The sequence below is a fragment of the Blennius ocellaris genome, assembly GCF_963422515.1.
Source record: "Blennius ocellaris genome assembly, chromosome: 21".
Taxonomy (NCBI): Eukaryota; Metazoa; Chordata; class Actinopteri; order Blenniiformes; family Blenniidae; genus Blennius; species Blennius ocellaris.
The window spans coordinates 14,813,869-14,956,022 of NC_137670.1; the positions used below are offsets into that span (position 1 = coordinate 14,813,869).

At 41.9% G+C, this 142,154-nt stretch overlaps 11 protein-coding genes across 15 annotated transcripts in view; 5 read left to right on the top strand and 6 right to left on the bottom strand.

Moving 5' to 3' along the window:
* Positions 1–1,628, top strand: part of sar1aa (secretion associated, Ras related GTPase 1Aa) — a gene marked incomplete at its 5' end in the record, with an annotated part of 3,568 nt that extends 1,940 nt beyond the window's left edge. Inside the window, one exon of the mRNA XM_080516608.1 lies at positions 1–1,628. This exon is cut by the window's left edge and continues 408 nt beyond it.
* A 4,615-nt stretch (positions 1,629–6,243) lies between these two features.
* LOC308145454 (testican-2) lies at positions 6,244–50,592 on the bottom strand (the record flags this gene model as incomplete). The annotated part of the gene is made up of 10 exons (XM_080516906.1): positions 6,244–6,392; positions 7,962–8,099; positions 9,012–9,074; positions 11,087–11,305; positions 11,423–11,542; positions 12,212–12,323; positions 12,905–13,013; positions 16,907–17,021; positions 25,747–25,792; positions 50,407–50,592. 10 exons carry the CDS (start codon positions 50,590–50,592, stop codon positions 6,244–6,246), a joined length of 1,257 nt encoding a protein of 418 aa, XP_080373032.1.
* Positions 50,593–54,371: 3,779 nt separating this feature from the next.
* On the bottom strand, positions 54,372–68,907 carry ascc1 (activating signal cointegrator 1 complex subunit 1). Of its 3 annotated transcripts, none has more exons than XR_013937095.1 (10): positions 68,634–68,907; positions 68,246–68,348; positions 68,066–68,163; positions 67,792–67,970; positions 67,407–67,540; positions 66,326–66,445; positions 66,113–66,237; positions 65,447–65,520; positions 62,719–62,887; positions 54,372–54,596 (listed from the first exon to the last, which is right to left on the bottom strand). XR_013937095.1 is itself a non-coding variant. In XM_080517655.1 (10 exons), the coding sequence occupies exons 1-9, from the start codon at positions 68,746–68,748 to the stop codon at positions 62,771–62,773; spliced, it is 1,059 nt and encodes a 352-aa protein (XP_080373781.1). In that variant the 5' UTR covers positions 68,749–68,907; the 3' UTR covers positions 54,372–54,596; positions 62,753–62,770. The 3 variants fall into 3 exon arrangements, 2 of the variants coding, with proteins under 2 accessions (XP_080373781.1, XP_080373780.1); XM_080517655.1 differs by having other exon boundaries at positions 62,753–62,887; positions 65,447–65,514; XM_080517654.1 differs by having other exon boundaries at positions 62,753–62,887.
* Positions 68,908–69,048: 141 nt separating this feature from the next.
* anapc16 (anaphase promoting complex subunit 16) lies at positions 69,049–72,485 on the top strand. The gene is made up of 4 exons (XM_080517861.1): positions 69,049–69,148; positions 69,384–69,525; positions 71,712–71,786; positions 71,879–72,485. The coding sequence occupies exons 2-4, from the start codon at positions 69,387–69,389 to the stop codon at positions 71,986–71,988; spliced, it is 324 nt and encodes a 107-aa protein (XP_080373987.1). The 5' UTR covers positions 69,049–69,148; positions 69,384–69,386; the 3' UTR covers positions 71,989–72,485.
* Positions 72,486–73,908: 1,423 nt separating this feature from the next.
* ddit4 (DNA-damage-inducible transcript 4) lies at positions 73,909–75,831 on the top strand. 2 transcript variants are annotated; one of them, XM_080517781.1, is made up of 3 exons: positions 73,909–74,044; positions 74,285–74,515; positions 74,607–75,831. In XM_080517781.1, the coding sequence occupies exons 2-3, from the start codon at positions 74,332–74,334 to the stop codon at positions 75,104–75,106; spliced, it is 684 nt and encodes a 227-aa protein (XP_080373907.1). In that variant the 5' UTR covers positions 73,909–74,044; positions 74,285–74,331; the 3' UTR covers positions 75,107–75,831. The 2 variants fall into 2 exon arrangements, with proteins under 2 accessions (XP_080373907.1, XP_080373908.1); XM_080517782.1 differs by having other exon boundaries at positions 73,921–74,044; positions 74,282–74,515.
* Positions 75,832–77,504: 1,673 nt separating this feature from the next.
* dnajb12b (DnaJ heat shock protein family (Hsp40) member B12b) lies at positions 77,505–81,511 on the bottom strand. The gene is made up of 8 exons (XM_080516902.1): positions 81,376–81,511; positions 79,889–80,066; positions 79,626–79,771; positions 79,276–79,449; positions 79,113–79,183; positions 78,430–78,539; positions 77,816–77,988; positions 77,505–77,641 (listed from the first exon to the last, which is right to left on the bottom strand). Exons 1-8 carry the CDS (start codon positions 81,506–81,508, stop codon positions 77,520–77,522), a joined length of 1,107 nt encoding a protein of 368 aa, XP_080373028.1. The 5' UTR covers positions 81,509–81,511; the 3' UTR covers positions 77,505–77,519.
* Positions 81,512–85,653: 4,142 nt separating this feature from the next.
* On the top strand, positions 85,654–92,159 carry scd (stearoyl-CoA desaturase (delta-9-desaturase)). Its single transcript, XM_080516832.1, has 6 exons — positions 85,654–85,721; positions 85,975–86,243; positions 87,264–87,394; positions 87,514–87,719; positions 88,133–88,365; positions 90,515–92,159. Exons 2-6 carry the CDS (start codon positions 86,006–86,008, stop codon positions 90,712–90,714), a joined length of 1,008 nt encoding a protein of 335 aa, XP_080372958.1. The 5' UTR covers positions 85,654–85,721; positions 85,975–86,005; the 3' UTR covers positions 90,715–92,159.
* Positions 92,160–99,425: 7,266 nt separating this feature from the next.
* sec31b (SEC31 homolog B, COPII coat complex component) lies at positions 99,426–111,166 on the bottom strand. Of its 2 annotated transcripts, XM_080517683.1 has the most exons (26): positions 111,071–111,166; positions 109,082–109,309; positions 108,496–108,691; positions 108,318–108,413; positions 107,261–107,401; positions 106,965–107,107; positions 106,757–106,856; positions 106,494–106,655; positions 106,104–106,256; positions 105,785–106,015; positions 105,637–105,711; positions 105,443–105,535; positions 105,257–105,368; positions 104,920–105,098; positions 104,700–104,826; positions 104,409–104,554; positions 103,983–104,156; positions 103,742–103,885; positions 103,467–103,644; positions 102,994–103,389; positions 102,828–102,866; positions 102,063–102,121; positions 101,822–101,947; positions 101,617–101,736; positions 101,441–101,512; positions 99,426–100,699 (listed from the first exon to the last, which is right to left on the bottom strand). In XM_080517683.1, exons 2-26 carry the CDS (start codon positions 109,282–109,284, stop codon positions 100,520–100,522), a joined length of 3,645 nt encoding a protein of 1,214 aa, XP_080373809.1. In that variant the 5' UTR covers positions 109,285–109,309; positions 111,071–111,166; the 3' UTR covers positions 99,426–100,519. The 2 variants fall into 2 exon arrangements, with proteins under 2 accessions (XP_080373809.1, XP_080373810.1); XM_080517684.1 differs by lacking the exon at positions 102,828–102,866.
* Positions 111,167–111,429: 263 nt separating this feature from the next.
* On the bottom strand, positions 111,430–114,069 carry ndufb8 (NADH:ubiquinone oxidoreductase subunit B8). The gene is made up of 5 exons (XM_080517259.1): positions 113,953–114,069; positions 113,567–113,693; positions 113,210–113,309; positions 112,131–112,286; positions 111,430–111,575 (listed from the first exon to the last, which is right to left on the bottom strand). Exons 1-5 carry the CDS (start codon positions 114,041–114,043, stop codon positions 111,483–111,485), a joined length of 567 nt encoding a protein of 188 aa, XP_080373385.1. The 5' UTR covers positions 114,044–114,069; the 3' UTR covers positions 111,430–111,482.
* An 828-nt stretch (positions 114,070–114,897) lies between these two features.
* On the bottom strand, positions 114,898–116,457 carry gpx9 (glutathione peroxidase 9; the record flags this gene model as incomplete). Its single annotated transcript, XM_080517459.1, has 5 exons — positions 114,898–114,955; positions 115,048–115,178; positions 115,318–115,448; positions 116,121–116,214; positions 116,326–116,457. 5 exons carry the CDS (start codon positions 116,455–116,457, stop codon positions 114,898–114,900), a joined length of 546 nt encoding a protein of 181 aa, XP_080373585.1.
* A 1,307-nt stretch (positions 116,458–117,764) lies between these two features.
* Positions 117,765–120,271, top strand: fbxl15 (F-box and leucine-rich repeat protein 15). Its single transcript, XM_080517671.1, has 5 exons — positions 117,765–117,898; positions 118,222–118,384; positions 118,497–118,999; positions 119,126–119,354; positions 119,451–120,271. The coding sequence occupies exons 1-4, from the start codon at positions 117,873–117,875 to the stop codon at positions 119,313–119,315; spliced, it is 882 nt and encodes a 293-aa protein (XP_080373797.1). The 5' UTR covers positions 117,765–117,872; the 3' UTR covers positions 119,316–119,354; positions 119,451–120,271.
* Positions 120,272–142,154: the final 21,883 nt, after the last annotated feature.

Sequence of the window (142,154 nt, forward strand, 5' to 3'; positions counted from 1 at the left end):
GTTTGCTTCAGTGTTGCATTATTAATGACTTGATAGACCAACTGTTTAGATTGGAATTTCATTTGTGAGCGATGAACCTCAAGGCCTCTCTGTTGACGACGGTGAATAATTTAATGCGTGTCTGACGTTGAATTAAGATGGCCTCGTTCAGATTTTCATACAATCAAGTAGACAAATGGACTCATTACAGAAGATTAATCCCTCGAATCTGACGAGACACTCTGCCTTCAAAGCATGGCGCCAAACCCCCCCCCCCCAAAAAAAAAAACCGTGTACTATTAGAAAGACAGAATCTTCACAGCTGAGCAACGAGCCAAAATAACTTGAAATCCCACCAAAATGAAAACCCGAAAAAGGCAAAGAAAGGACGATATGACGGAGGTAAACGGAGACGGATTTAACAGCTCGCTGATGAGTGTGCTGTGAGTAATGTGCTGCTCACTTTCAGTGTCTTGATGAAATTGGCTCTTTATTTTATTATAATTTTTTTTTATTTTAGTTCCGTGAATGACGCGTTCGCCTCCAGCTGATGTGATGGAAGGGTTTCAAAATGTGTCCGTACTGTCTTTTGGGCTGGTCAGTGTGGAATTCAGAGACAAATAAATGTCCACACAGAACTCCAGTGTCTTTTTCTTCGGCCCTTTGCTTTATTGTGTCATGAAAGTAGTCATAATAAATGCCCCCTTAAAAAGCCGTGAAGCAATAAAGTAGAATAACCAGACGTACTGTAGCAGAGACAACCTTCAGAAAAATTATATGCTTTTTTTTTTCTTCTTTTTTTTTTAACGAGCGTTTAATTCTGAATCTGTTCACAGACGTCTGCTCATCTTTTCCATTATGTGACTATTAACTCACACTGTGAAATATTCAGTCTGTCGTTTTACTGCTTTGGATTGGTTTTGGTTTTCCTTGAAAGGAGTGCAGATTATGGACCAATACAGAGTGGTAACCGTTCAACTAAGAAGCTGAAACTAAATGGGGATTTAGCTTTTTTTTTTTGTTTTTAATTTTATATTTCTTATGCTGTTGTAGTGCCTCCGCTTTGTACCGACGTGTGATTAGGACTTAAACTTGTCAGCGCTAACTATCTCCAGGTTCCAGGTAATGTACTTTTTGACTGTCGAACACAGGGTGGGTGTCGATCTCTTTTTAATTCATACATTTGATCAACTGGGCCTAAGCAGGAAAAAAAAAAGAAAGCATCGTAAACGAGAAATGACTTCGAAATAATTATGAAATTAAAAAAAAAAAATCTCAAATAACATATGGGGTCAGATCAGACTCTCTGGCGTTGACCTGCAGGCTTTATGTTCGACAGCCCTGGTGTTTAAATGACAAGAGAGTGCTCTTTGCAGACCTGTTCTGGAAGTTATTGCTCCAGCTTTACTCGGATTTTCCCTCATTTATTCCCTCATTAAAAGAGGCTCAAAATAGATCGCCACGAACCGAGGCATGTCAACTTTGTACTTAATGGACTGTTTCCCACTTGTTTACAGGGTGTTTCTTCACATATAGAAATTGTAGTATGCATGTAAACAAACTGCTTTTCTTCCCCCCCTTTGAACCGTGTTCTGTACCAGTTGTGAGTGCTTGTAAATTATGTATAGTACACATGTAAATGCTTGTACAGTAAACTGCCCCGGAGCACTGGAGTTATTTATAACTGTATATTACTTGAATTACCATTTTCAGGAATTATGTGTGCAAACCAGTTGTCATTAACCTAGATAACGAATAAATATCTGTCTATTTATTAACTTGTAAAATGTAATAAAAAGAAATATCAGCTTTTTATGGACTTGTGTTGTTTTGTTTGTATCTGTTTTGGTGGCTTTCATAACTGACTCTTACTTCTGGTTTTTTCCATCTGGGGAAATATAATTACTGGATAAATACTTAAAAAAAAAAACTTTACATTGATAAAAGTGGAACTAATTAAAATGGAATGATGGAAAAAAAAAGAAGATTCCAAATGAAAATGAGAAGAAAGTCAAACATTTCCAGTGTTTGTCCCTTCATAATGGAATCAAGCTGCAAAGTGCAATCATGTAAATGGATTTTCCCTTGTTTGCTCAATAGATATTTAATTACATTCATTCTCATTTAAGTTTAGAAAAACAAAAACAAACCCAAGGAAGTGATTGTTCTCGTGACGACTGTCAGCGTTTCACTGGTATTCACAGAAAGTTAAGAACTCGAGGCCTCACAGGCTGTGATGGTGCAGTCATTTAAAGGGAGGCGGTAGTTTGCCTGGAGGGTCGTAGTTTGAATCCCACTGCTCTCATACAGTACATCCAGAAAGTATTCACAGGGCTTCACTTTTTTTATCCTACAGCCTGAATCCAAAATGGAATAAATTAATTTCTTGTCATCATGTGACGTACTGTTTATGTCACCATGGTCGTTATTGAGCAGGTAGATAATTATGTTGGCCTGTTATTCAAGTGGTACAATTGTTCAATGGTATAAAACTTACCTTAAGTGACAAAAACAATCTATTGTACATCAGGTACTGTCACACTTTTTAGAAATGATGTCACATGACTGAACCCGGATGTCGACAGCATGCCTTTTTTTTAAGATTTCAGGAGTTTAAACCAAGTGTAATGCTGAATTAAGAAATTTGCAGACCACTTAAATGGGAAGTAGAAGTAATACTATTTTTGCAACAATAGTATACTTAACCAGCGCTCAGTAGTTTATGTAACCTTTTTTTTTTATGTTATAAGACATCGAATATACAAATATAAATGGCCTTTAATCATGGTAGTTTTTAAAAAGTCACTCAAATAAAAAAAAATAAAAAAGGCCCTAAAATATGCTAAAATAACAAGGTTGCATTTCCCAGCTTCCAATTCTCTTGGATTAAATTATTAATTCCATTGTTTTTCCTAGTTTTCATACCTTCCAAATCTTTATTCCTGAATAAACAAAGAAAATATTTTTCTTTAGTTCCGACTGATTGCTGAATGTAGCCAATCAGTGATGAAGTATAACATTCAGGACTTCTATTAAGGCGTGATTGCTAATCGTTTGAGAGTAAACAGCTTAACACCCAGCCATTTCCAATTCCACCATTTACATAACCTCTGCTGCCTTTCACATTGATCACTCAGCGCTTTGCCATCTGGTCGCCGACTGCTGTAATTTGTTCTCTTAGCATGAGGTGGCAGCTGAGCACCAAAATACCCCAGCAAATATCCCCATCTGTCTGTCACAGAGGCGACTTAAAGGACACTCTGCTACAGCTCCAGGCCCCCCCCCCTGTTTTACTTCCACTTCAGGATCAATGAAAACTTTACTCTGTATTTGCAGTTACACATAATGAGTTGTGATTACAGCCGTTAAACAAGCCCCAGTGTGAATAATCTTTAACTCACCAGGTGAGGATAAGGAAGAGGAGTATGCAACGTGAATATGGAATGAACAGAGTGCCATTCGCTGCTTCCCTCCCTCTGATCAATGTTTCTGTTTAATTATTTGTATCACCACGGGGTTCAAATAGCATAACAGCTACTTCACCGAAGAACGCGTACAATAACAATAATGTTTTCTGACACCGAGGTAAAGCAGAGCTGTAGCCGCTCACACACTGAGCGTGAAACTCACACAATTAACTCTGAATCCACAAACACCAACGCTGTGGTTGATTTGATTTCAGATGAAAATATATGACTAATGATCCCTGATCAATAGGCAATAATTGGCTTTTGTTGACTTTACCTTTGAAAGTGAAGCTGGTCTCAAGAGAGAACCTGGAACTGTCGCACCCGTTACATTTATGGTCTTGCATTATTATAAAAGTAATAATTTTTGATGTGCCTGCATTGGGTTGTAATGTAATTCAAAAGAAATGAAATCATGTAACATAGAAGAGTTGTTGTGTCACTGGATTCGGCTCGAGGGGCTTGTGTGTCGTCTTTGGTCACAGTTTCAGTCCAAAGAGAGACATTTGAAGACAATTGGTGAATCTAAAGTGACTGTGAGTCTGATACTCGGTTTCTTCTTCCACTCTGATATTCCCGTCTGTCTGACTCTTTTATATTTCACCTGTTGCTTCAACTTAACTTTTGTCTCTTTGGGTCACTTTAATAGAACTCCAAGCTTGTTGTGGTATCTTCTCGCCTTGAAAAGATGTCTGTAGAACTTGATTACAAACCATTCACTCAAATCAGCGGTGAGAAGCACTGACCTTAATACTAATAATGAGAGTAAGCGTGTGAGTTAAGACTGCATTGATCATTTCCACGTTTGAAATTTCCGGAGAAGATTGACGACAACGCTAAAGTTGGGCCCCAGTGCCTTTATTAGTAAAGTGCTCAGCCTAGAAGTACATTCTTATTTTACTAACATGCAATACTAAAAACAAACAAATGTCTCGGCCTATCAATAGCATGAATGAAAACATGGCAACAATATTCTCATAGAAAAAAAAAAATACCACAGTGTGAATTCAAGTATACACACAGAACTTCAAGTAATGCACAAGTTGTTGTTTTTTTTTTTTTTCTATATAAACACAAAATACAGTATTTCAAGTTGCAAACTTTAAAGTAAAACAGAGTTGTGGCACATTCTTCATCATGATTCGAGAGTAAGCAGAGGACAACGGCCAGTGGTTTCTACTGTGGGTGCGGTTTAGCTCGTCAAAGTACATTCTACAGGTTTTCATGTCAAAGTACAGCCGACTGGAAAACGTAGGTCCCGTGATGTAGTGGCGTGGAATCCACTTAATTCATGTACAATTTCAAACCGGCTCGGAGCTGTGACTTGAAACCGTTCAGACCCTTTAAAGTTGCTTTTACACTGGATTTATATACACGGTTTTTCAAACACTTAACACCACGGCGCTGAACCTTTAAGAGCAAAAGGTCGACATTTTGGAAAATATGCTCGCGTGCTCTCAAGCTGGAGATCAGTATCGCGTCAAGATAACTGCTTTTGGGGCCACTTGCTCCACATGGAAACAAAGGTGGTATACACAACAATAACAGCTGTTAGCAAACAACAGCTTGTTTACACCTCCAGAGGTTAGGGAGCCAGAGAACATTACCAGTCATTATTACCAGGCAAATGAAAATCTAATATTTACTCTCAATTAGTTCTGATTTGATTGCCTCTCAGTCCTGAGGGAAATAAAAGGCTCTTCAGGAGCTGCTAAATGCTACACGGGTGCTAACTGTGTCTACCTGCTGTAATCAGGAAGTGCCACCCGGTTCAGACGAGTGAGAACCAAACCAGAAAAGTCCACAGTCAAGTGGAAGCAGCCATGGAGACGTCAACGGCTGCCAACGTAGGCAATGGTAATTCCCTGGAGGGTTATTTCTCCCGGTGGCGCCCTTTGTCATGCTGTCTTCTCATTATCATTTAATATGCTGTTATTAGGGAAACATTCATCAGGCATTTACAGGCAGGAAGAGAAAAGGAATCAAAGATGACAAAACCCAGATGCCAACACCTCCGAAGCTCATTAACGCTTCACAAAATGCTTGTTAAGTCATACAAAACGTGTAAAAACAACAATTTCCATTTTCACGTCTCATATGTGACACCTGAAAATGTGACGTGTCACTTTTAACACAGTTTTTTGTTTTTTTCCCCTCCAAAAATCCAGATTCAACAAAGGTTTATTTCATTAATAAACACGATAATTAGTGAGAAAACAAAAGTAGCTGATTTTCTTGATTCCAGTCTGTTTCCTGACATAACTCTCAATATTAAATACTCAAGTGGCACTGATCACTTTCATTTAATTGTCTACAGTAAAAACTATTTCCCAAAATGTCGAACTGTTTGTTTAAATTCAGCTCTCTTGTTGTTTCAGTGGGCTGACGGCTCTAATACTCAAGCAACTGTTGACACGATACAAAATTACTCATAATCTCTATATGCATAGATGGCGGTCAGACGAGATAGGGATTCTGATGGACTGTACCTACGGCGCAGTAGTCGGTGGGTCCCGGGCGACGGGACGGCAAAGTGAAAAGCTCTGTCGCTCAAAAAACAGAGAATAGAATGAAGCAATTACACATATCTAAGACAAACAAAAACAAACAAACAAAGAAAAAAGATTAAAAAAAAAAAAACAACTGGTCATCAGCTCATCACTGGACCTGCCCAGGTCCGACGCTTCCCGCCGGGACAACTCCCCCCGGTCCCATCCCAGAATCTTTTCAGGAGAGAGCCGTGCCTCGAGATCTTTCAGGCCGGCAGCCGTGCTCTCGGTGCGCCGGTCGGACCGTCCTACCAGATGTAGCCTCCATCGTCGGCCTCACCCTCCTCCTCCTCCTCCTCCTCCTCGGCCTCCTCCCCAGCGTCCTCGGCCTCTTTTTCCTCTTCGTCCTCCCATCCCACTCCGCTCCCAAAATCTCCAGAATATCCCGCTACTTCATCTGGAATCAAAAGAAAATTGGCTCCTCTTTAGTTTTTGTGCCAATTTTGTTCAAGTTGCGTCGATCAAATGGTAAACTAGACGGCGGTTCGTCATGAAATGTGGTTCAAACAGTCTGAAGGTAAGTCGGTTTCTTGGATAGTAAGAATAATTGCAAGCATTGTATCTGTATTTCTGATCCTTTAATCCACACAGCGGTTTGAGCAGGTTCACAAATTATTCATGAGACTGCGTAAAATGGAGAAAAAAAACAACACACACACACACACACACACACACACACCACCTCACAGCAGTTTGCCTCACTGCCATGCAAGCAAAGTTGTAATTGATTTTAATATGTCGCCAGAATGATATACATAGAGCAGACTGTTGGAATGAACTCTGGAGTCCATCACTAATAAATACAGGGCGTACAATGAGTACAACAAACCTTTTTAACACAGAGATCGAATCAGTGTCTCTATAAAATGTGACGGAATCAGTTTATAAAACTGAATGATAAAAGACTGAGAGACCTGATGGCCCAATCAGAAGACCATTCCAACAGACAAGTCTATTGGATCAGACTTTTAAACAGTGATAGATAGATAGATAGATAGATAGATAGATAGATAGATAGATAGATAGATAGATAGATAGATAGATAGATAGATAGATAGATAGATAGATAGATAGATAGATAGATAGATAGATAGATAGATAGATAGATAGATAGATAGATAGATAGATAAATAAATAAATAAATTAAAATAAATAAATTAAAATAAAAATAAAAAATATATTTATTTTTTTTTCCCTCCATCATACCAAGACAGAGACAGAATTCAGTCGTATGTGACTGAGCTGATGGCAGGAATAGACTCACAAGTCATTTGGAGTTTTTTGTTCATATAAAACAAGACTTGACCTCATTTTGTCATGTTCACTGGACATGAAACCAATCAATCCCTTGAGGGAAACCCTGGATCCATGAGGTTGGAGCCACTGTTTGGTAGATTGATCAGGTGTTCGGTGTCTGCGGTGACTAAACTACGACCTGTGGACAAACTGCCGCCCGTGATCCATGTTTAATCAGACCTCAGCATTTATCACATGGAATTCACCTCCAGATTGTGACTAATCTAACGATACACTCAAGTTACTTGAGATACTTTTCTATACTAGTGAGTGGCCAAGGCTTTTATATTGTGTAAAAATGTTGGGAAACCTTCCTGTTGTTTTCTGATATCTGGGGTAAACTCCATCAGCCCCCCCTGGTTACCCTCCACCATTGTCTGTTGTCTCAGTGTATTTAAGCTCCGTCTGTGTAGCTCTGCTTGTTTCACACAGCGCCCTGCCCTCACTTTACCTTTGTTTTCCCCTTTCACGGAGACAATAAACCGCATTTTAACATTATGCGGGCCGCGCATTTGGGCCAAACCATGTTGTGCAATTAAAGCCTAAAAATGACTACACTAACAGGTGGTTCTATGTTTTCAAAAAACCTCTAATGGTGTGATTTCTGACACTTGCCGACACTGTGCAGAGTGTGGGGTAATATGTTTGGACCAAACATTGCTCCTCTTACCGCAGTCGGGGTTGCCATGGATTCTGGTGCCCATCATCTCTCCGCCGTGCTGGTCGACGCACCAGCACTCCCCCCGGCTCTGGTCGCACTGCACTTTCCTGTAGTAACCATCCTCATCACAGCTGGGGATGTACGTCCCTGTAACGACAGGCACATGCCTCCATCTTGAATGCAGCTCCCTCACACCGACGTCTGAGATGAGTTAGCCTGTGATAAGACCGCCAGTCAGCACGGGGAGACAGAGGAACCCCCCCCCCCACCAGAGTGTTTGTTCTTCATAAGCATATGCTGCAGGTGGATGTGATTTCATACGGTGCGTTGGCAATGGTGGGTTTCCTCGTAACCACGTGAAAATGTAGTGACAGCTTCTGTTGACAGAGCTGCACTGTTCCAGCCTCCCTCAGGACACTCTTGTCAAACTCGAAGCGCAGTTCTCTTAACTAGCCCCGACCTCCCCCCCCTCCCTCCTCCCTCCTCCCTCCACCCTCCCTCCCCACCCTGCCACTGAGGAAACAAGAGAAAAAACACAAGCAGCAAGATGAGTGGGCTTCAGGGACGGAAGAGTAGATCTGTGTGTTTGGAGCTGGAGACAGAAAGAAAAAAACAGCTGTGCGGTACAGGGAGCGTGGCGGGCAGAAACTTCAGAGCATGTGTGTGTGTGTGTGTGTGTGTGTGGGGGGTGGGTGGGTGGGGGGGGGGGGGGGTGTACTCGCTGAGCCAAACGGCTGTATTAGCTTTGCTTTTTCCCAAAGCCAGAGCTGCCCCCTAATCCCCCCCCTTCCCAGCCTGATTAGGGCCTCATCCTGGCCGTGTGCTTGTGATCTCTTTAATGAGCCTCCTCCAGCTCCCGGCGCTTTGTTACATAAGTTCACCCGGGGCGAGCGGCAGGGCACCGGCCGGTCAGTTCATGGCTAATTGTACGGTATAACATGGCTTTGAAATGATTGCAGGGGAATAGAGTTGTTTCCCAGACCCCCGAGTGAGAGCGGCGTTTGAAACACTGACACATGTCGGCACGTCACGGCGTCGTCGTGAAAGAATTGTATTTACCGGGTCTCTTCTTGGCCGCCTCCTGCACTTGGATCCTCTCCAGCTCGGCGAGGCACGGCGGCTCTGCGGCCATCAGAAGAGAGAAGTGATGACTGACAATACCTGGAATTGCTCTCCCCCAAAACTTTATCTCAATCAATGCTCTTTATAATTACACTTTTCGCCGGCATCGATCTGTTTAAGAGGTCTTATATTTCACTCCCTTGAGCTCGATCGATTTGGGAGAGCTTAGGTGAAAGAACATATGGATGCAGTCTCAGAGTGACAAGGAAATGAAGTGAGCCATTGGAGCAGATAGAAATTGGGACAATGAAGAGAAAGACATTACATATTGACCCCCAAAGACGATGCGCCTCACCCGGTGTACGTGCGTCCTCACAGAAGTATTCCTCTGCCCTTTCGGCTGTGCGGCACTTCTTTATAGGAACACCACAGTTTGATATCACGACTCTCTTGTAAAAGTATGTTCCCCTTTTAAAGCTTAGTGCATTATCAACTTCCGGCAAACAAAAATTGATTAGACTGCAGCGCAATCTGCAGCAAACAGGTTAAATGTTTGATCAATGAGACAATCAGTGTGCAAATGGGGTCATTCCCACAAATACCCAGTGTTTGGTTAGTAAATGTCAAACGGTGCAGATGTTGGGCGTGCAGCTCAAATGTGAGATCAAGGAAAAGATGAGAGGCGCTGATCAGAGGTGCTCAATCATGTTCTTTTTTTTTTTTTTTTACAAGATGGCATCTGCACACACAGAGGCTGCAGGTGACTTTCAGAGCACAAACAACATTTATAGATTCATTTCTTGGGACATTTAGCCTCAAATCCTCAAATGCAGAACTGGATATGAGCTTGTAACTCTTATATAGGCAACAAATTAAACTTTTGGTTCACAAACAAAACAAACCCCAAACTTGTTTTTTTTTGTAATTTGTTATTTTCCCAACACCTGAAGCACAATGTGTAAACACCTGCCAGTGCTAGTACGTGTCAACAACTGATATCGCCATCATTTGTCAGTGTGTACCGGTTAAAACAAACCAATGAAAACATAAAAAAGAAATCTGTTGTGACAGCTGCTTAAAGCAGTTTATTGATTCTTTCTCACAAAGCTAACTAAATTGGATTTGCAAATGTGTCTTGCATTTTAGTGAAGGACAGAAACAAGTGTTGTAGAAAGCCTGTAATGTAAAAAAAATAAATAAAAGTAGTCTACAGTTGCATTAAGAAAGTTCTTTAATATCAATATGGTAAGTTGAGGCTTTTAACCCTAACCCTAAAACTGTTATTTATACACGGAATATTGTCCATGAATGGATGGATGCAGAATTCAATTTGTCAAAAAACCAGAAGTGGGATGTTTCTGAGGAAAATTTTGTTTTTTTTTATTTGTATTTTTGTAAAATCCTAATTTTAAGTGGGGTTGAAAATGTAGAATTTAAAATGAAATATTTGTTCATTTGAAGAAACGTTTTGACGACCGAATGCAACATAAATGTGATGAAGACAAAACCCACTGAATATAGGGAACAACCATAAGTGACAGTTGCAGGCTCATATTTGGACTCACATCTAAGTAGCTGGTAACGCAACCGACTGGTTCCATTGTCATGCTGCTTGTAATCGTGGTGCGAATAGCGTGATTTTACCTTCAGGTGTGGGAAGGTTGGCAACATTGCTTGGATTAGAAACGGACGTGTTTTGTCAGGTCTTTTTTTTTTACTTATCGTGAGAGGGATGTATGTAGAGCTTGAACACATTTGCATTAAATAACATAAAAGCAAAGCATGCAGCATGAATGTAATGAGTGAAACTCTGTGCAGACGTCAATAAAAAAACACAAAAGAAACGTTAGAAAACTTTTTGAATGTCATTGTTTCAGTGAAGTCCAATCTATGGGCCATAGTTCAGTATTTAGTATCCTTACTGTGTTCACTGTAGTCCTTTTTGGCATGACCGGACAGTTAACAGGTGACGTAAATGTTAATGTAACCCTGCTGTTATTGACATTTTCAAATATGTTGCTGTCAATGGACTCAGCACAAGTTTCTACAAGTGGGAATCAAACTTCACTCACTTTCTCTCCAGAAGCAGAGGCACCACTCCGCCGTGGAGACTTTCCCATCCATGTAGCTGTCGCAGGAGTTGAAGAAGGGCCGGATGCAGATCTCGTATTTGTCCAGGTTAATAGCGGCCAGCTCAGCCTGGTCCAAATACAGGTCGCCGTTGGTGTCCAACTTCGAGAACATCCAGCCGATGGAGTCCTTGCAGCTGGCGACCAGACTCTTCTCCAGCACTGTCGGTAACGACGGCACGCTACTTTAGCATTGTTTTGCTATGTTTCTTTCCACGGGCAATTGACTTGTGAGTTTAGAGGCTGCATGAAATAAAGCTGCTTTGTTCAGTTTCAAACCTGAAGCGGTGCCAGCGCCGGGCCTGCCAGAGTTATTCTTCTTTGCGTTTCCATGAAGGAGCTGGAACCAGTCCCTCAGGCGGTCACCCAGGTCTGCCAGGTCCTGGCCAGTGCAGCTCTCTGGGGGTGGGGAGGCAAAAAAAAAGAAAGGAATCCCAGAATTCAAAGCTCTGGCTTCCACAATCTGACTCTCTTTCGCTGAATACAGACTCACACTGCCTTACTGCTTTTTTTAAGTAGTTGATCTGTACTCTTAGTTAAAGAGAACTAAATATTTGGCAATCAGCTCCCTGAAAGAAAAGAAAAAAACAAACCCTTCCAGTTTCATACTACTCCCATGTTCCAGGCTTCATTTAGAAAAAAACTAAACTAACATTTCATCCTTTTGATCCGCTGACATTTTTTATGAGCCCGAGAGTCGGGACAATCAATAGTGTTTGGCTGCAGTGACAGGTAGCGTACACTCTAAATAATTAATTACCACATGATTGAGAGAGCAGTTGAACCACACGGGGGGATATTTGGCTTACAGTAATCCCAGAAATTGGTGAGTATTGATCACAAATGTGGAGCGAGCACTGGGCTGATTGGCTCCCGTGAGAACGTTCCCGCGGAGCGCCGTCGTACAGAGCGATCGGCCTGCTGCCTGTGGTAACCACAGCGTCATAACGTTCTTTTTTTGGCGAGCTTGACTCATGAAGGCGATGAGAATGACGCGGCCAACGTGATGCGGAATTCGCAAATCAGGATGCGTGGCTGTGAAGGAGGTGAGAAGGAGGCACTTGCCACGCTTGGCGTCCGTGTTCGCGACGGCGATGGAGGCCGTGGCGCAGGGACAGAATCCAGCGCACATGATGCTGAGGTCTATGCCCGTGAGGCAGGCCTGCTGCTCCAACTTACACTGCAAGGAGAGGAGGGGGAGAGAGAGAGAGAGAGAGAGAGAGAGAGTGAGAGAGAGAGAGAGAGAGAGAGAGAGAGAGAGAGAGAGAGAGAGAGAGAGAGAGAGAGAGAGAGAGAGACAAGCGCACGGATGCAGTTAAATATTTATGGAGGTGACCGCAGCGAAAAGAGATTGCTCATTCAGATGAGACGCTGCACTCAGAAAAAAAAAAAAAAAGGCAGCAAGAATGAGCTGTCATTTCCACCGTCTTCTCATGCAAGGTCAAAATTAAAAACTATACATAAATCAATAAGGATTTCTGGCAGTGGATGGTCTATCGCGATGCCGCTCAAAACAGCGTCAGTCATTAATCATCCTGTGGCCACGTCGGGCCTTTGTACTTGTCCTCCGGCGAGCGGTGATGACCTGTCCCGCCACGCTGCGCCCAACGTGGATGTCGCTGCAGCAGGAAACAGCACTTGACTGGACTCACCTCATCATTTAAAACAATGACAACCCCCCCCCCCCCCCCCCCCCTCCCCCCCAATGCACTTTTACCGTGCCAGTAAGCAAAAGTCCTCAGACGGATTATATTCTTTTACCTCAGACGCGTAGTTGTGTCCATCTGAGCCGCAGACCGGCGAGGAGGCGGACACAGGACAAGGCTTGCAGATGTTCTCACGTGTTTCCACCTGCCCGGACTGTTTGACTCTGACCAGGAGAGAGGAAAGAAATATAAAGTTAAGTGACTGGGGTAGTCCAATATTTTCACTCATTCAGTGTGCCAGCAGCCCACTATGTATAATAAAATTCTATTCAAGTGTTTTGAATTTAAAGGTACTTTATGTAATATTTTGCTTTAATGCAAACCATTACAAGCTCAGGTTATAAATAAACAAAAAGATGATCATAAAGTAATCTGAAAGACAATTTTGTGAAGTGCCGGGGATATACATGGCAAAGTTGGGCCAGTTATCGAACTTACTCAAGACTTTTTAATATCGCAATGTGAATTTACACCACAAGGTGGTGTATAGAGTCACTCAAAGAGCCAACCAGAAGAACGACTGACGCGTCCTGCAAGTAGACAGTGGGGTGCTTTCTGTTGAAAGCAAGTACAGTATATATGATTTACTCATTGCACCCTAGACAAGTACCACGATTAGAAAAAGAAGAGTCAAAGAGCCAAAACTCTGAAAACAGGCCAAGGACAGACAGGCACTAAAGTGACTCAACATCTCCTCCCAATGTACAGTCGAGGTAGGATATATAGATCAGTCAGTCTCAGGCCACCAACAATGTGGTTGGAACCCATCATGAATACCTTCAACAAATACTAAAAGGTAACCCAACCACATGCTCAGAGTATTTTTTGAGGTATTTACCGACAAACCCCATGAAGTTCATAATCCTACCTGAAGCTTTTCCACAATGTATCATTGACCATTCGCTCAATAGTTGATTTTGTCGAGGAAAAAGCTGCAAGCTGTGAGAAAAAAAGCTGGTCATTTGTATCTTGCGGCCCCGGGAGACAGAACAAATGTCTCTGCTCTTGCGGAGTATGTATGTACCCTTATGGCGGTCCACTGTCCACTACTGTTGTAAAATATTGTTTAAAAACCACACAACTGCTGCAGAGGGGAGCAAATCTGATTTGAAGCAAAAAATTTCACGGCATTGCGGTGAATAAAACTCGATATATTTCCAGAATGATAGAAAATACTTGCACTGCCGGCGCACGGAGGTGCTTTTATCTGCTTCTGCGAAATATTCTCTCCTTTGATACCATTAGCTCTCGCTCCTTTTTACTACTGCTGCTTCATAATGCATCCAAATGCTGTTTGGAAGAGACGTTTCGCTGTTGCATTTTTAAAGTGTAAAACCTGCAAGCTGTGAGCGTCGCCAGCTCAATTCCCTTCCGCAAACCTCAGAGGCGAATGTGATCCCGGATAAATGAAACCGTCTGCATGGCAGGACACCATCGAATTAAGAGGGAGAAAATATGTTCTGGAATCTGGATGGAGTGACCCTTTAATATTTACCATCCTACCGAGGTCACACACAGAGGTTCCCATTTTCCTCCGACAAGCTGTGCTCATTATCGTCCTATTCTCATTCCCTCTCGCAGCCCACAATCTGACTAACGAAACCAGACATTTCTTTGATTAAAACTGCCGCATTGTCAGAATGCGCCTGTTAATATTTGGTTGCACTCTTGAAATTCCCCTCGGTTGCTTTCCTCTCGCACGCCGGCTGACTCCATGTTCAGTGAGCACAAGCGTCGAGCGTCGCCGTGCGACTTCTGAGCCGGCTACTTAATGATGCTGGGATGGTTTAGTGTGGCGGCGTTTGTGCTTATTACCCATTATTCGACACAGTCGCTCTCGTCTCCGAGTGACTCTGTAAATGAAGCACTTTATTGAAAAAGATAAATGCCTGTCACCGCAGATAGACTTTGCAGGTAGTAATAATTCACTCCATTAATTCTTTTCAGCCCGCAAACCTGCTCATTTGTTTTTCGGTCAGAGTGGGACTGGATGGCTGAGGGAGCAGATAAATGCTTTTCACCGAGGGTTACTACAGAAAACTAAAGAGTATTTGTTAAGAAAGCACTTGCAATCCAAACACAAACCAAAAGTGTCAAGTGTATTAATAGCCAGATATTCTGAGTTTTTTCTACTTTAGTTGTCATGGTTTTGACATTTATTTGATCTTTTTCCGCTGCTGCAGCGTCATATATCGTTGTTTATCCATAGCTGCTCTATGATCGTATTAGACGTTTAGTCAGGCAGAATTAAAATGGTTTTACATGCAACCAAACTGTTGCCAAGTGACACACAATATGATAAATGGTCATTTTACGTGGCTTGTCTGCATTGCAGTGTCAAAGTAGAACGAAACAAACTCGAAGTTAACCACTAAATAAACTTCTTATATAGTGTATATTGGGCTTCACGTACATGTTTGTGTTTATTCAGATTTGTTTGTTGGCCACTTGGCAGACTTTTGACTTCAACATCATGTGTTTTCGCCACAAAATTCTCCTCTTTAGCTAAATATTTATCATGTTATTTCTTGTAACAAGCTTATTCTGAAATAAATGTTATTTTGAATGGTGCCTCATCTACAGGGGAAATATATTTGCAGAATAAGCAGCATACCTGAGTAGGCAGATTGTACTGATGGAAAATATACACCTGACCAAAACAGCTTTTCAGCAAAATGACCAAAAAAGGGGAAACAATAACATCAGATATTCTTTCTCTTTGTAATAAGAGTGTATTTGCTTTAACGATGCAGCCATTTTGGCCCCGGCTTCACTGACACTTGCACCATAATTTGCCCTTGGTATTCACCCAGAAACATTGTTTTTCAGCTTTTATTTGTTATGCATCAACGCATAAACACCTAATCTGGATGCTTTAACACAAATAATAATAACTGGCACATTATTCGAAGCTTATTAAAGTCTCTTATGTCGGTTTTATTCTGTATGATGGACAAAACCATAAAAATGTGGCGCTACTTTGCTTTTGGAGAGGATTATAAAATCCCTCTGGTTAATTTGTTTTAGTGTGTCTTAACTACATATATGTATGAATTCACAAACTGATGATCCGTGTCGTTTCATGTAATTAAACTAAGTGATAGTAGCTTCTTTACTATTTAATGCTCAGTCGAGGGAGTTCATGTTACATCATGCATTAGATCATCATAAGTCATGTATTAGTCAAAACTAAATTAATCATAAGGTACGCACCCTTGACATTACGTGTTGCCCATTAAAGTCATTTCTCTTACTTCCATGTCTGATAGGAGCGCAGCCTCTTTAATTGCAAGTGAAGCCGTGTACAAAATCCATTTCATCTCCTCAGCAGCAACCACATTCGGGTGTTTGACATGAAAATCACAAATTCTGAAGATGAATGCAATGGAATTAAGGAAACAATACATTTTTACTTTAACTGGAAAAGTCGTTTTGGGAGTGATGAGCTCTTAGCTGACCTTTTAGAAAATTCAAATGTTGACACTTTAAAGTGACATTTTCCGATAAATGCGCTCAGGCTCAACAAATACACGTCTGCTTCGTCTGTGCAGGAAGATTCGCTTCACCTCATGGCGTTTGGACCACAATCCCCCATCTAATCCTCTAAACAAGCTGTGTCTCAAGGCAAGTAGTAACTTCTGGTTGAATGCAGGATTGTTATTGTTAACCGTTGTTGGGATCCATAGGCAAATAAAAAAAAAAAAACCCTCTTCTCTCCATAGTTAGATGGATTCAAATTAAAATAACTGGGAAGTTGCTGAAGATATTCTAGAACTATTATACTTACGTGTAATTTAGCAACACGGTTATTTTAACTTTTTAATTTCACTTTAAAACATTTAATTCCTTTATATTTTAGTACAATTTCTTATCACAAACGAAAAGGAGAAATCAAACTGGGAAAAGGCCTCCCAGTGCCCTCCAGATATTTTCCATCTGCTTCGTTCACCTTGACACTTCCTGATGCCCGTCAAAGGAAGACCCGCCCCACAACACTGCCCACGAATTTCTATTCTGGGACACCATTCAAAGATTTCCTGATCTGAACTCCTCCTACCTGTGCTCCAGTTTCTTGCGATTGACACACATGGCCCTCTGGTAGCCCTGAGCCACGCACACCTTATGGCGGCTGCACTTCACGTTCTGGCACGGGTCCTTGGTGGTGTCCATTGCTGAGAAAACAAATACAACAATCCAGCAGTGTCAATCAAAGCCAAAATGCTTTGGAGGAGGCTTCGTACTTCTGTCACCACCAGCGGAGAAATACAAAAGCACCCAGCTGTGTTTTTCTGTTTCTTTTGACAACAAGCATGTGTTCCAACAGATTGATAGCAAATACCAGAGAGAGAGAGAGAAAAAGAAAAAAGCTGTTACTTTCAATGCATAATCAAGTTCTGTGTATTTACATGGTTTGAAATTATCTTTCACTCTCCCAAGACATAGCAATGGGCGATAAGAATCATGAAATATGCTCTGGAAAATATTCCACCAGTGTGCACAAATGAGTCCATTGATTTTAGAGTCGGCGCTGCTGAAAACATGGACGCCTCGCTGTCATTAGCTGAGGCGGCCCATCGTCAATACCACTGCCTGCAGTCTTCGGCGGCTGCCTCTGACTGCAGGCAGACGCCTGACAGCCCTGATTGAGCGTCTCTTTCTCTCCGCTTGTCACATCTCACTTCCCCCATGTCAACTTATCACTGTCTCTCTGCAGTTTGCCTCACAGAAACTCACACTCCATCTTCGTCTCCCATGTTCCCTTTCCTTTCTACCCCCCTCTCCTCTTCCTCCCGGCTCGCTGTCTCTCCTCCCCCCCCCCCCCCCCCCCCCCCCCCCCCCCCTCCCATCTCTGTATCTTCAGTCAAACGCTTCAATGGCAAGGCACTTCTCTGATAGACTGAGATGGAAATAGCACTGTGTCCTCCGCCTTCCCCGGCCAATGGTCAATGCAGTCCGAAAGTGGATGTCACACCGTCTCAGTCCATTTAGAGAGAGAGAGAGAGAGAGAGAGAGAGAGAGAGAGAGAGAGAGAGAGAGAGAGAGAGAGAGAGAGAGAGAGAGAGGGGCCTCGGAAAAACTCGGCGGCTCAGATAAATTTCAAGAGTGAGTGGCGGCGGGTGAGAGAAATTTAAGCTGTGAAATCCTGAGTCAGCTTTGAGCAGCTGCTTCTGTAGTCAACACGGTCAACAGAGGAGCTGGACGCCTGCCAGATCCCTGCAAAATCCCACGGCTAGGTGATACTTTGATGCTGCAGGGGGAAGGAAGGTACGAGGGAGAGACGCGGGAGTTTTTTTTCCCGGGAACCGGTGGATGACAACACGACTCAGGCGGAATCTATAATCACCGCAGTGATTTTACAGTACGAAAGCTCCGCTCTGGTGCAGAGAAATTCAAAAAGAGCTCGAGTCTGAAAGCCCGTGTGCTGTTTGTGTTGATTACATATAAAGCCACCAGAAAGCTAAATCTGCATGTAGCGTTTGAAATGTATTACTTTGGCCTGACAGTCAAACTTTTGAAAAATGTGACTGACATTGCATTCAATGTCACTTTAAGTCATTCAATCTTAATGCATCTGCATATATGTATTCTATTATACAATATATTCCTATAATCTTCAGAGTGGATTTAATACAGCTCAAACTTTCAAGCATCGAAAGTCAATATCAAAATGTGGTTTTTCAGTCGGGATTTCAAGGAGCTAAGATTATCGCAGTCCCAAAGTGAAATGAGCGGAGGTTGCAAGTAGGAGATTTTGGGTGAAGGAGGTCAATTAGATAGGCGGAGACGAGGTTCTGCGGGGATTTGAAGGTGAGGAGAAGCAATTTATACCAAATGCAGCAAGGGATGGAGAGCCGGTAGAAGTTCTGCAGGACGGAGGTAATGTGGTCAGGGTTTGAGGAGAAGGATCGGGCAGCAGAGTTTATTAAAGTTTCTTTCAAGAGGGAAGTGAGGAGGAGGATGTTTCAGTGGCTGAGGTGGGAAGTGACGAGGTCGTGGAAGAAGGTGAGACAGGAAAAGTTACACAGGTGAAATAATGCTGTTTTGGTTGATGTGAGGTTCAAAATGTAGTTGGTGTCAAAGATGACTCCAAAGTCATGTTTTGTGGGGATGTCTTCAAGGTTGAAAGTAAAACGGATCTAGAGTTATCAGTCGAGGAAGTAGATGAGTGAACTGTGGGTGGAATTGGAGATGGTATTGATGGAGATGTACAGTTGAATGTCACCAACATAGTGGAAAATTAAGGCTGTAGTGACAGATAAAGGCACAAGATAAGGAGATGATAGATGATTTTTTTTTAATAAAAGGAAGGGACCGAGCACTAAGCCTTGAGGGACACCATAGGTAGTTGATGGTGGAGTTGAGAAAATGAGCGACTGGTTAATCGTGTGAATGACTTCATAAATGTCAAGATGGATGAGAATTCTGAGGTCCGGAATCAAGTAAAGCAGCTGGTGTGTGTATTGTGTAACATGGCAGCACTAATATTTACTGGTCAACAATTTTCCCACCTGCATGCAGATTTAGCATCAAATCATGACACGTGTTATCACAAAAATACCATATGAAGTCATTTTCTCTTATTATCTGAAATGTAAGTGCTAAGTATACTTGTTTATACAATTAATGTTCACTTCAACACGCAGTACAGATGGAGACTTCTGGCACAACTTCGCCTGTCTTCGACATGCAGGAAAACTTTCTCTCTCTCTCTTTTTTTTAGGAGCACTTCACTGTTTCCAAACTGAAATGTTCCATGAAGAAGAAAAGTCACTGTGAGGAATCAGGCCACATCCTCCTGAGGATTTCTGCCTCAGCTCAGACAGTGAGCTCCACGAACAGGGAAAGTTAGAGTAACTGAAAGGTTTAAGTACATTAGTCAGGCCGAATGATCTGCATCATCACACACCAGTAAACAGGTTGCTCAGGCAGGCAACAACTTGTAAAGAAAACAGAGTTAGCCACTTAGCTGACATTGAAAGCGAATAGCCTGGACAGGCAGATAGAGTCCAGTGGAGGCTGTAATGAGCCGGGCACAGTTCCTTCCAATAACCATCCAGCATAGCGACTGTCATTATCTGCAATAGTGAATCTGTTGTTGCAAAATACAAATCAAAGCAGGCCACTCTCATGCAAACAGCATGTTTCCCTGAACGATGCCTTTTCATTTCATCTAATGTTTCAACACAGTCTCATACTCAACACAACAGTATTTAACTCATACTGTATGGCCCTCGTCTTGGTTTAGATGTATTTCAGACACACGTGTGACCAGGACAGCTCAGCGTCATTGGAAGTTATTGTTATTAACTTCCAATGTTATTGCACATTTTATCACCTTATTACTCTCAATTACATTTCTACTGAATTCATGACAGCGACGTTTGTCAACACTGTTGCAATAAACCCAAATACAAAACCTAAAATAAGAATATATGTTCAAGAAAATGTATAATTAAAGTGATTGTTATCTTTTATTTCATGAAAAACGGCTATTATTCCTCATATTCTGGCTTGCTGTAGATATGAGAGATAAAGAAGAGCTGCACCCAGTTAACGATGAGTTTAAGTGCCTAGTTATAATGCTGCTGCTTTGTACCGAGTGGCTGTGCCTGGAAACAGTGAACCATAAATAATCTTCATGTAATGAGTAAACACGTCTCCTTTGTGAACTGAACTCAGATACTGTATGTTCAGGTTGGTCATGGTTGCAGTTGGTGGAGAGCTCAACATCCTCCTGATGGGACACACTGGATTGTTATATAGTACATGAGAAGCGTTATCTCTATCATCACTTCATCAGCAGATATTTAAAGTATTCTGGTACCAATGATTATCGGACAGTATTTTGTTAACTGAATTTTCCATCCATACAGAAGAGGCATACATCTAACATAGTGGAAGTTATAAGGAGTCTTCAGATAGTGAATGTCAATAAAGTATCTATTGGTTGGCCAAGAATTTTCTCTTTAAGAAATAAAATATGTTCAATCCAGTTTAAGAAGTAAAATTTAGTTTCTGTTGGCACAAGATTAGTTCCATATGTACATAATGGGAGACTTTATTTTTGGCTTGTTTGACTGTTTATAAACAATTTAATGAGAATGTTTTGCATTTGCAATCACTGATTTTCCAGAACATGTAATTGATTGAGAATTTAACTCTCCAGTTTTTGTTAGTGAACAAAGCCTGACAGAAGTCTCAAGAATTTAGATTTATTCACACAATCTATGTGCCCGTGTTGCCAGATACAAGCTACTACTGGACAGCAAGGATATATATATAAAAAAAAAATAATTCTGCTTCAACTTTGTGGCTTGGGGGGACACTAACTGATGAAATTGCAGTGAAACGTATAGAGCAGCGAGGTCTAGAAACTGCTGGGTATTTCGAAACCTTGCTGTCAGAGGGTTCGCTAACTGAAAGTTACATCAAACAAAGACGTTTCACTTGTGGTTTTGAAATACAAACTCGGTTGCATGAAATAGAGGAACAGACTGGCGACTTCTCGTCACTTCTTGTTAATGTCATTAATCTGAATAGATTTAGTAAATAGTTCTCAAAAAAAAAAGCTAAATAACACTCATCTTAACTGCTCTAATTTGATTAAAAATAACTAATGCATCATTATTCCTTCTGCAAAGAAGCTCCAAGACTGATAATAAGACTCTTGAAGTACTAAAGAGCGTATAAACCTTGAGTTATCCCATATGAAAAAAACCTTTTGTGACCAGACCACTTTCATTTTCAGGGCCAGCAGGTTTTCACGACTTAACCTCCGCAGCTGAATATGAGACTGAAGTGCCTGTGGTGCTTTTGTCTTCCACTTGTCTTCTGATTGAAGACATAACACCTCTGAGAAATTCGCCCTGAAATGCCACGCAACATATCATTTGGACTTTTTCTCGCCTGTAAATAACATCAAGTCATCTCATATATTTCTGGCATGCATGCACTGATGTGTCACACGAGATTTCTCTGAGTGAGACTTATCGTTTTGGTTGATCTTACTCAAACTGTCACTATATATTTGGTGCCTGGCGGTCTCGCCATCAAGATATGAGGTCCTCTTAATTCAGCTCCAGCTATGGAACATAAACTTTCATGGGAACAGGGACCTGAACCCTGTGAGTTGCCTTAGCGGTGTAATATACCTTAAACTATTCCCGCTTTCACGAATGGCATTTTATTATTTGTGCGCCACCGGGTGGTCCCTTTATCTGCACCAACGCTCACACACACAAAACCACAGTGACGGGCCGTGCAGTGAGCCGTGCTCTGCACCAGCTCATTGTGAGGAAGAGTCGAATAACGCCCCCCCCCCCCCCCCCCCCCCAAAAAAAGAAGCAAACACCCACCAAGGTTTTACATTCCTCTGCAGGATAAAACCTTTTTAATCTGCATGTGAGCCGGCATCTGTGACATTCAGTCATAGATCACAGTCAGATTGATTTTCGCTGAATATCTAATTCTCGTCTGGGTATTCACACTCACAGCTGCTGAATTATGACTTTTGAGTTGTATAAAACTGGTGGAGCGCCGCTTGTAAAGGAAACCTTATGAAAGTTGGTGGATTACTCGAGTGTTTCTCAAAGTGCGGGGCCGGGTTTCCACTGGAGGGAGCTTCAGGGAAGAGCGGCAGCGGGAGATATTTTGGTGGGTCAGTGGGATGCCATGTCACAGCAGGAATTTCGTGGTAATGAGGAAAAATGTAAACGATTCACAAGGAAAAGCTTCGATGCGAAACCGTAATTTGCGATTCTATCTGAAGACCTACACATTTCAAATATTATGCATACACCATATTTGTGCTTTATTTTATTGACTGAAAGAGTTGATAGGGCACGCGACTGATAAAACCATGAAACCACCTCCAACAGGTTCATGCAAAAAAAACATTGAAATGTATTCAAGAAATCCTCATTTTTAGCTGCTATACTTCATCAAATAATTAAAAAAATTTGAATATTAGGTGCCTATTTATATTCCACATACGCATAAATAGTAGTGTTTCAACTTTCACAGATTAAGTCTGTTTTGGTGTCAACCAAGCTTGCAGATAGCTTTTACTTGTTTGGCACCGAACTCATTTTCTAAGACATTAATGATCTCACTTAATCAATATAACACGTTTTTGTTTTTTTTAACTGGAAGTTTCCATGGAAACGGACCTTAGATTCAGGAAGTAATGCACCGTACCAGCTCCCGCAATATTCATCAGCACCTTCAGATCTGCCCCCGAGCATCAGCTTTCTCTCCAACACGTGTCTCGTGGAGCATTTCTATACAATCCTCCTCCCACATGCTAAAAATAAAATTCAAATACGGGAGATTTAATTTGCATTAAAGATCAAGTGTGTTTTCCACCTCTGCTGCACTCCTGGTTGTGTTTACACTGCAATGCATTGAGAATTCAGTGCAGGTCTGGGATGTGTAAAGGCCATTATGGGTTTTAAATCCTCCTTTAATCATGTCAACAAAAGCAATGCGACGGCGCGGAGCAAGCACCCAATCTCTCGGAGATGATTATTTAGCTGTGATAAAAAAAAAACAACATATCTATTTCCTCACTCAGGATCAGCTTTCCTGCCGCCGCTGGTGCTCACATCTGGGACAGGATCATCAATCAAAAATCTCGCATTCTTCATTTATTTTACATTTAAGAAGATAGCATAGTGGCACTGGACAACAAATATCTGCAGGGAGTCTGTTACTAGGCTACCAAGAAAAAGCAGCTCTCCTTAAGATTAAGAAAAGTACAATAAAATTTTTTTTAATAAAATATAGCAGCTCTTTTCACTGCATTTGCATTTGTGATCATCGTTCAGGACGAGTTTATTCTCTTCGATTCAAAAAGCAGTTTTATTAGCTAAAGCAATCTGCAATTCTTCAGCTTAATGTAGTACCTGGAAAGTTATTTGCTAAAGGAAAAAAAACACAAGTTCACCTCAATTTTCTTTTTATAACTCCAGTGATTCCTTCAATTGACTGCGCAATCATTGTCACTTTAGAGGGTTGTTTTTTTTTGTTCCTCCAATCAGCAAAATGTTCTGAAAACACAAGCTGAGTCTTTTATTTTGAGCACAAGTGAGTGAACTGAAGGTCAGATAGCTCGGCCCCCCTGCCTGGTTAGAATCAGAACAATGGTGTATTGTTTTGATACAACACAGACTAAAGTCTGTGGAGCTGACGTCTCAATCGGCTCACTTAAAAAGGGAAGCGATGCGTCTGAAGTCTCCTGTTAGGTCTTTTGTTCTACCCGGGGCCCGCAGGTACACCTTGCCGGAGTCTCTGCCGTCGTGTTGAGTATGTGCCGGGGAACGCTCTGATCAATTAGGTCTGCGGAATCAGTCCCAAAGGGAGCGGTGACGGCGATGAAATCAATGATATTCAAATGAACGTCGCCCACACGAACAGCAAGCGAGGCGTTTTCTTTCAGACCACATTAGTTATTCCCCCTGTTGCAAGAGCAGATGACGAGAATAACATCTCAAACCGCTTCTTCTCTCATCTTCTTCCTTTGAGGCAGTGTGGGCGTGGCCTCGTGCCTGACCTCCCGCACTCACCTTCCAGCGAGAGCACGCTAGTGAGGACCTACTAATGGCCTACAATATGTACAGAAAGCGTGCGGATCGCCTGATCGGTGTAATGATGCATGGCGCACTTTTATTACCCCGACCTTTCAGAGGCTTAGCCCACAGCTGCGTCGTGCGATCAGCGTGATTCCTCTGAAGAGAAACAAACACAGGAAGAGCTCGACTGGAACTAAACCAGAAACCTTCAAGCGGAACATCTTAACACTGACAAATGAACACAAAGACTTCATCATAGAGACATTTCAGCATGTTTGATCACCTCAATATCAGAGTTCATAACACTGATAGATAAAATAATTTGCCCCGCACACCGATCAGCCATAACACTACGTCCAATATGCTATAATGTTATGGCTGGTCTGTGTATTACTGTCTATAGTCACAGTTAAAACAACCTTTGATGTCCACTTGCAATTCAACCTACAACCTTAAAAAACTAAAATACCTGTATCTGCTTCATCATGTTTTTTTTTTTTTTCTTCCACCACACCACAGTAATTGACCCCTGTCCCTGAGGCCGATGTATTTTTCAAACGCTTGAATGTAATCGCACCACTCATACACTTTAATGACTCAAACAACAGAGGCATTTAAAATGTCAAACACGTGTCATTATGAAATGTCTGCAGTGTGCACCTCCTATGTGTTCCATTTTACATTGGTTTTGAACACTAAAAGAGCATTTAACAGCAATATTACTAAGCTGAACTCCCATGTCCGCGCCGTCTCCATTCCACCTCCACAGCTGATTTTCAGAGAGTTAGATTTTTTTTTCCCCTCTCTCCTTCTCTCTCTCTCTCTCCTTCTCTCTCTCTCTCTTGCTCAGCGAGGAACAGACCCCGTGGAGGAAAATGGAGCCTGGTGGGAGTTCTGAGTTGAGCCCTCAGCAACAAAAGCAATTACAGCAGGCTTCTCAAACTAATGGATCAGACTGAAGGCTCAGTCTCTCCTTTCCTGAATCACAACTGTGTTCTCACCCTCCACAAGCTCTGACACCCCGGATCGGCGCTCGCCACAAGCTGCACGACCCGAGGCAGCTGCAGCAGTTAAAAGAAGTCAGCGTTTCGATAATGCATGCAGCACCATCTCATGAAACTGGTGCATGAGGACGAACACTCGGCTTTTGATTATTTAAATTCAAAAGCACTGAACCTTGGGAGTCTTGGCACACCATTTCCATTTATAATTATTGACTGAATGCTTGAGCTGAGAGTGGAAAAAGAAACGCAGAGCTCCACCATCCTCAGACGCTCACGGAATATCTTTTCTAATCACATGTAATTGGTGTAATTTCATGACTTACTTTCATCAGAGCCAGTGTTGTCGTCCGTGTTTTTGATGTAGTCATCCTGGAAAGAAAATATATTTGCATTAATGGACTTAATAATTCATGCCTCGGCAGCACAATGGAGGAGACTTGCTCCTGCTCTCGCCCCTCATTAACATTCACAGAGTACAAATAATCAGGGAAGACACAAGAAATGCAAAATGAATTGGAAACATTGCTACATGTCCTGAATAACACTTTAAACCGAGGATCAGTTTAGCTCTTCAAATGTATTCTGGTTGTAGGATGAATCAGCTAAAAATGACCTGAAGACACAAAACTGTCAGGACTTTTCTTATTTGTCTTACATCTACGTTTAAATGAACTCCAACTCATTTCAGTGACTATAACCGACCATCGCCTTTTCCGTATTTGCTGATCTGCTTTCTCAAAGACATTTATTCAAGCACTCAAATGAAACATTTTAGAGAATATAAATTGAAATAGAACTATATTAATGCAGCCGAATAATAATTAAACAAAAGAAATAAGAAATAATAATAGTATTTTTCCGGTTCTCTCAGCGTTAGATGATGCATAATTGAAGGGCTCATATTGCCTAGGTTAGGATGAATTTATTCCATTTTAATAAACATTATATAACAATAAGAAGATATTTTGTGTTATATTGCAAAGTTGAAGCTGGAAAAACCTGGTGCATAACACCACTGAAGGAAGAGCTAGGACATACTCATGAGAGTCAATTGAGCAAGAGACATCTACTTTCTTATTATTCCTTCTGACTCACACCTCAGACTGGATTCTCCATTATTTAGACCTGTCTGCAGAGCGAAAGTCACCTTTCTGAAAATAAACACTGAAGGACGAAACATAAACCTCTCGGACTGGTGTGGATCTATACTGTGCAACACTATGGACTGAGTTCTTGAAGTAAAATATTAGATTAGAGGCTACTGGAGGGGGAGAACACGGAAGCACAGAGCAAGTATTCTCACCTCTCAAGTTTATTGTCACTGACAAGTTTGTCCAAATGTGGAAAATTACTTTTGAAAAACTAAAGATCAGGTCTTTTTATGGGTAAAGAAGGAGTCAACTAGAATTAAAAACCCAACTGGATTATCGGCAGGAAATGCAACATTTCAAGATAAAATTAGTTTTGTGGGTAATTCAATTGCTTCCGACAGTCCAAAAACATGCAGTTGAAGTTAATTGTTGACTCAAATTGCCCAGAGATGTGAATCCGTCTCTCTCTGTTGGCTCTGTGGCAGACTTTCCACCTGTCCATGGAAGACTCTGCTCGCGCCCAGAATCAGCTGGGACCCACAATCCTGACTCGGTAATGCAATATAGAAGACGGATGGATAGATAGTAAGACGATTATGTTGACGTTGGAAACTTTCTCTCGGGTGTTTTTGACCCTATTGCACACTTTTCATAACCACGACGGAGAAATCATGAAATATTCATCCGCCTCCGGGTCTGTGAGAACAGAGTATACTCAATCGGCCGGGCGGCGTTTTCCTCCACTGTTTCCAAGGTCAAGAATGACGGGGTCAAGCTCAACCTGTCTATTAACGAATTAAGCTTTTCACACAAAGCTAAAGGCACAAGGCGAGGCTCCGAGAGCTTCAAATGTACCTCATGAAAGAGCATCAACGATCTCCGCTCGCTGCACCGCTGCAGAGTATTTGCAAACTAACTCTGCTTTTTTGTGTGTGTTTTTTTTCCACACCGTCCCTGGCGGCGTCGTGCTGAAATTCAATGTCCCCTCTCTGCTGTATCCATTCTGACCCATTTCTCTCTGTGTCAGGACAGAGAGGATCGGCTATAAAGCAGTTACTCGTCGGCACGAGGCCCGGAGAGGACCCCGAGGATCGGGTCTGTTCAGTTTAGCTCGGTCTTATTCTGCTCGGGGGACGCCAAGACTGAGCTCTCATGTCAAGCTGAACAAGCGTAGCCCACGGCAGCTTAAATACAGTGCAACGGGTGAGGAGTTAAAAGCATGCCTTTTATGCTTGTACTTATTTTTAACACTTTTTTTTTAATGCAGCAAGGACATAAAGATAAATCTCTATCTTTGCAGTGTATTATTTGTTTTATTTATTACACTAAAGTCTGGTTGTTTGTTTTGCATCCTTGTGCTTGTAGTCCTTTTTTATTTGTTATCTTTATGTTACAACAGCTCATCCTGTTCAGCTGCAGAGGGACACATTTGCACTACAGCAGACACTGATGTACTTTATTGTATTTTTTGGGGGGGAGTACTTTACCCAGAATGAGCGCTTACACATCAGGGAGGTGATGCCGAAGGCCGGAAAGAAGTGTTGTAGTGAAGACAGACAGTGGATTGTACAAATTTACAAAAAAGAAAGATACTAACCTCGACTTCCTGTGGCATTGACAAGCAGCAACAGCAAAGGAGAAAAAAAAGAGAGAGAGAGACATTGTCAGAGATATCAAAAAGAAAAAAGAAAAACATTTAGCAGTTTTCATTTTGCTTCTGTTCGGCATGCACGTTGTGTGCTGGTTTATGACGGCTATGGCAGCAGTTAAACTGTCAGCCCTTAATGCACACTGATTGCAAATACATGCCTTAGTCCCGCTCCTCTCCGGGGACAACATGAGACATTCACAGAGGATTATGAGCGCCTATTAACCGAGGATGATCAGCTGCCACTTCTATGAGCTGGCAGGGGTCCCCGCCACTAAGGGCCCATTCTCTTGCTGCGTTTACAAGTGAGTGCCAAACGCCAGCCCGCTGCCAGCTCAAAACTTGTGTATAAGCCATGACATACCGCATCAGCCTTGGAAAAATTCAGGCAAATTGGTAGGCATCCTCAAAGGCAACAGGCAGACGTGATTTAGATGTTTTTTTATAGTTGCGGCGCGCACATAGAGCGCATTTACTAAGCGCAGCACTGACAACACGGACAGATATAGCTCCTGTAAAGCACAACCTTGAGTTAACAGGGTAGTGACTGCTTTCCTTTCATTCCATTTCACCGTCTTGGCTTCGGTCCAAGGGCATTACACATCAATACCCACCACAGCTTCTCCCTGTGCGTTTCATCATTCAACGCTCCGGTGTGTTTGAGGAGAAATATAGCACTGCATGCTTTATTTCAGCAACTCAACCTAGTAAATATACCTAATTCTTTTACACACATCCACCATCCCCAACACACACACACACACACACACACACACACACACACACACACACACACACACACACACACACACACACACACACACACACACACACACACACACACACACACACACGCACACACACACACACACACACACACACACACACGCACACTGACATAGCTGCCTGCTTAACAGTGTTGTGACAGCATCTTAATATATCACTATGGACAATTTACAGGCCTCACAAGGACAAGCCAAAATGCCACAAAAGGGATGAAAGACCGAAACAAGTATTCGTCATGACAGGATTTGACCTCAGAGACTGTTTCGTACAGATAAATATTTTCCTTGTAGCATTGAAAATGTCCGGATGTTGCATACTTTGCGGTACGCCTGTTTGTTGTCCTCCTAATTGGCTGCGTTCCTGCAATGAGTCATATGAGCAGAAGTGAATAAAACAAAAAAAAAACTTTTGACGTGAACACCTCCGCAGAGGTATACGTGTATTTTTTTCTTTTTTTTTTTTGCAGAGCTGCTTCTTTACGTGGCATTTTGAAGGTTGTAGTCGAGTCACTGAGTTTTCATCTTGACCCTGCGGCGTAAAGAGAGGACAAATAATAGCTCAGCTCTGAAAAAAGAGGTGGAACATCTGAGGGAATTGTTGAATATTCTCCAAGTAATCATTTCAAATCGGACCCATTATCAAAGACTGTCACGTTATGTTGGATATCAGATGTAACGATGACTTTATTAATTATTCGCAGCGGATCTGCATTAGCTCGGCTCACATTGCTGGGACCAATGGCGGCCCGGCAGCATGTCCTGAAGGGCTTCAGTGCTTATCTTCTCCCTGCAGCAGTGTGACAGCAAGGACACCAGGCAGAGGCTGCAATTTAGTCCTTCACCAAGGTTGAGAGCTGACGCTGTCCCACTGAATCCAGGCGCCTGCTGCAGTTAAGACCAACCCCCGACACGAAGTAGGGAGAGAAAGCGAAAGACCGTGGGGCAAAGGGGGTATAATGTTCATAGAGGAGGTCCCCTGAGTTATGTGATTCATGTCACACACAGCACCTCTTCTGCCATTTGTCAACATGGCGGTAATGCAGCTGTTGTAAAACAGAGCCAGGAGGCTAATGGAGCTTGACTATCCAGATGCTACGACTGCTCCTCCCGGACGGCGCACTGGTATTAGTCTGACAGCGTTTGGCCTCAAGCCCGCCGCGCTCTCCCGAGTTAACGTCTACCTCACCTTGCCCGTCTCCGGGATATAAATATCAGTGGAAAAACCCAGAATACGTGCACATCAACACAACATAGGTCTGCATGGTTGACGGTGGAGGCAACATGAACCTTTGAGACCGTATGAATCTCCACTGTAGACCTGGGAAATGTTTTTTTTTTTAGAGTGGGTGTGTCCACCAGCCTTTTTAAAAGACGGGGAAACCACTGGCTTATTGCACGTAATGTTCTGTTGTTTATCTATGTGACCTGGCAAGTAATGCTGAAATAGTCAACATTACTATGACGCTATTTACAAAATGATCTGTAGACCTGAAAACTTTGTTGAGAATAATACGAACAGAGTATCAATGGGGTTTTTGTGGTCACATACATTTCTGCAAAATCTGAGATTAAAGTCACTGACCATGTTTTTTTAGATCTAAGATTCCTACTGAATGTGAAAAAGCCATGTACAGTAAGTAAAGAGTGAGTTCAAGACTATGAATCCGATACATAGAACACAGTTAAGGTGTTGTCAGCATATAGCGATTAACACAGAAATGAGAGCAAGTGAAGAATGGAATTAACACATCTCTATTGATGTTATTTTTTTTGTCCTCAACGTACACAGTTCACCAATCCTGCAGTATTCACGACACTTCATACCAAACACGCTATGAAATGTCATGTAAAACTACACGTTACAATTTCCGCTTTCAAAAGATCTGTTGTGTCAAGAAAGTAGTGATCTACGAAATATCATGAGGTCAAATTAGGATCACTTCATTAAAAAAAACAAAAAAACAAAAAAACTGTAGTGTCAGTATCAAAAGGAAGAAGTAATAAATGCAGGGAAGAATAGGTTCGGGAAAACAACAGAGCTTGCGGGAAGGTGTGAAGAGAAAGTCTCTAGAAAGTAACAAAACAAAGCTGACAGGCTGAGGACTTATTCTGATGGATGACCACCCACTTTCTGAATTTAAGAACATCTTGTTAAAAAGCCTTTTTGCACATTGCCAAACCAACGCTCTTTGAATTGGCGGTCCTAACATCTGTCCAAACATCTTAGAAAATTGCTTTTCACACCACGCAATTAAAGCTAACGAGTTCTGAATCACTGCAGTCCCGGGGAGCCTTCACTTATACTGTAGGTCCTAAAACATACAAGAATTTTCAGATAGTTATCCTCAGCAACGTCAAGTTAATATGGAAGGGGAAAAAAAAACAATATTGCATTTATCTGTTGTATAAGTGATAAAGGTCAGGTGCAATTCAGAGGTGAGACCCGAGACGTGTACAAACCGAGCAATCATCAAAAATGAAGGGAGTATCCATCTCCATGCGGGGAGGGGAAAAAAAATGTAAACGTCTAAGAGAAGCTTGCAGAGCCTGAGTGCTCGTGGCTGAGAGCTGTCAGAGCGCGACCTGACTCCAGCTTCTCGGAGAAAATGCTCGCAGAGTAAAAAGAAATCTGCATCTCCTCTCCCCGCTGCAATGATCCATTACGTGCTTGCAGCCGGCTTGCTCCATCACCAGAGCTCATCTGTCCCTGTAATGTGACAGGGTAGGGAGTCTGGGCTTCGGAGGACACAGAAACCAAGGAGAACATGCAACACGCATACACAAGTATGCAGAGGGTCTAAATAAAGATATGGGGATGGACCTGCAATTCTGTATGCTGCTTAAAATAACAGCTATTTTGCGCAAAAATGTAATTCAAGAAATCGACAGCTGTTTAAACCAAGCATTTGTGTTACAAATGTCAATCTATGAGGATGTGAAAGTCAAAAATAGTCAAAAATTATACATGATACATTAAAAAAAAAAACATTGTGACATTTTTAGATTCAGCTGTATGTCACTCAATTAAGTTCATGACAGCATCAGTTATTTTCCCATCAAAATGCATAAATTAATCACATTTTTGGCATGGAATATGCAAATGCACTGTTCTTTACAAACCAACTCACCCTCACCTCATTGCAAAAACCTCCTCAAGCTGAGTCCGTCCTGGACTTGGAGGACCAGTCGGTGTGGATTCTGCATGTTCCCTGTGCATGGGTTTTTCTTCAGCGACTGCAGTGTCCATGTGTTTCAAATGGTCTCATATGCCTCATAAAAGATGAATGGCAGACTGAACATATAACCAGATTTAGTTCTTTACTGCTCTTCCCAAATACAAGACAATTCTGATGGCAGCACTGGAACAATCCAATACATGGCAACTTCCTTCATCCAATCTAATCTGGAACTCAACACATTTTGATGTTGAAACTAGATCTTGTGTCTAAATTGCCGAAGCAAACAAGTTAGAGTTCTAACCTAAAGAACTTGTGCGGCTGAACTTTATGATGCACACAGTGGAAAGATTTTTACACAAAAAGTCTTGGTTTCAGGTGAATTCCCACACTCTCAGGGCAATCGCTGCGTACTTCGCTCCCCACAACAGTCCTTATTGATATTCTGAAGATGGTATTTGCAGTGAAGACATCACTTAAAGCAGCAGGATACGAGTTAGAGGTTAAATGATGATGTGGACATTTTGCATTTCCTCCCGTTGTCATTTATTCGGCTCCATGAAGTCATTTACTTTGCCAGTGACTGGATAAACACCGGCTGATGGATGGACTGGTGATCCGGGTCACGTCTGTAATGAACGGAGACCCGCGAGAAGCTTTCCTCAGCTGATTGCTCGACTCTGTGCTGAGGCTGTGTCATCCTATCGGGCCGCTGAGGTGTGTCTGCCTCTCAGACTGGCAGGACATTGTCACCTCATCATTCCTCCGGCTATCGTTTGCACAGTAATGTGCCTCGCCTGATTAATGTCGCCGAATTAGCGACGTCTCCCTGGCTTCTTTAAATTGCGGCAAAAGGGCACGCAGGCGGAGGCTGTCGTGAATCTACATTCCACCCTCCATCTCGCTGTAGTTACCAGGGAACAGCGGGAGTGCATCTTGCATTTGCCGTGTCATTATGGCGCCCCCGATTCAGCACACTGGGGCCTAAGTGGTGGAGGTAATGTCTCGTTCTGTTTGTACCCTGCCGTCTCTGAGAACGACAGAGGAATGGGGGAGGCTCTAATGGCGCAGACCCACCACAGATTGAAACACTTAGAAATGCATTAGAGCGCTTCAAAATGATGCCGTGTGTCTTTTGGCCCGAACCTGTTGCCTTTGAAGAGGCAAAACCTTGTGCTCACACTTGAACACGAGGCGGAAAATCACACAGCAACAGCCGAAGATGCGCCTCTCCTGACCCCCGACGCATCAACTCATGTGGTTTCCACACAAGCGCAGAGCAACAAACTCTTCAGTTTACTTTGAGTAAAAAAGAAGACAGGTCTGAGATTCCTGCACCACATTCCCGTTGACAGACTCCAACGTGATCTATGGTCGCATCGCAGCCTTTTAAAGTGGTTACACGCTATATTTACGGAAAGCAGCACAAGATTTTTCATTACACTCCCGAGACAAAATAAGAAATCCACGGAGAAAAATGGGGGGTGTCTCAATTGCAACAAAACGCCAGAGCATTATGGGATTAAGTCTCAGCCCCAGCTATACAGAGCTGGATAAAATTGATCATCTGAGCTGGAGAGCTCGGGGGCCTGCAGGCGAAGGACGCATGTTGTTTCACAAGGTAAGGTGCCTGCCTGCAATGCAGTACAGTACAGAGCACAATCTGCAGCCATCTCTGCGCACTGAAGGGCATGTCTTTTTTTTTTGTTTTTGTTGTTGTTGTTGTCTCCTGAGCTACACACAGTAGCCCCACTGCCATGCATGCAGAAATAGAAAAGTAATCATCTCCAGCCAATCAAATCGATTCATTTGAACCAACTGTCAGTTATATTTTCTGCGAAGGCACAAGCTGGTTCCGGGGCACTTAAGATGAAAGAGGCTTTTCTCAACCCAAAACAAAAGCGTCGCAGGAATTAAGACATTCTGACGAGAGCTTTTTTCTATGCAAATACTGCCGTCGGCTAAGACCGCATTTCAGGAAGTTGCATCACGGAAATAAACCTTTTTCTTCTAAGGAGCCCTTTAGCCGTGGTTTCGAATCACTGATGAAGTGACACATCAAACAGTGGCCTGGCGGACTTCGCTGTGGAGGACTCCATGGTTGAATCAAGGCATCGCATGCTCCGAGAGATGCAGTAATTGGAGAGGAGGAAGGAGGCACAGATGCAGAAAAATGGATTCGGTTGGGCCGCGCTGCTGAGCCAAGCAGAACCTTGGAACGGCTCAGTCTCTGCAGCATCTTAACACCACCCCACCCCCCACCCCCCACACCCCCATTTGGAAAACAAAGAAGCAGAAAGAGAAGAGGCGAGCCTTCAGGTTGAGCTCCACACAGATGCCCCAGGGAGCTTGCAGCTTATGCGCGGCCGTCTTTACAGTGCTGAGCTACGCTGCTTCCGCACACAACATTAGCAGAAAGAAACTCCATTATAAGACAGGCTGAAGCATGTGGCGCTACAGAACCGAAAATCCCTTAATGCAACGTGCTATTTTAACTGTTTTCCAGACGGATTAATCAATATTGATCTGCAAACACAAAAAGTTATCAGCATACATAAATAGACGGATGAGCTAAAATCTTGTTTGGTGTTGGCACAGTAACCACTGGGGGAGGATAAATCAATACCTACTGTGGGGGAGGCTGAGAAAATGAATTCTACTCTGATGAACTCTAACAAATTGACTTTGTTTTCCCCCCTTTTTTATTTCTGAAATAAACACATGCTTTGCAGGTTTTCTCGCCACCATTAATTAGCTATAATAGAATTATAGTTACAGAGGATATTTTGTACACATTTGAATAATTATTAGAATTAATTATCTTTCCACATTATGTAATCTGATGAAACTCAGCACAATATGCATTCACTTAAATGTTATGTAATTTAGATTTTGTTGGATTACCAACATCAGTATTATGAGGTGTGGTTTGTTTCATTATTGGCATTTGGATTTTATACTAGGAATTTCCCTCAGTTTTCTTTTTTAAAAAATTAAAAACAAAGTTGGTGCATCGAATTGAACTGTTTAAACAGAAATCATGAACACACAATGTGAGGTCAAAAGGGAGGGATGTTGCCTCAAACTGAGGAATTATATAACTGGTGCTATATATATATATATATATATATACATATATCATTTGTCCTTTTTTAATGGACGACAAATGACAACGTGGAGCATCACTGGAAGCTTTAAAATGTCATTTTACCCTGCACTAATATTAAACCGCTCACACTGAAAAACAGCACGCTGGTAATAAAAACAATGTCATCACAACAGTACATCAGAACAAAGTTTTATTGGTAGCGGTTGGACCTGCTGGCACAGATCTGGTCTTTCAGACAGTGGGCAATGCTCCCGAAAAAGAGCTCATATCCCCGAGGGCTCAAGTGAACCTTATCCCCGAGGAAGAGTTCACGGCGGGAGAAAACTATCCCAGGGTGGTAAATAATGCTCCCTCCAATGCGCACAACAAATTTAGCCATCACACTATTGACGCAATTCCTCTCCTTCTCCACCTGCACTGGTGCACCATATCTCCATTGGCGCCTCTGGTTAATGGAGGAAAGAATGATCTTCATGTGTGGGAATTGTGTGTTGAGCTCTCCCAGGTCTCTCTTCATCGCCCTCAGTAAATGTCCACTGTTTACTTGACCCAGATCATTGCCACCGCAGTGAATGACGAGTACATCCGGGGCACTTCTTCTTCCCAGGACTTGATAAAAGAAGGGGATGAAGTCACTCCACCGCATGCCTCCCTTGCCGAACCACTGGATCTGGCAGTTCACACCCAGGTTGCTCCTCATGGTCCGGGCTGCCTCCTCTGCACCACGCCTGACGTAGCTGTCCCCGACAATCCAGACCTTGGACACTGCTTATCACAAAATACAAGAGAAAGAAAGCTAATGTAGTTGTTGCATCACAATAAACAATATGAATTCAACACAAACACTTCTAAACATGACTAGCAAAGCTCATTGGCTTCAACTGTAGGACTGAACCATAATTATACTGTATAAAAATTGAATGAACATTATAGACACAAAAAGATGTGCTTGTTGAGAATTACATTTCCACAACCACCAACTTTCAAAAAAATTCTACAGCAACATACCGTTTTCTGGCGGTGCAAATGTCCTGTGTGGCATCTGATTTCTCTGTTGTTCAGGCTGAACGACACGGACAGTTGAAGTCATCTTTCTGAAACTAAAACAAATGAAAACAAAGTCAGTATAAACGTTGGTACAATTCTGCTTCGCCAAAATAAACCAATTGCTGACTTATGATGCTCCCTGACTTTCCCAACTAGCAATTTGCTGAATATTTTCAAGACATTGACAATGGTCAAATATAACCTCATGGATACCCTAACTCTAGTAGCAGAGGCCTAAAAACATCATCAACAATAAGTAACCAAAGGTATCATGATTAAATGGAATAACAATGAATAGAAAGCATTAAACACATGGATCTTACCTCATTTTGTCGACAATGTTCTTTCTCTTCTCAAAAATACAAGCTGGCCAGCACTCTGAAATGGCTCCGAAAACTGAAATTTTACAGCACTTTTCAGTTGATTGATCAGTCGCAGTGAAGCTAAAAGTGAATGAGGTGTGTTCGCTTGAAGACTGGGATTTTATAGTCAGAGATCAAAGGTATCAATTGTTGTCAACTGTTATCATCAATTGATCTCCTTTGATTCCTGTGATCTCTCTCTCTCTCTCTCTCCCTATATATATATATATATATATACTGGAAATCAAAGGAGATCAAAGGTATGAACTGTTGATGACATCACATACCTTTGATCTCTGATTATAAAATCCCAGTCTTCAAGCGAACACATCTCATTCACTTTTAGCTTCACTGCGACTGATCAATCAACTGAAAAGTGCTGTAAAATTTCAGTTTTCGGAGCCATTTCAGAGTGCTGGCCAGCTTGTATTTTTGAGAACAGAAAGAACATTGTCGACAAAATGAGGTAAGATCCATGTGTTTAATGCTTTCTATTCATTGTTATTCCATTTAATCATGATACCTTTGGTTACTTATTGTTGATGATGTTTTTAGGCCTCTGCTACTAGAGTTAGGGTATCCATGAGGTTATATTTGACCATTGTCAATGTCTTGAAAATATTTAGCAAATTGCTAGTTGGGAAAGTCAGGGAGCATCATAAGTCAGCAATTGGTTTATTTTGGTGAAGCAGAATTGTACCAAGGTTTATACTGACTTTGTTTTCATTTGTTTTAGTTTCAGAAAGATGACTTCAACTGTCCGTGTCGTTCAGCCTGAACAACAGAGAAATCAGATGTCACACAGGACATTTGCACCGCCAGAAAACGGTATGTTGCTGTAGAATTTTTTTGAAAGTTGGTGGTTGTGGAAATGTAATTCTCAACAAGCACATCTTTTTGTGTCTATAATGTTCATTCAATTTTTATACAGTATAATTATGGTTCAGTCCTACAGTTGAAGCCAATGAGCTTTGCTAGTCATGTTTAGAAGTGTTTGTGTTGAATTCATATTGTTTATTGTGATGCAACAACTACATTAGCTTTCTTTCTCTTGTATTTTGTGATAAGCAGTGTCCAAGGTCTGGATTGTCGGGGACAGCTACGTCAGGCGTGGTGCAGAGGAGGCAGCCCGGACCATGAGGAGCAACCTGGGTGTGAACTGCCAGATCCAGTGGTTCGGCAAGGGAGGCATGCGGTGGAGTGACTTCATCCCCTTCTTTTATCAAGTCCTGGGAAGAAGAAGTGCCCCGGATGTACTTGTCATTCACTGCGGTGGCAATGATCTGGGTCAAGTAAACAGTGGACATTTACTGAGGGCGATGAAGAGAGACCTGGGAGAGCTCAACACACAATTCCCACACATGAAGATCATTCTTTCCTCCATTAACCAGAGGCGCCAATGGAGATATGGTGCACCAGTGCAGGTGGAGAAGGAGAGGAATTGCGTCAATAGTGTGATGGCTAAATTTGTTGTGCGCATTGGAGGGAGCATTATTTACCACCCTGGGATAGTTTTCTCCCGCCGTGAACTCTTCCTCGGGGATAAGGTTCACTTGAGCCCTCGGGGATATGAGCTCTTTTTCGGGAGCATTGCCCACTGTCTGAAAGACCAGATCTGTGCCAGCAGGTCCAACCGCTACCAATAAAACTTTGTTCTGATGTACTGTTGTGATGACATTGTTTTTATTACCAGCGTGCTGTTTTTCAGTGTGAGCGGTTTAATATTAGTCCAGGGTAAAATGACATTTTAAAGCTTCCAGTGATGCTCCACGTTGTCATTTGTCGTCCATTAAAAAAGGACAAACTCTGCTCCTTTTAGCCCGTTTCAGGCTGCTGTTTTTAAAATAGGCTCGGAATTACAACATGTGTTGGGAGATAAGGCACACTCATGTAGCTTGATAAGAAGTGGAAGCTTTGTGAAGAAACATGTAACACGACGCTTTACTCAGTGATACTTGTGTCTGCCTGAGAGACGAGGTGCAAAAATTCCTATTCGAGGTGGCCATTTAATTTTATGACTATTTTTCTTCCCCGTGCGCAGAGAGATGACAGAATTCACAGCATGCGCACAGACTGAGACAGCATGCACACAGAAAATGGTCTAACTGTGTGTGATTAGTGTTTATGCACTTGGGTTTTGTGCACTAAAATGACACCATACTAGTACTGCACCTTTGGGAGCACGGACACAAAAAGCACACCAGAACATGTAGAACATTCTGGGTCAGTTTTTCTGAATGTATGTTGCTGGTTCTGCTCTCTTCCAATACTGTACTTCCATTTTTAAAGGCCAGTCGTTTGTTAAATCAAATAAAATGAACAATGGCAACAAAAGTCCACTGAAATGTCGATTCACAGTGTAAACAGAATACCACTGAATGATACCTTTCCAATGTTTCCTATGCTTGCTGATGTTTCTCCACATTTTATTTCCCACAAATGATGGCTGTAATTGGCGCAATTTGATTAAAACAAAACTTAAATCAAGTTACATTCAGGTGAGATTCGATTTGATCTCGTGGGCCAAATTTCTGCTGCATTTTTTGTTTGTTTACTTAAAACAAAGCAGTGTTGGCAGCGAAAGCATAACTGCACCATGAATGTGAGAAACTCATTAAGGGGAGTTTGTGTTTCAAAACAAAGTCTTTTATGAAAGTATGACTGCAGACTGAACAGACCAGACTCAGTATGACATGGACATGTGATTTCCTGATGCTGTGGTGAACCTTTTTTTTTTTTTATTTCACCAATGGCAGTGATGCAGTTGATCTTACTAGTTTAATTAGCAAAGAAATTTGAAAGTTGTAAAAGGTCTGTCAAGTCATTCATGTCTTAAAACTTGCAATTTGTTTACATCTTTTGATCCAGCATAGTAAAATGGTAGTGTCTCTTTTATTACTGTTTTAGGCCTTCAATGTTTTTGAAACTTTTCTTTACCAACAAATACATGGTTATGTTGTGTTTATGTTTCTTTTTTTCTGAACTCCAGTGCTCGGCGAGGATTTTATGGTACTGAGAGTGAAATATTGTACATTTTTGATTTGGTATTTAGGATTTTCTTTTCGAGAGTTGGCAAAATTGTATTGTACAATGTAATCATTCAATTAAACAAAAAAAAAGTTTGTTAAAAAGATGTGTTCAACCTCTTTACTCAAGTAAAAGTAAAAAAGCAGAGCTTCTGAAATATCTTTCAGTACAAGAAGTAAATGTTGTTATTGTAATTCTATGTTTGTCAGTGTTGATGTCAAGATTCAACCTGGAACTAAACATTTTCCTCTATCATGATCGGATGATACGATGGCTGGATGTCATATAAAACTCTATGAATTCAATTGAACTGTCACCGTCATCTGCTCTGATCTTTTCACTGTAACTCTGAATTATTTTGCATGGACTTGGAAATATGAACAACTCAGTTTTTAAGACCCCAGAGGTAGAAGATACTTGTGATCAAATCCGGGAAGTCGAACTCCCAAGTAAAGTTCAAGTAATGAAAAAACACTGATCCTCTGTGAGAAGTCCAGAGTTTGTGATAAAGTACCACAGACAGGAGAGGGAAGTGAGAAGAGGTACATAAACACAATGTTTTTTTTCCCGCAACATTAAAATGCAAATATTACTGGAGTAATTTGTAGAGGCCAAAAACCAACAAAAAAAAAAATGTGCAGTGCTGAGCAGCTGAGTGATCATTTGAGTGGACTGCAGTGCATAGTCAGCATGTGCGCTCAGCAAACGTCCAAACATTATTATTACAACATAATTCCACCATCATCTATCTTCACCCATGATTATCATTTTATTATCCCAAATGTTAACGACTGCGCCTGCTGTTTAAGTTAATGCGAGTCCACTGCCTCATTCGTTGAAGCTACTGGGCTCTTTTACAGCCGTCTGACGCAGGTTTGGGAAGCAGCAGCAATGGTTGAAAGAAGATAATGACGATAACCATCACAGTTGAAATGCCGCAGGGATTTCGCACGAGACGGCTCACAGGGGTAGCTAAGTTAAATACGCTTGCTGGCTGATTACATTTAATTCCCCCCGTCTGCCATGGCGATGAGAACAAATTGGGTTGTTGTGGCTGCTGATAATGCTAATCTCCCGCAGTTGTGGTGGGATATTACAGTAAAACAGAGAGGCGCATTGAGATGTCACGTTCCGGCGGTAGGAAGGACTACATCACGTAGAAATGAGATTTTTCTGTTTCAACTGAGAGAAAAAAAAAACTATTAGCGGTTAAGCTCCGCATGCTATCCCTGCTATACGCTTTGCTTGATTAAGGTCATTTCAGTATGACTTTGTAGTGTGTATCCATTACCCTGCCAACTCGCCAAATTAACAGCCTCTGTCTCTCTCCCACACACACACACACACACACACACACACACACACACACACACACACACGCAAACAAATACATCCACCGCATGCCACACATACCAAATAAAGCTTGTACACAGACAAGATCACAGTCCTTCCCAAGCATGTCCTTGACAGGACGGAGAGGAGGCTAAGCTCTCCCCGCTCGTCCACATGCAGCTCTGGGACGGCCGGGACCGACTGACCGACCAACGTGAATATCAAACACAGAGCAGACAGCCAAAGGAGGGGTGGGGGGGGGGCATATTCTCCCTGGGCAGGAGCGTGTCCTCAAAGTTTGTGTGGCTCGTTGGCCTAATTGTACAGTACTCGCCTTGCTGGTTCGACCCTGTGTGATTTGTGGCCTGAAGCGAAGAATCCATCAATGCCAGGTTGAACCCGGGCGCCTCGCTTTATTACATCTATTGTTACAAAGCATAGAGCGAAACTGTTGCGTTTGCTAAGTCCATGTGTTAAATGCAACACGGCTCAAGACAATTCAGAATAATGAAAGAGGCTCCCAGCACACATCCGTCAAGAATAGAAACACACCTGAGGCAGACCTGAATATGTCCAGGATGGAATTTCACTGGAGCTTCAATCTACAATATTTCCACAGGGCTGATATTTTCACAGCAATGTTTGTGAGCTTTTTTTTCTCCCCCCAGATTTAATCATTTCCACTGAAATAACAAGTCCCATAAATACCAGGGTGCATTTTCAGCAGGTGAAGCCTCTTCCACAGTGTTTACCCCGCGAAGGGTAAACTGAATCTTCAGCCGGCGTGTTGGTGAGCGACAACAATAAAGGTCACAGCAGATAAACAGATAGGGGATCTCATTGTCACTGAGTGGCAGAGGAATTTCCGGGGAATGCAAACACACACAGGCGGCAATTTCACCCTCCAGTTCCATATGTGTCTGCACCGACATGTGAGACATTTTTGAGATGCTGAGAAAATACAGTTCGGAGTAAAGAGACACTCGTCATATGCGAGACACCAAGAAACTTCTGGAAGAGAGATACAAAATGAGTGCAGTCAATTTATTTTATAATTTATAAATCAAAAAAAAAGACAGGCTCGTTGTTTCCTTATGCATTTTTTTTTGTCTCATGTATGTTGCTCACACTATAAATTCAGAACGTAAGTCAAAATGAGTCTATAGGTGTAAATAAGAAAATGTAGATCTAAAATAAATCGTTAAGTATCTCAAAGATTATCTGAATAACATATACAAGGTTCTTGTGTGGCTTTTTCAGGCAGCAGCTGAAGAATTTCTGAATATAAAAAGATTTTAAATGTGTGCAGCTCTGAAGTTGTCAAATAGAAATGTGCAGATGTCATAAAGAAGCTCATACAGAATCTAGACTCAGAGCAGACGGGAAACTACAATGTTCATTTCATTTTGAAGGCTTCTGCCTTTCTGTTTTTCAAGGCGGCTGAGTTAAATATTGTTTGGGAAACAACTGAATTATATTTCACATAAAGGTTTTTTGCACCTCCTCTACATCTTATTTAAACCGTCCTCTGAATATTTGCTGTATCAAAACCCCTCTTTTAGCTTTTCAGTGACCGCGGCTCTGCAGAAGGAGATGTTAAGGTCAGCTGTTAATCCACCAATATTGCCTCCCATGAAACGTCTCTATAACTATTTCATGGACTGGATGTACAGACATTTATGAGTTCAACAAGGATGACGCTTCCAGCCTTTAATGATCTGAAGACTTTTGCTCCGGCCATACCATGGGATGAAAAACTGTAGTTTTGAGTCAAGCATCTCTACAGAGTTGATTTTCATGAAATTCATAAGCATTCGTGTGCCCCTCAAGATGAACTTTAATCACTTTTATGCAAATTTTTTGTTATTACTATGTGCAGATTTTTCATTCTGAATGTCGAAAACTATACATTTGTATATTTGTGCATCTGGAGAAATTATGCTGTTTAAATTTGTTTTAATTGTCATCTGACAGAGAGCAGCGTATTCATTAAATATCTGGATCATCAGTCAAACCTCTGGGTGTGCCAGCATGCCAGCCATGGGTGAAGACAAACACACGTGGAGTGGCGGCATTTATCGCTCTGCCTGCAGCAAGGCATGGAGGAGCTTCACCAGTGCAGAGACAACTCTCAGGCAGATGCCACTATAAATAATGCATGAACAATAGAGCCAGAAGAAGAACCTTGAAACGGCTAATTATTCTGCCCGACATTTCAGCAACTCGCAGAGAAGTTAACGGCTAAAAAAGATGGAGTTCAGGCCGTGGTTGCTGCCGGAGTGTGCGCAGCACGGCCTGACTCCATTATGAAAACACATTGAACTACTTACACTGTCCGACCGCAACAAGTCGCCTCCACATACTCAGCCGGTGATTGAACGAGTGGAGGGTTTCTGTCTGTTTCAACACTGTGGGCTGTGGGACATACTGTTGGAACAGCTATTCAGAGCAGGTGTTGAGCGTCTTTGCGTTATCTTTTTTTTTTTTTGACAAGCATGAATTGCCATCTCACGAGAAGAGCTTCTCTGCACCGACACAAAGCCGTCTTTCCACTCAATTAAGAGTCACCCACGCTTGTGTCAAGAAGCCAACAGGATCTCCATCCCTCTCCCTTTTCCCACTGTGAATCGTATCTGAGCAGCCACAAACACTCGCTGCAAATCTCCCCCGACATTCACCTCCAGTGGAGAACACCTCCATGCATGGTAATGACAGGAGAACAAGAGCCCATCTCTTCCCACCTCTTCTGCCATTTTGAGCTCATTAGTGCACAACAAGCACAATATCACAGACAGTTGGTCTGAAGGGTCGAATCCCACATTTCCACTGGAGGAAATACCGATATCTATTAGCTCACTCGACTGTTATAGTGACTCTCATCTTAATTTTCAATCCATGCTTCACTATTCGCCTTTAACAGGAAATAGGCCTCATTATCATATTTTCCACAACTGCATACGGTCGCTTTACTCTAATTTTTCATATCCATAATTACGCTGGTTGTTAGCACTGGAGCATGACTCCTATGGGAGCCTAATAAAAGGCTGAGGTTGATGACAGGAGCAGAAAAGAAAAAGAAAATCCCACAGCTGGCAGAGTGTTTTCGAAGGAGCTCATTGTCAGGAGGCTAAAGCATCATGTTTGTTGTCGATGTGCAGGAAAACGTACTGAACTCTGGCCTCGCATTTATGGAAGACCACTCAGACCAGCGGCTGGTGGACAGCGACAAAGCCGTGGGATTCACCAGTATGCAAAATATTGCATGGGGTCTCTAAAATATTGGTAAAATGCTCTTTTTTCCTGTGTATTTCTTTTTTGTTTGTTTTCTATTTTGTGATGATCATGTGAAAAATTAAGGTATTTATATACACTTTTATTCGTGCATGAGGGTGAATCATCAGTCTTTCAGTTTTAATAAAGTTGCCGGCCTGCATGCAACTCTTGTTCTCACCATTGAAGTGCAGTGGAGCTAGTTTGAGTGACTATGGCTTTATCTAACGATCTTATCTAACTATGTGCATGCCACACTGAGATCCGACAATTTAATTATCCTCCATAATTAGTAGCAGACAGGAGAATATCATGAACCCCAATTCAATAAAAAGATCACCTCACAATTATCAAGACCATACAAAGACCTGATTCTTTAAAGCCTACATTTGATCTGCAGAATCGTGGCACCAGCCTGGTGCTACGAAAAATAATATAAAAGCATATAAATCAGAATATTTTACTTGCAGTTCCCACATTTGCTTTATTAGAAGTTTTGCAGCGAATCCAACATTGTTCTGGTCATGCTATGTATGAAAACTCTCCTCCGTAAAGTGCTGGGAGTAACATATAAAACTTTGGGAAGTCTGGGTGGTAGATTCACATTAAAAATAAAATAAATCTACTGAGTCCTCACAGGCTGGGACGATGTCAGTAAAAATTGACTCCTCTGCACGTTCATACAATTAACAATAGTGCCTCTGGTGTGTTTTGCTCGTATCTTCGCCTTCTTTGTTTACCTGTGAAAAAAACCGGAGCGTACAGAGCTGCCTTGTTGTAGGCGGGTCCAAGGGAGGCTCTACCTGGATTGGGTTCGGCTAAAAAACCCTGGTGACTCTACCTAAGGTTTGCTTTCCGATGGGTTTGTTGGAGCCATGTCATTTCCAGGTATGGGGATACATATTACTGTAGGAAAACCATTAGAAAGAGAATTTTGTATAATATGGCCCCTTTAATTGTGGCTTTTTGTGGTCCTGAAGCTACAATTGGACACCAGTTTTGGCTCAGTGGTGTAGACAATGACGCTTATATAATGAATGCGTTTTGAGTTATTACCCTAAGGCAAGCAGTCAACCACCCCCTCCCAGGTGATCTCTCCCGAAAGCCGCGGTGGGGTTCGCATGCTGCTTTTCGGTGATGGCCGTGATCTACTGATTAGCGTAAATAATGGCTCCTCAATTCTCGCAAGCATTGTTCGATTGTGCAGCACCAGTGGTTCGGGTTCGGGTTAGGAAACATAAACGATGGATCTTTGTGCAAATATCGGAACAGTGTGTACATCGCGCAAATCGCCTAAAAGTGCTTTACGCTCACAGAACATGATGGGGAGTCCAGTGGAAGCATGTTAGATAGTGCCAGGGATACGTTGGTTACAACCTGTCAGTGACATCGAAGGAGATTAATATGAAGACCTGTAGAATGTACATTAAGAGATGTTTCATCAAATTGTGTCGTTTGTAGACGAGAGAAAGCAAAGTGAATATCCATTCGTGAAATTGTTTTTCGCTTTTAAATTTGACAAATTGTTGAAGCGTCAGATCAATTTGGTACTGAATACATACCAAACGAATATATGAAGAACTAACAAATACTATGACAGTATGTGCTGCGGCACTGAAGCTACACATTTTCCTCTCCATTATGCAGACATTCCTCTTGTGAATATTAAATATGTAGATTTAAGCACACTGAGAGGCTTGGGTGGAAATTTAAGGACCCATTCACTGTTATCTAATTATTGCACTTATCACAGTCCTAAATCAAATCAATTCCTCGACACCAATAAGGCTTATGATCACTAGTCGTTTTTGTCTCACTAGTGCTAATCTCCACAACCAAATAGGAGCGTGGAGCCATTTACCTGGGGGGGGAAAAAAATAAAAAAAATGTCGTAGTTTTTCCCCTCGTTAAAACCAGCGGCTGCCAGAAGAGCAGGTGCGAACCTTAAACACTGCTCTGTGGTTGGCTGAAAGGAAGCGCGGCTCCTTAATGAGGTCCCTCACTGCGCTGCTCAGAGAGATGGGAGAAGCTGGCCGGGAATGAACAGCACAGTATTGTTCACATGCGCGGTGGCCTGAGCTCCCACTGAGCAGATCTATCCCAACGCGGCAGAATGCAAAGTGGAACTCGTGCTGCAACGAATATATGCACATCAAGAACACTCTGGAAGTCGGTTAATTGCATCCGAGTTGCATTTTGGCCTTTATTTCGTATGTGTGTGTGCGAATGGATTCTGTGATTCTGTGACAGTTTTCATTGTGAGATTCGATGTCTTGACATTTGCGACGTGTCATGATTACAACTTCAACCTTGATGTCTGTCATAATGGAGCTTGTACAACACCGTGTAACCTGCTGTGGATTATCCCCACACCCCCCCTGCCTCTGCAGCTGTTGGTTGCATTGTTCTTCCTTTCTGCGTTTGCTCATTAAGTCTCCTTCGCCGGATAATCATGTGTACACTGGTCCAATTCTTGACGCCGGCCGATCGATCAAAATCCCCACCGCTTTGTTTGTGAAGCCCTACGCGGACATTTCTTATCTCAAACCCCCGGTTTGGTTTGATTTAGACGCGGTGTGAATATTTCTATTTGCTGTTTTTCACACCTCCTGTTTGCCAAGACTGCAAGTAAACAAATACAACCCCTTCACATTTTCAGATGGTGTATTTCACTGCCCGTCTCAGCGGATAACTATCCTATTTGAGCAAAATCGAGCCAACTGGGCTTCGCGCGGCATCGTGTCTTGGTTCAGCCTTCATCTTGATTTCTAGACGTGGCGCTTGTAAAGACCTGCATGAGAACCCAGGAGGGAGCAGGAGCACAATCCTGCTCACGCTGGTACAATTACATCAAAGCAAATCACAACACCGAACAACCATACAGTGGGAATTCTCTTTAAGCACAGCAAAACGCTGACGTGTAACAGAGAAAAGTGCTCGGAACCACAAATGAAAGGTATGAAATGACCAAAGAGGTACTGTCGAACGCTTGCTTTATCCGACTTTGGGTTCGCAGGAAGCTGGAGCTGAGAAGTTGGCAGCAAAAAGAGGAACAACCACCCAGTTGAGGGCATTCAGCAGGTTGCCACTTGTCACGAGCAAGTCTGAGGGTTTCTGCAGGAATACCTGGAGAGAGCCCGTGCACAGGGAGAACATGCTAATTCCACTCAAATCGTGTCTCTCGCTGTGAGGCCAGGTGAAGCACCACCTCGACGTCACTGTGCAGCTCATCACTTAGAAGAAATATGTGACTGACACATATTTGATGAAACGGTAAATATCAGAACTCGAGGTTCATTAATTTATTTGATTTTACAAATCTGAATGAAACTTTGATGGAACTAATCAATAGACTTGTCTTATGAAAGTTTGCCTTGATTTCGTACTAATTTATGAGGCTCAAGCCAAGAAAAAAGGGCAGAGTGCTTTGAAAACAATAAGCTGATCAATCAATCAGGTCAAGGAATCAAGACAATTCATTTTAACCTTCACATCCATTCACTAGGAACACACTTTTTAGTCAACTATCTATTTCAAAAAGCCTGTTTTAGATCCCTCTGAATTCTGCAGTTTTAAATTAAAACGTCACAGGCTTATTGTCACATTTCTCTACTGGTTTATTGCGCAATTAGCAAAGAGGTGCCTCCAGTACCATATTACAGTATATTGCACTGTAACCCTGCAAGGCTTCCGTTTGAAACTCAGACTCAAGATACAACTAAATCCAAATCAACTGACAAACACATCTTCTCATTTCGGGTGACGTGCTGCCAAAAGCCACACGAGTCCAGTTTTTTAAACTTCCCCCCGTCCCCTCCATTAGACAAGCACTGAGCCGATCAGGTGGGGGGGGTGTTGGGGGGGGGGGGTGGAGGGGTAGAGGGGGTGTCTGGATGCCAGAAAAGATAAGACTCCAATTTGCATGACGGTGCAAGTTTGAGATTAAATTACGAAATTCTCTCGGGGGTCCGGAGGCTGTCGGAGACGTTCCCGGTCGAAGGCGCAGGAACTTCTCTCTGGCTGACGCTGATAAGGCCATCAGTCGGAGGTGATATTTCTCAGTCAGTAAGATCAAACCACCGTCCGGTTGTCAGGGCTTGGATCTGAGCGTTGCTAACCCACTCCACCTCAGAGAGCTCAGGCTTCCTGATTCATGTCCCGTGTTGCCTTTCAGCAGGAGAGAGCCGTCAAGAGGTGGCACACCCGGCAATACAGCCCCCTGACACGAACTATCCACACGATGCTCACAGAAGTCCATTGACGTGTTATAAACTCTACCATCCTTTTGCATGATTAAAGCTGGATTTATAATTAGAAGCACCTCAGTTTACGAAGACCCCGTTTAACAAGCTTAACAAACAGCAGCCATGAAAATGATCGTGCAGTCAACACCTTTGTACAACAGGGTCCCCCCCCCCCCCAGCATTATAATGTTTAATGAGAGCTCATTAAATACACTGTGCAAACTTGAGCTGGCTGATTACTCATGCATTGGACAGTCATCTCGCTATCAATTGCTACGAGGTCACATCCATTTAGCACCACTCCCTGACCTAATATTCAACTTTCTGGCTTATGGGTTCTCTCGACTTAAGTGGAAATAACTGGGGATATTCTTGTAAGGTGAGAGTGCTAACCTCTACATCACTGTCCCGCAATGTTTTTATACCACCACAGAAAACATTTCTAGTATTCTGTATGCAGGCACCCTGGATAATGAGACGTTTTCCTCTCGACGATCGTATTGTCTTCTAACATAGATTTGTCTTGTAGCCAGCTGAATCAAGACATATGCAAAGTACATGTTGCGATACTCCACAGACACATACAACAATACACATTAGTAACAGCATGGCATGAAAACCTGGGGTGCATCCAACCATCATCATCATCATCATCATACCCGCTTCTCAAATAAAGCAGGCTTTCCATCATTACCCACAAACATCAAATGGAAGACTGACTGATCCCGAGCAGCTAAATAAATTACATGAGAGACACATTTCTCACCATGTAAGACATGTTCGGGTCGGTGCTCGTGCCAAGAGGGCTGTTGCCGTAATCGCTGTGTTTATTTCAGTTTTCAGGGAACAGTGGGCAACGTTGCAAAAATAATGCACAAGATTGCCTGCTGTAATTGGATTTAAAGGTATTTTCACCTCATCGATCATGTGCATGATTTGTAGGATTTACACATAAGTGGCGAGCCTTTCAGATTCAAGAGGAGATTACATTTTATCTTTGTCACACACCTGTAAGTCAGACTGTGGATTTATTGGCTGGCTGAACCTAATGCACTTTTTACCATTTCCATAGAATGGCGATAAATGTTTTTTGTTTTTTGTTTATAATTTACAAACACTACAATCTAACAAAACAAAACATTTCAGCTTATATTACTGAAAAGCATTATTTATGAAGATATTGTGTTACAGCATTCATGGTTGGAAATATGGTTGTCAATTCATTTATTTCAGCTGAGTAATTGAATAATTTCAGCTCTAATAACGATGTAACTCAATTTAGACCAGCAGATGATTCATCTCGTGAATTTATTGTCCATCCCAAGTGAGTGGTCCTACTGGCATTGCTATACAGAATAAACAAAGCTGCCTACACACACACACACACACACCAAAAAAAAAAAAAAAAAAAAATCAGTCTGGACAAAGGAAGCACATGCAAATAGAATCACTTTGCACTTAATCTGTAATATCAGTGATTCATTGTTGTTTTTCAATATAATGTCCCGACGCGGCTGTTCAATAAGCCCTATAATGTATATGCAGTATGGCACATGAACATGAATGAAGAAAAGAACTTATTAGATAAAAGTGACAAGAGTAATGATTAAATAATTACCGCCACTTCAGTTAAATGAACGAAATAATAAGGGAGGAGAGAAACCGCTCACTTTGCAAACAAATGCGAGGAGACAAAACAAACGTAAAACTATTAATGCACGTTTTATTTTCGATGACATCTTCTCTGTGAGAAGATATGGGTGCACTTGATGTTGAGAGTTCATCGTCAACCTCGGAAAGCCTCACGAGCGGCGCGCGCGCGCGCGCGCGGCAGCGGATCAAGGTGCGACCGTGCGCGCGCGTCAGGAACCACCGCCGCGCTATTAAAACACGCCACTCACGTCTCTGAAGCGGTTCCAGTGCTTGATCTTCCGGCTGTACTGGGAGATGGTTGACAGCCATTGCTCATCCTCCATGAAATTCCCGGCTTTCCCCGCCTCTTTGCCACTTTTCACGTCCACCTGGAGCGAGACGCCCGCCAGCAGACACAGGCAAGCCGCGACCCTCACGTGCACCATGTTGCTCGGGATGTTTGGTCTCTGGATGTAGTGTCCTTCCTCTTCCTCTTCCTCCTGCTGCTGCTGCTGCTGCTGCTGCTGCTGTCCTTCAGCCAATGATCCACATACAACACTGCTGCTGCTGCCTCAATGAGAGAGAGAGAGAGAGGAGAGAGAGAGAGAGAGAGAGAGAGAGAGAGAGAGAGAGAGAGGGAGAAAGAAAGAGAGAGAGAGAGAGATCAGATCCTGCACTAATCATGTATTTCTGCTTACTTGGTTTCATTATTTCAGATGCTTTTCTATTTTGCAACCAGCCCCCCCCCCCCCCCCCCAAAAAAAAAAAAACAACACACACACACACACACACACACACAATGACACTATGACAGTGATAGTCACACTGCGAAAATGAATCACACAAGTAGAACAGATGTTTATTATTGAGCTGATGATCAATCCCATTTTATTCATTAAAACTTTCTGGAAAAGTGCCTTTTTCATATTAATGGAATATTTACGCCAATAGAGCTCAATTGAGCCGTAATAGCTGAAACAGAGTGAGTCATCTGAAGAGGCAAGCGGAGGAAAACTGCTGTTGTAAGGAAGTGGTGCCCAAAGACTAGAACCCCCACCCCCCCCCCCCCCCCCCCCCCCCCTCCCCAAGGGGCTTACAGGCAAGCCAATAAGAATCAATTTACCATGAAATCAACTAATTTAAGTCGTAATTTGTTTATTAGCAAGAACATGGTGATGATGTGTGAGGGTCTCCTCTGTGTTCATTTCATATTGATTATTATTGTGTATTAATTCATGTTTTTACTGGCGTATTCCCCCATTACTTATATGTTGTGTTTTTACTTATTCACTTAATAACTTCCATGAAAATCATTCTTTAAATAAATATATATATATATATTTGTCCTGCCTCTGGGTTTTCTACACTCCTAATAGCATTTTCCCAGTTTGTATTCTTCCTTTTGTCTATGATTACAAAGTTTGGGCTTGGTTTCTGTGGAACCTGATCAGGAGGACAGTTTGTTTCCTAAAGCCTGCACATCACTTATAAATGCAGCAACGATGCCTCAAATGGTGTGTTTCGGAGGAGATATTGTGCCCAGGAGGGCTGCTTTCTTCCATTTTCAGCTGAGATAAGTAGCTGCTGGCAGTACAATCAATCTGAAAACACAAAAAAAAGGACAGGTCATACAAGTCCAACGCATCACACAAAGAGAAACAAATGACCACACACTACTATACACCTCGAGGCAGTTTAAAGAAGCGACAGTCGCTGGAGAAAACGTACACGTGAACGGGAAGATCACGAAAATTTTGAGCGTTTTCAGGGTTGCAAAGGTTACCACTCAATGGCAGGTGGAGCAAACATGCTATATGGAGGAATATGCATTGTCTTGTTTTTCATTTCTGCAGGTGTGTCCTCCAACAGTCCAAAGACAAGTGTTGAGGTGAGACGGCCACTCAAATCCTCCTTTGGATTATCGGGGATCGGTTCCAACACCCCAGCAGGTTAGTATCATTGGAGTGCCCACATGATTAACCCACAAACATAAAGCTTGCAGAAGCTCCCTTTTAAACAAATGTGTCGGGTTTTTTTGTTGGGAGAAAACGACAAGTTAATTTGAATACAGCGAGAGAAGTCTTTGTTGTCAGAGGCCTCTCCCCGAGGGTGCACTAATAAAGACCTGATTTCTTTTTAATATCCCGGTACACATTTCACTGTAAATCACAATAGCAGATTTGATGTTAAACTTTGAAGCGACAGCTTTAAAACAGTGACGAACTGCACAAAATATTGTTCTGAAGTTGAAATGATCAAACTTACCAAGTCAAAAAAAAAAAAAGTGTTACGCACTGCTTCTTCCTGCAGAGCTTGCATTACCTGCACATCATTTCAAGTCTGCCCACGTTATGCTCTCTAAACTCTACATGCCCCCCCACCCCCACCCCTTCCTCCTCCTCCTCCTCCTCCTCCTCCACTCCATCCACTCGCTATTTCATCCCCATGAAGGCAAACCTAATCCAGCCCCCTGCTCACATTCGTTTAAGTTTAAGGTTACCGAGATTGGTTGAGGTTGAGTAGCCAGGGGGCGGGATCGCATTGCTGTGATGCTGCCTAAGCCGGCCCAGCCGCCCCTCGACGCCGGCAGCAGCAGCGCAGTTGATGTGGCAGTTTCAGGCCCGTGTCGGTGTGCAGACCTGCAGGATCCCGAGGGAACGAGGGCAACGGGAGAAACGTCCCGCGGCGTCGGCCAGCAGTGCACGCCGGGACCGCGAGATGCTGAGCACCTTGCGCGTTAATCAAAAAGTCCACGCCAGTCACGGTCAGCGCGCTGCAGATCAATGGCCGCACGGCTGAGCCGGGTCACTTGGAAGACTTGGGAGGATTGTGTTTGGCTTCGCACCATTAGCTTTTAAAGATTTTTCTCAGAGTTGAGATGTTATTGGGAGGCCTCCCTCCGGAATGTGGAATGTGAAGTCTTCTAAGGAAATAGAAAATAGAAAACTTCAGAAAGCAGATTTTAGGGATGAGAAGACTAAACTCCCCCCCCCCCCCCCCCCCCCCCCCAATGCAGAGGACTCTTAAGATTCCTGCTCTGCTGCTCGATCAGTATCAGTTACAGCAGCGCAGTGACCAAGAGCGTTTTTTTTTTTGCTTCCGATATGACTGATTTCTCAGCGATAAGGGATTTCACATCCGGGCCCCCCCCAAAAAAACTCTTTAAATGCTCAATTAAGATTGTATCTGCAAGCAGAGAGAGAGAGATCCCACGGCAGTCTTAATGATGGCACGTTTCCAGCACTAAAAAAAAAAAGAATATATTTCCCTGTCAATGTTTCAGAGGCTATAAAATGTTGGGCGGCCCTGGCTGACCGTGCAAAACACATTAAAGGGAAGTTTGGCTGCAGTGGGATGGAGGCAGTTTAATGCAGTTTCAGTCTATTTGTTGAGGTTTGAAAGAGCCTGTGCCTCCTTTCATTGGGCCGTAGGGAGAACAGATGATGTCCGGGGTAGGTGGGCTTCTATAAAAGACAGCTGGGCTTCTATTGTAGTGGGTCCATGTGAAAGTCTCTTTGCAGTCCAGCTGTTTCAACATTCAAAAGGCGACACCGGACAATTTGTGACATACACGTCTCAGCTCTCTCTTTAAGATAAATATAGGTTCCACACAAAGGCTCCGGCAACTGTCACAACAATGATGATCAAATGTATTATATGTCGCTCTAAGCTCTGCATGCACACACAGCAATTATTTTCATCTGGAATTGTCTGGGATGGGAAAGTGGACTTCTTAAAACACATCGAAACGTGAACGTGCCATAAGAGTCAAACGACACGTTCCACATCTCCATCTACATATCAGACTGACGCCGTGGAAGAGAGCTTGTAATTGTAAGAGGATTAGCCGATGTCATCACTTCCTCCTGTTCCTCTCCAGGCAGATGTTGATAAAACTCATTTATCTTTCACCGAGCATAATCAGTTTACACAAAGGGGAGCAGCGGACGGAGAAGCCTCATTTGAATAATATCAGACAAGTGCGTATCAAGTATATACGCTTCCTTATCTATGAATATATGCTGCCTACAAATATAAACAACGCATCCCTATTTTTTTTTTTTTTTTTTTACAAACAGCTCATGAGGCTCAAGCTGATCGAGGCTACACATGTTGTCAAATCACATAACGACTCCGTGAGGATCGATTGAGGGGTTTCTGCGACGCGATTAATTCCAACAGGCCATGGGCGGATTGCATTACACTTTTTATTCGTTCCTGACAAATTAAAAGGGAAAGTTGACGTGGAGCACGTCCTGCCGGGATGAAGGGGAGGGCAGAAACACATCTTGAATCTCAAGTCATTTCAATTAAAGATTCAGCAACGGTGTTGGGAGCATTTTTGCTGCAAATCCATTCACCGACGTATCTGACGGGACTTCTCTTCCAGCCAGGAGTTTCTTCATTTTTCAGCGCCAGGATACTTTTCTCCATCCCAGTGCTGTAAGACCTGCAACACATAATCAGAGATCAATACCTTGACTTTAAAACTCCGGGGCAAAGGGTGTGAAATATACCGCCTGCTTGCCAGAACTGGGCCATCAGAAGATAGAAGATGCAATTCCTAATTTGTCCACAGGGGGCAGAGGGTTAAGACAAATCTTAGCAATCTTATTTTAATAATCCCCTTGAGGAAACTTTTTTTTTTTTTCGCATTGAGGTCCGTATCTTCCACAACAACACTGCGATTTATAGTTCTACGCATACGCATGTGGTTCTGTGCAGCATTGACAGAAATATGGATGTAAATAATCAACAAATTGCACTTTTTAGGCAGAAAGGCGTCCTTCACTATGATTTTTCTTTCTATTAGCATCTCACTCATATTTCTTACAGCGTTTTAAGTTAAAATGCATCTAAAATAGCGACATAAAGGGAAAGGACATTAAAGCATGAAACATTTATGACCAGTTTTCTTCATTTAAAGCAGTTATGTCCGCTTATAGATACCCAAACACTGCAGAGTATGCATGAGGAAAGATACAGTGCAGCCTAAGAGCTCTGTCCCTGAATAGGGAATCCCATCAAAAGATGTTATTTTGAAAGTGGAGGAGTGAATAAACCACATCGGGAGGCGTTTAATAAGTAATCTCAAGTGACTTACAGCTGTAAGTGGAGCTGCTATAAATGCGTATAGATTTAATTCAATAGGATTCAAACTGGGTCACACAGCTATTAAAAGTGCAAAGTTAGTTGAGAGAGTTCTGTTCTGACAGCAGTTTTTGCTCCGCCGAGCGAGCACCGAGGCTGCTGATGTGCACTGCAGGCAGCTGCAGCAGAGGCGGAACAGCAGTGCAGCACCTTTTTCAATTAATGCACACAAAAGACGGGAAACTGGGAAATAGTTTCAACTCTTAGCATGCGCAGTGTCAACCTGGAGATTTACTTTGAGACGGCGTTACAATGCTCACGCTTAACAACTTTGGAGAAGCCACCAATCCACGTCAGCTTCCCCTTAACTGCACAGTACACATTGAGAGATTTTGCACGGCGACGTGAATAAAAGATAAAAGATTCAAGTGAAGGGTTGTCAAATGTTTTAGTGTCTGATGGGAGAATGTTACATTTCTGTACGTTAAATAAAATCACATGAAACCGTCACCTGCAGGGCGAGAAACTAATCGACTGCTGGAAAGTGATTCATTTATATCAACTAACACTATTGATGTTATCAAGCATTACTTTGGCGTTGTGAAAATAAAATAAATTCAGTCTTAGTGTAGAAGCCTTGACTGTCACAGACATTGACACACTATAGTTACAGACATACCTCATATTACAATTAAAAATAATATCAGGATGTCTCGCATTCAATCTCAAGTTATGAAATGTGAGGCACAAACAGATAAATCACACTTGCCTCTAAAGTAAAACTTGCACAAGCGAAACTTTCTCAAGCGTGACCTTATGCTGTTTGTCTGCTTTGCGTCGCTATAAATATAATGTTAACGTTGACCTAATGAAACAGACAAGCACTCTGACCACGTCTCTTTATGTTCCGCAGAAGTCTTCTTCAGGATTTTTCAATATTTCATAGATTAGATGTAGATTAAAAAAAAAAAAAAAAAAAAAAAAAAAAAAAGAACAGAGACCAACAGATAATGAACACTTCTCGCTGCCCTATTTTTTTTTACAAGTCGTAGAGTGTACATAAAGTAAACTACATCCCAGACGGACTTTTTGCTGTTCCAACACTGGAAGCTTGACGCCTCTCCTCCTCCAGCAGGAAACAGACACGGACAGCTGCAGGCAGCCTCCAGACTCGGCTCTCTGAATGATAAAGAGCTGCTGCCGGGATCACCTGCCTTCTCACTGGAGACACAGATTAGACATTTCAAATACTCCAGCCTTGGCTGCCCGTCAAGGCCGGTTATGACCATTAGTGACAGAGTGATTAGTGCCACATCCCACCGTTGGGCGACGACACGCGACTGGCGAGTCGCATTTGACACCAGAGAGCGAGCAGGAAAGGTGTGCTGACACCCCCCCCCCCCCCCCCCCCCCTCCCCCCTCCCCCCCTCCTCTCTTTTCTCCACTAACGATATCTGGTTTGAAAGATTTTTCCACCATTGTCGAGCAGGTTCATTTACGGAGCGCCGCTCAGCGTCTCCCGGCGCGTTTGATAAATCAGATAACCGAAAACAATCTGAGGGATTCAAGCTTGTTAGAGAGGAAACATGACATGAGGACCGTGAAGCTACCTGCTGAAATGTCATCCCTGTGCTCCCCCGCTCTTCTTGGAGGATCTTTTTACCCGCGATCCAATTGCCTAATTGGATTCGATTTGAAAATATTCTTCGCATCGGCCCGTTAAAATGACTGAATCCACACGCGCGATTTAAGACGCACTAAAACTTACCGTGACCTATAAGAGTAAGTCGGCGTTTAATCGATTCCATGCATGTTGTTAGTTACTCCGAGCATGCAAATCAAACACATCTTCTGTATTGAAAGGTCACGTTTGTCAAACATGGCCTATTTTCTTTTCCTCCCCCAGCAGACGGTAACGCCCTCCCTCCTATAGGAAAGGCTTAATTTCCAATTACACTATGAAAGATTGCATAGTGTGGATCAGAATATCAAAACTCCAGAAAGGGCCGACATTGATCAAGTAAGACCGATTTCAAACAGCCTTTGCATGAGAAAAGGGCCACTTTAAAAACTGGCATGAAATTAAATATGCAAATTGGTCGGAAGCCTAAACAAGACTTTGTTGAGATAACATAAGACTTCAGTCTCCCAACATGATGTGAATTCTCATTACAGAAACTTTCAGTATAAGCTTTAACAACATAATTAGTTTTTCCTTATTAAAAAAAAAAAAAAAAAGGACGAAATCACAGTTTTGACTTAATGTTTTAACGAAGGAAAAATATTAGCGAAAAGGGTTTTTATCAGCTCGGTTTACTTTGCAAAGGCATGTTTTATGTGGGCGTAGTCTCTCACCCTCCCATACATTCAGCCTACTTGACTCATCGGTGCACGAAACAAGCAAATGCACACACGTCTGCACTGACAAACTGCTTAACAGTTTAATTAAAATGCACCTCCCCCGTCTTATTATTACATCTTCAGAAACGGGGTTTGTCCATCCGAGCTAACGTAAACAAACGTACACGGGGGGGGGGGGGGGGGGGGGTCTCATTTATCCAGCCGATTCAAAGCGCTGGACGCTCGTCTTGAAATCTTGACGGTCTCGTTGTCGGGTCATGCAGCCGGAAAGACAGCGATGACTAATTAGAAGAAGAGATGTGGCGAGAATGGAAAAACAATTATGTGCGTCTTGCAGTGCGGCAGCAAACCCACACACACACACGCACTTTTATAAGCACCATGATCTTATCAGTCCATTCATTCAATTTCTCAGCTAAATCATTAAGATTCCTGGACACGTCTATTATCTTGTGACAGTCTTTATGAGACACTGATGGCATAATGTGCAAAGTCCTCTGGCTTGTTTGGAGTCGTCGCTCAGTGGCTGTAGTTCTGATTGCTGCGAGTTAGGTTATAAAACTGCACAGTTTGAATGGAGTAATCAAAAATAATGATGAGTTTACTTTAATCGCATGAAATTACAGCGACACCACCAAGTAAGATTATAAAATTGGCTTGTTCATAATACATTCTGCCTTGTGTTTGTGTGCAATGAGTATAATAATCATTTACACACATTCAGGTGGCATTTTCAATTAAAATCGTTTGGGTTTCATGCAACGCTGCGCACTGAAGCTTGCACTGTCTTCTTCATTTTTGTGTTCTTATTGCAGAAAATAACAAACACAAACACCAATTTGTGGTGCCGGCTTATAGTTTACAACATAGCTTTCTTAGCTCCATTTTAGATATAATACAATAGCAAGAAAATAGTGAAAATATTTCATTATATTACTAATATTTGGACTCTGTTTAGCAGTTTTGATCACCAATAGCAAACGTCTGAACCGTGGATTCATGCACAGCAGTGACGCATGATAATGTTTTTGTACCATTTTTTCCTAAATTAGAAAATATTTAAATCCTGACTCAGAATTATGATACAAGTTGACTCACAATCTGTGTCATTACCAAGCGGGTCAATCCAGACTGACGAATCTATTATTGCCGTGGGAATTTCACCAGGCTGGAATTCACTGAGCACCTGAGAGCGACACAGTCTTTCACTACTGCTTGAATTTATAGACCTGGAAGTGATCGGTGCACCTGAATTCGATGATTCGGATTAGCTGAGCAAATACTTTTGGCAATGTAATGTGCGTCGTAAACAGAAAATATATAGCGCAATATAAAAATGACATCGCGCAGGTGAAGCAGGCCGGCCAGCTCGCATCTGAACTCCAAATGTCACGATCACTCATTTTCAGTCAACTCCATGCATTAACACATGAAAAGACATTTTCGTCAATGGTTATTGAGATCCATTGGCAATAAAGGCCTTCACTTGTGTGCTTTTATTATTCATCTGAATGTTATGTCCCATTAAACGTCAATGTAATAGGAAATATAAAACTAAAACTGGTTTATTTTGCCATTCATATTTGCCCCCATTACATTGCATTTTGTTCCAAAACACAAAATGAGTTTCCCACTGCTCTCCTCCCAAAGTGTATGAAGAAGAGGATATAAGAAGTCAGATGAGTCCACGAGCATATTTGTGCATTCAGATCAACCAAAAGAAACAAAATAATAATAGAACAATACATTAACTGTGTAAAGAGGAGAAATGAAACAATAATCACTTCGGTCATTCATCAAGCAAAACAGATGCTGCTTCCAGCTGTGAGAATCCAAGAATCTGCAGCTTTTTCCGATATAAATCAAACAGTTTGGGGATTTGTGCTGTCAGACAGATAAGTCAAATGATTTAAAGATGTAGTTGTTGGGCTTCGGGAAATTACAGCAATCATTTTTCAGCGACAATTTATGTTCTTCCCCCCCCCCCCCCCAGTATATAATGTATTTCTGAAAAGTTCATTGTTCTTGCTTATACCATAAACAACGCTGCATTAAAACGCAACTGTGTCAAAGAAAATGTCTTAATAGGACGAGTTGCCTCTAGTTAATTATTCATGCTGATAGATAACAGTAGATTGCAGCCAGTATGCTGCTCGTCTGCGCAGCAAACCCAACATATGGCCATTCAAATCAACCTGTAGTCCGAACATGTATTCCTGAACATATTAACGCGTCGTGACAAAACCACGTCTGTCTCACTGTACGTGTGTGTCGATGACGTATGTTTTGTTCATGTGTTTTCAGTGTGATGATTACTGAGGACATCTGTGCGACACATCCTCAATCATGTTTTTGCCAAAGGAAAAAAAAAAAAAAAAAAAAGGATGCACAGTCGCAGTGATTTTAATTAACCATCTCTTTTTTTTTTTTTTCCCCTCCTCCTCTATTGCTTATGAGCAACAGTATTTGCAATTTCCAGACTCTTCACCGTATCTCTTACCTGGGAATGGCACAACAGCAGATGCACACCCAAGACCCAATTAAAAAGCATGCTGTCAGAGGGGGGCGAGTGGAGGTAATTAGCCTTCTTTCCAGCTTCTACAGAGATAAATGTGATGCTGAGGCGGCCGTGGTGTGGACGGTTCAGCTGGCGAGCCTGATTTCCAATGAATTTGCATGTCGCTCTCTAATGGTGTGTGTGTGTGTGTGGACAGAGCTGCGAGAAAACACTGGAGGAATGGAAAAACAAAAAAAAAACAAAAAAAGATCAGGCCACTGCTGGGAGAGGAGGGTGGACGGCACAGGATGGCAGAGGTGACAAACAAAAAGCCGCCTCAGTTTTCATCAGTGTAACTTTTGGCCGCCAAACAGGGAGCATTGCCAGCTGGGGGGGGGGGGGGGGGGGGGGGGGTGGTACAGGCAGCCAGGCTCTGTGTCCCAGGTCTGTATTCACCGACACGCCCGACAGACGGGAGCAGGAACAAGGTTATGGTTTGGATGGGGAGGGAAGACATTAAAGAAAAAGCAAAAACAAGCCAAGAAAAAAAAAAAGAAAGAAAAGAAAAGCTCAAACTGGTGTAATAAATCATGTCATAGATGCATTAACACATCCGCGAGGCAGCGAGATGAATAGAAATGGAGAACGCTCGGCTACGACACCCAGTACTTCCAGAGCTGTGGAAGCCCTCTGATTTGGCACCAGAACCTGTTTTCAAAAGTATTACGACTGTCAAGATTCATATTTGCTAAATCATGAAAGGTTTATGTCACGCCGTCTCTGAGTGGTAAGTCTTATTCTATCAGAACAAGAGGAGCCGGGACCGGCGGAGGAACGGGAGCCATTCCAGCTATTATAGTTGACAGGTGAGATAGTGCAGGAAGATTCCCTAAATTATTAAGCACACGCCATCAACACTGACTTCTTCTATGAGCAGCTCCAACATTTACGAGCCGGCACAGCCAGCAGTCTCACGAGAAAGAGACATAGAAGCGTCGCTTCTCCTGACGATTTTCAGCAGGTTGAAACTAATCTGGTACTGATATTTACCAGCACATGTTGATCCAGCAGTATAGAAATGACTCGCATCCTACTGCCAGCAGAATACACGGTGTTGTATAAAAAGGAACACAAATATCAAGTGAAAGCTCATTTCATGTGCATTAAATTCTAGTTATTGTTGTTTTCAGCTATTTGTGCTACATTGCTTCCAATTCTTATCAGTCTTGGTTATTTTACTTTAAATGGAGATATGTTGCATTTTTTACTTTCAAATGTCTAACTCAAGGGCTTATCGTGTATTTTTTTTTTTTTTTAATTTAAACTGCTCTCTAACAATTTTCATTCATCAAACTGCACGCCAAATGTAAACAAAACTAAATAATAATAATGACATCTTACTATATTTCTATTACTGTTATTTTGTTTTGTAAGCGTGAAGCAGATTTTGGCCACATTATAAATGAATACATCTTTAGGAAAACCTAATACTTGTCAAGATTTAACAAATAAAATGTCCAAACTTGCCGAGAGCTGAATTATAAATGCAGTGAATATAGAGCAGGGGTCTGCAACCTCTGTAGCGGCTCCCTGAAGCTTTCAGAATATCTAATGCAAGTAAACATTTTGTGTTCCATATTGATTTTATTTGCATTCAACACTGGCTTTCAGAAATTATCTCATCTCCAGGCTGAAAACAACTAAACGTGGCAAAACAGCTAAAAACTAAAAAAGTGAGAATAGGTGGAATTGCTAAAAATGGGTAAAATGGCTCAAACTGATGGAAATATGGGGAAAAGAACATTGGTTAAAATTGTTAGTATACCTTTATTAGGAAAAGAAAACAAGAAAATGAAAAAAGGAAAAGACACGAAAGAAATTTTTTTTAAAGGAAAATGGCAAAAAGAATAGTAAAATAAAAATTGGAGAGAAATTAAGAAATTGAGACAAAGGTGAAAATGGCTCTTTTGGCCATAAAGGTTGTCAACCCCTGGCAATAGGGAGGCATTAGGCCTGAAAAAATATATGAATACTAAATTAGTAGTTTAAACGTTTAAACGTATATTACATTATCTGTATCTGATCTTGCTGAGCACTTCTGGTCATCTTGTTGTTTTCAAATGGGATATGCTAAATAAACTTAACTGCATTTCAAGTCTGCTCAACAGCATGTCATTTATTGCACTCAAAGTCAGCCACCTCCTCCTCTGGGTACCAGCGGCTCTGCCCACACAGACAGAGACAATCTTCAAAAGCCACTTTTGAAAGCAAAGCCTTTGAGTTTTCACAATCAAGAAACGTGTAGAAGCATGGCTTCTGTACAGTTTTCAATACATAATCCGGCTTTTTCCTGTTTCCTTTCAATAAATGTATGTTTTGTCATTTATTTTGATGTCTGACTCCCGACTCCCTGAAGAAATCCAATCGTCTGGAGAATAAAATACAGAAATCTGAGGGCCTGAAGTATCCTCGGAGGGATTTTCATGCCCGTTTCATCTTTTCAATGAGCTTTGAATGGAATTTCAAATGCTCTGCACTCTGATCATGGCATTCTTTCATGTGTATAATTCTCTTCCTGCGGGTTTTTCCAGAATATAATGTAGATAACTCTGCTGCCACCTACTGGACCAGGGTTGTTGCTAGACACAAGGTCCCACCTCTGATTGTGCTCGGGCTCAGGAGAAGTTGACGCTTCCTGCTGACGTGTAGTATCCAGTGCAATCTGATGAATATCTCTGGGAAAGCTGCACAGCGTTCAGCTCAAACTCTCCAAAACAATACGTGCCGAACTCCTGCAATGCAACAGGGGGAAAAAACAGAGTATTGCATCATCCAGCAAGTCAGCGCTGTGTTTAAAGAAAAAAAAAGGAATAACTTCATAAACACCATGGAAATAAACTGCCAATTGAAAACATGTCTCCAGAGCAACAGCTGACAAATTTAAATTATTTTCATACGATAAGACGACAACGACAATGATGTTGTTATTTTTAAACACCTCTGCATTAGACAGAAAAAAAGGTGCGTTGAAGATCTTTTATATCCAACGTTCATTTGCCGTCTGATTTTGGCTGTTACTACAACTAAAAACAGAGTAAACTCCATCATAAATTATGTATTTTCTTTTTCAGCCGTTTAGACAATATTCAAAAAAAAATTTTTCAAAATGTGTTTAAATTCCAACATATATATATATATAGAGAGAGAGAAAGAGAGACAGGTACAAGTATCACTGAGTAAAGTGTCGTGTTACACGTTTCTTCACAAAGCTTCCACTTCTTATCAAGCTACATGAGTGTGCATTATCTCCCAACACATGTAATTCCGAGCGTATTTTAAAAACAGCAGCCTGAAACGGGCTAAAAGGAGCAGAGTTTGTCCTTTTTTAATGGACGACAAATGACAACGTGGAGCATCACTGGAAGCTTTAAAATGTCATTTTACCCTGGACTAATATTAAACCGCTCACACTGAAAAACAGCACGCTGGTAATAAAAACAATGTCATCACAACAGTACATCAGAACAAAGTTTTATTGGTAGCGGTTGGACCTGCTGGCACAGATCTGGTCTTTCAGACAGTGGGCAATGCTCCCGAAAAAGAGCTCATATCCCCGAGGGCTCAAGTGAACCTTATCCCCGAGGAAGAGTTCACGGCGGGAGAAAACTATCCCAGGGTGGTAAATAATGCTCCCTCCAATGCGCACAACAAATTTAGCCATCACACTATTGACGCAATTCCTCTCCTTCTCCACCTGCACTGGTGCACCATATCTCCATTGGCGCCTCTGGTTAATGGAGGAAAGAATGATCTTCATGTGTGGGAATTGTGTGTTGAGCTCTCCCAGGTCTCTTCATCGCCCTCAGTAAATGTCCACTGTTTACTTGACCCAGATCATTGCCACCGCAGTGAATGACGAGTACATCCGGGGCACTTCTTCCTCCCAGGACTTGATAAAAGAAGGGGAGGAAGTCACTCCACCGCATGCCTCCCTTGCCGAGGGTTAGGGTTGCTATTTTAAAGCTTTCAGTGATGCTCCAGGTTGTCATTTGTAGTCCATTAAAAAAGGACAAATTCTGCTCCTTTTAGTCCGTTTCAGGCTGCTGCTTTTAAAATACGCATCAAACAATGATGAAAAAATTCTAATACAGAAGCTTCACTTTGAGGGTTAAACTCGTGTGCCTGCTGGCTGACGGTCATCCTCTAGAGATATCAATATCAATTAAATAGATTGCAAATATTTGTCAAAACCCTGTGCTTTTGCAACAGGTTGACTATGACAAAGTCCAAACTATGTGCCAGTTTAAACTCAAACAGAAAGGCACAAATGACCAAACTCGGCTCATAATAATCCTGATTAATACCACATTCCCCGCACTGGTACAGACGGACGGCTGATAAAAGTCATAAATTAACGTGTGTGATGTGAAATCCGATTGCAGTGCCTTTTAAAGAGATCAAGTTGTTTTGTTGGTTGGTTTTTTTTGTTTTTTTTACATTTGATCCCTGTATTTCACAGGGTGGCTAATCTTGGAACTTAATCAATTTGTGCCTGGAAGTATAACACCTTTTTAAATACTTGAGGGAAGTTAATGCGCCTCAAAATGAACCTGCTTATTCTCACTGCATATGTCCATTGTTTCAGGTCATTGGGTGCTGTTGCATTCTGAATGAGGAAAAGGTGTATTGTTTTGATAAAAAAACATGAAAGTGATATACAAAAATAATCCACCCACATGAATGAAGATGGACGAACTGGAGAATTGATGCTATTTTGTAGGTTTTTGAAATAAATACTCAATTTAAATCTCTCTCTTATTCATGAGCTTCATAAGCTGCAAGAAATTGTTTCCTTTCGAGTTTCATCATTCATGTCTTTATACAGTTTGGATTAAAATACTTCAAGACAGAATGTAATGAATTTTTTATATTTTAGTTAACGGACGAGTTCAAATAATTTAACGACAAAGTTTTTCACCACGGTCCTGTTTTCTGTTAATATGAATTCCTTGTCAAACCTCACACATGGAGAACCAAACAAATAACAGTTGCTCATTTATAAACCTAACTGATCAAATTGCTCAGTTCAATGCCACTATAATGACACCTTAAGACTTGTAGTGATAGAATTGCCAACCATTTTTGATAAAAAAAAAAAATGTTTATGCACTGGTGAGAAAAACAAAATAGCAAAACTATGTAACTATATTATGGAAGATTCAAGTCAAATGTTTGAAAACCAGCGGCAGCCGCTATGTAAATGCCTTCACGTGTCACTATCATATTGTATTAATAGAACTTGGGCAGTGAGTACATATCTGAACACCATCCAGGAGTAAATTTCCTCTAACCTTTAATATGTTTCTGGCGTCGAAAGCCTCTCGCTCACTCGTGGCCTGTCTTCCTGTCCCGCCCGAGTCTTCAGATGGAAAAACACCAGAGGGTCAAAGACAAGTTGGGCAACGTCACACCGGACAATATAAAACAGATAAGTTATCTCTGGGATCGCATAAACATGTTGACTCAAATCTTCGGCTGCACTATAACGGCACCGTGAGAATGACGGCCGGGGCAATTAGTGGGACTATTTTCTCCAGCGGGGGATAAGCAGTGGAAATAGACTGAATGGTGGTAAACATGGTCGGCGGTGGTTTGCGCGGTGTTGTTGGTCAGCTCAGTACAAATCTGAGAACTGCTGCTGGACTGAGTCCACGTCCAAAATGAATGAGGCCATTGTCCGGGTACTTGGAAAACGCACTCCCCGCTGCACGTAAACAGCAGCGTGGTCGAACCGACAGCCACCTCCCTGATTCCTCCCCACACAAATTTGTTGTTGTAATTGTTGGAGATCAGCTTTGCCGTCACGGCAGCTCGAGTCCGAATCAAAACATAATTAGGGGACATTGGCAAAAAAAAAAAGTTCAGGGAAAGAGCAACCGGTCTGATTCCAGGAGGTTAAAAGCTTTTTTTTGTGCAATTGTATTAGTTGGGCTGTCATGTGCATGTCACGTCCTTGCCTGAGGAATCCTTTCGGAACAAAGTGTTCATCACGGTGCCGTGCAGCTTCACTCGGTCCCACTCTCTGGCCAACAGGCCCACCGACACAAAGTGCTCCACCAGCCGCTCCGCAATCTCCTGCAACCTGAAGCAAGAACGATTCCACTAAAACGGGACCGGGGAAAGATTTACACATTCAAACAATTAGAGAAGCGTTTAATTTTTGCACTGACTTATTGGATCGGTCTTTGACGTGGACTTTGGCGTACAAGACGTCCACCATGCCGGGGTCGTCGTTCATGTACTCGACACCCTTCACTTCCAGCGGGAGGGGTTTTCCATCAGTTATGTCCCTGATGAACGAAAACACACAGAAAAGCCACAACATTAAACTCGGCCTTTGATATATTTTCCTCAAAAGACACTGATGATAAAACAACATGCCTGTAACACTGTATGTGTGAAGAGTGTGAAGAGTAGGCTTCAATTCATCTAAATAATCCATTTTAATTCGAGCTCAATGATATAATGTACCACACCATAATTTCCCATGTAAAAACGAGGCAGGCGATAATCTATACTCTTAACAATTATAGGAAAACAGCAATGCAATATTCCCGAGCTCAGACATGTATTGCTTCTGGACCCCACATTCATTTGCTGCAAGTCTTTCAAGCGTGGCTTTAAGTCTCCAAAGTGTGTACTCTACACACTCTCTGAAGGTGCCCTGCGGTATCTGGCACCAAGACACGATCAGCCGATTCTTAAAGTGGTGTAAGTTTCACATTGGTGACAACGCCCCGTCCGGTACGCTGCCTCGCGGCTTGCTGCAGGTCCACGGTTTGGTCTCCCCTCAAGACTGTCGTCCTTGCCTTTCTGGAGAAGCGCCAAGTCATTTGTCTGGCCACAATTTGGCTTCTTTGTCAAAGTTGTTCCGGTTATCCAGCATGCGGACGATGACAAATGATGCTTCACTTCGTTGCTTTGTTGCATCCTCGACCTTGAATGCAGCCATTGTTGCGACATAATTAATGTTATTTGCTTTCTTTCTTGGTCGTCATGAAACTTTAGACCTCCCCAGTGCCTTCATTTAAACTTGAAATGGGTCACCGTTTCCCCGCGACAGCATTCCCGTGTTTATTTGTCTGTGGTACATAAACATATTATCCAATTCATCAATGTGGCCGACTGACGTTACTTGGCTGCTGAAACAAACTTGTTAGTGGGATTAGGTTACTGTGTTTTTAATGAGCACAGACAAACACAAATATTCCATTCAGGTAGAGTCACAAGGTTTCTTTGTTCGGCCCCTACCTGATGAAGTTTTGGCATTCTTGAAGGTGTTCGGATGCTTTTCGCACTTCCACGTCGTTCAGCAGAGCAACAGTGCCGATTGTCAGATGGAGCTTTAAAGGGTTCTGAAAGATGCTTTCTTCCACTCCGTGATCCTGCACATTGAAAAAAACAAAACAAAACAACGTATTAATGTATGGCTAATTGGTGATCCCACTACTTTATTCAATTCAGGGTCGTGGGGGCATGGAGGTGATCCTCTTCCGCCAGTTCATCCCAGGTCACACTCACATTCACACTTGTGGGCAATTTGAAGTCACAAGTTAACCTCAAATAGATGCTGAAGGACTGTGGGAGGAAACTGGGGCAAGACATGCACCACAGGGAGATCAGGCCAACTCAGTACCTGTGCACACTTTTGCAGCACCTCGTCTTTAAAGCTCAGGAATCCTTCTTGAATTTTGGGATCGTTCAGTGGAAATGACAAAAAGTGTGTGAAAGGCTGCTTCTTCCTGAAACTGTCCATCAGAACCTCAACCCGAGTGACTGCAGAGGACACTGCAGATCTGCTCGAACCTGTGATAACTGTCAGGAAAACAAATATAGAAGTTAAATCTTCAGTCGTGTGATTGTTTTGTTTTGGATTTTTTTAAATATCCAGATTGGTCGTTTATCCCCACCAATTTGTCCTTCCACTCCTTGTTTTGGAATGCTGATGGATGTCTTCGTGTCAGCCTCCAAGCGTCGACGTGTTTCGCCTTTTTTCCCAATGATGTATCTGGAAAACAATCAGAAATAGACTTGTAAAGTTGAGGTAGCCGCATAACAAATTCTAGCATTCCTTTTTGTAGATAACTGACTTGTAAAGCACACTGGGGACATCAATGGCACAGCGGTATCCTTTATCAGTCTGTTCGATCGGGTGGAGATCACCGGTTTCATCTGCTACCAGCTCTTCACTGTCTGAAAACACACATACATATTTTTGTTTATTTATCAAGAACTGATTTGAAAAGAAAAACACTGTTCCCAGCCAATAATGAGCTTACATCATAAAGCTAATAAAGGCCATCATAAAGAAGCCAGAGCAGAACTCAGTGGTGATAACAAACAAATCAACTAATACCATTTGCAACCAAATATACTATTGATCTCCAGTAAACAGAGAGAAACCAGCATGAAGTTGTACCAAGCTACTCTGACATTTGAATCGTATATTAGTATATCATACAGCTGATTCAGACTTACCTGCTGGTCCCATGTAGGAAAACTCCTCTTCTTCCTCATAATGTTCTTCTTTAATTATATTTCTACGGTATATTCTCCCATGTATGTTAAGGAGAGGAGGACGTAAAACATCCATATTGTCACTTCCTTAATGTCAACTAAACCTTTGTTAGTCACTGTATGTGACTAACAAAGGTTACCTGAACCAAAATAAAGTAAGAAGTTTTAATTCTTTCTTTAAACTCACTGAGTTAGCTTGGTTATTTTAGCATGCTACTGACTTGACGTGTTTGTTTCGCGACACTTCAGGTCCCGTTTGATGTACTGTTAGATCTACAAATAATATCGAAGCACCGCTTCCTGTAAAGTCGTCCGACCGAGCTTATCCACGTGAGTGTTAGATCTGCCACGACAGCGCAGTCAATTCAAGCGTAAAGCTTTTTAGAGTGTCGTAAATCTGTGGCGAGATATCTAAACAAACAGCTACTTCAGACGAGGATTTTTTTTTTATATATTAATTTACTGGGACGCTGACGGTAAGCCTTAAATCATAAAACAGGTGCTGATTGTTGTGTTGTACATTAACGGAACGCTCAGTTCTGCAGTTAGCAGGCCGCTAGCAGCCTGCTAACATGGCGATCTAGGAGAAATACTCATGTGGCGTCTTATTATTAACCCACGTAACACTGATCAAACTGCGCAACACACGTTCCACTCGATAACATCAGATTTTGAGGGTTTTATTTGTGTATGTGTGTTAATTTTCCACAGGCCATGGCAGCGTCTTCGTCGTCCTCTGCGGGAGGAGTGAGCGGCAGCTCGGTTACTGGCTCCGGGTTCAGTGCCTCAGAGCTCATCCCTCCAAGAAAAGTGCTGTACACGTATCCGAAGGGTGCAGGGGAGATGATGGAAGGTACGAATCATACATCTAAAGCCTAATTTACGTCAGCTGCCACTGGAATATTGAATAAATGTTGCAAAACATTAATGCTGAGACTGAGAGGATGGCTTGTGTCGTCATCAGACCGCGCCAGTGTCTCACAAACACCTCGACCAGTGCCTTGCAGAGTTTTAAAGTAAATTTATATCAAATCAACCCACTGTTTTCGTTTTGTGGTGTATGAACTGCAAATAAATGTGCCATGTCAAACATGAGATACACCTATTCTGCTTCTCGATCTTCAATAAAACAACCACAAAAAAATTATCCCAGCAAGAGAAAACTGTGGAGCAACGAGTTTGTAAGTTAATTAGTGGATAAGAAATGTTTACTGTTGTAAGATTGCTTATTATCTGGGTTCAGCGACCAAATGAAGTCCAAATTTTACATGACAATATTGGCCTGGGTGACTTAAACCCAGTATGGGCTGAACTTAGTATAATATAGTTTATTTGTTTATTTTTCAGGGACCATGTACAGAAAACATTCATCTTAAGGAAAACATGCTTTGTACCAGATTTGGCCATGGCTTGTTTCCAACTGCAGTCCACGGACAGGGACACAACATTATATTACATATTACAAATAGAACCAACAATAAAAATAAATAACATTAGCACTAACCATTAAGATATATCGCCTGGTTTCATAAATTCCATACAGAATACAAAAAATATTGTGCATTATTTTATACAAACAACACAACAAGCCAGATCACAACATTATAATGCATATTATAAATATAACCTATAGGGAAATTTGTAACATTATCATTAACATCAGTAATTAAATTCATTAAAATTCATCATCTGGATTCCTAAAATCCATACAGAATGTTAAAATGCATTATACAACACAATGCAATGGGCAATTTGAATAGACTAATGATGACACAGCTGGTTTTCCATAATGTGCTTTTTCAGGTTTGGAGTCACTTAGTTTACCTGGAGCAGTTGCTCTTGTATTGTTGTTGACCATCGCCATCGCTTTGTGACCAGAATGTAGCATTATTTCATGACTACATGATGATAACTAATACAAATATAATCAAAAATTAAATTTTGTTAAATTAGGCAGACAACTTTTTCTTTTTAAACTCCATTTCTCAGAAAATCTGCAAAGTCATATTGATTTCTTGCATTTGGCATCATCTACATAAAGTATGAAGCAAATTTTGACAAGAAGGGGCTCTATTTATTTTTGAAGCATCATGCAAAATATCACTTCTGGTTGCCCAAGAAAAGGAACACCGCTTTCAATACTAGTTTTAAAAATATATTTATTTCTTACCTTTTGGCACATGCAATACTAATAATAATTTGTTCATTTGATGATGCAGTTAATGTCCTATCGATCCTCAATCCTGCTTTATTAGGTTCAGGGGTGTTGGAGCTGATCCCAGATAACTCAGCAAAAAGGCAGGATACATCCTGTACAGGTCATCAGTGTGTCACAGGACAAATAGAGAGAAAGACGCACACCAAGACCAACACCTCACTTTCTAATCTGAACCCTTCTGTAACCACAGTATTTTCTGCTTTACTTTAAATAGCATTAGTGTGCAAACTGTCGCTCTTCAAAACCCTTTTCTTATGGTATATTTAGACTCATTATTTCTTGCCTATCTCCCTTGACATGTACTAATTAATGTGGTTATTTTGATTTCAGCATGAAAGGAAACACTTGAGTGCTGCAGGGATGAACAGTAATAACACTTATGCTGAAAGTTTCAAGCAATTCCTCTTTATTTTTTACTTTAAAGCTTAAAATATTCCAAGACACTGAATAGTGACTTTACACAATGCTTGAAAAGTGAAATAATTTTTTTCACTTCTGTATTTCCCAATTCACACTTTTATAAATGTGCCCTTCTACAGTTTGTAACATGAACCTGTTCTTTTAGATTTATTGAAACAGCAACTCTTTTTTTTCATGTTTTACTGTCTTTGTTTTTATTTTAAGTTATTTATATATACGGTCACAGACATGCTTCTTTTTCACCTATACATCTTGATATTTCTGTTAAGCACTTTGTAGTTAACACAATGCAAGGTGTAATATAAGATGTTGTTATTATTATTATTTATTTCAAGTGTTTAGCTCATAAATAAATGTTCACCAGTAATTAACTGCCTTCTATCTTGTCTTTTCTTTTATAGATGGATCTGATAGATTTCTATGTGAGTCTGTATTCAGCTACCAAGTTGCCTCAACACTGAAACAAGTTAAACACGGTAAGTCGCTCACTCACAATTTAAAAAGAAACAACAAATGAGAGGAATTAAGAATTTGTTCAGTAATGAAGTAACATTTTGTTTGATTTCAGATCAACAAGTGTCTCGAATGGAGAAGCTCGCGAGCCTGGTGGAGGAACTGGAGGCGGACGAGTGGCGCTACAAACCTATTGAACAGCTGCTGGGATTTACGCCGTCTTAAAACGATTCAGATGCCTTTGGTTAATCAATCAGCCAAATAGAATGCAGATGGAGGAATATGTTATCAATTTATTTCATAGATCATATTCCTTGTGTGAATCTTAAGCGTGAAATTTGATCTGCAGATAAAGAATGTGAGATGTTATTTTATTATTTTTACAGCTGTACATTTGAGTTGTTATACCTTACCCCTAGTAGAATATATCAACAATTCTCTGGTAAACCTTCTTACAGAAAGTGATAACTTCACACTATTCAACATTTTGTAACAGAATAATTTGTTTTTCATGTCCCTTTAATATGCTAAGCTGAGGGTGTTTTTTTAAAGCACAACCTGTGTGATGTAATACATTCATGTTGTTTCCACATGACTGCGGTGTAAATTTGGGAAGCCGCTGCCTGGTCAGGCTCTTCCCTTTCGGTCTGTGGTCCCTCGCTGTTGCTCCTCGCACAAGCAAAACAAAGAGAACTTGTAAATAAAGTCAGACTCTGACATTCTCTGCGTGTCTTGCTGTTTGTTTTTCCTGCTGGTGTGCTATTTGTCAAAATCTACGTGAAGCAATGGTGTTAACTGCTTCGTCGCTTTTTCTTGTGTGACACTTTGAAGGCAACAAAAACAAAAATGTTTCTGTGGTTTGAATGAACCCGTGAGTATCGCTTTGTCTTCACTGTGACTGTGAGGAAATACAAAAATGTCTTGCGTTTTTCCTTCTTCGAATGATTGTTTTCAAGCAAATCAAGGGTGAGTCTGCACAGAGTGTACTGTTCTGAGAGTATCTAAGGACTGCCCAGAACATTTCACGACACGCCTCTGGCTGCACGTCAAACTTCCTGCTGGAGAGGTCAACAGTTTGTCATAGGACACTTTAACAATCTCACTTTATGAGCTGTGGATGTCAAGGTATTTACTATTGATACATGAGCTGGTGACACCTTACAAGTTAACCTACATTCGTATGGAGAGATTAAACATCTTGTGCAGCATCCCAACAATTTTCTTATTTAGAGGACTTCCTCAGAACGCACTGTACCATACACGTGTTTTTCTGTCTGCTTAGCTTCCCCCTAACAAAGTACAGCCTCCCCCACGCCCACTCACATGCAGCAGTACAGCATAAAATCTGGCTACTGTCCAAAACTTTCCCTCGGCAAACTCTGGTTTATGTACAGTATGAAGCTTAGGAAACCACCACTCCCTTCAACTAAAGTACAGAATATTCCAATGATTTTAAAACGTTTCATTCCTTTAATGAGGGATAGTTCAAATCTGATGTGTCAACAACTCTCATATGCTTGTTTATCTGCGTCAGAGCTGTCCTTGTTTATCTGCAGTCTTTAAACGTGGGCGATAAAAAAAAAAAAAACAGTTTTTCTCCTCAGGGTTTCGATTAAAATTATACCTTTTATTGCTTTATCGTGTCCCCAGGTTGTTGTTGTTGTTTTGTTTTTTTTTTTGCATTACGTAGCTCTTGTCTGTGCTGTTTGCAACTCTGCTGCAGATAAAAAAATTCTGATGTAATGTTGCTTGAGCAAAACAGGTGACGTAATGTAAAGACTGCAACACTGACTCCAGCTGAGCCGAGCTTGTCCTGCGCGCGCACTTCCACAATGTAACATGCGCGAGCGGCAGGCAGGGGCAATGCATTCAAACATTTGCGGGGTGTTGAACAAATACATACGATGTTTACATGTACAGGCATGTTCACGTACATTTCCATGGCTGTGGAGTGCGCTATTCATGAGCCAGCTGCCCCCCGCGCCTGCCCCCCCTCCTCCTGTTTGTCTTCTCCACTGGCATGTTACCAGGCAGGCTACAGCGCCGGTGGCGTGCCTCTCTTTTTGATTGGCTGGCCGGGCTGTGGGGGGCGGGGCCTCTGATCCGCCATATAAATACATTGTTGCGGGGGACAGACTGCAGAGCTTGGCAGCTGCTCTCAGAGAACAGGAGACGCGAAGAGGAGAAATATTAGCAGATGACAATTGCAGACAATAAACGGACAATTGAGCGTCGCTTGACTGCCACAACAAGCTTGTACTGCGACGTTCTGGGAAAATCTGTAAGTACGCGGTTATAGTTTACCAGTTTTGTTCACTTTACAGCTAATTTGAAGAGTGAACAGCCTCCTTTAGTTGCAGTCACATAAATGTAGTTTTTGCTGCAAACATGTACTGTTTGTGCATTTTTTTTGACATGTTATAGTTTAGATACGTAGCTGTCATTTAAAGTGAACCATTATTTGTTGATTTAAGGATAGTGCCTGAGTGCTGATCTGTCGCCTTTGTTTGTTCCCAAGCAGCTGCCAACAGAAGCAGCTGATTCCCTTTGACGACTGCAGAGGAAACTATGCCTGATCTGTTTGCACCCACCGAAATGGGCAGCTCACCTCCTTCTCCAGTGGATGCCAGTCCCAGAAGGATGTCCTGGGGCAAACTGGTCCAAAGACTGGCAGATTTCAGCTCATCCACCAACAGCAGCAGCATTGAGTCTGTTTCCAACAATGGCAGCAGGAGTGATCTCTCAGAATCAGGTGAGCATTGTTGCAGACATGCGGAATCCTTTGTGAACACTTTCTTACGGATCCGTGTTTCAGGCTCTCACGTGCCCTTTGTTTCCCACAGGGTCTGATGTGTTCGGAGATCTCTCTCCCTCCAACGATGACCTATTCTATGACCCGATGGAGGAGACGATCCTGAAAGAAGTGGTGGAGCTTATTGCACGAAGCTTACGGGAAGCCAAAGACTCAGACTGCGCCTTAAGATGCACCAAGCTGCTCATCCCAGAGAAACTTCTGGAGCACATCGGGCAGGAGCTCCTTCACCTGGCAGCTAGTGAGCCGTGCGGTTTAAGAGGGGCTCTCATCGACCTGTGCGTGGAGCAAGGGGCCACCTGCGAGAGTATGGGACAGCTATCTGTGGACCCCTACCTTGTGCCCACCTTTCAGCTGACTCTGGTGTTGAGGCTGGAGTCAGGTGGCCTGTGGCCTAAAATCCAAGGACTCTTTAGCACAAAGTCAAACTCCACTCCTGTAGTGAGACAGGCGATTAAACTTAGCACTGGTTTCCGCGTCATTAAGAAGAAACTGTACAGCTCTGAAGAGCTTCTCATTGAAGAATGTTGATTAAAACAAACCCAAACAAAAAAGAAAATCAAGGATCTGTTGGGTTTTGAAGTCTATAACGTGACAGTAAAAGCTCACGGAAGGGCCTAATTACTATACCTTCATGTATATGATGCCTTCTGAAGTGTAGGGATGGACTTTGTCATGATGCGGCTTATTGTTCTGACTGTAAAGGAGCTGTTTATGGTACTTAGAGCAGCTGTTGTTTTAACACTTGCTCACTGACGTTCAGACTTTTGAATTACAAAGTGTAACCATCATGCTATATCTGGTAAACAGGCATTTTGCAAATATTAAAATGCGTACCTCAGTTTCTATTGAAACAATACAACGGCAGCTATATTATTATTGATTCATAGTCGTAGAAACCATTGTGTGCTTTCCTTTTTTTCCTTTTCATATTTTTTTTTTTACATTACTGTTAACTGAGGTGGACATGAGTTGATGAACTGTACACAAAGAGAACAGTTGGGGGTCGTTGTGGCTGCGTTGGGCGTTAAAGGCCTGCCAGTGCTTGCCTCGTTGCAGTGTATGATAGAGTCCCCTATTCATCACACAGAGAACAATGAAATTGCGCAAGCTTTGACTGAAGATTTCCAACAAAGCTTGAACTTGTGTTTGTGTAGCCTCGTCTTGCTTTCCACTTTATTTGATATTCAAATACTCATAACATTGCACTGTTTTTGTACTTTCATGATCGCAAATAAATTATTATTTTCTAACAATCGTGTGTCTGTTTTCTCATTTTGAGATGTGTCGTGTTCAAATGAGCCATTGTTTACACGACAAATAAAATTCAGGTTCCTGATAGGAGTCCAACAGATTTTTGAACATGCATTCAGCTCATCTTTCAAATGTTCAACCACAAAACTACCATAACACTAAAATATCTTATTAGGAATAATGTTGAACTGCATTGCAATTTAGATTGAAATCCAGCTATCATGCACAATAACACGCGTTTAAAAGTCTAAACAAGAGAGAAAAATGAGGAACCATTTGAAGTTAGACAAAAAAAAAAAAAAAAACTTCCATCGTAGATTAAAAAAAAAGCAGAAGTGTAAAGTCTGCCAAAAGTCTTTGCGGTTCAAGAATATGTCGCTACACTTCCTGCTAGGCACATGCAGCACGTCTCCCTGCGATCGTGCACGCAGCCATGTTTCCAGTTCCATGTCTCAGTAAGCTCAACTAAGCCAGCGGGGGCCGGCATGCCAGAAAACTCTTGAGTGCCAAATGTGCTGACTGGGCACCGCTCCTCCGTCTGCGCACGTACCGCTCGTAGCAAAGAGTCACAGTCAACAAGTTCGAGCATCCGTATTTATTTTTCACCTGGGAGTAAAAACATGGTGGAAAAGCAAGATCGGAAACATTTCCTCAGCATGGTCAACTATTGTTTCAGTAAATAAATAAATAAATAGGAATAAATAATCTACTATGATTTGGAATTTAAAAAAGAATTGCTTTTTTTTTCTTTTTTCTTCAGACAAACAAGATGAATCAGAGACATGATGCTCCAAAACTAGAACTTGCTAAAGTCCCACTTTGTGGGTAGGCACGTGTCTCACTCTCTTGGCATCTATTGTGAAGGTAAGTTACACTAAGCTAAGTTACACGGAATCGTTTCCTTAATACAGTTGAAACGGGTAAAGTGACAGGGACAGATGTTGTCTTACACACAGCAAGAAGACGACGACAAATCTTAGGTGTTGGGGTGACAAACCGTGGACATGAGTGTCTATTCGTCAGAGGTTTCACAATATTCCTGCATAGTTCGGGAGTGTGCATATGAACTCACACCAGTGGAATGGAACTCAAAGCAGTTCTCCACTGATCTGACTGATAAAATCAAAGAGGAAGCAATCAATGTGAAATCAGTTGCACCGCTACATGGATATAACATCTGTATGATTCAAACATGACTCGACTGTGTTCTGGTTTCACACTTGCAAATTCACACTAAAGTGCCCTTTTCAGCGTCATGGCTTTCAGTCAAAACTGAGGCTAGGCGGTTGTACAAACCCACATCTCGTCAGGCATACAAGATGTGATACAGAACTTGGCTTTTCCATTTCCAAATGATAGAATAACATTATACGGTCATTTCACACACACTCTCTCTCTCTCTCTCTCTCTCTCTCTCTTTTGTTTTAAACCATTTTGGTGGAGAATCGTGCCGCCTTGGACGTGTTGCTTGTTGAGTTTTCATCAGCCGCCAGATTTTTATTCTTTTTTTTTTTAAAGCTTATCTATTTACATCCAGGAATCTTTTGTGGTGATTCTGGAAACCTGAAGACAAAAAAAAAAACAACAACAACAAAGAGAGCCAGTGTTATTCCCATGAACATCTGATAATCACAACACGAGAAACAAGAAAATGTTCTGGTGAACTTGCTTTTCGATCACAGATGCATTCTCAACCATGTAGTGAAGCTGTGATCTCCGACAGCTTGGCGCAGCTTGGTGTGCGAGCCTTCTGCGCTCTTTGGTACAGGTCAGTGTCTCCAAAATAGCGAGCTCTGTACAGCATGCCTTCCTCTACACATAAAAACAGAAACAATTCATAAAACTATCATGAGCGACAGTGGAAGATTGAATGTTTAGAAAGCCTCCCTTAGAGGCGGTAAAAGCAGAACCTACAACTAAAACTCATGGTTAAATGATGTATGAGTATGAAGTTTTGTTTTGTTTTTTTTAACCCAGCCAGCATACTTTGTTGTTTCTCCTTCCAGCAATTGTTGCGGAGGTTGGAAATAAAATCATCTTCCACTGTCCGCTCCAGATTTCTCAGATTCGCACCAGTGACCTCCTTGAAGAACTGCTCCCCCACGTAATATGGCACCTTCAGGTTCTCCGTCAGCCTCTTGTGTGAGTAGCCTGCTGACCTGCAAGAAGATACGGCGGCGTGTCGGAGCGTTATCATACGACAGAATGCCAGGGATGACAGATGGAGCACTGTCTGTCTCTGTGAACATGACTCACAGCTGATAAAGACTCAGAAACCACGTAAGTGTATCTGGAACACAAAGGCAAGTCGGCGTGGAGAGTCGCCAGACAAATGGTGCGAGCAAATACAGGAATGTGGGGGATCGGACTGAATTAGGATGTTACCTCCAAATCAAAACAGAACATGATCAGCTCGCACGAGCACAAAGAACCACCACAAGTAAAAAACACAGTTTAAGCATATCTTTCTATTGGCTGTAACGATGGAATCAAGTGATCTTTTCCTAAACAGTGAATTTTGGGTATGTAAGCACAATATTAAGATATTATTTAGCCATTTTGTGGAAGTACAGTTATATACTGAGGCCAATCACACTCACGGCCTGAAGCTGAGGCTGTAGGAGGGGCTGTTCACCATGATCTGACTGAGCGCTGAAACAATAACCAGGACCAGGATGGGCATGACCTGTACAAAGAGAGCAAGGCCCCCCTGCAAAACAACACGTAGACATTAAACACAAAGGAAATCGAATCGTTGCTAAATGTGCCTGGAGTGGCAGGACTGAACGTGGCTTAATGTCTCCCCCTGCTGGTTCATAATTCAATCTCTTTTCATAAAAACACACTAATGTTCAGGGTTTTGGAAGTGTGAGGATGAACACAGGCCACAGAGCTTCATCTCACCTCAAATAGTAATTTTTAGTTGGATGCCAGACTTCATATCTTTTCCAAATTTTAAGACAATATTAAGAATGTGGTTATTATTGTTATTTGTACCTGTTTTGGGGGGTCCAGAGGCAATAGAAAGCATCACTTCTTGTGCTATTTAGGTACCTCACCTCTTTATATATAGCCTGTAACTGGTTTTCCACTAAAGTATAGAGAAACATTTAAATTAGTCGCTATTACGATTGCAAAAAAAGAAATAAAATCAGTTAAAAATCTTAATGAATCATAGATCCCAAGGTGTTTCACATTACTGTGGCCCCACCCAAACTTCTCTTTAAAGAGTTAAGCCACGCATGTTAAAAAACCACTGATCTCAAGCTCTCAGCAAACTCACATCTCTCTGCCTCTCTCGTCTTTCTCGCCTTTGGTAAGGCATCCGTCCGTTCGTGTACACATGAGGAGTACCTAATGTAGAACAGTCCGGATCAGTTGGATGGAGAATATGCTGAATCTGATGACCATGGTATGAAAACGCAGGAGTAAGGAGTAACACTCACTTGATGGGTAACCTCCTCCGAAGAACATGTTAAAGAGATCCTCAGGTGAGATATCTGGCTCAAAGTTTCCAGTGTCATGGCTCTGTCTGGAAGGATGCTTCCTCTCCTCTCCATACTGATCATACTGTCGTCTTTTCTTAGCATTACTCAAAACAGCATAAGCATTGCCAATGGCTGATGGAGAGGAGCAGAAAATATGTCAAATTATCACAGAAAGAGAAGAATAGAAATGTATTCATACACACTGGAGTAAAACATGGCAAAGTTTAATAGCTCGAACTGGCAGTGCAAATAAAGCTGATGTCCAAGATGGCTTGGGGGTTTATATGTAATGACGATATAATATTTACCTTTAAATGCTTCCGTTGCACCTGGAGCGTGATTCTTATCTGGGTGGAACTTCAAAGCAAGTTTCCTGTACGATCTTTTGAGTTCGTCCTCCGAGGCGTCTTTCTGAACCCCGAGAATTTCATAGAAGTCTTTGCATTGTTTTATCCTGTGTGGAGACCACATGACAAGGCACATAAAAGATCACGCGAGGACTTGAAAATATCGCGACATCGCAGTCAACAGCTTCTCAAAACTATTTCACATTGTCATCATGCTTTCATACATCTTCACAGCCTCGAGCTGATCAGCTGTGTAGGATTTGTTGACGTCTGAGGGCTTTTCTTCAGGTCTGCTATCCTCAGTCGCGCTCTGCCGCTGCCGAGGCCCCGAGTCCCCGCTGAAGTCTGACTGCTCACTTTGTCTGGGAGTAAATCCATTTTTGGCTATGAAGTCCAGCAACACTATAAGAGATTCCAAAAGAAATAAAGTGCTGTGAAACTATTCAGACAGACAATTAGAGGACACTGAAGTGGAAAAGATGAAAGTCCTGCAGTAGCCAGCAAATACTGTTAGCGAGAACCCTATATGTCTTTATTTTTTGTACAGTATAATGTAATGACATTATCATAACTCCATAAGGACTTTAGTACAACATTGTCAGAGTAAAGCTTGTGGCATCATTTATAAATTCAACAGTCAGATAGATAGACTTTCTTGTTGGTTGATAAAACCTGTTAGTTTTCATTTCTGGACTTTTTACATCTGAATGTTTGAATAATACCAGAAAATGTCAATTAAATCTGGACTACCCTCTATATGTATAGTATTAGATAAGATGTTGTTTCATATTAAATGCCAAAACAAAAACATATGTTTATTAGAACAAATATGCAAAGGCAAATTTGTGAAAGAAAGAATATCAAGCCATAGAATAGCCTATAGCTTCTACCAAATTGCTCTCTAGATTTATTTTATTGATCACAGTGCCTGGACGTGAGTGAGTGTGGTTGTCTGTCTCTCTGTGTTTGTCCCATGACTGACTGGCAACCTGCCCAGGTTCTATCTTGCCCATAGTTAGCTGGGATTGGCGCCATCGCCCTGCAACCCTGAACACAAAGAAGCGGTTTAGAAGATGGATGGATAGATGGATGGATGGATGGATGGATGGATGGATGGATGGATGAAAATCACCCTTGCCCCCATATATTCCAAAATGAATTGTCAGACATAGGGATGGAAAAACTCAAAACTTCAAAGAACTGGTTTGATTTATTTTTTTTAAAGAAAAAAAAGTTTCTTGCCATCTGGGAACCATTGCTCACCTTTCTAGCTGAAGAACAGGAGGATCACACCATCACCACTAATTCAGAACTGTGAATTTTGAGTTCTAGGCCTGGGCAATCATACCTATTATTTAACCAAAGCACTAATAGTTTAATTTTCAGCTGTTTAAAACCACACATGTTTGTGGCTTGTTATTATGAAGTGTGATGGGACACCTCGTGCTTCCCTCCCTCCCTTGGCCTGGAGTTGACCGGCATTTTAAGCTTTTGCTTTCTAATAATACAAACGACGAATGACACGATTAAAACATTTCCTCTATCAATTGCAGTATTTCCAGAAGAGCCTCTGAAACGGGTCGGTTAGCTGGGATGCTACCACAGGCCGCATCCGGGATGCAGGTGATGCTGCAGGTGATGCTGCTGCGGACCTCTGACTCCGACTGCCCAAGCGCTCCCACCATTCCGCCCTCCGAGCATTTTTACTCACCCCTGGCTTTTTCTGTCGGGAACAGTCTCTGCGCCTTCTCCAGGAACCTCTGCGCCTTCTCCGGTTGATGGTTCGTCAGCGCCACAGTCGCAATGTCAATGCAGCGCTCCGCTTCGTCCCTGTTTACCTCCATTGCAGCAGGGGTAAATAAAGGCGCCTGCTGATGACGTCAGCGGAATGCTGTACTTGCAGACCAGACTCAGACAGCCAGTGACATTAATCCATCGGTTTTGGGGTCGTTTTCTTTATTTTGCTGCTGATGCCCGTGTACGAGCAGACATATGCAAAACCTGTTTGCACCAACAAGAGGCTGCAGTTCCTGCGCTGCAGCTTTAGTCCAACAGATGGCGACAAGTCGTTGGTTTTCAAATGTAGGTCACGTGACAGGTGCGAACTCCATGGACCTGCTTACCCTGGAATTAGTGGGTCTTGATTTGTAACTTTCGAACCCAGTTAGCGCTCTAACTTTAATCATACAATATGTGATCAAATAAAAGTCAATGATTATTTGATAATAAGGAACTTTCCTGACATCTGGACTCACCTAAGGTTGAGAGAAAGGAGGTGACTCCCTGAAACACTGTACATAGATCACATACAATCAATTTTAACAACGTTGTTTCAGGTGTAATTGCTTACTTTAATAGTTAAACGTGATAACTTTACTTTTTTTCAACAGCTGACACTTTTTCTTGTGCTTGCCTTAGTGACAAGGCACAAAGATTATCATTGGCAGCCTTTTAATACCATTTTGATTTTTCTGCCATTTTCTCCCACAATGGTGGGAGCACAGACACAAAAATCACATCAAGACGTGCAGAACATTCAGGAATAAGTAACTCTGAGTTTTGTTAATGATTTGGATGACTGTTTCCCCCCCAAAAATCTCCAAAAACTGTGATAAAACATTTCATACTAAGTGGATAGAACAGTTATCTACCAGATTGCAGCATGCAGAGCAGAGTTACATATCGCTTCCTTTTTCATGGAAATATTCATTGTAGTGCCATGGCGACGCCCTATGAGTTTTGAGTAACATTTTAATAGGTTATTATTTTACTTAAATGTTCATATTTCATGGTCATTGCGCATGATTCTGGCAAGATGGCTCCATAGCACCACCTACATTGTTTTCACATTTGTGACATCCAAAACGAGCCACACATTTAAAACGTTTCACCTATGCCCAAGAAACTTGGCAGACATATGCCAAGCCGCACAAAAATGTCACCACCACCAATATTCTAAACTCAGCTGGAAGGCCGCCATTTTGCATTATGTGTGAAATACAATCCTCCTCGGTGGTAAATCATAGAGACCAGAAATTTGGCCAGTATACCCAATAGGCCTTCATGATTAAAATGCATCAAAATGAAACTAGAATATCAAAGAGCATAGAAAATCTGAAGGTTCGCCATGAAACAGGGAGTGATGTGTAACTCTGCTCTACGTGTTGCAATGGCCCTAAAACTTTATATGCTTGATCAAATCCATATGCCAATATCGATTCACAGACATAGCACCACCTGCTGGGAATAGGAAAGAGGATGTTTTGACAGACTGACTTATAGTTATCCCACCTTTCCATTGCACTCTGACATGCACCAAACAGACGTGCGTGGGTGTGCAAGGATCCCTTCAGTGCTGCTTGCGGCTTTAATTTTAGTCATTTTGTTGTTGTTTTTATTTTAAGATAATATTGATCACTTAAGATTTCGATTCTTGATTGCTTATTTGGCTTGTTTTAATGTATTTCATTTACTTCATTGTACAACACTGTGAATTACCTTCTATTTGAATGTTCATGTTTAAATATGTTTCCTTTGCCTTACTTCTTTCATAATTGTTTCCCCTTTAATACAATTTGTCGGGATTAAGACTGAAACTCTAAACACTACCGATGATTACCAACATGGCGTTAATGTTATTCAAGGCTATAAAGTACACACACAACACGCTGACTATGTGGGCTGTTGACTTCAGTTCCCCAAAACAACATTTCCCTATTCATAGATAATATCCATGGAGACAAATTTAGACAAAACAACATGAGCATGTACAGAATCTCCCTGGCGGAACATTTCTCCTTCATCAAGTGTTACACTACTACCACAGAGGTGTCAAAAACACAGGCTTCAGGCCCAAACCAGACCTCTTGAGGGTCCAAGCTGGCCATGAGATGCCTTACGAAGTGTAAAATTTAAGTTTGAAAAAAACAAACCCTTTTTCAATAAATATGTATGCTGATGTTTATGAGTTTTGTATATGTACACTGTCTCATGGTATCCTCATATTCCATTGCAATAAAACAAAGGCAGTTGTTTAGACCTATGATTGTTAAAGAGGGTTTTTCTTTTTACTGGTCTTGACTACTCAAGATCAAATTGCTCTGTATGTGTCTCCGGAATTAAAACAAGTTTAAAAACACTGAGATTACCCAGTTTAACCCTTATACTCACTACCTTATCTCAATCGGTTTTGATCTAGATATAAGAAATAACTTTAACCAATCAACCGTGATACTAATATCTCTATTTGGAGACACTAGTTAATCCCTACCACATATTTAATATTATATATGAACACTGGTTGTTCGATGCATTGGAGAAAGATGCAAAGATGTGCACTTTTATTCATATGTTTCTGACGTTTATGTTCATATATGATATACTGTACCACTAAGAGAGGTTATGCCAGCATTTCTTTTAACACGTGCTTTGGTAAATTCTAAAAAAATGTATTCTAAACTTCGTGACTTTGCTTGCACACCTGTGGTTTGAGTTTTACATTATTACAAAGGAATTAAACAAATCGAGGAATATGTGCGCACACCAAAGGACCTGTTTTTGAAGATATTTGTGAGTCTAGAATTAGAGTAATGTGTCTGTATTACATTCAGACATCCATAGATTTGTGTTTGTATTATTAGATTTGTGTGCATTTGGATTGATGTATACACTGATTTGTGTATGCTTGAGGGTATTTGAAAAATGGAGTAATTGTATTATCTTATTGATATGTCAAGGAGAAACGTTCACGGTGCGTGCGCGTGTGATGAGATTTGTCTCCAATGACTTGAGCATGTATGTTTGTGGTATATCAATGTTTCTTTGTGCTTACACTGACCAGCGTGTTGGTATGTATATTTTAATATAAGTAATATGTCTGTGGGGCTGTAATTCAGTGTGTGTACAAAAAAAGAACTGATCTCCTTTTGATACAGAGCAAAATCAGTTAGAAACTGATGAAATGTGTGAAACTATTCATCTTATATCAATAAAGTTTATTGATGTAGTTTTGTATGGGTTTTGACTTTTAGTCTATTTCTGAAATCTGTTACATTGATTGATCTTTTGCATAGACATAGAGTATGTGTAGATTCATGATGGAGTTCAGTGCTTACTTTGGTACTACTACCTCGGTTAAAATTCAATAAAAAAATCAGAATGATAAGCAAAATATATACCCATCTCCTATACTGTAAATATATACCCAACACATGACATTTTCTTTATACACAAAAAGTCGATTTCTCTCAGATATTGTTCCCAAATTTGGCGAAATCTGTGTCAGTGAACACTTCTCCTTTGCTGAGATAATCCGTCCACCTCACAGGTGTGGCAATATCAAAATGCTGATTAATACATAAGCGTGCCTGAGGCTGGCCACAAAAAGAGGACACTCTTAAATGTGTAGTTTTATTACACAGCATAATATCACATATTACATAAAATAAATATCGTTTATGTAAAACAAGGGGAGGATTTTCCTCAGGGATGGTGAGGATTACGTGACAGAGCATGCATCCCTTCCCCCGGTGTGGAGGAGGGGGCGGGGTCCTCCGCCGCTGGGCTCGGCGTACTGTACACTGGCCAATTTGTTGCGTTCCAGTTTCATCGTGAACGCCCCTTCATTCCTTTTTTTTTTTTTTTTTGTATAACTCTGCACGAGATTAATTTTAATGCACGCGCGATTGGAAATACGAGTGCAGCTAATTCAATACAAGTCTAGACAGCGGCGGCGCGGCGGCTCTCCGGGGGAGGTAAATATACATCTGGATGCCAGTCGAATGAATAAAAGGTGAACAGCAGATAAACAGACGGCCAATCAGAGGCCGAGCTCGCCGAGCCGAGGCGGATGCTGAGCGCTGATTGGTCCGTCGCACCTCGAACTCCAGCTCCCATTGATGCGTCCGCTGCAGAGTCGACTGTCTCCCTCGCTGTTTGGGCTACTGTAGTTTTGTTTTGGTTTTTTTGTTTTGTTTAAAAAGAAAAAAAAGGGGGTGAGTGAAGCGGCGCAACTCCGTCTTGGCTCATCACCTTAAATCCGGTCTCTGCTCGTCCTCGGTGAGTCCGTTCATCCATCTTTCAGTCGTCCTACAGGTGTATTTTCAGCGTTACGCAACGCGGTTCCTGTCGAGCTTGAAGTCCACAGCATCATCGCTAGCTCTCCGTGCTACAGCTAGCTCAATAACCCCCTCCACACCCACCCGCCCCCCCCCCAAAAAATAATTAACATATCCGGAGCTTTTCAGGCTGCGTGACGCCAGCTCATCACAGAAAAAACACCGAGGTGACCGCTTCCCTCCATCGTTTTCAGCTCGGGAGCATCACCAGAACCAACCACCACCATGACGGAGGCGGAGGCGTTGGAGAAGAAGCAGCACAAGTCGTCCGGCAGCAACGGGGATGTTCATCCAGAGGCCCCCAGAGAAGACGCGTTGGATAACACATACAAAGAGAAGGAGGGCCCCAAGCCCCGGCGGATCATCGTGTGGAAAAATGTCATATTGATGACTCTGTTGCATATAGGAGCCGTGTACGGCATCTTCCTTATCCCATCTGCCGCTCCCCTGACCTTGGTTTGGTGTAAGTATAAAGAGAGAAAAAAAAAAAAAAATCAACCTGTTACAGCATTTGTGCACGAGGTGTTGATTGTGACATTGTGCTTTTGTGGGAATCGTGTATTTTTTTTTTGTTTGTTTGGAAATTGCCAGCTGTTATGTCAGCAGCCGGCCCACTTTAGGGGGCTGCGTGGATCTGTGCATGATCCTCCCTGTCTCCTGCATATGCAGGGGATTAGAGATCAGACATCCATCACCGGCAGATTTAATTTCACAGCATGCATCTTAAACATGCACACGGTATAGTTTGGGCGTGCACCGAGTGTATTTTGAATAGAGGCTCAGAAAGGAAACGATTGCAGACTAATGAAATGGAGTGCATCAACATCAAGGTGCTTTATGGTCAAAATAGTGATCCTTGTAAGCTCCAGCCACAGAGGCCGCAGTGCTGACAGTCGCCGGTGTTTTCAGAAATGCAATCATCAAATGGTTTCATCCACCGACGTCATTACTGGATATGACAATTACTTCACGCAGGGATGCCACAGCTCCCTGTAACATGCTTTGCTGTGCTCATGACTGCTGCGCGCCTTGTGAAACAAGTAGCTGGAGGTGGATTCTCATTGTTTTGAGCGTTAGATAAGATAAGACACATGCATTCTATATATCCGAGTAGTGGAGGGTGTTTTGAGAAACGAATGTGTGAATTCGTTTCCATCTCTGGGAAAGAAACAATATTAAATAGCCACAGTGTTACAAACAAATGGAGTACATTAATATTGTATAAACCTAGAAAACCTTTCTATTACCATTTGAGAGTAATGATCGGCCGGCAGTTGCGCATACATCATGATGTATGATCGCAGATGACAGTCTCGCAATTAATCACTTGTTGATGGAACTCTTTTCCAGCTCCGACCGTGGCAGCACTGGTCTGATGCATTCGCATTGCAATGTGTAGCATTAATGATATAAAGTGCTCATAACATTCACAAATAAGCTGGACCTCGTCAGAACTAATTTGTTAATGCACTTCCCTCCACAGCCGCCATTTGTTTTTTGATAAGTGCTTTAGGAATCACTGCAGGGGCTCATCGCCTGTGGAGTCACAGATCCTACAAGGCCACGTTACCACTGAGGATCTTTCTCGGTGTCGCGAACTCCATGGCATTCCAGGTGCAGAACAGTGACACATCACACACACACCCACACACACACACCCACACACACACACACACGAGGACAGGCGTCGACTCGGCAGCGTACTCACTCTCCGTCTTGACTTCAAACCGCAGAATGACATCTTTGAGTGGGCCCGAGACCACAGAGTTCACCACAAATACTCCGAGACGGACGGCGACCCCCACAACGCCGTCCGGGGCTTCTTCTTCGCTCACATCGGCTGGCTGCTGGTGCGCAAACACCCCGACGTCATTGAGAGGGGCCGCAAGCTGGAGCTCACTGACCTTCTGTCTGACAAAGTTGTGATGTTTCAGAGGAAGTAAGTAGCATTAGTCAATCATTCATTTCACACTTTATGTAAACTAATTTATGTAAACTAATTTATGTAAAACTGCAGGCATTCAGCCTCTGGAAAGATTCACTGAGAAGTAGTCGGGGTAGTAAACAAAGTTGGGAGTGCAAAATTTGATTGTCTGTGAATAGAAATAACCCATTTTATTCACCACGGCTGTAAAACTGTGTCCTCAGTTCATAGTGTGTAAGTGTTTAGTCATTCTGGTTTAACAAGGTACTCACATGTCATTCGGGAATGTTTAGATGGGAAAAAAAAAAAGAAAAAGTGAATGAACAGGGAGGAGAGAACAAGTTCCCGTGTGTCAAGCTGAAGCGCTGTGCATTTAATGTACACGGCTTAACGCTCGCCGCCTCCCGCCCACTCTCTGTGTTCGACAGGTATTACAAGCTGTCTGTGCTCCTCATGTGCTTCTTCATCCCGATGTTCGTGCCTTGGTACCTGTGGGGGGAGTCTCTGTGGGTGGCGTACTTCCTCCCGGCTCTGCTGAGATACACCTTGGTGCTGAACGCCACCTGGCTGGTGAACAGCGCCGCTCACATGTGGGGGAACAGGCCCTACGATACAAGCATCAACCCCAGGGAGAACAGATTTGTCACCTTCAGCGCCATAGGTACGGAAAAAAAACACATGTTGTTTAAGAAGATTTGTACAGGTTGCCTAATAGAATATTGCGAGCTGTTCTCTGGGATGCAGCAACGACCGGAACTCATTTGCTATCTGAACGCTTTTTACATATTTCATGAAGTCACAGTACAATTTGATTATGACGTGCCTGAATATACTGGGCAAGGATAGCAGTTTGAGAAAGAAAGGCATTACTTGGTGAAACTTTTCTGAATATTTCTCATTGTAGTTATGTGTATAAAGTCCATAAAAGATACAAAGATATAAGATTAAAGTAGCAACGTCTGTGCTTGAGCCTCAGCCAAAGACGGTCTCCTTAAAGCTTCATTCTGTTTTTAGGGAATAAAAATATAAATGTTGTCAGAATTATGCATTATTATGATTTTAAAACAAATATTTCATTTTATATTCATTTATTTATTTGTCTTAGCTCTGCCATGTTGCTCTTTAATGTGTTATGAGCCAAAAATGTAAGATAACAGACCATCTTGACCAAGTTCAGTCATTAAATCGGCAACCGATTTGTTATCACAAATTAAACTTTGAACACAATATGTGGTGAACATGGGAATCGAGACTTTTACTGCTGGGTGTTTGAGGTCTTTTAGGACTAAAATGTTTCAAACTAAAACATTGAAATAATGAATGAAATCAGGCTGTTCGAGTCACCCTGTTGGTGAATTTATTGATATTTTAGAGACGAGTATAAATGATTCTTGACAGTATGGGAACCTTCTATTGGTTAAAAAAAAACACTCATCAATAACAATAAAGCAAATGATAAATCGCTTCTCGCTACTTGTGAGTCCAAGTAGGTCACAGCAGACTGCTGCAGGAAAGACAGAAGTAAAAAAACTCCTCCATCAGATTACACTTTTTTTTTTTTTATATTGATCCAAAACAGGATATTTTTGTTTTCCTTTGGTATTCTGCATGATCTCCTCGACGACACGAGGAAACCCACGTAAACCCACTGAAGATCGTCTTTTACGGTTTTGTATAAACCTGAAGATTCCAAAGATTTTCAGATCAAACTCCAAAACAAAAAGTAATTCTATATTATGCACAGGGTCTCATTTTAGAGGCCATGATAACCGTTTTCTGTCGTTTCACTTAAAATATTAAATCACATCACCTATGGAGTCTTAAAAATGCAGTCAGTGTAAGACTTTGCTCACCAGCTCTGGATATCTATGAGAACTGGCTGTACTGAATCTCCGCCAGTTTGTTTGATCATTACTGACATTTGTAGAATTACAACCCATTTATCAAGCCCCATTTATAAAGTGAACAATAAAGCAATTAGAATCCTATCATCACTAATCACTTTAAGGGCGGCTTTAATTACAGGAGAGCGGCAGATTGGGATTCAACAGGCTGTTTTGAAGAGACGTGAGGGTTTGTCAGAAAAATATGTTTAAAATACATTTAAAAAAACACATTTTCAAAAGGATCTCTTATCTCTTGGCTAAATATGGCTTTGAAAAAAAGACTTACAACTAAAATGGGAAAACTAACCACAAGAATGCAGAAAAAGAAGCGTGACACAATTAATATCAGCTCCAAAACAGCTGAAAATTAAATATTAACCATCCTGAATTGTAACTGAAACTTCATGCATGCAACATAAGATGCAAGTTTTTATGTGCGCATCATAACTATCGGCCTCATTCTAGAGGTTCAACATGTTTTGCGGCTCCAGTTGGATTTGATTGGTGGAAAGTCACAATTTTGGTCATAAAGTTCATAGATCCCTGTTCTAAACTCAACCAAAATCCATTTCTGGAAACTTGTAGAAAAAAAGAGTGAAACTAAAAGCTAGATCCAAAAACGAGCACAGACCAAGAGAGGCAGGGAGGGCGTACGAGGATGAACAGGCGGAACAATTAGAAGCGACTTGGGACGCAACCGGGATCAGGGGCAGAGGGGAAAATCGCAGGTGAAGCGTAGCGACCGGTCGGACTCAAAAGTGCAGGAAGCGAGGAGCAACGGGGCGTCGCCGACGACACCCCGGGGGTAATCGGAGAGAGACGCACGGAGGGCGGAACAGCCGCGGCCTCCGGGGCATCCACACAGGCGTCATACACAGAGCCAATAAAACAAATAAAACCTCTATTATTTCCTGTGCTTTCCAGGTGAAGGATTCCACAACTACCACCACACGTTCCCCTATGACTATGCAACCAGCGAGTTTGGCTGCAAGTTGAACTTTACCACTTGTTTCGTCGACCTCATGTGCTTCCTGGGCCTCGCCAAGGACCGCAAGAGAGTGTCCCGCGAGCTGGTGCTGGCCCGGATGCAGCGCACCGGAGAAGGGAGCTACCGCAGTGGCTAAGGCCGGGCCGGACGGCGGTCGGGGGATTCAAGGCGAAACGGCCGGTACAAACGAAGCGTCACACTTCCTTTTGTACATTTCTCATCCTCTGAGGACGGAGTCGGCTTCACGAGGGCCTCGACCACATTTTGCTTGTTTTTTGTGGTTTTTGTAGCCGTAGCTATACAAATTGTTACAAGATGGATTAAAAAAAAAGAAAAAGAAAAAAAAAAAGAATAACATACATGTTTTTAGCTCAGCTCTTTGCCTTGATTAGTGTTGTCGATTCAGGCCGGGAGCTCGCAGAGCAAGACGTGCCAGATTTGAAGTAGATGCATTTTAACAGTTCAAAACTTCATCCTCTGCGGCTTTGGCCACTCTAGTGTGCTTTTATTTTTTTCTTAAAATTTTTTTTTCCTTGCAACATAGACCATGTAGCCGATCATTTTTCTGTAAGTATAACTCAATTATTAATCAGAAACGACAAGAAGTGAAGCACCGAACTATTACGGAGTGACAATGAAAAGGTACAACGACGACTGGAGACTTTTGCCTTTATTGTAGGTTTTTAACCGTTCGCATCCACAATTAACTCTGAGCGATTGGGATTTGAAGGAGGGAAAAAAAAAAAAAGGACGGATGGATGACTTTGATTATTGTTTTTAGTTTTGCTTTTGCTGGCTTTAATGAAATATAGCACATACGGGGAGAGTGAGGGAACCCAGACCTTCTTTTAGCCTGATCATACCGTACTGACAACCAGTACGCCAAAAAACAAAAACAAAACCCCCCAAAAAAACTGCTGAGTCACACGGTGCGTTTCAGTGTGTAACGAGCAGTTTTCTGCGGAAGACGACGCCAAATATATTGGAAAGACGAAGCAAACTTTGATTTGCATGTGCTTTTTATTCAGCCTGTTTAACCACCAAATGGAATTTTTGCCATGACAAAACGCGAGGGACACATTTCTAATATGAGACAAAAAAAATAACTGCCGTTTGATGTTAACAGTAAATGTTGAAATAAAAAAAAAAAGCCGTTTTACAGAAACAAAATGCAACATTTTTTCTTGAGTTGTTGTGTTTTTATAAATATATCATCGTGCCAAAAATGTGCCAGTCGTCGACATATTTTCCAGCCACCTCAATGGTCCACTAGAGCACACTGAGTCCATATTGCTCCTTTACATTTCATGATTGTGGAGGGTTTTTTTTGTTTTTTTTAACATTGTGGCATCAGTGGCTTCTTTTCTCCCTCCAAGCATCTGCGGCAGAGATCTCACAGGTTCGGAGTGGCGGCGCGTCATGTGACAACTCTGGTGTTTTGCCAAAAACAAAAACAAACAAAAAAAACAACAACGTGCCACCCCGTGCATGACGATAATACCGTGGTAGGTGTCGTGGTGAGGCGTTAACGTCGCTCAGTGAGTGTCATGGCAGGACTGCCGTCTAGATTTTGTACCGTGCCGCGGAGCTGCGTCACTTTTTGGATCATCAGAACTGTTTTCTGGAAACGGGTCTGGTTTCCCTTTGTGATTGTCATTGGAGGGGGGGGGGGGGGGGGGGGGTTGGGTTCATGTTCATGTTTATCTTCAGTTCTGGTGCGTGGAATGCTTATATAATTTATGTATTTATTTATTTTTTTGATTTCCTAATTGACTAAAGAGAACAGATTGCGGTTTTCAAAGTGTGTGGTGGGGGCGGAGAGCTTTGAGAGCTTTGAGGTCAGAAAAATGCCTTCTCATCATGATTATTTTCGTATGACGTTAAGAGAATAAGAGGAAGGAAAAGCTACTGAAACACTTGTTTTTTTCCCCCAGAATTAAATAAATGTAAATGTCGATGAATACAAGTCCTAATATATAACAGGTATGACTTTTGCAGACTATATATAAAGATTTATCATCTCGATTTCAAGCTTGGTTCCGCGTCGTGTGTGTGCCGAGGCTCCGCCTACCACACTTTGAAAACTCCGCCTCTAACCTGAACCGCATATTTCCCCCTTTTCCCAGATCGGACGGGCGGTCTCGTACAACTCAGTGAAATATATCGGAAATTGAAGCACCTGTTTATTTCTCCCCACGAGTCACGATACAACCTAATGCCTTATGACTTGCATCCATTCCTTCACATCCTGTCAATTGAGACGAAAACGGTTTTAAGTATCACTAAACAAATCCGACTTGTAAGTTTCCATGTTTATACAGACTGAAGCACCAGGTGGACCATTGTTTTTTTTTGGCTTTTTTTTTTTTTTTTTTTTGGTTGTTTGGTTTTTCTTTTTCTTTTTTTCAATTCTGAAACCACGTGTTTAATTTAGGCGAATGGTAGCATGAAACCAACAAGGTACTGTAAATGTAAATAGAGGATAGAATGCAAACCGAAAGCAGCCGGTGCAAACGTTCAAGTCGTGAGATTTAACTTGCCCCGACGGATAGTCCGTAACGAAATGTCCTTCAAGCAAAAGGTGCCGTTGCAGGAACGTCAGAGAATCAAACCCGAGCACCTGCCGAACCCCGAAAATATCTCAAAGCCATCCAAACGACTCCTGCTGCGTTCCACAGCGCCAAAAGTCAGCATTTTCCTGAAGACGAGGAGCATCGCAAGGGTTTTCAGTCTGAACATGTCAGATCTCAAGTGTACTCTATTCTGAAATAAAAATTCACAATATTTTCAATACACTCGTACTTCCATGAACAGTCGTCGATCTTTTATTCCGGCTTCCTTCTTCTGTGTGGTGAATCTACAGGACTGGTTATATTAGACTCTTAAAGTGCAGCGTCGTGTTCTGAATCAGAGGCTCCAGCATTTTTAACGTTACTTGTTCACATGATCTAAATTCCACGATTGCTGGTCGTTGAGCTGATTGTTTTGAATTGGTTTTCCACACTTACAGATGGGGTAAAATAGCATGAGCATTTAAGGAGCTGAAATGGAACAATCTGCTGTGCTGCTTTTATCCCGTGTCAATCAATGACAACTAACCCAAGTAGGAGTTCAGGGAGGACGTGGCTCAAAGAGAATCGCAGGATTCAGTCTACAAAAACTATTCTATTATATTATATTCTACAAAAACTCTTTCTGGGGTAAAAATGAGAGGTTTGTTGATAAAACCTTAAGCTCTGTTGCAGACGGAACACTTTCAAATCAAACGGGATACAAGCCGTTTATACTTGCTTTGAACAAATCTCACTTTTACAACTATTAACTTTTTACATTTCCTTTGGCAAACATTGGGTACAAATTTAGCATCTGAACTCTTTGTCGTCACTGTCCTCGCCCGTCCAGTCTGCAGACTTCTGACAAAATAGAGCTGGACTTGTGGGACTTTCTGCTCCCTGGCCAGTTCTTGCCTTAAGTGGTAAAAGAGCTCATGTGGTGCGCTGCGGCTGCCATGAGTGCACACGTCAAATATATCTCTTCCATTTAATACCGCTGTTATTAGCTCCTGCAGGGTTGACACCGGGGAGAGAGGAATGTCTGAGCAGCCTGCTGAACACAGTCTACTTCGTATTACATCACACCCGATGGAGTTTGAGAGCTACGTTGGAAGTTTCAAGAGGTTTTGATCCACCGCTTGAGTTCAAATCAAATTAAACTCTCATGTCACTATGCAGCAATGTATTCAGTCTTATAAGATGATTTAATGTTTGTTTGTTTTTTAATTCAAACTGATTTTTTAATTATTGCACTACAATATAGTCATGATGTCCAAGTGAATATTAATGTTACCCGTAAAAGGAAAATAAGTTATATGCAACTTTATCACAAAGAGAAAATAAAAAATCCTGGAAAGTAAGAAGCAGGGGAACTGTATGTAAGTATGTACTACTGAGTAGTTTAACTTATGAGGACAACCAAAAAGTTCTAACTTTATGTATGTTTGGATTTTTGGTATTTGAGGTGAATTGTTGACCCTAAATTGGCCGTAGGTGTGATTGTGAGTGTTTATCTGTGGCCCTTTATGTTTGATGGATCGGCAATGAGCCTAAAAATGACCCCTGGTGTGAATAGAATAGAATAGAATACAAACATTATTGTCATTGTCACCAGTACAAGAGATTAAAAAGTGCCAACCCATCTGTGCATCATAAAAACAATAAACGTACAAATAAACTGTTAAAATATGAACATAGAGAGATAAAAACAGACACTCATATACACAAGAGTACATTCTACTGTGTGTGTGAGGTTGTGTTTCTTTAAGTATTACACACAGTTTGAACATGCAACCTCACCCGGGACAATTAAAGACAACATGGCAATGAATCCCATTGAGTGTTTTTTTTTCCCCTCAGGATTTTCTCCCACTCCAAAAAAATCTCGACGAAAAGAAAGAAAAGGAAAGGATGAAGTATTGATTATTAATGTTATCAGAGATGTCGAGGAGCTGAAGACCAGCTTGGAATTCACTCAAGCAAAGTTTGATGAGAATAAGAAGTCGATACTGAGGAAAGATAAAGGCATTTGAGACAATGACTACTGGACGCAATGGTCACGGAGCTGGACGACATTGAAAACCAGAGCAGGAGGTCAAACATTTTAATCGATGGTATTGCTGAAGAGAAAGGAGAGAATTGGAGAGATTCAGAGAAGAAAAAGTGTGACAAATGCTTAGAAGACTTAGATGGAACAAGTATGGACATTGAGCGAGCCCAGAGACTTGGTCAGTACCAGGAGAGCGGAAGGCCAAGAATAATTGTTGTCAAACTTCTTCGCATGAAGGACAGAGAGCTGATTCTTTCTTCTGCCAAGAAATTAAAGGGCACCCAGATCTACATTATGGAAGATTTCTCTGAAGCTGTGCAATGAGGAGGAAAGAGCTGTGGCCCAAGCTGAAGTCAGTCACTTGCCTAATTAGCTTTAAAGTTCTTTTTTGTAGTATTGGTGTATATGTATGTGTGTCTGTGTGCTTGACAAATAAGTCTGACGTTAGCCCACGTGGTGATGACAAAACAAGGCATTCAAATAGATTTAAAATTTTATTAGGATATCTGACTTGTTTACCATCAACTAAGATGACCAGTATAAATAGACTACCTAAAGATTTAATCCTTGCACAAATTAATATGTCTAGTCTGAGGAATGTAATTCACGACATTACTCTGTTTTTGTAATTTAAACAAAATAGACATACTTGTGATTTCTGAAAACCATCTGGATAACTTATTCGACCCTTCTGATGTTGATATAGGGGAGTTTTATGACAGACACCTGTGGATTATCTCAATTAATGTATCAACCCACATGAATTTCTAGTAATAGTACAGGATCTTTAGCATCAAAATGTATTTTGATGTTGATCATATTTGTACGAATGATCCTGATCTGTGCTCAACACTCGTTTCTGTATCTGTTGGTTTCAGTGACCAGTGTGTTGCTGCCTCCAGGAGCCTGTCCTAAAATCATTACCAGAAGGACTTATAGGGCATTTAATGAGGGGAATTTTCTCAATGAACTTGATAACATTAAATGGGATTTGGTACGTGCCGTTGATGATGTGGATACCTCTCTTAAATGTATTTATGGGTCTTTTCATGAGCGTTACTAACAAGCATGCCCCCTGGATTAAAGAGCTTCTTTGGGTTGATACTGAATTAAAGAGCTTGATGGCTCAAAGGGATGAGGCCAAAACAGTTGATGTTCTTTCTGGCTCTCAGGTGAACAGAGTGAAAAAGACAGTGGGACAGACAGTAAGAGAATGTGGAATGTACTCAATGAAATCATGGGGAAAAAATCTACCTGTTCTTCTTTTATTGACTTGAATGGAGTTTATTTGACTAAGCCATCACAGATTGCAAATTATTAACGTGTTGTTAACGTCAATTGATCAACGCTAGTAGGTACAATATTACTTGACTTCAGTGCTGAATTCGATGTGATCCACCATGACATTTTGATTTCCAAACTTATTAGTTATGGTTTTGCTTCTTCTGCTATCAAGTGGTTTAAGAGCTGTCTGTCTGAGACGACGCAAAGAGTTTATTCTAATGGTGCATTATCTTGCAGTAAGTCCACTGGACTGTGGAGTCCCTCAAGGAAGCTACCTTGGACCTCTGTTATTTTCAATTTTTATGATATGCCGTATATGCTCAGTAAGGCTCCATTGACTATGTATACCGATGATTCTACTCTTTATTCTGCAGCCCCTACATGTTCAGAGCTTAATCAGGTTCTCTCTTGTGAGATCAGCAAGTTATTTAACTGGATCAAAACTCAGAAATGGTCACAGCAAGTAAAAAGAGTGAAGCTTCTGGGACTTTGGCTTGATTGCACATTGTCCTGGTCTGATCACATCAACAAAGTTGTTGCCAAAGTAGGTAGAGGTGTTGCCATAATGTGTAAATGTGCACCGTTTCTTAATTCACAGTTACTTAGTGGTGTTGTTTGTACATTGGTTTGATTTCATTTAGATTACTGTTCAGTTGTATGGGCTGCTGCATCGAACTGTCGTCGAAGAAAATTACAAGTGGCTCAAAACAAGGCTGCAAGACTGGTTCTTGGTTGTTCTGCAAGAACTCGTGTTGCAGAAATGCATGAATGTCTTGCTTGGCTGACTGTCAACCTGCTAATATATTAATATACTTTCACAGAATTATTAACACTCAGACTTGTAAATTTACTTATGATAATATAATTTACTGCTTAAATATGTATTCACTTTATACAAGAGGGGCGGATAGTCGACAGATCACTTTACCCCTCCCTCAGTCTATCTCTGTGAAGACCACTGTATTCTATAGAGCAACTGTGCTTTGGAACAAACTTCCAGTTGTGGCTCCTAATGTTAACTGAAAAACTGGTTTTAAAAAGAGACTAAGAATGTATTTTGTTCTCAACACATAATACAATCTAGATTATTTGATTGAGCGAGGTTTTGTCATGTGATAAAAGGGTATGTGGCTTTTCTAATAAGTGCTTTTAGTGTTGCTGTTTTTTTTTTGAGATTGTGAGTAATTGAGATGTATTGATTGCTTTGTATGTACTCTCTGGACCCCAGTAAGACTTGCTGTTGTTTTCCTGCCAGCTAATGGGGATCCTTTTAAATAAAACAAATCAAATTAGTGGATTTGTTGCAGTTCTAATGGAAGAAATGGAAGAAACACTCAAATAAAAGGCAGACATATCATTTGGCATTACAATGCGGATCTGATTCCATGTAAACGCAAGCTGTACTTTCACACAGAGCTGATCTAAATCATGATCACCTCTCCTGATATCCGGGATCCTTCCAGCACGTGGCAGCTGAGTCAGCGCGTGGCGGGCCGCCACAGCGTGAGTCAGTGTGATGGGAGGTGATGTTGCACTACACACACCACCATCACCCCACACTCTCGCGACATGCTCGAGGTTACTGCAGGTCACACACACACCCCCCCAAAATAAAATCATCCGGGCCACGCGGCTCGCGGTCTGACCGCGCGCGGCCAATCAGCGGCGAGGCGCTGACTTGTGATCGCGCGGGACCAATGAGCGCACGAGAGGAGTCACCTGTGTCAGACTGCCGCAGGCTCATTAAAACCTCAGCTGCGAAGCTCGAGTTGATTGAACTCCAAGATGAAAACTAAATACAATCATGATCAGACTTTGATTTTGAAAAAGTCACTTTACCTGCGGACATTGTTGGAACACAGCATCGCAAATATTAGATAAATAAAAACAGGTACAAGCAATTGCACTGTATGTGGCCGAATGGTGCAGCAGTGTAAAAATGATGAAAATGTCTTTATATGTGACGAACCAAGACTACATTTTTAACATGAAGCCAATTTTAATGAGACTTTCTGGTTCACCCTGACTGCAGGGCTTTGAGGCTCATACCAGTTACTCTTCAATACTCTCAAAACATTTGTTTAAAAAAAAAAAAAAAAAAAAATCAATGTCAAAAATCCATTACCAAAAGGACTTATAGGGCATTTAATGAGGGGAATTTTCTAAATGAACTTGATAACATTAAATGGGTTTTGGTACGTGTCATTGATGATGTGGATACCTCTCTTAATTTATTCATGGCTCTTTTCATGAGTGTTGTGAACAAGCATGCCCCCTGGATTAAAGAACTTCTTTGGGTTGATACTGAATTAAAGAGCTTGTTTTCTTTGAAATATTGACCATTTGCTTGGTGGTTTATTGGGCCAAATAGGAGGCTCTTGCAGGCCGGTTTTGGCCCACAGGCCTTGTGTTTGGCACACCTGTTGTATACTGTAAATACTTGTGTTTACTGTACATCATTGGTGTCTATCTATTTTAATATCTTATTAAACACTGAGCTGGTTGGGAGGCAGTTTCACAGCAATGTCACATACTTCTATACTTTAAAGTTGCAGCAGTTTAGTAAGCTCCGTGTGTCTCACGTAATGGATCTAATGTATTGCCAATGACATGCCCTTTCTGAATGAAAAAAATCAACTAATGTAATCCTATAAATAAGTAGGTAAAATCCCAACATGAAACAGTTGTTTTTAAACTAAAGATGTAGCTTATTAGTGGTATGATGCATGGATTGCATAGGATTCTATAGGTCATTGGTAGAAGTGCAGTTGTCAAATTTCACACAGCTTCTTAAAAAGTCCCAGCTGACAAGTTTTACAAAGTGAATTCATAAAAGGCCAATTATTGATCACTTTAAAAAAGGGCTGATTCTCCCATCCAACCAGACGTCTGACCGTCACAATGAAATGAGTTCAGGAGTCAAGTAAACATGTCTGAAGCCTTGAAAGCTTTAAAGTGAGATTTTATTGGAAAAAGATACCGAAATGAGCAAAGTAAGCAACATGGATTGTATAAATATTTGTGCAACCAAAATGGGCACCAAGAGGCACTTTACTGCCTTCTGCTGCCGCGACACACCAAACAACCCCCAAACCTCAGGGAGTTCTTCTTCTGCACCTGTAATTTGTCAGTTCATTTAGGTTGTATCATCGTTGTTATTTATTGTAAACTAAATCTAATTATGAAATAGAAGAAAGAAAGAAAAAAATTAACCGAAAAGCTGCTGTTACAAAGAAATAGGCTGCAGCCTGGGTAGTAAGAGGAGTGAGAGCGTATTGAACAGAGACGGAAGAGGCGAGGATGTTAATTCATTCTGGAGTTTGTTGTACAAGCTGCCACTCGAGGGACCATGCGAACTGAAGTAAATCTGAGGAAGTAGGGGAAAAAATTCACAGGCGCCGTCAGGACATATTGTAGCAGTAATGGGGTTAAGACAAAATAAAGGGTTGAGAAAAAAAAAAAGAAAGAGCAAGTCTACAATCATTCTATGACATTCTTCTGCAGTGCTTTGGCCCAAAATAATGATTTAAAGAAAAAAAACAAAAAAAAAAACCCTCATGGCACAACTGAACTGGACAGTCTGTTACAGCAGGTGAGAACAATCAAAGATTGTGTGACAGTGTTGTAGAAATGTTGTTTTTTTTTAGCATTTCTTCCATTTAAAAAATAAACACCAGGAAGAGCAACCCAAGTTTAATCCTCACGATTTTCACCCTTCGAGTGGGAAAAAAATGCACCGACTCGTACAACTGCTGCCTCCAAACTTTGAAACGGCGGCTTTATATACTACATCAAGTTGAACTTTACACACTCACAACTTTCAGGATACATTCATCTTTTTTTCTTTCTTACTTTTCGTTTTGTAAAATTACCACACAAATTTGACATATCTCTACAAAAAAAAAAAAAAAACCCCACCTCACTACCCAAATCAGCCAAGTTCTCTGTTAAAGAGTGATTAAAGACTGCGACCATTGGGTGGAAAAAAAAAGAAGAAATAAATACATATATAACAACATAACACTGAATCGTGAGCGGGTGGTGTCGGGGGACGGTTAGACGCCCAGCTTGTTGGCGATGGTCATGACCACCTTGAGGATGGGCATGAAGGCGGAGATCTCGCTGAAGTTGCTGCTGCTGACCACCTGGGTGTGGACCTCAAGGCCCCGCTGGTAGTTCTGGCCCGCCACGCAGCGGCTGATCTCGTGGAGCCCGTTCAGGATGTTGTGGGAGAGCTGAAAGGCGGAGGGAGAAAAAAAAAAGCTGTAACTCTTCACTAAGCAAGTAGGGAGATTTATCTAGTTTATGTCGCCCCCTAGAGGATTGAGAGTGATTCTGTCCACACCGTAACCCTGCTGGACTCGCCTCAGAATAGCTTTTCTCTTATTTTGGAAGTTATTTTTCCTGACACATCCACCAAATAAAAAGAACAAAAAGTGCCTGAGCTGCATGTATCATATGTGTTCTTTGGTAATGATGTATATTGATGAAAAAAATATTTGGAGGTTAAAAAAAACCAAAACCTCATGCACTCATGTAAAACAAAGTGCATGAGTTTTTATTTTAACCTCCAATTTTTTTTTTTTCAGTGGCCCTAATATTATTCCATAGTTTTTGGTCTCTTGGAGCAAAACTTATTTTTTCCCCTTCAGACTGTTGTCACCAAGGCGATAAACAGCGCAGCCATGAAGATGATGAGACACATTTTCAACATGGCTGCTCACAGTGGTTAACATAAATAGTGCTCAAATGCAGTTTTCACAGTGTGGACACGCTCTGCTGTGAGTGAATGTAGTTACGCCGATACATTTAGTTTATACTGGAAGCATGAGCACAAGAAGCTGCTTTAAATTTGCCAGTGGACGATTTGTTTCTATTAAAATTTTGCGAAAACAGGCGCGTGATTGGATACTTGTTCCTCTGTGATTCATGGCCGCAGAATTAGCTGTTGCGTTACGTGCTTTAAATATGCTTACCGATTGTTCTCTCAGTTTGTCGTACAGGTGTCCCAAACGTTTGGCCGCGTCGTCCAGTTTTCTTTTCGTTTGCTGGGAGAAAAAAAAAAAAAAAAAATTCATGATTCTTGGTCACTTCACTTCTTCCTTCGTTCCACAAAAAGCCTCATCGACGACGGCGTGCTGGTGCGACGTACCGGGTCGGCGGCGGCGAGCTGGCAGCGCTGCACCAGGCTGTCGAAGGTGGATTTCAGCACCATGTGCTCAGCGGGGATTTCCTTCTGCTCCACCCGCTCCGCCGGCAGCTGCTGGAGGAGCTGCGGAGCAAAGCACAATGACGCGCCTGTCGCTTTGCGGTGACAGTCGGGGGCAACAAAGCCCCTCTCGCCGGGTTAACCCCACCTGCACGGTTGGCTCCTGGGGGGCCCCCGGTGGGACCTGGGCGTGGCCGTGGGGCTGAGGGGCCTCCGTCGGGAACCCCATCACCGGGGCTGTGATGGGGGCTGGCGGAGTGTAGTTGTCAGGGACCTGCCCGAACGACACGCCAAACATTATTCAACGCCGTGAATTTTTTCTTTCTTTCTCTGATATAGCAATGAAAACACCGAGCCAGAAATTTTGCCTGCGACAACCGCAAGGATACCTTCTTCTTCCTCGGTACGCCCCGCACTGCCGGTGGATCATTCCAGCCCTCCTGAGGTCCTGCGTGAAAAGACGACGCATCAGTAAGAGGCTGCGTTTTAAAAAAACGACACGCAAATTCCCATTTTCTTTGACCCAAAGTTAGTCTCCAATACGAAACGCGGGTTATTATTTGAGCACAGAATCAATATCATCACTGCGATCACTCCACGAAAGCATAAACAAGCTGAAAAAGAACTCACGTCAGCTTTAAGTGTGACCGAACAGCCACCGAGCTCATAAAAGAAATACACCAAACAAAGCCAACAGTTGTTTTAGCCGAGGCCGGAAACGTTGGTTTTGTTTACCATGTTTAAGCCATTAAGACCGGAGGCAACGTTAAGCGAGTAATCCTTCAGGGTTACCCGCCGCTCGAGAGCAAAATGTGACGTGACTCAAGTTGTCTCGTGTGGGTTCGGTGCAGATAATGACGCATTTCTGTGCGTCACTGCTCTTTCCAATGATGACATGGATGCATTGACGCTGCGTTTGGAGAATGCGAGAATGGCGTACGTGTTGTTTCAGGTCTCGATGGGTTCATGCTCACACGCGACAGAAACACCCGTCTCTCAAGACGCTACGTTTCCCTCAAGCATTGGACCGCACAAGCAACCACAGAGATACCGCGAGAACGCCTCAATTATTCTTGCGGTATTTTATCTTTGTCATTCTGCGGATAGTTTGGAATCCCCCACCCAAATTCCATATTCCGCCCTAACCCTGTCACCTTCAGTGTCACACTGGGAATTCAGCCAGGGAAAGTGTCCTGCAAGTCAAAAAGGGAGTGACGGCTGATTAGGAGTAAAAAAACCCAAACATCCTCTGTCTGAGAAGAATTCAACAAATAAAGAGTAACAGCGTTGAATGGATGGAGGTGCTGCAGCAGTGAGTACCTGTAGGAGGAGGAGCAACAGGGGCAGCGAAGGGCTTTGCGGCCGGCGCTCCGGGGCCTCCCTGTGGATACCCGCTTCCCAGAGGAGCGTAGGAACCAGGCGCCATGGGCGGCACCGGCCCCTGGCCGTGGTGGGGCCCGGGGTACATGGGAACCGGAGCGCCGGGTTGAGAACTGGGTTGCATGAGGCCCGAGGGCACAGAGGTAGACGGCATCAAGCCCGCCGGCGGCAGCCCGGGGCTGGGCATGGGGGGAACGCCTCCGGGCGTGGAGGTCGACGGCGGAGGCTGAGGTCCGGACAGATTGGCAGCTGGCATGGAAGGACCCGGTGGAGAGTAGGCTAAAGGTCCGCCGGTGGACATGGGCGGAGGCTGGAATGGCTGGTGGGGAAGGAAGCCTGGCGAAAGACCACAGACGGGTTAATACGTCAAACACGAGCCGGAGAGTCACTCGAGACCGAGCCGGTCGGTGCACCTGGAGCCGCGGCGGGGTGTTGAGGGTAAGAAGGCCTCAGAGCAGGACGGGTGGCGCTGGGTGGCATCACGTGAGAAGACGGCGGCAGACCCGGCCCGGGGGCGGCGGGAGGAGCCTGAGGGGTAAAAATCGATGGCATTGGGGGCTGCTGCTGTGGAGCAGAAGGCTGGTACTGATTCTAAGGACGAGAAAAAAACACAAAAATGACGCCATTTTGAGTGCATAATAAGTTTTGCTCAATTGCATTCCTCACACAGGCGTTGATAAATCTCTACCATCGTTTGTGCTTTTGGAGCGGGAATCTGAGCAGCAGGCGCAGGCTTTGCAGCGGACGCGCCGCCTCTGTTCGGAGGTTGACGCCCAGTAGCAGCTTCTCCCTGAGCGTGAAACAGCCTGTCTCTCAGCATCACGATCCCCGGCTGAGCGACAAAACAAAAAAGGCAAAAAGAAACTGCTCAGCATCGGCTTCTTTCTAACCAAAACACGGGCGATGGAATCGCGCGTAGTGTGTTTGACCTGGTCTGAGTTGTCCGGCAGATAGGTCATGGCGGTGGTTAGGCTGCCCTCTGCAGCCAGGATGCCGGCGTAGCAGGTCAGTTTCTCGGCCAGGATGGGGCTCTGGACCGCCACTTCGCTGTTACGCAGGCGTTCGATTGACTTTCGCAGCATCATCACCTTTTCAACTAGATCCTTTAAAAGACAAAGAGATCACTTATTCATAAACGGCGAGGCTGGCTTGGATCAGAAAGCCACCATTTCATAATAATGATGTACTCGTTTAAGTAAAAAAACGTGAATCACATTGGTGAAGAAATAAATGTAAACTTCACATTAAACCTAATAAAAGCTGATAATACCTCAAAGAAATGAACAGGACCTCACATGTATTGTAAAACTTAATAAATCCAGATGTTGTGGTCGTGGAAGAGATAAAGTGTTTACCTCGAGGCCGAGAGGAGAGTTGCAGTCTCTGTGCAAGGCCCAGCACTCCACCAGTTTCTCAATGTTTCCAGAGCAGATGTAACAAAGACAAGCTTGCAGACATCGCTTCTCCGTCCCCTCGCACTCCAGCCGGCTTCCCAGGGTGTCTACCAAAACCGACACGAGAGGATGAGGACCAGGTTATCCAGGCCGAATAAAACAGGTACGGCGCCAGAGCTGATGGGACGTTTCTCTTTGAAGCGAGCGCGACGACTTGTCGTATTTCGGAGCTCGCGGTTGAGAGCAACTCACCGCAAAGATGAGCGAAATCCTCGGGGTGGGCGTAGGTCAGCAAGGCAGCAAGAGCCTCCTTCCAGTTGTCCAGCTCGCAGCTCTGTACGATGTCTCTCCAGTTCTGGGTGACCACTGACGATATCAGCTATTGGTGGAGACAAATACATCACCGTATGATTAAAAACAAAACACCGCCGCTCCTGCATGGACTGAAATGCAGCGGAAAAACTCCTCTCGCCATTGAAATGCTGTTCTTTTGCTTGCTCAGGTATTTTTGCTGGGTTTTCTTGAGCAGCTCCTCTCCGCCGCTGATGGCCAGCAGGATGGCTTCAGCGTAGCGTCCGTCATTAAGACACAGATCCACGGCTCCCTCAAAGTTACCAACCAGAAGCGCCTGGCTTATCAAACCGTCGGTGTCTACGAGAGGGAGAGGGAGAGGGAGAGGGAGAGGGAGAGGGAGAGGGAGAGGGAGAGGGAGAGGGAGAGGGAGAGGGAGAGCGGCGATCAGTCCGGAGAAGGAAGCAGCTTGCTGAGAGTTGAATCACTGGACTGGATTGGATGTGAGGGATATTTACCACAGGATACAGGGATCTGGAAGTTGGAGTTGTCCTTCGGGGTTTGGCTGAAGAAGTCAGCGGGGGAAACGGATCCCGAGGTTCTGGCGTCGGCTGCTGCATCGTCAGACCTCTGAGGCAGAACAAAGATTTGAGCAGGAGCTCCAGAGAACCATCAGACAGGCTGTTTTGTGTGAACTTGCTGACCTCGGTGGTGAGCCGCTGCATCTTTTCCGCCAGATCTTTGGCATCGACTCCATGTCCATTTGGTTGAAAACTCTTCCCCAGGCATTTTGAAATCTGAATCGGTACCGACATTTTTTTTTTTTTACAGCTGAGACATACTCAAGAGGTTCGGAGCATTAATCAGGACCAGTTTTATTTATAAAAAGGCTAAATACCTTTCTCTCCAGTTCGTCTTTGCTGAAACCCAGGAGCCTGAGGAATTTGACGCGAGCTTCATCCTCAAAATTAACCTGCAATCCAAAGAAATTAATGACACAATAACACAATCAGCCGTTGTGATGCGTCACTTTGAGAAGAGCCCACCAGAAGGAACTTCCATATGTCCTGCTCGGCGTCTGACTTGGCGCTCTGGATCTTGGCCTGGCAGTAGTTGTTGAAGGAGCCCGCCTGCAGCGCCGCCTGCAGCTCCCGAGAGCGCTGCAGGAACTCCGTCTCCGTGGTAACCTGGCTCACAACCACTTGTCTGGGGACGGGCTGGGGGCTCTGCGCGGGAGGCAGCTTGGGATTCTCGAAGGTTATCAGCTTTCCACCGAACTGGGAAGCAAACAGCAAAGAAACCATGACGAAACAACGAGACGTCCTTATTCGCGTACGTTCGTAAGGGACGCTTCAGTGGCCTCACAGCGAAGGAAGCTCCGACCGGCCTGCGTATCCACTTGGGCGGCTTCTTCAGAGGGGGGATTATGGTGTCTTGAGCTTTCGGCTGTGGAACTTGTAAGGGAGGCAGCGCCTGCCCTGTCCCAAAGGGATCCATGGTGTCAAAAGAGGAAGAGATCTATTGAAGGGAAACGACACGTTAAAGCAGACTGAGGAGGTTCGGTTCCACTATTTGATAGAAAGACTCTTGATATAAAAAAAAAAAAACTAACCACAAACATACAGATGTTTAACGTGTGTATTTTATGTAAAAAAAAGAAACAATTGAGGCCACTTCCTTTGCATTAGCACCATCTGGTGGACTAACCTGGTAAGTCACATGTACTTCAGAATTGAATACGTCTTACAGTCTTACCTTATCAGCCGTGCTTTGTTGCTGAGCCTTCAAGCTCCCCCCCATCACCGAGTAAACCGTGATTCTCCCATCAAACGATGCTGCTGAAAGCAGGGCGGGATTCCTGGGGCACCACTGGACATCAAAACACCACTGGTTCGTTGTTGGAAGCTCGTATATGACCTAGAATCAAGACACGACGTCAGCCACAATCCGTGGGATCAAAAACGGGCGACGGCGGGGAATTCGTGGGAAACATAAACGCTGCAGTTGGCGCCACTGACTTCTCCAGTGTTTGGATTCCAGCAGAGGATCCTGTTGTCTTTCGCACTACTCAGCAGGAGCTCAGAGTCCGCCTGGCTCCAGGATATGGACAGAATGCCCCTACATTAAAAAAAAAAACCCAAACAAACACCAACAGAAGGATCATATGGAGAATTGTACAAAACAAAACCTGACTGATCGTGACGGGTATCTTTTCACAAGCCTCACCTTGTGTGGTTTTCAAGGACTTTAAGAGGTGACGTGGCAAAGCGCAGGTCCCACATTTGGATGACTGGCAGGCGGTCGTCTTCAGACGCCAACACCAACTGAGTGGCCACATCAGGGTGCCAGAGCATTCCTGAGCAGTGCATCTGAAAAAAAAAAAAAAAAAAATCACATCAAGGATAAAAACCTGGGGCCAACATTTGGTACGAGCTCCACTTTCCACATCTTAACCTGTAAACCTCCGCCAACTAGCAGGGCACACAGCTCCACACTCTTTATTTTGTATTAATGCCACCAACCCTGTTGCTGTGGTCACTGATCTTGATGATGGGCTCGTTTTTCCTCAGGTCCCACACCACCGCTTTGCCGCTGGGGCTGGCCGAGGCCAGGATGTGTTGGACCTGTCGGTTCCACGACACGACGCTCACGTCTTCTGCAGGCTGACACACCAGACAAAAGCTTTTTGTCACATTGACTAAAAACACCGTGTAGTTGCATTTGAAATAAGTTGGAATTTATGCGTATGTAACAGAGTTGTGGAAGATGAGCTTCGACAACGTTCAAATGTAATTTGTTTAGTTTTTTTTACAGCAAAACACAAACCCCCTTGGACTGGGAGGTGGAAATGATGTTGGAATGAATACGGTACACATTTAGCGTCACTAAGAATAACTTCTTTATATATATATATATATATATATATATACATATATATATATATATATATATATATAGAATTACACTTTCAAAACAACTGCAGCTGAAACAAGGTGCTGTACATAAATAGACATAAAACCTAAAAATATAAAGCAAACAATAAAAACATCATAAAATACAATAACATTTCAACAATAAAAAAAGGAGCAGCGCCTCAAACTGGGTTTAAATCCAATGAATAACAAAAAACTAAATGGTTTTAATATTAGTTTTAAAAATAGGATTGAGATGAACTGATCAAAGCAATAAAAGTCATATATTTTTGGAGCGCTGGGATAATTGTTATAAGTTCACTGTAAATATGTGTTGAAATCTGTGCAAGTGATGAAAGTTGAGAAGAGAAAAGTGAAAGAGAGAGGAAGAGCTGAAGTTTCATTTCGAGCTACAGGTGTTGCAATATTTCTGCTTTTTTGTAAGATTAGTTTTAAACTTTGTTTAGAAATGGTTTTCAATTGGTTTGTTTTCCAAACAAACACTATCCGCATACCTTTAACCAACCCGACAGAGGAAGCAAACCAGACAGCAAACTACTGAATGAACTTCACGTGTTACGTTTGTCTTTCGTGAATCCAAACAGCATCTGTGCGCAACATTTGTTAATTTTCATCGACTCCCTGTGACATCCGGCCACTCGCTCACCTGGGATTTTGCTCCTGGCGTCATCGGACTGCTGAAGTTGTTCAGGTCCCAGATATAGATCTCGGAATCGTTTGCTCCGGATGCCAGGAGATTACTCTGAGAGGGAGAATCAAATATTAATGGTCACCAAGACGTGCGGCTGTGATGAGCCGCTGAAAGAAAATCCGTCCAGTTTTACCTGAAAGGGGTTGAAATCGAGCGCTCGGACCGGCCCTGTATGCTTATCAGACTGTCCCACTACCGTGTCCGCGCCGGCGCTTATTATGGCCTCTGGGTTATAGACGGTCAACGCGCCATTTTCACTCCCAGCGACCAGTCGTCCTCCGGTACCGTCTGCTCCCATTCCAAAGTTGACCCATACGATGCTGTGCAACCTGGAGGATACGAATGGAAGAGTGACCTATTTGCTCCCAATGACAATCTGGCTGTGCTATTAAAATGAGATCAGAAGTAGCTGAGTGTTGCTATTTTTGGAATGCATTCGTTTTATATCCATGGATCAAGGAAAAAAAAATTGAAATAGGCCACTGTAAGTAAAGGTTCAAACTTTCTGTTACAAGATAAGGCTTCATTTTCTGGCTGATGCAACTTCTGCTGAAAAGCCTTGAAACGCTCTGATAAGGAATTTACGCCGGCAACCACCGAAGAGGGGACGCGTCTGTGACGAACGATAACGGCAAAGTGGGAGAAATAAATCCTAAAAGCCAGAGAATCACACCCAGCCGCTGAACCGCCGTGCCACTGGTATGAACTGCTCCAATTACCTGTTGGTTGTGGGTAAAGACCCTTTGAGGTGCATGTCCAGAGACGGGTCCGAAAAGTCCATCGCGAATATCTCGATGGCGGCGGTGGTGTTGAAAGAAGCATCGAGCTGCTGCGCCGACGTCCCCAAGGCCAGGCAGATGGGATGATGTCCGGCCGGACTCCACGCCTGGTGGGCCGTCCTCTGGATCTCCTTCAGCCTCATCTTTCAAATTATCAAGTTTCAAATCCTGGACAATTAAAAAAAGGATTCCCCTTCAGATCAACGAGAAAACACTCATTAGCAGATTCACTGCACTTAATAGACTCGATGTACTAAATGATGGAAGGCAAATGAGGCTGCCATTAACATCAGGATACATTTTATTTAAATACATGAATTGCGATATATAAGAAGGGTCAGAATAATCACAGAAAACACAAAGCTCAAGTGTCCTTATACATTCTCGATGCCACAATCTTAGTAAGGTTTGTTTCTGCTATCTGTGTGAACTCCATGTCTTCACAATAAACACTTCTTACGTCTGAGATGATTAGTTTTTCTTGCACAGATATGATGGCAATATAAATCCGAGAGCGGAGTAATAATCTCAGATAAACTTCTCTTCCACGTGGTCAAGTTGATAACTCTAAACCAGGGGTCTGCAACCTTGACGGCCAGAAAAGTCGTTTTTGTCCCTTTCAGCCAAATCAAATTTAACTGGCGCCGCAAAACACATTTAATTTTCAAAATGAGGCAAACACAACTCTTACAGCTTTATCTATAGTTTTGATACATGAACAAAAACTTTATGTTCTGTTGCATGTATGATGTTTTAATTACAGTCTAAGATGAACATTTCATTATTTTTTGGCTGTTTTTGTACCTTTTAACCTTTCTTTGCCCCAATAACCTTTTTTTTTAAGGCAATTTTTACAATTTAGCACTTCTTTTGAAACAACCTACTCATTTTATATTTGTGTGATTTTGTTTTTTAAAACTGATTTACCTGGGGTTTTTCCCACCACCACATTTATTGTGATTTTAGCAATTTTTTCCCATTTTAGTTCTGCCTTTCTTAGAAGCCCTTTATAGCCAAGAGGTACAGGTTCATCTGAAAATGACCTTGTGTGTGTACAGAAAAAGAAAACAAGATAAAAATGTCTATTCAAGTACAATTTTGTGAAAGGTTCAGGGAGGCTCCAGAGCTGCAGGTTACAGACCCCTGATCACTAATAGAATACTTGCTTTACTGAAGATAAAATCAGAATCCAACCTAAAAAAAACCCAACCTTATCAGACACTAAAATAGAGTTTGCTTGGTTGTTTTGGCGTCCTACATAGGCACTGTAGTTTTAATTGTTTTGCTGTACATTTTTCTTTTATATTAATCAAATGCTTTGACATATAGTGGACATAATATGTAATAGGTGTAACCCACACAGAAAAAAGCAACTTCATGTGCCATCGATGAGACATTTGACTGAAGGTGATAGTTGGCAGTATTAACACGTCTACTCACTTTTAACAGGGAACCACCCTGACCGGCAGACAACCACTGTTACCGACAGCTTCAACATTTCACACCCGATCACTAAACATGTAGGTGAACAATATAAATAGCCATCGTAGAGAAGTTTTTAATCACTCACAGGTAAATTTTCACACCCAGACGAGCTCGTAAGGAATGAACCTGGTAGTTTAGCTCATGTTAGCATTTTCAACATGAACGCTCGACACTAATGTTCCCTCGAAATCAGGAAAAACGCGAGACAATTAAAATTCCTTATTTAATGTGAAATCGTCCACCAACCCGCAGTATAACACGACTTAAAACGAGCACATGAAAGCCAGGCCGTTTAAACTCGATGTTGATGCTAGCTAGCTAGCCGACAGTCAGCCACCACCCTGTGAGCTTAATTCAACTGGAAAATTAATGATCATCCGCTTTAAGACATTTCTAAACTTCACTACAATAAGTAAGACTGGGCCTAGGAGAGGGGGAACTTACGTCGGGGGTCTTTATCAGCACTTGAGCGTCCGCATCTACAGCAAACTGGACAGTTGGGAGCTAGGCTAAGCAGCTCAGATGGATCCGAGCGAAGAGCTATGCCGTGTTGTCACTACGCTACGGAGGCCCGGATGGACAATTTTCATTTTGACACGACCTGAAGTCACCTCGGGTTCCAAAAATCCAACGGTGGGGGGTATCTATAAATGTCGCCCCCCTCCGAACGATGTAATCACACTCTATTCATCCTCCCTGATATTAACGATCCCAAAAATCGATCAATTGTGTTGCATGAAAAAAATAAATTAAAAGTCAATCTATCTTCAATATAGAAAACACAAGAACATATATACTTTTTAGGGTTGGGTAGGTTTTTATTCTGAGAAATATATACACAAGTACAGTTTGAAAGTTAGATTTCGTAATTTTTGACTTCCTCTGGTTCCTTCTCGGGGTCTCCACCTCTCTCCAAATACAGGTTACTGTAAGGGTATTGCTTCGGTCCCTGAAACAGAGAAAAACATTTGAAGAAAATGTTAATTCTGAAACAAACACATTTCATTTATATTTCTATATGAATGGCAATGAACAAAAGCTGTAGATATTATAGAAATTAAACTGAACAGAGTGAGAATGAAAGAGATGTAAAAAAGAATGTAAATGTAAAAAATATTAGAAATACTTCAAAAACGTACTTAATACAAACTACAAAACACTACTTGTCGAAAAAGCTACAATTATGGGATGTGAGTCATCATGGATTGGGGAGTTTGCTTCAGTAGAATCAGCATTGTATGTCAGCTATTTGTTCTAAATGAAAAATCTGTTCAAATTTCAGTGCATTATGAATATTTCCACAATGCAAAACCCTCAATTCCTCAGTCTAAGTGAGCAGACTGGAGGAAGCCAATGAGTTGTCTGCTTCTACATATCTGCTGCACCGGAATGACAACAAGTGAAGGGACATTTTTCATGTGCACTGGGAAATAAATGTCTCGACAGCAAACAAGTTTACTGAACTAAAGGCATCAACTCATTATTTGGTGGGGAAAACACTCACAACAGGCTGGTAAGACGGCATCAACTCCCCAAGGTAGAACATAAACAGCATGAATCCAAGGAATCCCAGAAGGTGTTTGGACATTTTGGACCAAGACACGGGGCTGGGAGATGTGTCCACACGGTTCCTAATGTACATGTCAAAATCCCAATGGATCTGAAAACAGAAGAAACCGTAAGTAATTGTTCAATGGCATCAGGAAACTGTTTGATGGAACGACAATATCAATGACTACTGCAGAGAAGAAATTGTGCCATTGAGTAACTGATGAGCACACAGACCATTAAAAAAAAAAAACAACAACACATTTTACATTATTGAGGTCTGGTACAGTTGATTCCAGTGAGATAACCTTAGATTTACAACATTACATGGGTACATTATCAACATGAAACCTACAGAGTATAGCAATATAGCTGTATGGGTTATTAACTTGCAGTACTTGAGGTGAAACATTTTTTTCAAATTTTCTTCAATATTGACATTTGTCTTCATTGTTTTCTCTTATATAGAATCAATATTTTATTTTTATATCTTAGTACAGAAACTGAAAAAGACAAAACAAAAGGCAAATACTGAGCAACGAAATAATAATTGGTTCTCAGTCTGGGTGATTTGTACATCATACAAAACATACAACAGTCATAATCAATTTTTGGCCAATTATAACAAGCTATTTCTGACACTTCTTTTTTCACAATTATAGTTGTTGTTTTTTTTAAAGCAAAGTTGTTGGAATAGTCCCACATTTTATTTGTATGTTTTTTTTTGTTATGAGTGTGTGCTTTAAAAACATCTGGAAAATAATAAGAAACACTTGTGAATAACAAGATTTAATATAATACTGACCACAAAGTAAAAATATAATCTTACCTAAGGAGAAACAATGAACTTAAATGGGTTATTAAAAACGTATTTCTGATGATGTATTTAACTAATAGACCTTTTATAACCTGTACTACTTTTCAAGTTACCTATCAAGTAAATCGAATAATATAAGCATCTCTATTTGTACTTATGCCTCATCTGTATAAACAGTGACTTGTGTGCAAAAACAACAAACAGATCAGCATTTTTACCGGCTCTCCCCAGTTCCTCCTCAGGTCAGGGTGGTCCCATTTGTACCAGGGGTCTCTCTCATGCTGAGATCTGTCTGGTAACTTTGGATAGTCACCATATCTGCAAAAGAGTGAAAATGCATGCATGTCTTCAAGTAATACTCATCGCAAAGTAAAGGATGTCACAAAATGGAGCAAACAGTCTATCATGTGATGAAAGAGCTGAAAGTGAAGATAGTCTCAGACGTTCGATAGGATTTATAGAAGAGTGACAGACAGAAAGCATAATCTTTTCTTTTCAAGAGTTTCTTTACACTCGCTCTTTTCAAAAACGTCCTGGAAGCAATCAGTGAAGGATGTATTCCAAATCAGACTCACCCCTCGCCGTTGTCTGGATATGGTTCATAGTCCTCCACCCTCATGTTGTACTTCTTCGCTGCGGCAGCCCTCTCCTCGGGAGTCTTCGGATAAGGACCAGGGAGATCATTCTTGGAAAAACCAGAGGCTGAAAGAGACGCCAGTACAAATATAATTTAACTGAGTCGTGGTGCAACAGTTTTCAGCGGGATTCTCGTGCACACTAACAGCACTGTTATTGTCTCTGTCGTTATTTACATTCACGACAGCGGCGGTCGCTGTGTTAGCCGGAGCTAACGTTAGCATGTCAAGGTTACACTCAGCAGACTAATATAACCTCAGTTTCTTGCCTTTGCTTCGGGGGTATTTTATCACACTGCATACACATAAGCAAAAACACAACCCACCTGCTCTGGAGGCCGAGAGGAGGGCTGAAATACCCGTCCCTCTTCCACTGGAGAGAGCCTGGGCCAAACGTCGGAAGCCGACACCCGCCATGTTTCCTGGCACCCCGACAATGCGCATGCGCATGCGGAATGGTATGGGTCCCGACAAGGTCCAATTCCAAAATAGACGTAAAACTGACAATTAGCGAATTACACGTTTTCTATCAATATTGAATTGGACTTTGTATTGTTTAAATCGATTTACAATAAACATTGTTTAATGGGGATCGGTGAACGGATTGATACTTTAAACATTTATATTGATAACATATTGATGCTTCTTCACTGGTAATTGAGTGCTATTTTTATTCGTTTCTTTGGTATCCTATTGATACATTTAAATTTTTATTGATACTTTTTTGTGCCTTTATTTAGCCATAAGAATATTATTATTATTATTATTTTTTTATTATTATTATTATTATTATTATTATTATTATTATTATTATTATTATTATTATTATTGTTATTATTATAAGAAACTACCAGTCATTAAACTGTTTTTTTAAACTGAACAGGAGAGGAGAAGAGATGATTACAAGAGTGAGGGACATTAGTGTGACAATACATTTTTATTTTATACAGTAAACAATTTAGGCACTTCTTGCCCAGCTGGACATTTATTGCCAAATGAGCTTCTCAACTTCACAAAAAAAACAAAAAACAAGTGACAACATAACTGCCATAACTACTTGAGTAGTGATCAACAGAGTTTTATTCATCCGTCACATTACAGAGAACCAAGAGAGAAAAACTCCTCGAGTGGCTGAAGGGAACTAGTTCTCAGAGTGAATGCACTGAAGCTCTGAGGCCCGTCCCCCTTCTCATCAGATCCAGCTCAGCTGCACACGGGCATTTACTGGGGGATCGTCACTCTGCCACCGGTGGAAAATGGAAGAAGGTCGATCAGAGAAGTTCTGCTATGTCCTTCTCCACTTTCTCAATGGGGCAGTGAAGTTCATACCTGCAGCAAAAAGGGAAAACTTTAGATCATCAATAACAATCGAAATAGAATTGTATAAATTACATGAGGTCATCCAAGGCTTATACATGTACCTTTTGAAGGGCAACCCATCTGCGGTAATGAGAAACTTCTCGAAATTCCAACGAATGTCATTGACTTTGATTGGGGACCAGTAGAATTTCTTTATGTCTCCTATTACAGGGTTCACAAATGACAAAGACTCCTGTGGCGAACAAGAAATGACATGGTGTCTGGGTTTTTAAGGGTTGCGGTGCTCGCAGACAAATATAACCATACGTCATAATTCTATTCTATGACCTCAGAATCTTATATGCGCATAATGTGATTCATAAACACTTTACCTTCAAAAAGGTGAAAAGGGGATCTTCATTCAATCCGTTCACTTCCACCTTGGCAAAGACAGGAAACTTTGGCACAAAACCGCCGCCAGGTCTCACATACTTCAGAATATTGAGCATTTCATGATTCACCTCTACAAAAAAAATAAAGAGTTATTTCAATGTATGTCAATGTATAGAAATAAAATGAATATATCAAAAGATGTGCCCTTAAAATAACTTGCCAAAATAAGAACAGAATCAAACAAACAATGCAAAAACTATTTGGATGGCTCAACTAAGATAGATATTCGATTTAAAATCTTTTGAAACACTAAAGTAAGGAAATTAAACTGAATGACTTATATAATCTATTTTTATCATATTAATGATAGGAGTAAAATTAAACTTTCTGACAATATAATACGCTGTAGTTTATTTAAGGTTCATGTGATTCATCTAGATTTTAAAATGAATGGTGTATTGTGATCAGTAGTGCACACAAATATAGATACAATGACATTGTCTTGTTTTCTACCCAACAATTACTTTGTGTGAAATGTAGGGGGCTTAGCTTCATTTAGAATAAAACAATTGGGGTTGGCGTTTAATGAGGAAAAAACTGTTTACATAAGTGGTTTGATATTCAACATATAATTAGTTTTATAGACTCATTACATAGCTAAACTGATGAAACTAGACAAAACATAACAGATATATAAATGTGGATTAATAAATAGTATAGCTTTTGTCAGTCTGTAGAGGGTAAAACAAGTATTTCAATGCAGTGCGTTTGTAAATGTACCACAGAGTGTTGATGTGCCTACCGGGTGACTGAAGACCGAACTGGTTGCAGGAGAATCCTAAGACAGCGAAGTTGAGGTCACCAAACATTTCCATCAGTGCATTCAGTCGGTGGTACTGAGAGAGTGGGACAAAATCAAACATCGTCAATAAAACACTCAAACAGGTTATGAGTTATGAGACAGTGTGGCCCGTCCGCAATCAATCAGTCGCCTGGTAAATTATTACCTCCTCTATTGTTGACCCTCAGAAGGTGGCAACGTTAACAATGAGAAGCACTTTACCCCTGAAGCTACTGAGCGGAACCGGCTGTCCATCCAGGGTCTCAGCAGAGAAATCATAGATTGATTTGTTCGCCATGCTTGTTCTTTAGCTGGTATACGGCTCTGCAGTCAGTCAAGAGTGAGTATTCACTCTGCTATCTGTTGGCTTGTCTCATTCACTGAAACATAACTCATGGGTCAGCAATTGTTCAGCATGACTGACCTCATTGTTCTACTGGGCAGAGGTGAGCTGGCAGGATGGACAACACGCCTAGGAAGAGTACCTGATAATATAGTGGTATTCTTTGACATCAACAATAGTACAGTTAGCAAAAAATAAACTCAAATGAGTTGGGATAATATGATAATGTGTCAATGATGAAGTTATCACTTTTAACAACTGGAAGTTTAAAAAGGTCTCATATTACCATAAAAACTTGGTCCTCAAGGTAGAAAAATAAACTTTTACAGGAGTTGGACCAAATGGACAGAGTATGTAAAACTGATTAGATGTGACTTCATTTGACAGCACGTTTAGTGGACCTCAGGGGGTGCACTTTACTGTTCATGAAGATAACCAGTGTAATTTGTCCTTGAAAAAAAAAAAAAATCCTGGAAGGGCAAAATTGACAAAATCAGCTGGACTTTTTACAGCCATGCTTCCCTATAACCTTGAATGACAATGGCTGTGTATACTGTGTGAAAACAGTACTTTTCCAAATAAAAAGAGAAAAACAAAAAAACAAAGACAAATCCAAAACAAACAATGTGCTTCCTCCCATTTTTTCCATGTTTTTGTGCCAAAACAAAACATTTGAATGCACAATTTACATTTTTTCTGGAGTTTAAAAGCTAGTGCAGTGTAATAAATGTGTATTTGTTGTGTAGCATGTTACTGTTCTCTTATATATTTATCTATACACTCATTATCCACTGTTTCCTGATAAGATTTTTATTCAGGCTACATTTAACCAACATGGTTAAATAACAATAAGTATAGTATAGTTTGATGACTTTGTTTTGTTGATAAAACCGAACATTCTCTGCATCTCTAAAACACAATATTATAGTAGTTATGTATTAAAAATAACGAAGGGTTTCTATGATAGTAATAATAAATCAATGTATAACAACATTACATACATGAACCCGGAAATTTACGACTGGCGCATTCAGTGTTCCTTGTAAACGATAAATTAGGATATTGTTATTTTAAATATTTGTATTGTAAACTGCATTATAAATGAAAAACATTATTGAAATTGAATGTCATCTTGGCACAAGCTTTTAACTTCATTCAAGGTTTTTACTTTTAAGTCCTCTTTTGTTTGCGAAATTGAACCTCGTGTGAAGCAGCTTGACCTACATTCTTCCCACAGTCCCTGAATGCAGCACTATGCCTGGGTTACACCTTAAACGCTTCGCAAGATGCTAAACGAAAATAGCTTATTCAGGTGTCAATGTAAAGAACAGTGCTTCTGTAAAAACGCAGTATAATATCAGAGGCTCAGGATGGAGGAAGAAGCCACGTTTGTACCGTAAGTGTTCGCTGAAGGGGAGTTTAGTGTTTAAAAAGCGGCTGGTTCAGTCGCCCCGGCGGGCTAGCTGCTCTGCTAGCAGCGTAACAAGGAACAGACAGATGAGACGAGACGTATCCCCCAGTCATTTATTGCATTGATTTAACTCTGTGTGATTGTGACACGGGTATTAGATGCATTTCGTATCTTTCCCCCTTCTGATCCTGACCCTAGAAAGCAGTTGCTACTCTCTTCCTGTGTGCCTGGCTGTTAATGGAGTGCTCTTGCAGAAACACGACTGTCAGTGTCAAAGTTGTCCCCTAACAAAGTTTGCGTCTCAACAGATCATGTCACCTTCTGGACCTGCCCTGGGAGGATGTGCTTGTTCCGCACATTTTGTGTTATTTGCCACTGCAACACCTTGTCAGCCTGCAGAGGGTGAGCAAGCAGTTCCACAGCCTCATCCAGGTGTATCTGGCCAACTGCAGGACTTTTAATCTCTCCCCGGTAAGTAGAGATGAGACATCCATACTATTCATAACATGCATAAAACTGCATCCGTGGCCGGAAGTCATACATCAAGTGAATGGATCCTGTTTGCTTCACTTGTCATGTCCAGATAGGACCGTGCATTCCCAGAGAGGCGTTTTGCTCCATGTTAAAGGACAATAAGGTTCTGCAGAACCTGTCACTTCAGAACTGTTCAGACTGGGTGAGCGACAAGGAGCTGCTGCCGGTTGTCGGCCAAAACCAGCATCTGCAGCGGGTAGACATGAGCGGGTGTGGTTGGCTCACGCGCCACTCCCTGGTGGCCGTATCCTTGAGCTGCCTGCACCTCCAGCACCTCGGCCTGGCCCACTGCGAATGGGTGGACAGCCTGTCCCTGCGCAGCCTGGCGGACCACTGCGGGGGGCTGCAGTCCATTGACCTCACCGCCTGTCGTCAGCTGAAGGACGACGCCATCTGCTACCTGGCCAAGAAATGCTTGGAGTTGAGGTCTCTATCACTGGCAGTCAACGCCAACATTACCGACGAGTCGGTAGAGGAGGTGGCCAAGAACTGCAGGAGCCTGGAGCAGCTGGACCTGACGGGTTGCCTGCGGGTCAGGAACCAGTCCATAAGGTACATCATATCTTATTTTTCGCAAGTGTTTTCCAGCTGACTTTGTGCCATCGCTCGCCACACTTTGTCGCGCGCCGCCTCACTTGTTCACTCATCCATACGAACTTCCGCACGCTGCGCTTGCAGGACTCTGGCGGAGTATTGCCCCAAGCTGCAGTCCCTGAAGGTGAACCACTGTCACAACGTGACAGAGTCGAGCCTCGATCCTTTACGGAAGCGCAACGTGGCGATCGACGTTGAGCCGCCCTTACAGAGGGCGCTGGTACTTCTTCAGGATGTGCTGGGCTTCGCTCCCTTTATCAACCTCCAGATATGACGGCGGCGGCAAACCTGTCTGTTCAGCGAGAGCAAAAAGGTGGATTCTGTGTCTGAACAATTTTGTTTTGATGAGACTGACATACATAATGGTCAAGATTTTGTTACCAACGCATTTCTTCTTCTTTTTTTACAGGTTTCTCTCGAAGAGCACCGACACGCTTTGCTCTTTAACGAAATAAATGAATAATTGTCAAGAAAGCTCGAGAAGACTTGGGTGTATTACACACAATGATGTGTGTTAAAAAAAAAAAAAATCACAGGAGTGTGATTAATGATGCAAATATGAGATGGAACTGAAAATAAGTATGATTTTTGCAAACGACTGCAACGAAGAAAGCCATGTACTCTGAAGAATTGCTGCCTCGTGTCCAACAGATGTCACGACACTGCCCCGGAATCATTTGGTGTCTTTATGACGTGGCTTTACAAATGAGTAGTTCTCACCAAAGTCCAGTGTATTTATTGTTTTGCTGTTGTTTTTTGTTTGTTTGTTTGTTTTCTTAAAGTGCAAAGCAGCTATCTTATGTTTCAATTCGAAACATTTTTAAAATGTTTGAGTTTAATTGAACATTTACTTTTTGCATGTACGTGCCAGCTTCAAGAGTCAGTTTATTCAAACCACGCAAATATTTCTGTCGCATACTATTTACTTCTGTGCGCTGACACATGGAACCGGACCCTGAACTCGAAATGCAATTCCGTTAGAAGTGTCCTGACTGCTCAGGATCAATCACAAAAATCGTTGTTTTCGCCTTTTCTGTCCGACTCCTTGCATGGCTACTCGTCGCCAGAGCTAAACGGGGAATCCTGCTCTCCCTGATGTGGGTGAACTGACCCTTTAATCCATCCCGCCAATGAATTAATAGCCTTAGCATTTGTTTTAAATACTCAAGTGACTTTTCCATTGATGTTTGCTGGAATAACCTGTTGAAATGGTCCTAATCTGTGATACAATGTCTGAATTATGTAAGAAATAATAAAATTGTAAAATACCACGAGCAATTAGGTTTTTTTTTTCTTTGCAGTTTAATGCTTGAGCTCCCAATTTTGAATGCTTAATGTATATACTGCATGGATATTGAGCCAGACCACACATTGAGCTAAAACCTTTTTATAAGGTCCCGTCTCATTATAAGTTAAATAATTGCATGGAGGGAGAAAAAAAAAATCATTAAATGTAGGGTTAGTTTATTTTTCTGAATGTCTCTTTACCATTAGATACACAAAGAAAAGATGGTTAAAAACACTTTTCAAGTGTAAATAAAGGGGTTTTTAGGCAAATGAATTGGCCTGATTACATTTCTTGACAGATGGAAAAATGTGCACTCTAATGAGCCAGGCACACATTGTGATCCATTCTTTCAGCTTCTTAAGCTGTGAAAATTACCCTAATTTTGCTTTTATATGCAACCTACTGTGAGAAGCACAGTTTTCCCCCGTGATCATCCAGTATGAGTGGATACTGGTAAAGCTTCGCACTTGTTTTAAAAGAGGAGCCTTTTATTGTTTGCCTGATTCGCTTCCTAATAAATAAACCGACACAAGATGGCAGCAGTGAGTCGAGGGATTTATCAGCCCGATTATGTACGAGAGGCCACATGAAGCTCTCAACACATCAAAGTGGCACCTTACAGTTGTGACGTGTCCTGTTACAATATCAAGAGATAAAATACATGATCCAAATTGAATAATTTTCAAGATTTTGCACAAAAAAGAAAATAGAGGTTTACTGTTTTTGCTGGGTGATTGAAGGAAAAAAAAAAAGTTGTATGCTTTTGTTAAAACCTGATGCAGTGGATGGATGCCCTGAGACTAAACACTGTTTCCCTTTGTTGTTACGGCTACGTGTTAGAAACACCTCCTGCGGTTTTCTCTGGTGGTCCAATTGGCAGACTATATTGTAACTTGTCTCTGTGACAACACAACAGGTCTATTTTCCACTTGATGGCATGGTTTACCCCATCTGCTGCATGCTGTCCACGAGCTGAATCCGCACCCAGAGAGTTGTGTTCGGGGGGCTTCAGGGATCGAGCAGCATCCTTCTGTTGGCTGTGCTGATCATCGTATCGTTCCGCTGTCCCTCTGAGGAAGCTCCACAGTGTCATTAGTCATAAGGTAAATCTTGAAATTTCAATTTATGCTGCATCTGGTGTGTAGATACACATAATTGATCAGATTAATTAATTTGTTTTTGCACAATTTCAGCAAGAATCAAGAAGTTTTTTTGTGTGTGTGTTAAAATCAGTTAATCTGGCCTCAAACTACAATTTATCCATGGAATCTATGCTTTATAATTAGGGTCATGGGGGGGCTGGAGTCAAACCCAGGTCACTATAAAGACAGATACATCCTGGTCTGGTCATCAGTCCATCGCAGTGCAATAATTCAGAGACAGACTATACCACACATTCACACCTACGGGCATTTTAGATTCAACAATAAACCTCTTGTGCATGTTTCTGGACTGTGGGAGGAACACACAAAAACTCCACCACCCCCCACAACACACAACACACACATTCAACAGAAAAAATAAAAACCTCTAACTTGTAGCCCAACAGTTGCCCGTCCTGGTTTCTGCTCAGCAGTCAGCGGGTTAAAATATTTCAAAGTACATTCATCATCTTGGACCTCAATTAGCATTGATCTGCAGGGGGGGAAAGAAACATTGCTACCATATTATATAGCATGGGGGCAATTTCTGTTCCAGTGATTGAGTGTATGGGGGGATTTCTCAAACGCAAGTATTTTGTCTTCCTGTCAATAATCTGGCACTTGTCTAAATTATTGATCAATAGCAACTGATCATTTCATACCAAGACGCAACAATGAAGTTGGTCCGTGCTGTTCACTATGCCGTTTTAGCTCCTGGCAAAGTGTAATATATATTATACTTATTAAAACAAAGAATAAATTCAAGCTTAATCTCGGGCTCCCTTTAAAGGCCTTGCTGACAAAGTAACTTATGGATGTTGCTCAGGAGCTTGTGAGTTTCATTTATGTGCTGTGGCAGCTGGTTCACATAACAGGGATTGTAAATAAGTCTTCTCCACAGGAGACATGATACCTGGTCAGCCTGACACACATGGAGGCGCAGTATAAATATTGTCATTTATAAGTGATACACATAAACAGAATATAGTTTCGTAATAGCCTCCCACTCTAGATCAATAAAATATTGAAAAATTGGGCCACTTGTGTTTTATATAAATAACTGTTTAGCTCAGGCATACCATGGTGTGGCATCTAAACATGACTTAAATGTTGGATCTTAATCAAAAACCTGTAAATCTGGTCATTTATATTTAAAATAAATCCAAAAATCATTATTCAACTTAATGAGAAAAAACAAAGTGTACAAAAAAAAAATGCTAAAACTTCCCTCTTTATATCTTGCATGTGAGAAAACCCCACCCTGCTCTGGAAAAAAAAAAATCATCAGAAATTGGTTGAGGATACTTTTCAGCCCGCTGTTTATTAAATGAAGTTCATATAATATAAGGTGAAGAGAGAATTCCGGTAGCTTTACAGATGGGGCCCAAAACTGTGTCAGAGATTTTGTTCATTTTCATATTTTTAATTAACAGGCTTCCCTCCTCGTCTTCCATCAGTGAACGACTCTTCCTTTCATTTATTCCATGTAGTTTATCTCCTCCAACCATTCATACACAACCTTATTGGATCCTGGGACTTAAGGATCCATCTTTTGGCCACCAGAGAAGCAGAACTAATGACAACATTAAAGGGCCTTTGTGAGCATGGCCATCAAAATGTCGATCAACCAAGCAAGAAATAATGTTGGATTTAAAAAAAAAAAAAAAAAAAAAAAAGAAGGTCTGAATGAATAAATATGGGTGTTTGGAATCGTTTGCGGCTCAATTTGTGTAGATTTTCATGGCGCTGACGTGGCCGTGGAAGATGCTGATGACCTAACTATCTCAGTGGTGGGTGTGAGGGTTTAACAAAAGATTACTACGTGGAGAATGGGCCTGGCACCGTCGTAACTTTCAGCCTGCGAGCCGAGCGAGCGACGACGCCACACAAGGCGTCTTCAGGGGCGCCGTCGAATTGAAGCGACGTTCCAAGCTCTTCTCGGACTCAGGAGCTGTCAGAGCCATTAGCATCTTCCTAATTACTGCGCCCCCGAACTGCGGAGTGGACAGGAAGCACATGGTCAGCAAGTTAGAACTCGCAGAGTTTATCTCTTCATTAAGACATTTTTGTCATTTTTTTCCCCCCTGAATGAATAGAGAACCAGGACCAGAGTGACTCTCGTCTATTCACTGCTGGGCTGGACAATGTGGCCGGTTACTGATGAGTAAGAGCCTGTGTTATTTAGAGAAACAACATGACTGCCGCTTTGTCTCGGTTTGGCTCAAAACCACAAAATGTGGCACAAGTTGGAATATTTCATAGTAAGAGTTTGACTAATTCTGTCCTGCCTCCGTGTTTTCCTTTTAAATATTGACACCGAGTAAGACAAGAATATCGAGCACAATAAGTCTTCATGATAATTCTGCAGAATTTTGATATACTTTTATTTTATTTATCTGTTTTATTCATTAACTATGGCATCAACACATCCTTTCAAGTATTTGTCAAAACAATGTCCCCTTATTCAAGACACGAGCAATGTACGTATATGTGAACTCATTTGAAGATATAATAGTTTCTGGATTGAAATCTGGGAATCATCACGTCTGAATCAATTCGTTTTTGTGTTTTTTCCCAAATAATGTAAAATGAGTTGAATTGACTGCTTTTAAACTATTATGTGCAATAAACCACTGTTCTATTTGTAATGAGTCCTTATTGCATAATATATATATATATATATATATATATATATTTTTCTTCTTCATGAAATGCAGCTGGAAGGTCGAATAAGGAATGTGACTGTTATAGAAAACAGACTAAAAATCTTTTCCACCATTTTTTCTAATGAAATACAAGACTAACACTTATCCTACATCAAATCGGGGACTTTACTCAGCACTGAAAGTAGAAACACATCTGTAATGTAAAAGAAGCTTTAACGAGCATTGCTAAATACAGCTCATCATTTTATTGTCACAGCGTATAGGAGGGGGAGCTGCTCTATTTCGTGCCAAAATTTCCTCCACATGGCTTCTTTCATCGATGCCCCTCATGTGCTCACCTGAATGATTTCACGAAAAGAAGACAACAGGATTTAGATCTCGCGCTTTTCAAAAATAACTGTGATGAAGCACTCAAAACTTAATCAAGTGACATCTAGATAAGTGAAAGTTAGGACCAGACACCACAAAAAGACACACTAGACAACGTGACTGCGCAGCAGCCGTCACCGTCATGTTGTTGACGGTGACGGCTGCTATTGTCAGGATTTTACTTCTTCTTTGGTTGTTTTTGCTTTTCCAGAATCTGAATATTTTTTCACTTTACTCCTCTCCTTTCAATCTCCGGCTCCGCTATTGAAGAAGCCCTTTCTCACGCGATTTCTGACCTCAAGCTTTCTGTCACCCAGGCTTAAGTGAAGCCCAATTCTGAGCACCCAGAGACCAAGTTACGCTCAATTTGGTTGCAATATAAACACGCTGATTTACCTAACGGGGAATACACACACTGTAAGCATGATGAGGATCCGTCCTGGCAGGAGCATTTTACCCTCCGACTAATCTGGGGTGCTACATTGTACGTAACTGGGCTGAACTTGTGTCCTCCAGGCAGCAGAGATCAGAGTTCAGCGTTCTGGCATAATCACGGATCACATCTTTTTATGCTTAGTGGACACTGAACGATGCTAGAGGCGCTCTCATCTTGTGCTCTGCAGCGGAGACAAAGATCTGATTTAAGATGGAGAAAGATAACTCCCAATCTGAAGCGTGGAGGTTGAGAGTCTGAGTTATGAAGGACTGCGCCAGGATCTGCTGGCTTCTGACTGAGCGTAATCACATAATATCTTAACACCGCCAAAGCAGAGCACCGCCACATTCCACCATACTCTCCTTTTCTGTCTCATTTCCTCTGTCTCGTTTGCTTCTTTATAAACTCTGACATGAGGGAAGTTCTTGCGATGATTTGACAAATGGAGCACAAACAGAAAAATATGTGTTTTGTGCGCGTCTCAGTCGGTAGATTAATGACATTAACAAAGTTTCCATTAGCACAGCGATCAGGGGAGACAGAGGCGTCCATGCGTAAATCCACATGACTGAATCACTGATAAGAGAAAATGAAACACATCTCTATGGGCCAAGAGGGGCCAAGAAACGCCACTCCAAATTAGTCTGCGGCCCAATTTGTTGTTACTTCATTAACCGGCCAGCATTTGCAGAGCGAGGGGAGGGAAGTTGTGACCCATCTTTTCCTCCTAAAAATTCCTCGCTCTGCCTCTGCTGGGCCTCTGAGGCTCAGTGTGCAGGAAGGCAGCCGCATGGGAGGATCAGCAGAGTGACGCAGGGAGAGATTCATCTACCCGTGAATCATCTGCATAGATAATATCAGAGATTTTTATAGTTTGGTAGTAACCCCATCGGCCACACGCGCTTTGTGTCGTGGCTAAGGTTTTCAAAATCAACAGATTGTAGTTATTTATGAGGCTTTTGTGGATCGGCAAGCAATGAAAAGCACACCTTTTTTAATAGCCTGCAACAGTTACGCTGAAGGTTCTGTAGTGAAGCTCATTTTCTAAGTTCAATTTGTTTGTGATTCATCTTTGGTATCTTTTACGAAATAATAATAATAATAATAATAATAAAAAGATTTCTTCTCTTAAATAGAAAAGGCATCCCCCTGACCTGTACTTTCTCCCTGGCTGTGCACGCCACCCAAAGCTCTCTGCTGCCCCCTAGAGGAGGTTTATAAAACACTCTGAAAACTAATGGTTGAGTTTATCGTGCACGAAAGAGAAACTTTGTTTTTGTGTGTTTGATTACACATGAGAGGGTTTTGAAGTTAATGAAAGATAATAAAAGGTCAGAGTTCAAGTGTAAAGGAAGTTTATGTATATTACTGAATCAGCTAAACTACTTCAATGAAAAGAGTGTTGGTGAAAGACTACAATCGTATATCAGAACTGTCATTGAAGATACTTTAAAGTTGAAATTAGAGCAAAAGTGCTCACTGTGCATATTAAATCCAGTCAATCAAGCAATAAAAGCATTATAAAAAAAAAAAAAAAAAAAGGAGCAACAAGATCTACAAAAATAAAAATAACCAAGTGGTGCACACAGCTATACAATTTGAATGAAGTCTATCCACCTACGTTGTTAAATTACAATCCATGTTTAGAGTTAAAAATTGTTTTGTTCTTACAGACTGTGGTTGATGGAGGAGCAGGAAACCACGTGGTGCAGGTGACACACAGGTAGACAGGAGTTTATTTGTCAGTTAATCAACAATCGGACATGAATGAAAGCTTACATGTACGTTTGAATCTCGCTGCAGGTAAATACTTTTGCATGTAATAATCCAGTTTCGTCAAAATACATTGTTGTGGAATGTGCAAAGTAGTGTAGCCTGTTAGCTTGTGGTCGGATGTGTTGCAGCAAGTAGCATTCAGTTTTATTACTAATGTTTCTCCCACAGCCACAATTCACTTATTTTCTTTTTAAAACATCAAACATGCACAGGGAGAACATGCAAACTACATTGCAGACTAGACTACAGTAACTGATGCACATGCAAACATTTTTATTGCCAGGAGCTGCATTGTGGTTATTGTTGCAGCCTGACGGTGATAATTTACATTTGATTTTTCATCTTTCAGTATTTTCCAGCCAGAGGTGTCCCTATGACCACTGTTTCCACTGGCACCCTGTTGGCTCACAGTCCACCGATCCAGAATGGGTGACATATTTGTGATCCACATATTTGCATTGGCAAGTGTTGTACTTGAAATGCCCTTCTTGATGACCCCCCTCTCTTTCTCTTTTCACCCAAGGTTGGGACTGGCGATAATTCTACACTGCTGTTTTTCATCGCTCAGTAAGTTTAAAGCTCCCCAGTAAGGTTTTTCACTGATTATTTTCATTACACTGTTATTATAGGTATGTGCTTGTGTTGTAGTTTTTAGTTTATAAACTTAATGAGGTTATTTTGAAACAAAAGACAGAGCAAGGAGTTTGGTTCACTGGTTTTAATCCAAAATGTGACAAAACTATATTGAAGAATGTCACCTTAGGTTTGACTTGTGCTTGTTTTTCCTCTAAAATAAAGTGAAATGACCATTGCTCACAAACTATTAGTGCAGTTAACAGCAGAGACCTTTTTACTAGTATTTATGAGCGTTCAGTAACTACAAAATGCTGACACCGGAAAACAAGGCAATAAATCAACACAACAGGATCTCCCTTCATGTCAATTATGGTGTCAAATGCTGTCACTGTTTGCAATGAAATACATGATGAAAAATGATTTCAAAGTGTAGCAATGTAACTGTAAACAGCAGCTCAACTATCGAATCCAAGCCAGAATGTTCAGGTTGTTTGTTGTTGTTTTTTTGTTAGACATAAGATATCAGAACAAGACAGTCTGTCTTTAAACTATTAAGCCACAGGCTTGTGGCAAAGCAATTTAATGGGTTTCTTAACAATTAAACTCTCTTTTTCCGCAGAGTAAAACTGAAACAATCAGAAGCAGTGATGGTATATTGAGGCATTGTATAGCTAAAATTAGAATCATGTCGTCATTTTAAATGCTATTTCAATTTCCCATAAAAAAAAAAAATTCAGCTATCTACAGAATGATGATGTAGTGATCTACCGCTTTTCAGAATCCAGGATATTGTGTTTTAGATTTGCTCTATCTTTTTTGTTTTTTGTTTTTACATTTTCAAGTTCAGAATCTTTAGAAGTGGTTTTTACAACATGTAAACAGACAAAGCAATTAATCAAATCCTGTCGAGGAGTAATCACGACGCGGCGATGAAACCAAGGATCAAACGCTGAATGAATGTTGTGAGATTAAAGTCACAGCACACTGGGTCTGAAGTGGATCAGTGCAGGTTCAGGTGGAGCTGTGGGGCCGTTTTTTTTTTTTTTTTTTTTTTCCCTCTTTCTTTTTCTCTTCTCCTGCTGATGGAACTGGCTGTCTGGGATGGGTAGTTTCTTATCTTCCATAGCCCACTAATATCCACAGGGGACCAACAGTGTTTGGCACCCTGAAAGCCTTTCTCCTCCGCCGGATGGGAAATCAGCCTGGGTGGATCACGGGGGGCTTGAGACATGGATGCCATATGGCCCCTATTTATTCTCTGTGGAGTTCAGGCCTTTGGGATGCCCAGCTTCTAAACGTACACAAGAGATGTTTGACAATATGTGCCATCACAAAAGCCTTTTGGCAGCTTATGTTGTTGTCATTACTGGCACACCACTGCAGTAATGTGCAGCTTTCAACAGTGACGAGGCCACAGTGCTGCCTGAAGAGCAAAAACCACTGCTAACCACGCAAAGTGTATTTTAGGGATGATGGTGCATGTTTAGGAAAGAAAAAAGAAAAGTCTGGCTTGTCCTTTTATTTCTTTTTCTGGCAAGTATTTGAATTTTGTTTTGGATTTTTGGATTTTTTTTCCCAAGTGGAATTTAAAGATAAATGAAATTAAGCATCGCGTACACTGCCGCCCAATGTGTCAGTTACAAATGATGACAAATATTGAAACAGACTTGCAAAATTTAAACGACATTACCAGAATAGCCATTAAGGAAATTATACATCCATCTGTCTTCTATAGCACTTTATCCTGGTCAGGGTGGCGGGCTGCTGGAGCCGATCCCAGCTAACTGTGGGCGAAGGCAGGGTACGGCCTGGACAAGCTGCCAGTCCATCACAGGGCGAACACACACACACATGCACACACACACATTTAGGCTTATTAATTAACTGATGCACATTAAAAAATAAATTTGTAACTCCAGTTTGAGAGCACAGTGTTTGTGTCTGCTTCATGTCCTGCCGAGAGAATACATGAGGGACACTCGCATTCCACTAAGCACTGAATTGTGAAGCTTGACTTAGATGGAAGCGTTGTCTTAATTGGGTCAAGGAATTAGCACTAATGTTAAATGTGGAGTTTAAGAGGGCGGGATGTCAGTGAGTCGCGGGCAGATCGCACAGTGCTGAAGTGGTGAGTTTCATCGCAGCATGAAAACACTCGTACCGTTGTCGTCCAGGGGCTTCTTGTGTGGAGTTTGTATGTTTTCACCCTCCTTTCGTGGCTATTCTTCAGGTTCTGGCTCATCACTGGCCTTAGGTGTGACTGTGTGTGTGATTATCAAGGCCTCCTTCTAGTTTTCATCAGTGTCAGTAGCCCCGACTTTGTGATCCAGGTTAGATGTTCATTACAGTGAAATTTGTCGATGAAAATGGCAGATTTGTGTCATAGCACACAGCTTCTAGTCGTCAAGCAAATTCACAAATGCAGATATACATGCAAGTCTATATTTTATAGTTGCTGTCCCTGTTTCTTCTCAATATCTGTTCCTACATTTGTTCAAGAGTCAAATAAATCCCAAATCTTAAGTTGAAATGTTAATCTCAAAATGTCCAAAAACAGTCAATTTTTCATAATTGATTGACACATCTTGAAAAAGAGAGAGAGAGAGAGAGAGAGAGAGAGAGAGAGAGAGAGAGAGAGAGAAGCAGAAAGGTGCACTACTGTGTGTGGCCAGCTGAGGACATGCTTTCCTCAGAGTGGAGACGGGGAACATATAGCTTTATGTATCCTCATGTCAGTGGAACTCACCCTTAGAGTCGCAATGTGTTTATGCAGCTTTACAAAGTAATGATGGAACATTACAGAACAGTGCAAGCAATACAAATACACATGTGCATATTGCAACAACAAAGAAATGAAAGGATTAGAAGCCTACAAACATAAAGGGAGCAAAGAGTTAATAATTGTAACTGCAATGTGTCATGACACTATAAGATTTGTACACGACAAAGTGCATTCAGATAATAAAGATAAAATGTTGATACAAACTACATACACTTGAAAACACACTAATTTAAATTTTTCAAAATAAAATGCCGCACGCAAGAGTCTTTTGACGGTAAAATTGTTGCCACCAAATCCATTAGCGGAGTCCATGAGGACTCTGGAAAGTTGACCCCACTCTGAAATAACCAACTTTTCCCACGCAGGTGTAATCTGCAGCGAGGCGAGCCCGCCGCAGCACAGTACGTCTATGACGCAGACCGAGGGACCCCCCATCGAACTTCTTTATGAAGTAGATTGAGGACAATTTTCCTGCTGAAAGGTGGTCTACCTGGAAGGCCGGGGCTGCCTGCCAGCTGCATGTCATTTCTATCAAATGTGGCCGGGGTCTGTCAATTAAGAAAACACAGGGCAATCTGTGGCTGCTGAAAGAGATCCCCTTGGCTTGCTCCCAGGCTGAGAGACTGCCTTTTGTTCCCAGGCATGTCTCACATACTTTCAGAGTCCAGATAAGCTCGGGCTTCATGAAGCCCTGCTTTATATTTGCCCACTGTAATGTCTCTGTGGGGTCAGGGAATATGGGGAAGCACTGTCGGCGAAAAGGTAATATCCCCCCCACCCCCACCCTTACCACACACACACATTATGGGGTCAGCAATAGAAGCCACAGGTTAGGTGGTCCCGAGGTCTGACCAGGGGGACTTTTTCACTGAATGATCTCCCCACCCCTCACTCCCATGTGCCCACCCTTCATCCCTTTTGGCCCCCCTCTCATACTCGGGGACATAAAATGCAAAACTAGCAGGTAGTTTTAGTGTGTGTGTGTGTGTGGGGGGGGGTAGTACTGGCTGGACCACCCACAGACAAGTAAACAGGTACATCAAGGTGGGTTGAAATATAAGAAGAGGGCAAGGGGAGGGCTGAGGCCAGCAGGTAAGGGGGGGTCAGAGGGGATGGGAACCTCTCAATGACTTGGCGTCATTGTGGTTTATGATAAATAATGTCCTGCAGAGAACAAGGCTGAAATGTCAAGAATTCTTAGTTGAAGTGCATTCGTGTCTGAATCAGATTTCCCCGGCTTCCCCAGAATGTATAGAATTCATATGACTGTCACATACGTCTCTAATGTTCAATATTACTATTTGTTTTGGTGTATTTCTATTTGTTATCAGTTTGTCCTCATTTCTACTTACATGGAGAAATGAGACTTCACGGTTGGTATTCTGCCTGTGTGTGTACACGACAAAGTACTCCGTGTCGATGTACTCGTCTTTACAGTTTTGGCAAGAACCCCTTTAGTTTTATGCAACAGCAATGAGTTCCATCCAGGGTAAAGAAATGCATGTTTTCAAGCCTTGCTGGAGTTTCAGCAGTCACAAGAGTTGGTTGGAAAAATTCCCGTGTTTGAAATTTAGATATCAAAAATATGTTCTTGTGGTGTATTTACTAGACCTTAGTTCATCTATATAATAGGGATAATTTTTACTCAAAACAATAAGTTTCATTCAAAGTTTAAATTATGAATTTAAAATTTTTTTTTTGTCAGATTAAAGAGAAATATACAATAGTTTCCACTGATTTATGAAATATGATGCATCCCAACAAAACATTGGTTTTAGATGACATTTATTAGAATTTGATGCTTGTCTTTGATTCGGAGTAAATTGAATACACTTGGCTGTTGGTAGAACAAGATATATAGTTTATGGACATTAATTTAAGCTTTGGAAACTGGGATTGGCTTTTTTTTAAATTTACCATTGACCATTTTCCATTAAAAAAAAAAAAGAAGTTGCCACCTCAATAGCTGGCATAAAGCCACATGGTTGATCTTGTTGACCACAACCAAAGGGTGATTACCACACATCAGTAGTGGATCACTCTTGTGGCTAAATGCTTGAAAGTACTCGCAGTCAGTTGCAATTATCTTGTGAAAAGCCCAAACAGGAGACTCGAAGCCGTTGTAGTAACAGCGATTCAGAGGATGGCTTAGTTGTCGCACTGCTGAGGGGCAAACACATTTTTCCTCTTGTATGTTGGATTGTGTTGATCTATCTTTCAATCTTGAGTATGAACGGTTGTTAAAGTAAACACAATAGCCCCCCCCCACTTCCCCCAAACTAAAATGTTAATAACCTTTGCAGTCATTTCCAGTGTCATTGTCAGCAAATTGCCCACGCAGGAGTGAAGCATTTAATGTCCAGTCAGGGTGTGGTTCTATTAGATAGCTTTAAGACCATGCTGAGTGCTCTTGAAAATTAGTTCTTTGGCAACTTCCTGGGATGCACGGTCTCCCAGCAAGCCACCAAGGCTTTGTCAAGACTGTGCTGGTTTAAGCTTGCAGCTTTTCAAGCCCCCCATTATGCCCGACTCAGTCGGGCAGAAAGCGAAAGAGCCTTTTCTGCAGTCATGTGGGCATACTGGCATTATACACAGTTCAGTATTAGATATTTGTGAGTCATATAAACAGAAGGGAGGGCACTGAGGCTTCTTGAAGAAGAAAAAAACTTTATAATTGGGGAGTTATATAAGTGTCTAAATCCTCCTCGAGGGATTTAATTTTTTTCCCCCCTTTGTGTGTTTTTCAAAAGCAGGAAGACCTCACAGCAGCGGTGACAAATCCTCTGACACATAAATCACCGCGGTACAGTTTAAGGACTGTAAATTAAGTTTTTGAGTCTAAAAGGTGAGAGGCAGTTAACTGCCTGTTATACTGTGCTTCACTATTTAAAAGTTTTATCCACCACCAACATGCAATCAGTTACTTTTTGCTGCTCCTGCTCTTCCTTATATATAATGATAGATGAGAGATTTTCTGTAGCATGGCTTGCTGAGAGGTTATATTCATTTAATTGTTTATTATGTGACTACATTTGCAGCTGCTTACTCGAATAGAAATACACCAGATTTATATGTTGCCCCTCTTCTGAAATCGCCCCACTTTTTGCCTCTCCTTTTAGACAGTCACGTCTATTTAGCCTCATGCACCCTTGTGTAGATTTGTTATGGTTCTCTTCTTCCTTCTGTAGCCTCCCCCAATTATAAACTGTATAGATTTCCCAACGGTGAGTCTCTGTCCTCTCTTCACATCTACAGTGTGTGTGTGTGTGTGTGTGTGTGTGTGGGTCCCTGTTGGCCCAGATGCCGGGGTGTGTACAGTGTGTAAATCTGGGGCTCGTCGGGTCGCTCAGGCATGACCTGGACTGTGTCGAGCCGTGTCTTCTGAGTGCCTCCAGCAGTGTTCCCCTCCTCAGTTCTGACCGGCCAACCTCACAAACAAGGATTTAGGTCATTTTGACCCCCCCCGAATCACCAGTGACTTTAATGTGGCTGCGAGTTGCTGCCTGTGATGATTGGCGGGTCCAGTTTTTTTTTTAAGATGCCAAAAATGTTTTTTCCCCCACAAAACTGGGTATTTTCAGTCAAAATATAAAAAAAATATGATATTTGTCTATATGCAGAAGTTTTTTTTTTTGTTTTGTTTTCCAGAATAAATGTAAAAACTATACTTTATTTATCAATGCGGTGGTGAGGTGGCTGGCTCGTGGCGTCGCTGAGGTGTTTGGACGATGGGGTTCTTTGTATACCGGCCTTCAGCTTATCTGTATTGTGGCTCTGGCATCTCTCATCTCACCCTTGACAAAAGCCCATAGATCCTCTAAAGGGTTCAGTTCAGGCCAGTTGGCCGAGCAATCAAGCACAATAACACCTCGGTCAGCAAAGCAGCTCTGAGTAGTTTTGGCCGGGCGGGCTGGTGGAGAGTCCTACTGGAATAAAGGAAATCAGCATCATCATAAAGTTTAAGTGGGGGAAAAAAAAAAGAAAAAGCTCTTGAGATGTCGTGTTTCCTTTTGGACTTGATTAACAGGCGTGACACAAATCATCACTGAACTTCAACATGTCACACGTTCCACACTTGATTTGTATTTTGAAACTCTCCACTTTTCCTCCTCATCCTCAGTTGAATACCTGATATCAAATGCTGATGTGCAAGACTTCCTTCTTTTCACATGGACGAGGTGAGACACTGATCACAACCACGTCGGGGTACCTTGACACGACATCTGAAGTTGTCCTTTATTGACAATTTCTTCAAGGCTTTGGTCATCCTAGCTGGTTGTGCGCAATTTCCACAAACGCCACAAGTTTCTTGTCGACTTGATAAGAATCTGTTTGAACGAGCAGCTTGTGAACTGCAGTCCTTTCAACAATCACCTTGAGTGACCCGCCCTCCCACGGATTGAATACCTTCTGGACAAATGCCCATCCAGAAATTAACCTCCTGTTTGTGTTTATTTTAAGCAAATTCAGGATGACATGAGCATATTTACATATACATACAAAAACACATATACAAGAAATGTTTGACTTTTTTGAAATTATGGACAAAGTTTTCTTACTTTCTGGAATATATGAGAATAATAAGTGATTTTTTTTCCATCTTATTCAGATTTTCTGTGACATACCTGTCCCATCATTAACTAAATTACACCATATATGGGAATAGATATGTCTGAACCAAGCCTAACAACACCCGCATCCTCTTTATGTGGTAAACCTACAGAGCCAGAGGATAATCTTTTATTGACAAAAGTTGTTGTTCCATTATAATCCAGACCCGTCATTAATTGTACTTCAGGGTTTTATAGGATTATCTAGTATACGTGTTCTTGTCTGATTATTAGGCTGCTTAAAAGTATTCAGAAATGCGTTTATCGTGGCTTTTATGAGAAGCAGACACTGATTCTTATTTTCTACTAATGACGGATAAAGTTAGTGTAGCATTGTGTCCTTTTCTGAAAGAAAAACAAAAGAAATGGTCTCAAATGATGGCAGGGAAATACAACAACAATCTGTTTTATATTCTGTTCTTGGACTGTCTGCAGTCGGTTGGTAGTGCAGTCACATAATCCATCCTCCGTCCTTGGTGACAGGTAACAGAATAAAAAAGTTCTTGCTTGTCATCGCCCATGTACTGCTGTTGGCAGAGGAAGCTCTGGAAGTGTCAAGTTAGCCTGTGTTTTTTTTTGTGATGTGTGAAGTAGAATAACTGGGGGTTATGGTTATAAAGGCCCGTGACTACAACAGGCCTAACGGTACATAACACACCTGTGTGTACACTGTAGTCCTTTTTTTTTTTTTTATCTTTTTTTTTTTGGTGCCCTCTCACGTCTACAAATACCATCACGCTACTGCACTTAAGTGAGTGCAAAGGCCCGTCCCCGAACAGACGCACCATACAGCATTTACATGGTGCCTCTGAAATCAGATTATGTATGGGTTCAATTGACTTAATGGATTTGAAGAGACTAGATCCTATTAATGAATAGGCTGCCCTACGGCACTGCCTCAGCCAATAGCGAGCTAATCTGGCATGCAAATTAAATCCTGCCTCAATATGCCTGCCTGTTTAATGCGATCCATTACACTGTTTCACTTATTTATATATACTATTATAAAAGAATAGGCTTATAAACAAACGGAGGGAGGGGTGTGTTCTTTAAATGGGGGCTGCGTTGTGCCGAGCCCCTGGGGCTCATGGTAAGCGCACTGATATTCACTGTCGACCATTGATGGCTACTGGCAACGGGCCTCGCATTTGAACAATGAGTCCATCTTTAACCTTGAATATTTGTAAAATTTTTTCCCACCAGAATACATTTAGCTTCATATTTAACGTCAAAATAGTGTGCATGGCAGATTTGGTTCTATTTGAAACATTTAACCTCCCGTTGCCCCTTCATCAACCAAGTTGGATTTGTTGGCATTGGTGTGCATTCAAATTCATAATCTGGCAAAAACACGATCATGCTGAAGCGACGGCTGCTCAGGAGCTCCAGCGCTCGCGGCCTGTTTGCTTCTGCTCCAGGCTTTTCATGCCTGGTTACCTTGCAGCCTACTTTGTTAGCGTCGAAGGGGAAAACGGTGTCAGGAGGAGACCAGAATTCTCCGAACCGCCACTGAAATATCACAGTCGGGTCTACTTGACTCTGCAGCCGGGGGCTTCTCCACCTGGGAGGGGCCGGCAGGAAGCGGGAGGGAGGCGGCGGGAACGTTGTCAGGATCTAATGAGGGTTTCTCCACTGATGAGGTTAAGTCATCGCTCTGCTGGTATAATTTCAGTCAATCCTCTGCATTGTATTGCCTAAGCATGTCCCCCCCCCCCCGTAGCCCCGAGTCTCGTGTCGCACTGGCCTTATCGAGGATCAAAGTCTGATTCAATCTGGTTCAACCGCTTTCGGAGCATACTTCAGCACAACTGGCTTTTTTGAGCAAAATTGAATAAGACGTGAATTGAATATTTGCTGTTTATCTGACACGTGTTCCCTCACAAATATAAATAAATAAAGCCTTCCCAATGCAGGTATGCTTGAGTGTGTGCACCTCATTTCAAGCACAATTAACTTGAAATGGAGTGCTGCGGGATCAATAGTCCCCATTTGATCCAGGGGGGTCTGTCACTCCATGGAAATGGCACACATATGGTAATACAGCCAGCTCAACAACAACTTGGAGGATTTACTGTTGCTGTTTTCAGGCCAACATGAATAACAAACAGCAGGCCACTCTTGGGAGCCATCTTCTTTTATCCCGGCTTCAATTAATCTTAAAGAGAGATACCATTTAAAGCTAATGAACAGGGGGTAAAACTAATGCATATTGATACCAAGAGGTGAAAGCGTCATATTGTCTGTGATATTCCGAACCATAAGAGGGGAGTCATGCTGCAGAATCCACTGCTACAAGCAGCCGCCGAAGCCGCGGTAGCTTTCCTCAGAACACAACATGAAAAGATAAATGAACACTGAATGACCCTGATGTAGCCCTGTTCCTTCATCATATAAATAACAAAAAGCAGCGCGAATAAAGCAGGCAGTGGTGGGGCCCAATTCCCCAACGGGTGCTTATATGAAATGCAACTTTCAGGCGTTCTCCCTGCACAGAATGTGGCATTTATTTGCAGGACTCTGTTTCAATTTAAAGGGAATGGCAGCTGAAGGAGGCACAGGGGACAGTGTCTCATCACCGCCACTTACCACTCTTATAGGCCTGCTGCTGGGGAGGAAAACCTCAGCAGGCAACTCCACTTAAACAGTGAAGACCTCCACCACTCAATGTAATGTGCAAAGCCCTGATAGCCTCATATTCTCAATCCTGTTTGGGTGTGGGGATTTTCGCTGGCGTGCATGTTTTTGTTTGTCACTAAGAGCTCATTGAAAGGTTCACAGTGGCTTTAGTGGAACAAATGTATCTGTAACGCTTGGTCTCCTAAGAGGTTTTCTAGTCTTTAACCACATCCACAATGTATTATTCAACATTACGCCCAAGGCTAGTGTCGGATATTAAGGTTAAATAGAATATTGGCGATGTAAGAAAATAGAATAGCATTAGAACATTGTAACGAACTCCTCAAGTTTATTCTTATTAAAACATCAAAATCTTGTTTGTTGCAGTTCACGCGGTACAGGTTTAAACAATCTTCAAAGGGCCGGTTTGACATTTAGAGCAACTATTATTTTCTTTTTCTTTTTCAAGATAAGAAGAGTCACACGATTTAGATCTTTACATATGGCCAGCAGCTTGTTGGATCGGGGAGATTGGAAATAAGGTTAAATAGCTAGTCTTTCCTCAAATCCAATTTAAAGAAAAAATAATGAACATATACTTCATTTGAATAAACCCTCACCTTAACATTACTCTGTAGAGTTGGGAGCTATTGCACATCAAATGCCCCTCCTGGCACAACTAGTGACCCAAATTTGAGAATCTCTGAATTTATATCTGATATTTGTGATACGGCAGAGTTCAGTATATAAGCATGGTGATTTAACCGTTTAAATAAATAAACATTTCAAACAAATTAAATGATTTTGATGTTTTCCTTGAACACAAAGATTGAACTTCTGGAAGAAAAAAAAGCACCCATCGTAGAGAAAATATACAATAAAGGGTCAAATCTATATCATCGCTTCTTGTAACAGAAAACTCATAATTGTCTTTTAAATCGTGACTTTAGTCAAGGTCATGATACAACTCCCAGTGGAAACTCGTCGTTGGTGACCATTAAAAGGATGCTCTTCGCGCAGTCGATGAGATAACTGGTCTCTTTTAGGACACGTGTCCTAATACAGAAAACACAATTAATTAACTTGTGTTTTCACTGTCGGAGTTGCCGAGAAACCAGAGTAACTAAAACAGTGTGACTTCCTGCCCAAGGACAATCCTGGTACCGCTCTTGAAAAGACGGCATACGGACGTTACTCGCCCAAAGGGTTAATGTTGATGAAAAACAAACAAACACGTCCATAAATAGGTGCTTTCCCTGGAAGAAAGACTTTATATGCTACAAGCTCATTTGAAATTCAGCTGAATGTCTCACACAATGGTCGAACATACAGGGCTGACGGTAGGGGGTAAATTAGAGCTCGGAGATGAATTATCAAACAATTAAAAAAAAAAAAAGAAGAAGAAGAAAGAAGTGAAGCTGAGCCAAAAGGGAAACAGAGCACAGATGATATTGGCAATGGTTTTGGAGACGCGCTTGTATTTTTGGGTTAAGTCACTTTGCTTCATGATTTGTTTTATTGTCTTGTTTTTGTGTTTTTTAGCTCCTCTAATGTACCCTACTATGGAGGCGTTTGGTAAAAAAAAAAAAGAAAAGAAAAGATGGATTTCAGAATTTGCTCGTCAGCGACCTGCAAATCGAATATGAAGTCACGTGAGCCGACAGCGAGACCATTGTGACGGCGGCGGAGGAAGTGTCCGTCTCCACCCCCACCCTCACTCCATCCTGCCCTCTGCGTTCCAGCGATATTCATTTTGATTTCAATTAAAGATCCTGAGTGTGACTCTCGGAGAGAAATTGCCTGCCTTTAATTAGGTAGTCTAAGTTCATGGAAGCAATTGTTGTTTCCCCAGCACTTTCAATTTGATGAGCCAAGGACTCTCATTTTATAGCTATGAATGAATATAGTTTCATACCCCTCAGGTTCCTTGTCCTGCTAACCGCTTTGCAACCAAACCGAGAATATTACTCGTATGTTTGTCATTAGTCACTGGGGGTACGCTGCTGGGGGAGTGTGTGCGTGTGTTGTGTATCTGTGTGTCCTCTCGCTTTGCTCTGGACTGCAGGTGGGTGGCTCCATCTGTGATGAAGAGGTCAGTGGCGAGCTCGGACCACATGGTGCGGCGCAGGCCGCTGCCCGCTGGTCAATAATCTATTACAGGACATCCCTCCTATTCCTCTATGTGACTAATGCACTTCACAGAGATGGCCTTCCAGAGGTTAATGCTGCTCGGCTGACCCCGGTCCCCCCTGACAAACACTGTCAATGCTTGATTCAGCAAAGCTCTTCCTCAGCCAAATATCAGGTCGGCATACGTAGAATGTGGCCGGAGACGTGTTTGGGATACTTAAGAGCAGCTTTCGCAACCCGGAAACTTTATTTACATACCATCTTCTATCCTTTACAACTGGTTTGTTGTAATTAAAGAGTAGATGAGCTCTAAACTTCCTTCAGTTTATGTTTGATCTTGATATATTCCCTCTGCCTCAGGTCTGATTTACAAGCTAACCTGAAGAAATGGAATAAACTCTGGTGAACCAGGAGCTCTCTTCGAGAGGTAATCCATTCAGTTCTGTAAAAGCACATCAAGTCTTTGGCTCCTGTGTCGACTGCACAGATTTGTTGCCAGGAAAAACAAATATTACTGTAAAATGCTTTTTTAACTGGATCACTGAGGATTATTTTTGTACGGCTCATATTTGTATAGTTTTAGCCGGTCCTTGTGGGTTCAAAGCGCAGCGTTAGATCCGAGAACATAAATGTGTATCAGCACGACACAGTGAGAGCCGTATCGCCATCCTGATTTCACTGTAACTGTCAGGTATTACGTTATTGCACTCGGCTGTGACTGCCGTGCTGCGATAAACAGGCATGCTTGTGGATCCTGATTGGCTGAACATGTTATTCTGACAACCGTCGGCTCGTTTTCTCCAGCAATTCTTATAAACGCTATCAAATACGCTCAAATATTGATCAATGTGGGTGCATCCTTACCAGACCCACCGTCTTCTTCAAAACATAGAAGAAAGAGAAATGTTACAGCATCTTATTTGCATACAGAGGTACATGCACATGAAGACCGTAGGCTGTGAACAGTGGACCGTTACTGTATTCATTGTGAGTATAATCTGCAGCATTAAGGCGATGTCTCTTTGTTTCACTCTTCCGTTTTAATAAATCACCTGCTGCCTCTGCAAGAAGCCCGTCATTTGAAATTCTAGCAGCGGGCCTCGCCTGAGCGTGATGAGGACCACGGCCAGACCTCGTGTCTGCGTGTGGAGCAGAAGGAAATTAGCCGCACCTGAATGACAAGGCAAAGGCTCCCACCCCCAGAGGGACTGTGATCTACACACAAACTCCCTTTTAATAGACTTACACCTCATTTGGCCTCTAAAGCTTGTTGAAGGGTCCCAGAGGACGGGGAGGGGGAGGCGGGCCCCTCAGAGGTCAGCCCGCTGCTCGCTGTAAACCAGCTGCAGTGAAAGGGAGAGCTTGATTAGATGGCCATTCACACCCAGAAGGGGACTGACATGGAGGGACAATGCCACATTTTCCCTTGCAAAACAACAGGGACATTTTGTCTGGCCTGTCGCGGGCAATATCTGTTATGTCGCCGAAGGCCGTTTGAATGCATGCATGCAGAGACGACTGGCTGTTGCAACTGCAGTCACTTCAGCTTGAACCAAAAGCAGTTTTCCTTCTTCAGACTGACCATCCAAAAATGCTTGTGCCTGAGAATTTATGGATGTCAGTTGATTGATGATGGATGTCTCAGAATTTTGAAATAGTGTTTGGACAATTGTCCGACATTACACTCCTGCAAAGATTTAGATGAAAGAAAAGCAGCCTCTCCAAGTGTATTGAGCTAAACAGTGGTAACAAAGCACATCTCCTCATTTACTTGAATTTCCATTCCGACGATCAACCTGGACGCTACAGCTATAACGTCAGCTCCTGTAAACACAAAATTGGAAACGCACTCCCCAAAGTGATGTTATTGCTTAATTCTAAATGAGTTTATTGTTTCACATCCATAATATGATGCTTCACAATATTATAGCAATTAGTTATCTTGTGTAAATAGTCTGTAATTGCATCTACCATATATACACACACACACACACAGACAGACAAATTCCCACACACATACGTCTATGACCTCATGAACTCCATCAAACACAGACTCTCTTTCTGTGAGGCAACAATGCTCACCACTTCACCACTGCATCACCAAAGTCCTCCCAGTGACCTGAAACCTGCTTTGATTAGTTGAAATGTTCTAATAGCGTTTAACTTCAACTGGGATACATTCAACCATGCACATTTACTGGATTCTCATAGTAAATACCTCACATCAAATATTTAGTAACAGTTTAGGGGGAAAATGTCAAAATAACAAAACAAAACAAAAAAGTAATCACTCTTTCTGGATCTCCCTGTACTTTCTTGTTCCTGTAGCTCCCCATGTTCCAGCAGTTGAAGAAGCTGCCTCTGAGCACTGTAATAATCCCATGTTCTCCAAGCTTTAGGCATAATATGAGTTCATTTTTTGCTCATTTGAGCATCAGGGGGCTTCAGGTTCTTGTAATTGGAGAGATAAAAACCTGTGACATGAACGGTGAACGAGAAAAAAAAAAAGAGTGGAGTTGGCATAATCTTTCTCAAAGGAAAGGATTTATTTTGATACCGGCGACAAATGCACAATCAAAGCCATCATCTTAAAGAGGTGATTTATCTTGGAAGGATGTGGCATCTTCCGCTCGTGTTGTTACTGTCGACAGTGTATCTCCATGGGTCACTGAACCTTAACTTCTTTTGCCATCGACCAGTGAACATGCTACTGACACGCGAC

Coding starts and splice junctions, on each gene's coding strand:
- ascc1 (XM_080517654.1), bottom strand. CDS start 68,748: ATGGATGTTTTACGTCCTCCTCTCCTTAACATACATGGGAGAATATAC. Junction 66,238..66,325: donor GTCAAAGACCGATCCAATAA/GTCAGTGCAAAA, acceptor TTCTTGCTTCAG/GTTGCAGGAGATTGCGGAGC. Junction 62,888..65,446: donor ACGCCAGAAACATATTAAAG/GTTAGAGGAAAT, acceptor GTTGCATTGCAG/GAGTTCGGCACGTATTGTTT.
- anapc16 (XM_080517861.1), top strand. CDS start 69,387: ATGGCAGCGTCTTCGTCGTCCTCTGCGGGAGGAGTGAGCGGCAGCTCG. Junction 69,526..71,711: donor TGCAGGGGAGATGATGGAAG/GTACGAATCATA, acceptor TTTCTTTTATAG/ATGGATCTGATAGATTTCTA. Junction 71,787..71,878: donor ACTGAAACAAGTTAAACACG/GTAAGTCGCTCA, acceptor GTTTGATTTCAG/ATCAACAAGTGTCTCGAATG.
- ddit4 (XM_080517781.1), top strand. CDS start 74,332: ATGCCTGATCTGTTTGCACCCACCGAAATGGGCAGCTCACCTCCTTCT. Junction 74,516..74,606: donor GAGTGATCTCTCAGAATCAG/GTGAGCATTGTT, acceptor TGTTTCCCACAG/GGTCTGATGTGTTCGGAGAT.
- dnajb12b (XM_080516902.1), bottom strand. CDS start 81,508: ATGGAGGTAAACAGGGACGAAGCGGAGCGCTGCATTGACATTGCGACT. Junction 79,184..79,275: donor CGGAGGAGGTTACCCATCAA/GTGAGTGTTACT, acceptor GTTCTACATTAG/GTACTCCTCATGTGTACACG. Junction 77,642..77,815: donor CTGGAAGGAGAAACAACAAA/GTATGCTGGCTG, acceptor TTTTATGTGTAG/AGGAAGGCATGCTGTACAGA.
- scd (XM_080516832.1), top strand. CDS start 86,006: ATGACGGAGGCGGAGGCGTTGGAGAAGAAGCAGCACAAGTCGTCCGGC. Junction 86,244..87,263: donor TCCCCTGACCTTGGTTTGGT/GTAAGTATAAAG, acceptor TTCCCTCCACAG/CCGCCATTTGTTTTTTGATA. Junction 88,366..90,514: donor TGTCACCTTCAGCGCCATAG/GTACGGAAAAAA, acceptor TGTGCTTTCCAG/GTGAAGGATTCCACAACTAC.
- sec31b (XM_080517683.1), bottom strand. CDS start 109,284: ATGAGGCTGAAGGAGATCCAGAGGACGGCCCACCAGGCGTGGAGTCCG. Junction 107,108..107,260: donor TCAGTGACCACAGCAACAGG/GTTGGTGGCATT, acceptor TTTTTTTTTCAG/ATGCACTGCTCAGGAATGCT. Junction 102,867..102,993: donor TGTTGCTCCTCCTCCTACAG/GTACTCACTGCT, acceptor TTTGACTTGCAG/GACACTTTCCCTGGCTGAAT.
- ndufb8 (XM_080517259.1), bottom strand. CDS start 114,043: ATGGCGGGTGTCGGCTTCCGACGTTTGGCCCAGGCTCTCTCCAGTGGA. Junction 113,694..113,952: donor CCTCTCGGCCTCCAGAGCAG/GTGGGTTGTGTT, acceptor CGTCTCTTTCAG/CCTCTGGTTTTTCCAAGAAT. Junction 111,576..112,130: donor TGCCGTCTTACCAGCCTGTT/GTGAGTGTTTTC, acceptor TCTCTGTTTCAG/GGACCGAAGCAATACCCTTA.
- fbxl15 (XM_080517671.1), top strand. CDS start 117,873: ATGGAGGAAGAAGCCACGTTTGTACC. Junction 117,899..118,221: donor GAAGAAGCCACGTTTGTACC/GTAAGTGTTCGC, acceptor GCGTCTCAACAG/ATCATGTCACCTTCTGGACC. Junction 118,385..118,496: donor GGACTTTTAATCTCTCCCCG/GTAAGTAGAGAT, acceptor TGTCATGTCCAG/ATAGGACCGTGCATTCCCAG.